The sequence below is a fragment of the Notechis scutatus genome, chromosome Z, assembly GCF_049901735.1.
Source record: "Notechis scutatus isolate UNSWTSFEM ecotype Mainland chromosome Z, rNotScu1.2, whole genome shotgun sequence".
NCBI lineage: Eukaryota > Metazoa > Chordata > Lepidosauria > Squamata > Elapidae > Notechis > Notechis scutatus.
The window spans coordinates 16,374,367-16,518,545 of NC_142025.1; the positions used below are offsets into that span (position 1 = coordinate 16,374,367).

General features: G+C 38.7%; 1 protein-coding gene and 1 pseudogene across 5 annotated transcripts; one reads left to right on the forward strand and one right to left on the reverse strand.

The window, feature by feature from the left end:
• The first annotated feature begins 7,959 nt into the window (after positions 1 to 7,959).
• Positions 7,960 to 79,328, forward strand: CUL2 (cullin 2). 5 transcript variants are annotated; one of them, XM_087948411.1, is made up of 21 exons: positions 7,960 to 8,315; positions 10,045 to 10,183; positions 13,925 to 14,027; positions 14,316 to 14,410; positions 16,440 to 16,545; positions 18,388 to 18,470; positions 23,524 to 23,620; positions 23,718 to 23,828; positions 26,204 to 26,366; positions 27,099 to 27,223; positions 29,121 to 29,228; positions 32,168 to 32,227; positions 32,922 to 33,050; positions 33,152 to 33,238; positions 35,052 to 35,204; positions 40,013 to 40,090; positions 42,891 to 42,957; positions 45,299 to 45,501; positions 52,321 to 52,422; positions 55,517 to 55,633; positions 78,834 to 79,328. In XM_087948411.1, the coding sequence occupies exons 2-21, from the start codon at positions 10,065 to 10,067 to the stop codon at positions 78,957 to 78,959; spliced, it is 2,232 nt and encodes a 743-aa protein (XP_087804537.1). In that variant the 5' UTR covers positions 7,960 to 8,315; positions 10,045 to 10,064; the 3' UTR covers positions 78,960 to 79,328. The 5 variants fall into 5 exon arrangements, with proteins under 5 accessions (XP_087804537.1, XP_026528020.1, XP_087804539.1 ...); XM_026672235.2 differs by lacking the exon at positions 78,834 to 79,328 and adding an exon at positions 56,666 to 57,266 and having other exon boundaries at positions 7,963 to 8,315; XM_087948413.1 differs by lacking the exon at positions 78,834 to 79,328 and adding an exon at positions 58,816 to 60,770 and having other exon boundaries at positions 8,162 to 8,315.
• On the reverse strand, positions 18,847 to 22,849 carry LOC148128771 (uncharacterized; annotated as a pseudogene).
• Positions 79,329 to 144,179: the final 64,851 nt, after the last annotated feature.

The following is a 144,179-nucleotide window of genomic DNA, read 5'->3' on the forward strand; positions in this document are numbered from 1 at the left end:
TTCCTTTCTTTAGCAAGCGACTATAAGATAACAGGTATAAGCATAAACATAGTTATGAATACATGAAATGGATACATATAAGAAAAATAAAAAGAAACAATAGGACAGGGACGGTAGGCACGTTGGTGCGCTTATGTACGCCCAACTGCTTGGTTGTTATGCTAGGCAAAATATAGTTGGTTACTTCCTAATATGGTTTATTATTGGTTCTATAAGTATACATAATAAATGAGTATGCATAAATGGGAACAGAAGGACAGCAGCAGTAGGCACGCTGGTGGACACCCCCTTTAAGGACCTCTTAGGAATGGAGTGAGGTCCACGGTATATAGTTTAAGGTTACAGTTTTGGGGATTTGAGAATGTAACAACAGTCAGGTGGTTAGTTCCAGGCATTGACCAATTCAACTCAATTCTTTAAGGATTTCCTTTGGAGAAGTTAGTGATTGGAGTTTTAGGCTGTCTAACAGCTTCCTATAGCATTGAGAACTAGCTAGCAAAACATGTTTGCTCAAGCAGTATAGTTACTTGATTCAGTGCATCATATTGACTTGGAGAACTTAGGTTAATTCAAGACACACATATGATTTCAATTTTGTGTATGGTGATCATACAGTATATTTTATTGGATTTATGCAAGCAACAGTTAGGCTGATTTTATATTACAATAAAAGTAAAGATTTGTGCAGTATCATTTTGACCATTGCAACTGAGGCATGTAAAAAGTAAGTGTTTAATAGCTAAACAACTTTCCTTGAATAACTAGATATAAAAAAACAAGGCCCTACAATAATAGAAAATGTGTAGGAGTGCTTTGGACATCATTCAAACCGAGGAACAGTATCTCCCACTATTCATTAAACAGCTTGACTTTCTTTCAGCTTCCATGTGAGCTTGGAAAAGAGTTACAGATGCTTTGCATTGAATCATCTCCTTAATCAGGTATAACTTTTTTTCAAGGGGGTACAATGCAGAGATAATTATCTAGCATGGATTCTCTATAGCAATGGGCAAAACTCACCATGTTCTACCAGTACTGAGCCTCCTTCATACCGTGTAATTTTGTTTTACTAATAGAATGGGAAATGCAGCATCTTGTCCCCAAATGAGTGACTTTTGCAGTCTGATCCCCTTCTCCCTTATCTGCAAATACCACCACCACTTTCTATCTTCATCCTAATGACTACGGTAACTATTACAAAGAGGGACGACAGGGCAAAGATTTCTCCCCTTTTATTTTTTTAAAATCTGTTCTATTTATCCATCACCGGAAGGATAATAAAAAAACTAATATAGGAAAGATAGAATACAATTTTTCTCCTAAGAACAAACATGCATATGATTAATAGTTTCAAAACATGCATATCTGTATGAACTACATCTTGCAACCACCTCTCACATTAACCACATTCAACCATATCTAGATAGCTTTAAGTTGCCCCCTCTTGGAAGTTCTTTTTCAGTTTTCATTTTTGCCATACCCTGAGGCTCTTTCCCAGTGAAAACCAGTTTTTCAAGATAAAGATTTTGCTTTGAAACCATTCCACCAATTTTTATGAAAACTGGCCAATACAACCGCCATTATGGGTATTTGTGTGTGTGTGTTTCTGTGATTCAATTTAACTGATTGCAGAGGAATTTTATCTGCCTTTAACATGCCTGGGGAAACAGCTGATCACCAGATAAATGTTTATCTGTATAACAAAGAATGGCGCCAAGAAAGAAAATAGACATTTTTTTCTTGGCTGTATTTTCTCTCAAAACAAAGCTTCCCAATTTTCTTCCAAGTCTACCCTTATCCTTTGTATTGCTATTACTACGTTTCTGGTTCTAATAAAATAATCACCCATGTAGTGATTATGGATAAAATTCTCAGATTGTTTTTTAACCTAGTGATTATTTGGTAAGGACTCAGAATGACAGCTCATTTTCCTTCCAGCGTATGCACATACATTCACCCTAAGATTATAACTTATTTACAACCAGTAGGGTGGAGATAAGAATTATAATCAAATGCATCTGAAGTTTGAGAAAGATTGAGTTATGTGATTCAACTTACCACAGAAGTCTGGCTTCCTGAGTTATCACTAAGGAGATTACTAAACCCTGAAATAAAAGTATCTTCTAGAAAGTACCATCATGCCTTTTTTCTTCCATTTACATTTTGGGTATGAGGGATTGTCTTTGAAGGAATTAATTGCTGCTGAAAACAGAAGGCTAAATTTGAGGCACAAAACTCCATATTGAATGCTGACATGTCTCTTTAGGACAACAATAAACGATCGCTAAATACTGATCCATTGTATTATAAATGCAAGTGTTATCAAACTCCCCAAAAACACCCAGCAATTTAATTGGAAAAGTATCTGAAGTTGGTATGAGCACAGTACTCATGGTATTTCTGTTCTGGGAAGAGTGCTCATAATCAAGATGCACATATAAAGCAATGTGATTCAGTTCTATTTTTAAAAATGTTTATTTTGGAAAATCACACTACTCTTTTTGAAAATTTGGTTTCAGAATAACACATAACAGATAATCAGAGTTGGAAGGGACCTTGTAGGTCATCTAGTCCAAAACCCCCCCCCCCACCCAAGTGGGAGACCCTACACCATTTCTGACAGATGGGAGTCCAATCTCTTCTTGAAAGTCTCAAGTGATGAAGCTCCCAAAACTTCCGAGGGCAAGCTGTTCCACATTAGCATGTCATATACATTTTACATGTCATATTTTAAATGTCTTATCAAATTCTCTTGACATATTAGCATGTCAAGAGAATTTGATAAGACATTTAAAATATGACATGTAAAATTATTTTATTTACTTACTGGATTTATATTTTTACATGTTTATTATTACATTTGTTTGCCACCCCTCTCACTACAAGGTGACTCTGACTTACAATGTTAAAAAGAATAAAACTATACAGAAACATGCACATAATAAAATATTATAAAAATGCATCATCATCTCTAACTAAAAGATGGGGAAAGAGAGTAGGATAAGCAGGAGAATGGGTGTAGAAGTAACAACAGATCTATCAGCCACGTCCAGTATGACACTCCCCTATTGGACCAAGCCAATTGGCAGAGCCAGATATTCAAGCTCTTGCAAAAGGTCAGGAGGGCGGGAGCCGATCTTGGGGGTGGGAGTGGGAGTGGAGATGGGAGAAATGGCAGATAAATCTTTTCTGGACTCTGCCAACAAGAATTCCTTGGCCGATGGAGCAGGCCAATCACACTGGGATGAAGTAGCCACCCATCTTCCAATTCTTCCATCTTCCAACTCTAGTCTTCAATGTAATAAAATTATAAATATAAAAGCATTAACATTAACACCAATTAAGTAAAGACTAAAAAAACCAGGAGAATGACCAGTACAGGAGTGGGTACTTGTCTATTATTCTACAAATATCTCCATCAAAGCATGTCCCCACTGGTTATTCAAGCCAACTGGCAAGCCCAGATTTTAAGGCCCTTCTAAAAGGTCAAAACTGTGGTATTGTATCTCACCACTGACAGTAAGATGTTCCAGAGCGCAGGGAGTCATGGTATAAAAGGCTCTTCTCCAAGATCCTGCTAGTTGAAATTCCTTAATCGATAGGATCTACAGCAAGCTCTTTCTTCTGTCAGGGTAAGTGGGGTGGGCCTATTCCATTGTATTTAGTTATGAATGACCAGTAAACTAGCTACAATTTAAAAACAGCACAAAAATGCAGGCTCAAATACAGTGAGAGCAATAAAGCTACTGTACAGAATGCCAATTAAAATGTGCAAATATAAAAAATAAAACCACTATATAGAACTGCCAATTAAAATCTGTAAATATAACAAAATAAAACACAATTCAAAGCAAAATAAGAAAAAATAAAAACAAAATAAAAAGGACCAAAGAAAATTCTGGTGACATCATTCCAAGATTTATGTCTATGGGAGATTCTCAATCATCCAGGTCCTGGCTATCCCAAAGGTGCTTTTTCAAGAGGCAACTGGACTTTCTGTTTTTTCTTTGAGGACGTTTCACTTCTCATCCACTTCATAAACAATGGCACAACTTAGGAAAACAAACCCATTAGGACTAGACAGCAAAGTCTATATTTTGGACAGAGCATTGCTGGTTGAAAAAGGAGTCAAAGAGGCCATCTATGTCAAAATTGATCAGCCCTCTCTCAACAGAGTGGGAGAGAAATGACATCTTCTGTCTCCAATCTACAACACAATCTTTTCAACAGTTCCAAGAGGCTACACGCCCATTTGCACCACTCTGGTGACCCTGATGACACAGATAAACCTCCAGGTGGCCTTAATGACTTGCTAAAATGGGACCTGGAAGCAACCACCAAGATGCTTCCAAGTCAAGAAGTATAAGCTGGTGATGTCATCATTGCCCAAAGGACACTCAAAAGGGCTCCCTTCTTTTGTCGCCACACTGGTTCCAACCAAAGCGGTAACTATTTATCTACTCATGTTTTTACATGCTTTTTAGATTTAAAGGTAGTAATGAGTTACAGGAACAAAGAGGTCAGAGAGACTGAGGTCAGCTGGCAAAGCCACCAAAAGGAATTAGTGGTGTCAATGGACATCAGAAAACATAAGCGTGAGTCAATAAAAATTGGGGATATAAGGCCTCTGACCTCTGATGAGATCATTCCATAACATGCAAATTAAAAGATTATAAACCATCCAGAGTTACTCTGTGGTAAGATGGGCGACCAATAAATTTTACAAAAAATAAATAAATCTGAAATATAGCATGGGACCTGGAAGATTTCTTGCAAAAACACTGAACAGAATTTAAGGGCTTTAAATCATTGTAGATAGATATTTGTGTGCTATACAGCATTTGGGCTTTATCGGGCTTATTGGCCAAAGTATGCATTTGCTATTGTTAGAATATTAAGAAACCCAGGATTGCACTCTTACTGGCTTTAGCAGAAGTGACTCTAGATTGTTCTTACTAACTTCCATAAACTTGAAAAATTACTTCAGCATATTTTAGAGAGGAAGTTATTCTATTTTGTTTATTCCTATTCACCACTGATGTTTATGGCAGCTTGATGTTCTCAAGAAAAGAAAAAAATAGTTTTGGAGTAATTAATTGTAAGCCTTTTGCCCCTGCAGAATTTTGCTAAGGCCTGATATTCCTCCTAAGGGCCACCTATGTAAGCAAGAGATTTTTGCATTGCTAGGATATACCAGCATTGCCAAATGTCTGTCCCTGAGCTTAGTAAGGTAAACAATTTTCTTTCTTCTTCTTCTTTTTTTGGTAAATGCAACAGCCATTAAATTTATATAAATATTAAACTAAAGGGAAGACAACATCCATCCCTCTTTCATCCCTCAGCAGATTAGAATATCTGTAGCACATTAGGATAGCCAGCCTTATTGTACAGTATCTAACCCTAGTCATTAAGCATGCAGCTCAAAATAGCTTATACCTTTTAATAAATTGTTATTTGGAAAAAAGTGCTTTCAAAATATCCCAATTTTTGCACATGGTTCTCCTACAAAGAATATAAATTTATGTGTGCAGCAGGGGGCATACTTTGCATGATCTCAAGAAAACTATGAAAGCTGTACCTTCATGGAGAGACAACTGGGAAATAGCAAGGTGTAAAATGGAAAAGAATAAAATTGAAGAATCTCCTTGTAAGCAAATTATGCAGGATATACCAAGAGTATACAAAGTCACAAATATTAAGTTTTATGATGCCAGGAAATAACAAGACTTTTAAGTTACTTTGGACAGATCTATTCTCACTAGAAATTATGTGTTTATTTCTCCTTTACCACTCTCTCTCCAGCAACCGTTCAATTGGGGGCTAATCACCGAGTATTCAGGGCCATTCTATGCAACTGGCAACTGTGTGAATCAAGAAATAGCCAATATCTTGAGGAACATTTACATATCAGATTGCTCAGTGTTAGAACCAGGAGAGGTCAGGGCCTAAACTAAAGATAAAGTTTAAAAACTAGCACTCACTTTAATGCCTTCCTATTCCTGCATTTGTTGAAAGCAAAAGGAAAAGAAAAGAAAAGTAGGGGATGGTTTTTCCCAAAGGTGCTTTTTCCAAGGGGCAACTGGACTTTCTGGGTTTTTTCTTTGAAGACCTTTCACTTCTCATCCAAGAAGCTTCTTCAGCTCTGACAGGATAGTGGGGAATGAAAGAGTTTTTATTCTTCATTGACCCTCTAAAACAGGCTTGTCCAACCTGCTGCTTCTGCCCCCGCCGCCGCTGCTGCTTCTGCCCCCGCCGCTGCCACCGCGGCTGCTGCTTCTGCCGCTGCCATTGCTGCTTCTGCCCCCGCCGCCGCTGCATTTGCAGGAGGAGAGGTAGGCGCAAGGCGGGTCGAGGCGAGCAACAGAAAAGGCGGGCAGCCGCAGCCCAAAAGTCCCGCCCCGCCACCTCCTGCTGTTGCCGCCGCCGCCGCTGCTGCTTCTGCCCCCGCCACCACTGCTGCTTCTGCTGCCGCCGCCACCGCTGCTGCTTCTGCCCCCGCCGCTGCTGCCGCCGCTGCTGCATTTGCAGGAGGAGAGGTAGGTGTGAGGCGGGCGAGCTTTCTTCCCCCTCCCCCCGCAAAATTTGGCCGGAAAATTAATAAAAATAAATAATTTGCAGGAGGAGAGGTAGGCACGAGGCGGCTGAGCTTTCTTCCCCCCCCCCCCCACCCCGCAAAATTTGGCCGGAAAATTATAAAATAAAAAATAATTTTTAATAAATAATTAATAATAAATAATAAAAATAATTTTATTTTATTTTATTTTATTTTATGTGCGGCCCAAACCAAATTTTCATCTTCTAATGTGGCCCAGGGAAGGTGAAAGGTTGGACACCCTGCTCTAAAAGAATACAAATGACCAGCTGTCTGCAAGGAATATCAATCCTTCCATTCTCCACCGTTCTGTCAGAGCTGAAGAAGCTTCTTGGATGAGAAGCAAAACACCTTCAAAGAAAAACCCAGAAAGTCCAGTTGGCTCTTGGAAAAAAATGCACCTTTGGGACAACCATCACCCAGATGACTGAGAATCTCCATAGACATTTAGAGGACGGATTATAAAATATCTGGGGTCTTGATTTACAGGAATCACAACTGTCAATTTTGGATTTCTGGGATAGTTTTTTACATAAATTTCAAAACACCTCTATCCAGGCTTCCGACAAAACAGGTTTCCCAAAATCATATTTGATTCTGTACCTTGTCAAACGTTTTGATATTTGGAAGATAAATCTCAGCAAGGACCCTTTGGGGTCGTTGGTGGGGGGGAGAAGAAGTACGTAGAAAGCTAAAAGCCCAAAGAACCAATCTTGAAATCGGAGCCACGATTACGTTGCACCCCCCTCCCGTTCATCAGCTGTCCGAGTCCGGCAGTTTCCGATAAGGCGCATTCCATGGTCCTTCAAAAGACCCGGATTAAGGCCACCCACCAACCCCCCTCAGCCGCAGAAGGTCACTGGGTGGTGACCCGATGTCCGCGTCCATTCTCAGACCACCTCAAGGGGGGCTTTTGTCGGAGAAACCTGAAGGCGGGTGGTTGAGCTCCTGAGGGAAAAGCAAAATATAGTAAATCGAGGAACCGAGGCAGCATTTTACAGGGCTATTGCTTCTCTCCGTAGATATATATATATATATATTTTAACCTATTCTGAAAAGGCTTCCCTCAAAAGAAAGGGATAAAAGAGAGAGAGAGGGAGCAGTAGTCGACTCACACCCGCTCCTTCTGGCCGGAAAGCAGCGCGCTCTCACCTGAGACTCACCTGAGGCAGTGAAACCCCACAGCACAGGTTGAAGTCTGACTGCGCCTGCGTAACCCAACCCCTCCGCTACGCCAGAGGAAGCTTCATTTCTCGTATGTGAAGGAACGGCTGCGGCGTGCTTATTTGGCCCTTCTCGTATCCCATACATGAGGCGAAACCAACTCTCCCGCAGCCTGGGAGGGAAGGAAAAGTAAAAAAAGAACGATGGAAAGGGGTCAGGTTATTATTGGAGTTAGGTCCAGGGAGCGCTGTCCGACAGGGCGGCTTTGACATACTGAGAAAAGGGTTTTGGGGGCTGGGGAAACAAACGCCAGCCTTCCGGCTTCGGAGGACGTCCCAGAAAGAGCGACGAAATGATCTCGACCCATCTGCCGCCTCCCCGCCCTCGGCTCGCGCTGAGCCAATGGAAGTCTAGTGGGCGGGGCTCAACGGGCAGCCGTGGCGGCTGGGTAATGGCAACCCTGTGAGGAGGGTCTGGAAGATCAGTCTACGCGTGAGATACACACGGTGTGGCGAGGGCGTGGGGACGCGACGCTGACCCAGGCCTTTCCTGTTGCCAGGTAACAGCAAAAGGGAAGAGGCTACGGTGGTGTATGAGTGTGTGGTGGTGGTGGTGGGGACGCTATTCCTTCTCCGATCTTCCCTCAACCCCCCCTCCCCCCGCGCGCGAGATCTTCTTTCATCGCTCCCCGGAGGATCCGGTGCCTCCCTGCCTGTCTCTTAATTTCCCTCTTCTCCGTTATCTCCGTCTTCGGTACACTGACAACCCCCTCGTTCACGGCTGGTCGGCAGCAGCCTCTTCCCGCCCCCATCCCGATCACCGACCGCTTGGCTTCTCTCCTTTCCCCGCTGTCGTTGTTCAATGTGAGTATGCGAGACACACGCGTGCAACACACCCGTGTTTCGACCGGATCTCCTGACAACCGCGCCGGCTTTAGTCCCTTGGAATCTGCAGGGCGTTAAAGGCTGCCGGGTGTGGATGCTGGAAATAGGCACCGAGCAGGCCCTGAACCCCGCAAGGCATCCACCACATCCGTGCGTCAGTGGACAAGGGGAGAAAATTCACAAGAGGATCGCCCAGTCCACAACAGTGTATTTGTTTCTTCCCTCATCGGGTATTGGAGTGGGCTAGGGACGGCTGGGTTGAAAAAGAAGATTTGCACGATCCTGAAGCAAAACCGGCTGATCCAGTGTTGTTGTTTTTAACCGTGTTATTCCCTTTAATCTCGGTGATGAGATATAAGGTAAATCGCCTTCCAACTCAGGGGTGTCCCAACTTCTGCCGTTGTTTTTTTTTTTTTTTTTTAACTTGTAGATTCAGGAAAAGAAAAAAAAAGGATGCGAAAATGACGATTAAATACTAGCCAGAACTTAAAAGTTAGAAAGTTATATTTAAATCGTACATCTCAAAGACATAAACCCCCGCCCCAATAGCGTTTTTCTCCACGAGGATGGCCTCATGCCATATCAACCAGACAGAGGATATTTACTTTGCTTTCGCAATACTGAGGATAGCAGGAGATTGTGCTCTAGTTTAGAGTTTGTGATATAGAAGGGCAGCCAGGTTATAAGGCGTGTGGGGAAAGTAATTTGCTGACATGATGAATACAAATATTATGTCACTTGTACTTATTCTAGTAATGTAATGGTTTTTATAAAAAGTGCTCAAATTAGTCTGCATTACTGTTACTATTAATCTTCTCATTGTTCCTATCACTCATCTTCTCCCACTTGTGACTGTATGACTGTAACTTTGTTACTTGTATCCTTACTATTTATATTGATTGTTTCCTAGGATGATTTGATTGCTTATTTGTACCCAGTGACTATCATTATGATTCTTAACAAATGTATCTTTTCTTTTATGTACACTGAGAACACATGCAACCTACTCTTCAGATTCTGTTCCATTATCTATTATAATAGAAATAAGCTAGTTTTCTTGATATTATGTTATTTTTATACTTTCTTTCACCTAAAAAGTTTTCCTTGAAATTGACCTATTTGAGTTTCATCCAAAATATTCTACCCTGACTTAGGATATGTAATTCAGGTGGCAGTAATAATAATCATATGATATAAGGATTAATCATCAGCTCAACTGCAACTTTTTAGTGGCAGTGAATGGTAGAGTTCTATAGGAAAGTTCAGAGGAAGTACCAGCCTTTCTAGCAATATAGAATGTTTTTGACATAGATATTTTAACCAAAAATAATAATATTGGTATTTCAAATATATATAATATTTGCGGAAGATATAATTAATAATTTGGATTATTATTTTTTGCAGATTCATTTTACTTTCCCACAATGTCCTTGAAACCACGAGTAGTTGATTTTGATGAAACATGGAACAAGCTTCTCACAACTATTAAAGCTGTTGTTATGCTGGATTATGTTGAAAGAGCAACATGGAATGATCGCTTCTCGTATCCTTTTGTTAGAGGACAGATACTGATTACACAAGATTAAATGATGTACAGAAATTGATTTCTTTACAGAACAGAGCTGAATAAAATATGTTCAGCATCAGCTCTAGCACCAATATATTTTATAACATAGAGTCCGTTAATAATTATTTATGGTATACACCAGGGATGTCAAACTGGATTTCTTAAAGGGCTGGGCATTGTACTTCTCCATGGGCCAGCCACAGGAGGAGGGAGATGGGATGGATGCCTCCTGCAAGACCCTGTTCCTGTTTTAGCTGGAAGAGTGCTGTGAGAGGTTGGCCAGACCGAAAATGGGGTAGGGGTGCACACGGCCCCCCTGGAAGCCCATTTTGGCTGCCAGAGGCACCACAGACCAGCCCTTTGCTATTTCCAGGCTAGCGCACCAGGCCAGATTTAAGCACCCCTGACACCCCAGGTATATTCAGTAGATTAAGCAAAGTCTAATAATTTGCTAAGAATGGTATGTCTAAACTATAAAGAGTATGTTTAGTATATGATTCTATGCAAATCTGTTCTGAATTGAAAATGTAATTTCTAATTAGGAAAGTATTATTCTAATCAAACCTGCCAGTTGTTCTGGCTGTTCTTGCTAACCTCATTTGAACTACTTTTAAGCTTTATTCTGGTCCCACAAAAAAGCACAAAACAGATTTTCATTTGGAATTATTTTGATGAAAGACTAGCTAGAAGTAGAGAATCATATGTTCTAGAGGAAATGATAGATGCTTGTCTTCCATCTCACTAGCTATTTTGGATCTTGTAAACTTCTGTTTCAAGGGCAATATGACCTATTACTTGTGCTTGACCTAATGAGTTGTGCTGAGTTGGATATAATCTAGCTGCAGTTCATAGATATTTTATTATATGAGGGTGACCATGAAAGGGAGATTAAAGTTTTTTGTGGAACAGAAGAAAACTACAGCTAGGAAGTGAAAGTTCAGGAAATCTTTTTCAAGGACTATGCATCAGTAGCTATAGATCTAGTCTGACTGCTGAACTGAAATTTATATGCCACCTTTATTTTCTTTAGATGTAAGATGTTATATAATTCTATCCATTTGTAAACTAAGCTTAGGTTAAGCTTAGTGTATTGTGTGTTGCAGAATGCTGTGCTTTATTGACTTCAGGTAGCATGGCTAACAATAATGTGAGAAGCTAGCAACTGTCCCTATTAGTACCAACTTTTTAAAAGTCTTCCTAAATGACATATATGAATGTTTACTTTAAAGGGAGGGTCCTGTGCTCCTGTCTCCAGCTTTTTCTGTAGATTACTATTAACTTAATTCATTCGTGTCTTTTAACTATGCTTTGTGAAAGAAAGCAAAAATGAATGTTCTCAAAAATGTTGATGGATAATTAATATATTATCTTTGTGAAAGAAGGTAGAAAAAAATTTCAGTCATGCTTAGTAGATTTAAATGTGGCATATATATCTAGGGGAAAATATCTTGAATCCTACTTTAAAAATATACATTGTTTTACTCTTTTTAATCAGATGGAAGCTGTGTTTAGTAGTATCATAGATTTTAATCCCTCTTTAAGTTAAGATATGTTCCTTGTGGAACTGTACCAAGATTAAGCATGCTTTGGATATTGTGTATCCTGGTATAGCTTTCGGTCTTTTGGAAAAGAGCAATAGAAGGCCACATAGCACTTTTATTTGAAGCAGTAGAGTAACCCACTATCTCTTACCTTTTGACCTTCAGATCTCCTCTGTTTGAACCTCTTTGGAAGTGAGATATTTCTGGCCCTGCTATGTTTGTGCCACCCTCCCAGCAGATGTATGACAACTTAAGTCTGTTTCTAGAAATAACTGAGTGTTTTATGACTTCATTTTATAAAATAATATTATAAAATAATAACTGTTTTTATGTATTGGGTCCAGGTTACCTTCAGAATGTTGTTGGTTTTTTTCACACTAAGGAGCTCTTTTTAAATTCAGTTCTGCCCTCTCCTTTATTTATTTATTGCCAAATAAATAAGACCATTTCTTTTTGCACAGGGTCTGGTGATTTTGCCCTGCCTCTGACTTCACACAATCACTTTTCACAAAATCTTGCTATTTATTTATCTCAGTATTTTTCAGACCTTACAATTGAAAGAGAGCGCAAGTAGTCCTTGACTTATGACCACAATTGAGCACAAAATTTATGTTGCCAAGTGAGAAATTTGTTAAGTGGGTTTTGCCCCGTTTTATGACTTCCCTTGTCACATTTGTTAACTGAATCACTGCAATTGTTAACTTAGTAACACGGTTGTTAAGTGAATTTGGCTTCCCTGTTGACTTTGTTTGTCAGAGGGTCACAAAAGGTCATCACATGACCCTGGGGCACTGCACCTGTCATAAATGTAAGTCAGTTGTCAAACATCCGAATATAAATCACGTGACCACAGGGATCCTTGTAATGGTCATAAGTGTGAAAAATGGTCATAAATCACCTCGTTCAGTGCCTGTGTAACTATAAACGGTCACTAAATGAAATATTTTATGTCGAGGACTACCTGTATACAGATACTTAAATCCTGCCCTTTAGATAAAGGTCTAACCTCCATTTGAACATTGCAATAAATAACACCATCGATCTTGTTAATTGGTTCATTGTCAGCCAACTGTATTAGTAACTTTTTCTTGTCTTTTGGTTAGAAAGTCTTCCTTCCTCATTTGTTAGGTTTTTTAATACCACCTTTATTACTTTATGAATAAACTCAAGGCAGTGAACATACATAATACTCCTTCCTTCTCCTATTTTCCAACAACAACAACCCTGTGAGGTGTATTGAGTTGAGAGAGTGACTGGCCCACTGTTTCATACCTACAGTGGGACTAGACCTCAAGGTCTCTAGCCTGAGGCTTTAACCACTAGGCCAAATTGGCTCCTGTGGTTTCAAGCCTGTGGTTTGCAACAAGGGAAAACATTTAATGACCTTTCAAATGTTTATAAAAAAGTTTTATCATACCTTTGTTCAATCATATTTTTTTCAAGGCTGTTCCAAGTTCTTTGACAAAATTGGGTGTTGTTTTTAGGAACTAAAAGCATGGTGATCTATAAACTGCGAATGGGTGTGATTTTCAACTTAGCATGGAAGCAAAACAATTTTTTTGAAGACATACACCTCTATATAGTATTTTCACAGTAATGGTATGTAGTCAGGCTAAAAAACACATAAAAATGCTAAGTAAGCCCTTTAAAAAGTTGACACAGGAAAGACCAAATTTGAGTTCTCGGATCAAGCTTTCTAGCCCCAAGGAAGGCAACTATGCCAACACACTTGTTGAAATTCTGTAGCAAGGTTTGGTGGGTTAGTGAGTAACAGGCTTGTGCTCTAGATTTGAACAAATCATCTGGTCTTTATAAAACTGATTTGGAAGACAGTTTCCTTCCCATAGATTCTGTCCAAAGGACTTTTACACAATATCCCATGAATACATGGATGCTTTGCACTTAATTCCTTATAGTGCTGTATTTTGGAGAAACTTCTCCCTTCCACCCCCAAGGTGTTCTGAGAGGCAGGAAATCACAGAATTCACACACACACGCACGCACACACAGCCTAAAGAAGCTTGAAAATCATGGCTCTTCAAACTGGAAAAGGCCAATGAATCAATCTCTTTGAAACTCCAGTAAGACATTGGTTTTCTTTTTCCTTTCTGTCAATATTTCATTAGAACTTGAGTTACAAAAACATAAAACATTTTAGCCTTGACTTAATACCCAGAGACATTTATGCTTTGTGTGTGGCCTATCCCGAACCTCTTGGAGAGAGACTTTATATGGAAACTAAAACTTTTTTGGAAAATCATGTACGCCATTTGCACAAGGTAATCATTTATGGAAAGTAAAAATGTTAATATTGCATGTCAGAATTAAGTAGTGTGCAAGCTATTTTATAGTCTGCTGGAAGAAAACAATCATTTGGGGTTTCTTTGTTTTTCAAACAAGATATAAAGGTGTTAATATGTTATATGTTAATATGTTATGGTACTTCCTAAATGTTTGAAATAGTCCATAGAGTTGAATTTATTATACAGGGAGTTGCATTTTATCATTTCAAATAAAATAGAGCATGAACATTAAAATTAATCTATTTCCTCTGTTTTTTTCCATAGAAAGTCTTGGACTCTGAAGAAAAAATATTGGTAATGTATCATAGAAACTGGGATGAATACAGTAAAGGGGCAGACTATATGGACTGTTTATACAGGTAAATGCATCTTGAACTTATTCTAGAATTTGGAAATGTGATTACTCTTAATTGAGTTATGGTTTTGATCCATTGTTTTATTGCTTGTTGTGAACATGCCTATCTAATTTTCATGAGGAGAATCTTGCAAAATGTACAAAGTGGAAGGTTTTCAGACATGGCTAATCACATAATATCAAAATGAAAATTTATTGCATTCATGACACGTGTTTCCCACTCCTGCTATTATATTGATAAAACAAAATAGGACCACAGACCATCTGGAAACTCTGTCTCTCTCTTTTTTGCATCATATCTGGTGTGTGTCTGGTGGAAGGTAGAAAATGGAACAGGATTTTTAGAGACACATCTGCACACATCTGTGTTTGTTTCTTACAGTGCTTTTAGAAGAAAGTGTTTATTTCTAATAGATACTATGACCTTAGCTCAGTGTTTTTCAATCTTGGCAACTTTAAGGTATGTGGACTTCAATTCCCAGAATTCCCCAGTCAGGCAAGGTTCAGAAGCACTATCTTAAAGTTGCCAAGGTTGAAAGATATTGCCTTAGCTTAAAAGGTCCTTGGTGCTTTCTGAACTTGGTTGTTTTCTCGCAGACCTTTGTAACATGAACAGTGCCAGTGTTGTCACCAGTTTGGGCAATGAAACTTTTGCAAAAAAAACCAGCCAAGCTCAAAGAACACCAAGGGTCTCTCATTTGAACCTGAGCTATAATTATTCTCCTTTATTGGTTAACAAATTATACTTTTCAGTAAAAGAGGATGTATGTAATTCATATCAAACTCCACATTTTCTTAATGCTTTTTAATTATTTCTTTTCCTCCCTCTCATTCACAGAAGAGATTCTTGTTGTAGGTTTGTTATGCTCATGCTAGTCAACAGTTTTAGTACATTTACTCTCTGGCTTGTTTTTAGTCTAGAGATGAGAAAGAGGGGAAAAATGCTTTTCTACATCGTTTCGAATTCCGGCACCTTTGTCAAGCTATCAAGTCATAGTTATCTTGTGCATCCTTATAAAACTGTTACCTGCTCTGCCCTTACTAATTCTTCAAACTTTTCTACCAACCAGTCCATTCCATAGAGCTCTCTTTCAGATCATGCTGGATCCTGAGTTGCAGGTTCCTCCTCCTGCTATACTTAGATTCACGCAGTACACTTGCAATACCAGCCAACCGCCAACAGTCTCTTCTAGTGCCTAACACAGTGGTGGCTAACCTTTTTCAGCTCTCATGCCAAAAATTGTGTGCGCGCTCACGCGTATGTGCCAGCACCCAGAAGGCAATGCACATGCGCCCCCAGTCCCTGCGCATGCAAACACACCCCACGTCACGCATCTCTGTCCATGCACGCACGTCTCCTGCGCCTCCCTGCCCCCCACACATGCGCACCAGATACCCGGCAATCAGCTGTTGGGCAGGCAGCATGCGCGCATGTGCAGTGAGGCTCTTCAAGGCGACCTCTTGCGTGCCGACAGAAGTGACTCTGCATGCCACTTCCAGCACACATGCCATAGGTTTGCCATCACGGGCCTAACACTTCTGCCTTTTCATTTGTTTTCATTAAAAGACAGAAGTGTCTGCTCTTGGGTATCTTAAACAGGCTGGAAACTTCAAGATCTCTACATGACAGTTTGCCTTAAAATGGTTTTAAACTTGAAAACATCAAGTTTTTACATCATCCCATGTCCAACAGGGCAGTCCCCCTACCAGATAATGTTCACTATAAGGTCAGTTTACCTGTAGGAAACCTTAATTGGAAATAGAACCACAGGCTGAAAGCTCAGAGTTGTCAGTAATTGTAAGTTTGTATCATGCTTTTATTCTCTCTCTCTCTGTCAACTGATTTCTCCAGGAAATCAGCCAAAACTTGAGTGCCAGCCAAGCTTGGAACATGATAGACATTCGTCATCTTAACACGCATACATATTCCTTGGGTCTAAAATTGTTTTTAAAAACTACTGTGCATTTCCTGTTATTTTCTCTTCCATAGAACAGTTTTATAAAATATCTGATAAGAAATTTTTCCATCATAGATACCTCAATACGCAGTTTATTAAAAAGAACAAATTGACTGAAGCTGATCTTCAATATGGTTATGGAGGTGTGGATATGAGTGAACCATTGATGGAGATTGGAGAAGTAAGTAGTATGGAAAAGAACTTTGAAGAAGTAACTGTAACGTACATATTTTCTGACCACCCAATCATCCATTAAGATAATTTCTGGCTTTCCAAAATCATGTAGTTTGTTCAATCCAGAAAACAAAGCTTGCTTTTATTATTTTCCTTAATAAACACTTGCAGCTATTAATTGGCTTTTAACTAGATTTTGATTTACGGACAAAAAGTAATAAGATAGGATTCCATTGCAGTCAATGGGATTAAATCAAACTAAGTTATACTGATTTCTGAGAGCCATAAACCAGCCAAAGTTGTAGTATTTGTTGATACCTGTTCATAGCATGTCAGAGAGATATTATACGTAGAACAAATAGACAATAAGGGATATAAACCTGGCCTTTGAAATAGGGAGGGAATGATCAAATTGTTAAGGAGAGACTCTCAGAAAAAAAAAATTAGCCTTCAGAAAGTGGAAAGCAGAATAAAAAACTTAAAGATAAGATGACTTCATTTTTGTTTGCCATAAGATGGGACATACAAAAACTCCAACAGGCTTGCAAGATCTTTTACTCTACTACGATAAAGAACATTCATAGAGTCCCTGCTATTTACTACTACTACTATTTACTGATTTGTTTTTAATTTTTTTGGTTGAAAGTAAAAAATAAACCAAGGGCTGCTTAATTATTGTACAACATTAATAGTCATTTCATTGAACTCTTTCTTAAAATCCTGTATTTTAAACAAAATATTTACCTCATGCAGCCCTAGATTTTTTCCCCAGAATTTGGGGTCACTCCAAAAGTTCCTTTTAAGTGTGCTTAAAAGTTATGCGTATACCCCATCTTCCCTTCTCCCAAGAAAGTATGAATAGGACCAAAATAGTCTTTCAAAAACCACATGTAATATAGTATATTTCCTTTTTATCAAGGAATTGAAACTGCTGTTATACATATATAATGTATAATCTATGGAAGTAATGTATATCAGTAATGTAAACATATCCATGTAAGCAGTTTTGAATTAAGTACAGGTATTCCTCGACTTACAACCACAATTGAGCAAAAATTTATGTTGCTAAGTGAGAAATTTATTAAGTGAGTCGTTTTCCATTTTACAACTTTTCTTGCGACATTTGTTAAGTGAATCACTGCTTTTGTTAAGTTAGTAACACGTTAAATGTTAAATGCATCTGGCTTCCCCATTGACTTTGCTTGTCAGAAAGTTGCAAAAGATTATCACATGACCCTGGGATACTGCAACCGTCATAAATGTGAACCAGTTGTCAAGCATCCAACAGATAAATCACCTGACCATGGGAATGCTGAAATGGTCATAAGTGTGAAAAAATGGTCATAAGCCACTTTTTTTCAGTGTCGCTGTAACTTCAAATAGTCACTAAGCAAACTGTTGTAAGTCGAGGAGCACCTGCATCTGCTAAATATTGTACTTAATATGTTTAGGCATAATATATTTTATGCCAGGTTTTCTATCAACAGATAAATAATTCATCAATTCCAAAGAGCTACTTATTCATGAATATTAGATGCAATTTGGTCAATGGAGAGTAATTTGTTAGAAAAAGAAAAACTATTAGGGTTTAACAAAAGCACAAGGAAACAATCCTCCTTCATTTCTTTTCAAATGACAGGAAACCAGTAAGGTTTTTATTCGGTAGATACTCAGTTGCTGGAGATTTCCTTGTAAAAGGAAGAATGTTGCACTTTATTTTGCTATTTAGTATCCTTTCAGTGTATCCCTGTGTTTTTGAAGCATTTGAGACTGAGCATTTTTAAAAAAAATAAGAATGAATGAAATGACAGTTCTATTATTGACTTTGTTTTTTATCGTACCATGACAGCTAGCACTTGATATGTGGAAGAGATTAATGATTGAGCCCTTGCAGGCTGTCCTCATTCGAATGTTGCTCCGCGAAATTAAAAAGTAAGTGCTTTTTTAAAAAACAAAAATGTATTACGTAGAATAACTTGTTTGAATGCATATGCATTTATTACATCGTGAGAATTGTATTTTATGCAAACTGTATGTGAGATACAAGGCTGTTGGTATATTTTGATTGAAATAATTAAAGCCAACTTTTCACTACAAGTATTTACCAGTATGCCTAAATAAAGCAAGTGTTTTCTGCTATAAAGTCAAGAAATATGTTCTAGTGAATAAAAGCTATGGGAATGTTAGAACCATTGGACTTCAGTAAGGCATTTGATAAAGTAAACCATAACCTACTACTTGATAAGATAGGAAAATGTGGATTAGACAGCATCCCCCAGATGATTTGAAACTGGCTGAGCAATCACACTCAGCATGTAGTCCTCCTCAATGGAACTGCATCTACATGGATGGAAGTGTGCAGTTGAGTATCCTAAGTTTTAGGACCAGTATTCTTCAACATTTTCATCAATTATTTGGAGAAGGGAATAGATGAGGAACTCATCAAATTTGCAGATGACACCAAGTTAGCAGAAATAGTCAGCACTCCAGAAGATAGCCTTAAGATATAGAAAGATTTTCATAGACTTGAACATTGGGCACTATCTAACAAAATGAAATTCAATGGTGAAAAAAGTAAGGTTCTACATTTAGGTAAGAAAAGCAAAATGCACAGGTACAGTATATGTGGTACCTTGCTCAATAGGAGTAACTGTGAGAGGGATCTTGGAGTCCTAGTGGATAATCATTTAAATATGAGCCAGCAGTGTGCTGCAGCTGCCAAAAAAGCCAATACAGTTCTAGGCTGCATTAACAGAGGGATAGAATCAAGATCACGTGAAGTATTAATACCACTTTATAATGCCTTGGGAAGGCCACACTTGGAAGACTGCATCCAGTTTTGGTCGCCACAATCTAATAAAGATGTTGAGGCTCTAGAAAGAGTGCAGAGAAGACAACAAAGATGATTAGGGACTGGAGGTTAAAGCAGAATGGTTGCTGGATCTGGATATGTCTGGTCTAATGAAAAGAAGGGCTGGGGGTGACATGATAGGAGTGTTCTGATATCTCAGAGGCTGCCAGAAAGAAGAGGGAGTCAAGCTATTCTCCAAAGCACCTGAAGGTAGAACAAGAAGCAATGGAGGAAACATCAAGGAGAAAAGCAACCTACAACTAAGAAAATTCCTGACAGAGCAATTAATCAGTGGAACAACTTGCCTTCAGAAGTTGTAAATGGAAGTTTTAAAGAAGAGATTGGATAACCATTTCTCTGAAATGGTATAGACCTCTGATGGCAAACCTATGGCACGCGTGCCAGAAGTGGCACGTAGAGCCATATCTCTGGGCACGTCAGCCGTTGGTCTTCCAGGTTCTGGCACACACCGGACAGCTGGTTTTTGCACATGCAGGAGCGCCGGAAACTGGAAGAGCACCTCCCGACAAGTGTATGCATGCACACTGGCCACCTGGTCTTCTGGTTTCTAACGCTCATACACGCATGAAGAACAGCTGGCCGGCATGTGTGTTTCAGCACTAGGTGCCTTTTTGGCATATGCATGCTCCCGTTTCGGCACTCGGTTAACCACCTTTGGTATAGGGTTTCCTGCCTAAGTAGGTGGTTGGACTAAAAGACCTCCAAGGTCCCTTCCAACTTTATTATTCTATATATTCTCACTCCACTAGTTATTGAAGCCCATCTTTTTTATAACTCTAGCATAGAATATTTAAATAATTCCATTAGTAAATGGCTCTTGTGATTTTAAAATTATTTTAAATTGGGCATATTAAAGAGTTTACAGAGTATTGTATAAATGTTTTTTTTAAAAAAAGGATTGACCCCAGATTAGATTCCTTTCTGAAATTCTGAATGTGTTACAGAACTGATCAGCAGTACAAGCTTCAGCTACTTCTGTCAGTCAGCCTTGTTTCAGGGTAAGGCTTTGAGTGTCAGCAATATAAAAACCTTGCATATTCTATAGCTAATTAGCAATTATATAGAAAAGTCAAGTCTAGGCCATCTGTTAATTGATTTATTTGTAATTATATACCACTGAATTCAGCAAAAATGACTCCTGCTGGTTTACAACATGCTATATTTGACTGTATGCTGACATTAATTTGTAATATCTGTTGCAATATAGAATTTGTTGATGAAACACAGTATTCTTAAGTTTTATTATTATTTTAGGATCTCAGTATATTTATTTATGGCCTGGGTTATATCTAGTATTACATATAAATACATACAGTACATAAGAGAAATGAGCCCAAGTATTATCAAATTTAAAGCAGATGTCAGGTTTTTTTAATGTCTACTTATTCAAATATGTATGTACACTTTTTTGTGAAAAATAATTATTTTAGGTATTTTGAGGAAGGCTATCTATCCCTCCCTCTCCCCCCCTCTCTCTATCTATCTATCCATCCATCCATCTATCCATCCATCTTCTTCCTCAAAAGGTGTGTGTGTGTGTGTGTGTGTGTAAGTAAGATCAATTTGAAATAATTGAGGTTGAATTTATTTAATAAGAAAAAGAGTATATATGTCTTCCTCCTTTTATATAGAAATATAATAGGACACATGGAAGTGGTGCTCCTAGTATATTTCACTATTTTTTTCACTGTTCTGTATTTTTTCTTACAGCAAAGGTTTACAGTAGCTTACAAGAGAGACTGTTTATAATTCTTGATGTCTGTTCCTTTCTAACCTCTTGTATTTATCTTTTATGTTTTTTGGTGGTGGTGGTATAAACTGCTATCGTATTCAGTGGCTGGTTGATTTTGATCTATCTGTCGATCTACTTTCGTAAATGTGTTATATTGGTGGAAATAGAACAATCACATTTAAAAGATTGTAGTAGAACTTTGTATGCTCAGCAACTGCACTATGCCTCATGCTCTTCCACTCAAAAGTAAAATATTCTAATGTAATCTGCCTTGGGTATGCTGAGAACATCATTTTAGTTATATATTGATAACAAAGAAAAAGAAATTCTAGACATAAAGGAGACTCAAATACAACTACTTCTAAATCTTCAAATGTTGATTTGTAGAAGATTCAGGTTTGCAGCAAGTTCAGGACTTAATGGTATAATGAGTTATCAGAATTAAGTTAAATAACGTTGCAACTTGGGTGAATTTAGATGGTTTCATGTAGGGAAATGTTGTGTAGTATTAATATTTGGAGCCAAACATTGAGTGGCACATTATTCAGCTTCAATTTCAGCATCATTGATTTGGGAATTTCAGCATCATTGATTTGGGAACGCTTGAAAGGAGATAGAAAGGAAGTAAAATTGGCCATGGCCCCACAGCATTAAACTTTGCTGGGTTGAATATGATCAATTCATGACTAGTTAGATAATTATTTGCAATCAAAACAGTATGTCAAAAGCTGGTGTTCAGTCAGTGCTTTGGTAGATAGGACAAATGAAATAAGGAATACTTGTAGAAAGAGTAAATTTGCAGTAAGTTTTTGAGTAAAAAAAGAACATTGAAGGCAAAAGGAGAAGGGGACAACAGAGGGTGAGATGGTTAGATAGTGTCATTGATGCAGTAGGTATGAATTTGGGCAAACTTAGGAGACACTGGAGGATTGGAGTGCGCTGGCATGCTATGGTCCATGAAGAATCAGACATGACTTAGCAACCGAACAACACCAAAGAACAAAGAAAAAAACTCATATAAGAGTATGAATTTTGAATTGCCCTTTGAATGATCAATTTTAAATAATGAATTAGCTGAATTAGTTGAAATAGTCTTGAAGTTAATCTACTAGCATATTTGGTGTGGAAGCCCAAAGCAAGTTCACGTCTAAATCCAAAATCCCTGACAAGATTGTTTGTTTATTGCCCTTTTTGAGAATCATCTGGTTCTTTTTTTTTCCCCTCAGACCCCTGGGTCTGAGGAAAAAGTCAATGTGCTATCTGTTTATTATTACCGTTCCATACATTATTTCCACTCAGTTATATCTAGACTGCTGCTTGATTCCAGATTTTAACCTGCTTGGTGTAAAGAACAGTATAAGTATAACAATATAAGTGTAGTGTAAGTTGTTAAATATCAAAGTTATCCTTTCCTTCTGGCGTATGCTTAACGGGAATATTTTGATGGATGAAATAGCTTTTCTCTTGATGGTTTATTTGCTGGCATGCCCTCCTTGTTGCCTCAGATAGTAGTGATTGTAACTACTACTAGTTGTAACTATCTTAATTTCAATCTGGAGCCTACACTATTTGACACAAAGGCAAAAACTAGAAAAGTATTGACAGATCTTTCTCTTCTTTCTTAGGGTATTTTTTTTCTTTACCTTCTCCAAAAATCCTTTCAAATGGGGAAAACTCATGATAAAACCCAGTATCATTGCCAAACATCCTCAATTCCAATTGTTTATTTAATAAGAAAAAAATATTCCTTATCCTTGGCTAAGAAGGACTCCCAGAAGCTTTAGCTAGACTGTTACTGAACTGCAGATGAATTTAAAAAACAACAATTTTCCATTTTTATTTCCTTGGCCAAATCCTAGGAAAAGTGAAACAAGAGTCCATTTCTCCTGATTTTAGGTTTATCAGACTCTAAGGATTGCCTTGATAGATCACTTTTGACATAAGTACTTGAAACAATTCTCCATCTTTGAGAATTAACTACTGATCACTATTTTGTAACTACTATAATACATAGTGAAGAATTTGAGTGAGATCCTCCACCCACAAAATAAGTTCCAATTTTCTCAGGGTCTTTTATACATACTGGTATTTTTGAAAATTATATTCCAGAGTGTAATATGCTTCAGCATTGAAAAGAAGCTGTTAATCTCTGTGAACAATAGTTTTATCATTGGATATTTTTAGAGTTTAGACCAGTGTTTATCAATCACAACATCTTTGAGAAGTGTTGACGTAAAACTCCCAGAATTCCCCAGAAGCATGCTGGTTGGGAATTCAGGAAGTTGGAGTCCACACATTTCAAGGTTGCTGAAGTTGAGAACACTGGTTTAACAGTATATAAATAGTATGAATTCTGAGAATTTTATTTTTCCATCTTTCAGTGATCGTTGTGGAGAAGATCCAAATCAGAAAGTAATCCATGGGGTTATTAACTCCTTTGTTCATGTTGAACAGTATAAGAAAAAATTCCCTCTGAAGGTAAAAATAAGTTTTATTTCTGTCATGGGAAACAGTGATAAATATTTGTTGCATTTGTTGTCTTTTTTGAGGGCTTGATCCAACTTTCTCTATTTAGTTTTATCAGGAAATTTTTGAGTGCCCTTTTCTGAATGAAACAGGGGAGTATTATAAACAAGAAGCTTCAAATTTAATGCAAGAATCAAACTGCTCACAGTATATGGAGAAGGTAAGATGATCATATGTATTTTTTGTTCTGTGTATTTTGGAACTAGCTGCTTTTCAAGAATTTCAGAAGCAGTTGGGGTGTCAGAGTCATCAGTGTCATGAGGGTTGATGGTTCAGGGGAGGGGGAAATCAAAATTTTGTTTTGCTAACATAAGACCTCGGTCATGCATCTAAAATGCATTTTCAGCTGATTCATATACATACAGATAGTCCTCACATAGTGATTTACAATAGGGACCAGCAACTCCATTGCTTAACAGCATGGGGATGACAACTTCAGTTTTGACTGCAGTGATGAAACAAATCATTATGGGTCATTGAGCATGGGTGACTGATTTGCGACTTCCTGCCAGTTTCCACATTGACTTCATTAGAAACTGGCTGGGCAGGCCATAAATGGAGATCGGGTAACCTGCAACTTTTGTAAATGTTTGCTTGTTGCCAAGCACCAAAATTGCAATCACATTTCTGCAAGGATGCTGCAATGATTGGAACTTCAAGGACCAGTTGAAGTCTCATTTTTTTAGTGCTGTTGTAACTTCGAACAGTTGCTGAATGAGTAATCAGTAAGCGAGGATTATCTATATATCCAAAGTCATGTGCAGGCTAAATCAGAGGAAGCATTTGCTCTTATTTCCAAAAGCATTATCTTTATTTTTTATTTATTTTTTAGTTGTCAGGTTGTATAATTATTTGTGATGTGGTTTGTAAGTTACACTCTATGCCATAAATCAACACTCTAAATTATATAGAATAAGATGCTTAGAGAAATAAAAGGCATCCAACTGCAAATAACATATACTTCATTGAGATCAATAGCAATAGCACTTAGACTTTTATACTACTTTGTAAGGCTTTTACAGCTCTCTCTAAGCAGTTTGCAGAGTCAGCATATTGCCCCCAATAATCCAGGACCTCATTTACCAACCTCGGAAGGATGGAAGACTGAGTCAATCTCGAGTCGGTCAAGATCGAACTGCCAAACTGCTGGCAGTTAGCAGAATTAGCCTTCAGTACTACATATTAACCACAACATCATCAATAGCTTTGAACTATTCTGTTGTCTTTTCAATAGGCTTTTCTTTCCTTTTTCTTGGACAGCTCACCTTTTGCACCCTTATATTTATATGGTTTTAGGTAACCCTTTGATAATAGATTATTTGACTTGGTATTGTGTTAAAACATTTTATTTGATTGTCTACTTTTTAGTCACTGATAACTGATTTATTTATTTATTTTTATTTAATTTATTATTCACCTTCATTTTCCTCACAATATAACCACTTAGCAGGCTCTCCAACAATATCACTGCATCTCCAGGCCAGTTGACAAAACTATGTATTCAGGCTCTTCTGGAAAGTCAACTAGATTGAGGCCAGTCTCACCTCAGGGTGAGATGTTCCAGTGGATAGGCACTGCAGCAGAAAAGGCCTCTTTCTGAGTCCTACCAAGTGACATTCTTTGTGGAGAGGACCTATGACATCTCTGGATCTGATATAATGGATAGATGTAACTGGGGAAAGGCGGTCCCTCAAATAACCTGTCCCCGTACCATATGGAACACTTTATGTCTTACTAACATCTTGAAATGAAGTCAGTGCAACTTGTGGAGCAGTTGGTGCACAAATAACTGCCCGCATCATACCATATACCAGATGAAGCTTCTGGACTCTCTGCAAAGGCAGACCGTGTGTTACATTAATTCACACAGGAGGTGATCAGGGCTTGTTCTGTATTGCTTGTAATTATCCTGATATATTTTTATTTAATGTTATTTTGTAATTTGACCATTTCCAATTGTGTATATTTTACATAAAACAGTAAGCAAAGTGTAAATGTTCAGAATGATGCCATGGGTGTGAAGCATTAGTTGAACATAGAACAGAATTATAGTTGATACTCCCAGGATAACTAATATCAGCATGGAATTTTGGATCACCCTGCTTTGTTTCCTTATTTGGTAAACAAGAAAACAAGCCAGTAGCCAACAAGACTCTAAAACGACCTTCTTGGGAAACAGTCCTGATAAATATTTTGAGATTGAAATCTTAAAGAATATTTGTTTGCAAAAGTTTCATTACAACATTACAATCTTATCAGTGTTGCTTGTTCTTTCTTAAATTCTTGGAAGTCTCTTACTTGGCATCACAGTTCATCCTAACCCATTTCCCCCCCTTTTTTACTAAAATGGTTTTCCTTTGTAATAACATCACGAATAATGCGATTAGGCTTGTTTAGAGTATGTAGCTTGAAAAATGCACTTTTTATATTTGCCTCAGTATTGAATTGGCCCTGATAACTTGAAAATATATACTCCCTTTTACTTTTAGGCTCTTACTATTTAATTGTGTTCTTAATGTGGAAAATTACTTTTAGGTTTTATGTAGGCTAAAAGATGAAGAAGTAAGATGTCGAAAGTATCTACACCCCAGTTCCTACGGCAAAGTAATTAATGAATGCCAACAGCGAATGGTAGCAGACCACTTACAATTTCTTCATGCAGAATGTCATAACATCATCAGACAAGAGAAGAGAAATGGTAAAAAGTGTCCTGTGGGACAAAAATTTGAACACCTATTAAAACTAATATATGTGTTCAAAAGTACTTTTCCTTCTAACCAAAGTGAATCAGATGTAAGAAAGATGGCCATTAGTCTGTGAGGCTGCTTAACACAGGGAGTAAGTATAGATTAGGGCCCAGAGTTTCGTAGAAGGTGTATGGATATCTCTCTATTCCTTTTATTAAACCTGGTTTAAAGCTAATTTATGATTCAACCTTCTGTCATGTTCAATGCTAAGTAGTATAGCAGAAGCATTTAGAGTTATGTACCGCTCCATCATGCTTTATAGCACTCTTTAAGAGATTTGCAGAGTCAGCATATTGCCCCCAGCAATCTGCATCCTCATTTTAATCACCTCGGAAGGATGGGAGGCTGAGTCAACCTCAAGCTAGTCAGGATCGAACTCCTGGCTGTGGGCAACATTACCTTGCAATAGTTGTAACCACTGCATTACCAGGGCTTCTAGCCTGTTTACCCAAAGGCATCAATCAACAACAGCCCATACAAGATGATTTTATAAAGCAGGTTTCCTGACTTAAAGTAGAGCTCACAAGGTCAGCACACATCTTCACTCTCTTTCTTTTTAGTGTCTTAGGAAGGAATGATGATTTCCGAAGCCATCATGCTGTTTATATTATATATTAGCATTTGAGAATAATGGTTTTTGAAAACAGTATCTGTCTTGAAAATCAAGTTCTTTCTTTACACAGATATGGCAAACATGTACACACTGCTTCATGCTGTGCCAAGTGGCTTACCTCATATGATTCAAGAACTACAAAACCATATCCGTGATGAGGGCCTAAGGGCAACCAGCAATCTTTCTCAGGAAAATGTAAGTTTTTTTCTTTTTCAGCGGAAGAAAATGATTTGATACCTCAAAATATAAAGGCATTGCTAGTGACTGTCAGTTTGCTTGTTTGCTTTATCGTAAGTTTTTGTAGTTTGGTTAAACTGATGGACCATATTGCTAATTTCATTACAGAAAAAAAAAAGAGTGAATTAGCATTTCATTGGCCTTGAATGATTTACAGTGGATTTGAGTAAGTACAGCAAGTCCTCGACTTACAATTCATTGAGTGGCCATTCACAATTACAACACTGAAAAAAGTGACATACGGCCATTTTTCACACTTGCAATAATAATTGTAGCGTCCCCCATGGTCATGTGATCAAGATTCAGACATTTGGCAACTGACTCATGTTTATGACCTTTGCAGTGTCCCAGGGTCGTGTGATCACCTTGAGACCTTCTGACAAGCAAAGTCATTGGGAAAGCCAAATTCACCTAACAACCATGTTACTTACTAAATTAAGAACTGCAGTGATTCACTTAACAACAATCTGGCAAGACAGATCATAAAATGGGGCAAAACTCAGTTAGCAATTATCTCACTTCACAACAGAAATTTTGAGCTCAATTGTGGGTGTAAGTCGAGGACTACCTGCATTTTAGCTCATGCATTCAACCTTGGCTGAGCTTAAAAGTGGACCTAGTATCCCAAGTCTTTAGATGATTGAGATATTGAAAGAACATCTTGGAAGAAAGTAAAAGTAAATTATTTCTCTATTGCGGTCAAGAAAGTAGCACAGACACATGTATTAAAAATACCAGTCAAGTTCAACCTAAGAGGATCTTTAATCCTGGGTATTTAATAAAGTCCTTCTCATGAGTTTGAAATGCATTAAGCTTTCTGTTTTGTAGAAGAAAATATGTATAGCTCAGGGTTGAACTGTGGAGTTTTTGGTGCCCTCTGAGCTTTGTTGTTTGCTTGCAGACATTTCATTACCCAACTAGATAATATCACCACTGCTAATGAGTGTGAAGTTTGTTCTCTGCTTTTAAAAAGTAGCTTACCCAGTGTTAGTGAGAGTGTTACTTTCTTCTTGGTGGTTCCTCGATTAGGGTATTGTTTTCTGTTTTCAAGCCTCTGCATGTGTAATGGAATGTGTGGATGATCCTGGGGACACCTAGGAAATAATCAGACAAGAGAGTTAAGAGCCCCTAATGAATTAACAGTCAGAAGAAGAAACGTGGGAAGAATTTGCCCTAATTGTTCAGATGATTAAAATTTATGCCTTTAGACTTGCAAAATTCTTTTAGATTTAGTAGAATGAGCTCATCTAGTTGGGTTTTCTGTCCCACTTAACCGAAAGAGCTTATATTACAATATCTTAATCAAGGAGCTACCAAAGTGAAAACCATACTCCCACCAACGTAGGCAGGGCAAGCAACTATATAAAAACAGGGAGCAAACCCCACACTCACTCATACTGATGACATTATCCAGTTGAGTAATGAAACATCTGAAAGCAAATAGCTTCAAGGACTCCATATTCCATCTTTGATCACCCTGACCTAAATCTGTAGCTCATTGCATTTGGAAAGTTGCTTATAATATACAAAGATATATCAGCACTATAAACCAAAGTACCAAGCATAGATAAATACAGTCATGGCCTTGCCTGAGATTATATGCCTCCCAACTATCTTAGCTAAACCTGAATTCTGGCAATCACCAAGATTCTTAAATGACATTGTATAGCATTGTAAAATGATGACAGCAAACATATTCTGAGAATTATTTTATTCTTTTATAGATTCATACTTTTAACAGGATATGAGCTTAGGCAATATTCTTAGTTTTCTTTCTATCAAAATTATTTTGCTAAGAATTGTAACAGAACTGGTTGTTGTTTTTTTAATTATTCTGTCTGATTTTTTTCTTCAGATGCCCACTCAATTTGTAGAATCAGTGTTGGAAGTACACAGTAAATTTGTTCAGCTTATAAATACTGTTTTGAATGGTGACCAGCGTTTTATGAGTGCCCTTGACAAGGTGAGCCCAATGAAAATACTATACAGACCAAGTAGTGATGAACATAGGGTTTGAATTAGAAGTGAACAGATTGAGAGCGAATTCATAGAAACTAATGCTATTTGGAAGCTAATGCCATCATGGTTGGCAAGGTTAAGATGTTGTTTAAAAAAAAACAGAAGGAGCAACATCAAACCCTTTCCACATTGTTGCAGAGAAAAGTATTTGGGTGGCTCCACTGAGTCCTCAGTTTAAGATGAAACAGAACAGACCCTTTTACATTATTCATACAAATCCCTTTCTTTTGAGTGGGTGTCTTAAAAGATACCTCAATTTATGAGGATGATTAACTTGTCCATTGAATGACAATCTTAAACAGCAATGGTGAAACAGGGCTTTATTATTGTGACTTAAAATTTTCTGTCAGTTATTTTATGCACTTCCCCTTCTTAATTCTTTTCAGGTTAAGCAGTGTTTTGCAAAACTTTGAAAAACATTAAAAAATAGAAAAGCAAACGGGGTAGATTAAAAGAAAAAGATGTATATTATAGTGTACTTAATTCTATTTAATTTCCCCTCCCTTGCTAAACCTCCCTGTTTCATACCTCTCCATACTTTGCAGCTATTGGATTCTGAAACAAAAAAGATTCTTTGGATGGACATACTTGCTGCATCTCACAATGTTTGAGTTAAGGTAGCCTTTACAGAGTAGAAGATTGTCATACTCTGTCCCTTCTTTATCCAAATTGGTATTTTCCTGGAACTACATGCATGTCCTGCAGGTGGCAGAAAGGTGTGGTTTTTTTAAGAAGGAGCACACATGTATCACCACTTTTTTGGCTTTGGATCCCACAAGCTCCTGTCTCTTTTGTTCTTTTCACAGGATTCTTTTCTGGGAGAATCTCTTCAATTCCATCCAGTCAAAATGTTTGCTTGACTTTCCTTTCCTCTTAACTCATTCTTTCTTTGTATACTTGTTTTGCAGTTCAGATCCTTTTCATTCATTCTCTCACTTTGTTTTTATGCAGCGCTGTTTTGCCCTTGACTCTCCTTATTTTACCAAACAGATTTCCTGACCCATTCTCCCTGCATTCAGTTTCCTTTTATTTTTTTCCCCATGTTCCCAGCTGCCGCCTCAGAATTATAGAGTGGGAAGAACTAAATTGCCACTCTCCCCTCCTCCTTTTTTTTTTGGACAGTCTGTTTTTTCTTATAGCATACACTGCTCTGTACAACAATATTTTTCAAATGTGGAAACTTTAAGACATACTGATACAGAATCTGAAAAATTCTGAGAGTTGAAATCTACACACTTCAAAGTGTGGGGTGGAAACCCCCACTGCTCTATCTCTTAAAATTTCTCCATCCTGTCCCCTGTTTTTAGTGTCCATAAGAAGAAAATGTAACCTAAGAAATTTGTTTTGTAAAAGCATACATCCTAATTGTGCTATTTCTTTTTTTTTTAAGCCAAAGGATATATTACTGTACTTTTAGCATGTGCTTTCAAGTGGAAGAGCAAGGCTTAGAAGCAGCTGAATATTAGAATAAGAATGTATTTGCTTTGGCCTATTTTTACCTCCACTTAATCACACACTACAAAAGAAGATAAAACCTACTCCAAGCATATGAACAGCTTGGCTACCTGGTTAAAATCACCAAGATCCTCTGAAAATGGGTTGACAGATTTTAGCAGTCTTGGAAGCTGCACTTCCATGTAGGAAACAATAAATCTTAAACTTTCCAGCCCGTAAGGAAACAATTAGTCAATAACTGGTCACAGGATGAAAATGAAGTCACTTATTTGTAGATATCACTCTGGTTAACAGATGAGTCTTGACTAACAAACCATATGTAAAGCTTCATGGGATAAGGAAATTCCAAACAGCTTTATCAGCCAATCAAAGTGTGCCCTATAAAAGAAACAGATATCATTAAAGACATCTGATTTCTGCAACTTCTTTTAATTTAGTAACTTAGCTGCATCTCTCAAGAAGCAGGAAGAAAAGACTACCTCTAAGTTAGTCTTTAATCTTATTACCTCTGAGTTAGTCTTTAATATTATTATTAAAAATGTTTTTCCCTCCTCCCCCCAATTCTAATGATGTCTTTACTAAATGGGTTTGAAACACATCTGGTTCTTTGCATTAGCCCAATCATCAGTCCAGCTTCTCCACAGAAAAGGGTACTTAAATTAAGAGAGATTAACATATTTTGATTTAAACAAGTATTGGGAGAAAAGAGGCAGCATTGGTTGCTGGTATGGTTTTTCTGTCTACAAATTGTTCATTAAATAGTTTTCTCTAGGGCAAAAGTAGTAATTAGTGAGCATGCAATTTTTAATTTAATAAGATGCCATTATTCTTGATTCAAAATTTCAATTGACAAAAGTATACATATAATATATTTCTCCATCTGTTCCCCTATTTTTAGTACATACTCTTAACAAATTCCTCCTTAGGTTTTTCCTCATTTATATGCAGCCATCTACTCCAATTTGCCCTTCTTATATTAATTTTCATATCAATACTCTTTACTGTACCATGCAATCTGTATAACAATTGTGCAGATCTTTTGGCTTCATAGCTAGTAAAGCAGCAGCATCTGCATACAAAAACATATGTATCCCTGTACCAAAACAGTGCAGCCTCTATTGTCATTGCATTTGTCCATAAAACATTATATCCAGGGGACATTCTGTATGTATCCTTGTCATATTATATGCGCTGGTGTAATTAAAGCCCGTAATGTAGCCTACTAATCTTACTAAAAATTTTGTAAATAATGCAGCACATGATATTCTCTATTCGTAATCCAACTTCCCTAATTGCAGCGTTATCCCAGTTCTCCCATGTCAGTAAGTGGTTGGGAATTTATTCTCAGAGGCATTGTTTGCATATGTGTGGTAGTGCTATGACACTTGCATACCTTATTAAAGTTGTTTTTCTTGCGCTTCTAATTAGGCTTTAACATCAGTAGTGAACTATAGGGAACCAAAGTCTATCTGCAAAGCTCCTGAGCTGGTAAGTGTCATATACTAGTTTTATGTGCTTAAGTGTAAGTGTGGAATATCAGATAATAATTTTGTAGGGTTTTCTGCAAGCAAACAAATAATGAAAACTTTCAAAATTGTGGCCAGAATTGTTATGGATGTTGCTTGGTTTGTCTGGATGGCAGTTGTATTGCATGAATTGCACTGCAATGCCAGATGTCTTTGGAGTGCAGATCAAATTCTGGTTTTTACTTTGAAGTCCTACAAAGCTCAGGACCCAGGTATCTTCACAATTATCTGTTTCCAACAGTATCTGCTAATACAACAAGGTCTGAAATGGAAGATCAATTCAAGTTCATATTCTAAAAAAGAGATTCCACGAGGGATCATAGGGTCTTTTCCATTGCTGTTCCATTTCTATGGAAAAGCACCCCTTTTGTGAGTTCAGATCAACACTGGTCCTGTGGGAATTAGTAACACCATTAAAACTTGGTTTTTCTAGGAAGTATTATTGTCTGTTTACTAGTCTGTTTGGAAATGAAGTGGCATGCAAGTTTGAAGAACAAATATATATAAATAAATTAAATGCAATTTCCTTTAACTTAGATAATCTCTTCATTATGCTGCCTCTGATTGCTTCACTTAAGTTGCTTACCATTAGTTAGTTGTCATTATAATGATTGCTTTTTGCCTTAATGACTATCCTTTTTGTTCTTTAATTTGAGTTGGCCAAATATTGTGACAATTTGCTAAAAAAATCAGCAAAAGGCATGACAGAAAATGAAGTAGAAGACAAACTTACAAGCTTCATTACAGTTTTCAAGTACATTGATGACAAAGATGTTTTTCAAAAGGTAAAATAATCATAAGAAGATTACTATGCTTTTATTTTTCTCCCTTGGAGAATACTTTTGTTATGCAAGGAAATCTGAACTTCTGCTTTTTTTAACTGTAGTTCTATGCCAGAATGTTGGCAAAAAGGCTTATACATGGTTTATCGATGTCCATGGACTCAGAAGAAGCTATGATTAACAAATTGAAGGTAAACACTAGTTTATCAGTACAATAAACCTAGCTCTTGTTGGTGCTTAAATTTATTCATGTTATAAGCAGTTACTAACCTAATCGCAAGTCAATTTTTAACAATATGGCAAGCTTTTTATTCAGGCTGCTAATATAATTATATCCAATACAATTAATAGATTCTAGTTGTCTTCCAGCTAGAAAATTGCTCTGAAGGTTAACTAGCTGAGAATTGCATATTAAGAAAAGAACCTGCAGGTGGTGCTAAGATTATGTGAGTTAGAAAAATAGTGATTCCTGATTTAAAGCTGTGCTCTAAAAAAAAAAAAAAAAGTTAACTGGAACGTGTTTTTTCACAGAACTTTTATTGTGTGTAGTGCACAGATCTCACCAGAATCTCCTGTAAATTGGTTCTACCTGACTATTCTGTATCCTGTACAGTGGTGGATTTGTTCTGTATCCTGCACAAATGCAGATAGATAAACTCCACAAACATCCATAACAAAGTACTTTTATTAGTTCATCAGGAATCCTCATAACTCACATTTTTGACGAAGTTCTTTAATGACCAATCCTTTGCATATCAGTCTTGTAGGTAAAAAGATGATAAAGCCTCAACCCCATGATAATTGAAGCGGCTGCATGATATTAATATTTCTATCCCATAGTCGTAGAGGTAGGGGGTAGAGCTGCTACCACGAGGCTGTGTTCAGGCAAGAGAGAGAGGAAACCTCCCCCAACCCCTCGAGGGTCAGTTTAGTGGCCAATCAAGAATACAGATGTGGTCACATGATATGGACTACATTTCTCAGGATACCTTAACTACATTTACCATGATGCATTCCCTTAAGGGGACAGCTAACAATTGCTACCTAACTATCCAATTCCCAAACACTGGCTGGACAGCACACTCCCTGCCTGGAATTGTAAATTCCACTATTAAAAGAAGAAAAAATAACTATTCAGAGGACTTCTCTTCATAGGTTTTTTTTTGTAATATGCACTTGTTTACACTACATATAGAACAATTTTTTAAAAAGGTTTGAAACTGCTCCTAGCATGAGAACAAAGAAGTTACTGTTCAATTATTCTGTGGAATAACAGATACTATCCAGCTTAGTAACTTGTAGTTGATGTCTAGTTAGCTTACATGAATACTGGTTGAATACAGGTAGTCCTTGAAGTTATGACAGCCCCATCCCCAAATTATTTATGACTCAGTTCTGATAACTGTCCCAACTTGACTGGATGTCAGGCTTTTGGCAATGGAGCCCATTTATGGCTGTTTTCAGCTAAAATGGCCCACAGCAAACAATGGGCTTACGACTGTAGAAGTTGCTTCCTGACCACCACAAAAAAGGTTATATGATGGCCTGCTTTGTGACTGTGTTACAACTTAACTATAATGAGTAGGCTCCATTATGGTCATAAGCCAAGGTTACCTGTAGTAGCTTTTCATTTTTAAATTATTCAGTATCAATATGATGTATAGCAGTGCTTCTTAAATTTGTTGCTTTCATGTTGCCTTCTGACTTTTAAAAATAAGAGCTAAGGTTAGATTTATTGTTATTAAAGATAAAAATTGGTGTGCTTGTAGAATATTTACTGAATCACATTTAACACCACACTATTTCTTCTAAGCTCCTCATTCTCCATAAAACAGAAGTAGCTTCTTTCAAAAGCATGTCTTTTAACACGTATACATTTTGGATAAATATCTCTAGCAAATATGTCGGTTATGGTGTTATGGGTTATTCATTCACCTAATGCTTGCACCTTTCTCAGTGTCAAGCTACTCATTTGGCATGTCTGTATGTTCTTTTGTTTTACAGCAAGCCTGTGGTTATGAATTCACTAGCAAACTCCATCGAATGTACACAGACATGAGTGTTAGTGCCGATCTTAACAACAAATTCAACAACTTCATAAAAAATCAAGACACCGTCGTAGATTTGGGAATTAGTTTTCAAATATATGTTCTTCAGGTATTTGAAAAGGAAATGTATCTATTTGTGCTTTCATTTGTATGTGTCCACACTTAGTATGTAATTTTGATGGTACAAGAACACCTACAAGGGGTACTTCTGCTGAGTCTAGCTTTCAGATACTATAGTGAATATAGAATGCCACTGAAGGATGGAGGGAAGGTTACTGCCAAGGCAGCGATCAGTAAACAGGACTTGAGCCCAGATCAAGAAAATAGTTTATGAAAGTTCCAAGTAACATCCTCCAAAGTAAAAGACTCTGAAACTATTATGTTCTCAAAGATCCATTTTGTTGGAGAGGTCATATTGGCACATCTGGGGAAAACCCGAATCTGAGAGTTCAGGGTTTTCCCTAACCCAAAGAAAGCAAAAATCCAGCCCCTGCACCTAACTGTCCATCACATGGCCCAATAAGATCTTCGCCCCAAATGGAGATATCTTCCAGTCACTCCATTCCAGGTGCAGAGTGATCTGTCCTTGACTCTCCAAGAAAGGAATGCTACCGTGGCTAATCTTCCACAGCTCCTTGAAATCCCCCTCCCAAATTCCCAGGCACTGAATATGGCAGCTGAGAAACCTCAAAAAAAAAAAAAAATGGCTTCCAAAGCTGACATCCACGCCACCTTAATTCTCCTGGCAATAAAAAGGGGAGGAGGGCAAGCACGTTCATATAGTCCTCAACGTATGAACATTGAGTGCTTGTTTGAACTCATAATGGCACTGAAAAAAATGACTTATGACTGGTCCTTGTACTTGTGACTGTCACAGTATCCCCAAAACCATGTGATCAGAATTAGGAGGGTTGAAAACCAGCTACATTTACAAAAGTTGCAGGGTCCTGATGTCGGGTGATTTTTCAATATAGGACTTCCCAACCTGCTTCCAGTAAGCAAAGTCAGTGGGAAAAGCTGGATTCACTTTAATGACAATGGTGATTCTCTTAATAATCATGGCAAAAAGTCATAAAACAGGTGTGACCATGTTCAAAATAGCAGAATTGCTTAGCAATGGAAATTCAAATCTCAATTGTCCTATGTGAAGAGTTAGCTGTACTTGCAAGATTTAGTGATTATACTGCTCTAATAATAGTAGTTTTAGGTCTGCATACTACAGGTGAAACTCAAAAAATTAGAATATCGTGCTTTTATTTCAGTAACACAACTTAAAAGGTGAACCTAATATATGAGATAGACTCATTACAGACAAAGCAAGATAGTTCAAGCCATGATTGTCATAATTGAGATGATTATGGCTTACAGCTCATAAAAACCCCAAATCCACAATCTCGGAAAATTAGAATATTGTGAAAAGGTTCAATATTCTATGCTCAAAGTGTCCCACTCTAATCAGCAAATTAAGCCATAACACCTGCAAAGGGTTCCTGAGCCTTTAAATGGTCTCTCAGTCTGGTTCAGTAGGAATCACAATCATGGGAAAGACCACTGACCTGACAGTTGTGCAGAAAACCATCATTGACACCCTCCATAAGGAAGGAAATCCTCAAAAGAAGTTGGATGTAATTGCAAAAGAAGTTGGATGTAATTGCAAAAGAAGTTGAATGTTCCCAAAGTGCTGTATCAAAGCACATTAATAGAAAGTTATGTGGAAGGGAAAAGTGTGGAAGAAAAAGGTGCACAAGCAGCAGGGATGACCGCAGCCTGGAGAGGATTGTCAGGAAAAGGCCATTCAAAAGTGTTGGGGACTTTCACAAGGAGTGGACTGAGGCTGGAGTCAGTGCATCAAGAGCCACCACACACAGACGGATCCTGGACATGGGCTTCAAATGTCATATTCCTCTTGTCAAGCCGCTCCTGAACAACAAACAACGTCAGAAACGTCTTACCTGGGCTAAAGAAAAACAGAACCGGTCTGTTGCTCAGTGGTCCAAAGTCCTCTTTTCTGAAGAGAGCATCTTTTGCATCTCATTTGGAAACCAAGGATCCAGAATCTGGAGGAAGAATGGAGAGGCACACACTGCAAGATGCTTGAAGTCCAGTGTGAAGTTTCCACAGTCTCTGTTGATTTGAGGAGCCATGTCATCTGCTGGTGTTGGTCCACTGTGCTTCATTAAGTCCAGGAACAATGCAGCCATCTACCAGGAGATTTTGGAACACTTGATGCTTCCTTCTGCAGATGAGCTTTATGGGGATGCTGATTTCATTTTCCAGCAGGACTTGGCACCTCCCCACACTGCCAAAAGCACCAAAACCTGGTTCAATGACTGTGGGATTACTGTGCTTGATTGGCCAGCAAACTCTCCTGACCTGAACCCCATAGAGCAGTGGTCCCCAACCTTTTTTGTACCAGGGACCAGTTTCACACAGAAACACTTTTTCAAGGACCGGGGAGTCTGAGTTTGGTGGTTTGCTTGCAGACATTTCATTACCTGACTAGTAACATCTGATGTTGTTACCTAGTCGGGTAATAAAACGTCTGCCAGCAAACCACCAAGTTCAGGGAGCGCCAATGCCTCCTCATTGCAACCCTGAGCGACAGATATTCTCTTCTATTGGGATATTTAAAACAGAGGGTTTCAGCTGCAGATTCAGGAACTGCGCCGGGCTGAGGAGCGCCTTCAAAACTGAGCGCTGGGCGGCGTCGGCCCACGGCTGTCTCCGCGGCTCAGGACAAGTCCCTGCAGGACGGCTGAGAAGCTCCGCCTCTCGGCCCTGCCTCCCTCAGCCCCATCCCTCAGGTGTCTCCCTCCCTCCCTCAGCCTCATCCCTCAGGTGTCTGCCTCGTTCCTCTCTCAGTTGCTCTCTCGCTCCTCCACCAGCCCAGGAAGAAACTGCTTCAAAGAAGCCGGCAGGGTGGCTTTTCCTGTCGGCGCAGCTCTTCCGAAGCTCCCGTTCACCCCCACCCCGCTGCCCTCGGTTCAATCCAGTGCTCCGTTCTGCCTGCCTGCCTTGGTTTCTGGTTGTTTCGGAGCAGCTTCGGGTGAGTAAAAGAGGCAAATAATTATTATTCTCAGCCGAAGCTGCTCCGAAACTACCAGAAACGAAGGCAGGCAGGCAGGCAGGAAGCCACTGAGCCGGAGAGTAGGACAGGCTTTGGTTGCTTCCTCCCTCCCCTTCTTTCATTTGTGTCCTTGATCCCTGATCCCAGCAGCATTCACCAAAGGCGAAGAAATCCGCCATTTATTTTTATTTTTATTTTCTTTGCGGCCCGGTACAAAGTGATCCACGGACCGGGACCGGTCCGCGGCCCGGTGGTTGGGGACCCCTGCCATAGAGAACCTATGGGGCATTGCCAAGAGAAAGATGACAGACATGAGACCGAACAATGCAGAAGAGCTGACGGCTGCGATTGAAGCATCCTGGTCTTCTATAACACCTCAGCAGTGCCACAGGCTGATAGCTTCCATGCCACACTGCATTGAGGCAGTCATTGCTGCAAAAGGGGCCCAAACCAAGTACTGAGTACATATGCATGCTTCTACTTTTCAGAGGTCCGATATTGTTCTATGTACAATCTTTGTTTTATTGATTGCATGTAATATTCTAATTTTTTGAGATTGTGGATTTGGGGTTTTCATGAGTTGTAAGCCATAATCATCTCGATTATAACAAATCCCGGCTTGAACTATCTCGCTTTGCATGTAATGAGTCTATCTCATATATTAGGTTCACCTTTTAAGTTGCATTACTGAAATAAATGAACTTTTGCATGATATTCTAATTTTTTGAGTTTCACCTGTATCTGTTTCTTGGTCTGATCTACCTTTTAGGAGTACTTGTTTTCAGAATTTTTTCTTCCATTATAAACAACCTTCAACTTTTTAGGACCATTGAACAGAATAAATCTTCTTAGGCATGAGTTTTTTCTCCCCTTTCTTCAGTTTATTTTTTTTTCTAAAGCATTTTGTCAGCAACTATAAACATTACTTGACAACCTTTGTATGGTCCTCATTTTGATTATATTAAATTAAATTTGTGATGCCTGAGTTTACTGATAACATACAAAGCAGAGCAAACATTAATTGACTGTAAATCCTGAATATTTTGTAATCTTGTATACAAATTTCTTTCTATAGATGTTTTTTTTGTATTTATACAACTTCCCCATTAACACAGAACTCAGAAGTGTTAATGCAGTAGCATCTGTACAGATGAGTCAGAGGCAATTCTGCAAGAATATGATAGGATGCTGCAAAAAGAAGTCTGCAAAAAGACACCAGCACCTCCAAAATCTCTTGTAACATATTTATGATATGCTTGGCAGCAACAGCGGTAGTGGTGGTTCTCATATTGTCCATGACTGCTTTTGACAAGATGAGAAGCCCGTTTAAATGCTTCACATTTGTGATTGGTTGAAGAACCTAGTGAGAAAATAAAGTAATAAAATCAAAGTCTTTTAGTGGCTAGTAGGGAAGTGAACATAATTTTCAGCATGCAGGAATAGTGTGATTGTTCCCTGAACTCATCTGATTTTGCCAAGAAAAGGAGCTGAAGAGCCTGGGCTTTTTCTGCTATTTTAATTATTATCCATTATAGTCTACTTTTTCTGTTAAAGTCAGTTTGCCTTTTTGTAGCATTTTGCTTTGTTTCCAGTATTACTGACATAAACATGTTTAAGAATTCATAAGGAACCATGTTCAACCAAAGAGATTTTCCTTTATTTAGCTTTCCGTGGATTTCTATACTTTATAATTTCAAATAAGATTGTTCACAGTTCTGGGTCTCTGATTGTAATTGGATCTTGGTTTACTTTTTTTTTTCCTTTAAAGAATGGTAGCTGCTTTTTATATGCTTTTTTAGAATGATATAATTTATTTTGGTGGTGTAAAAAAATTTTTTTTCTTTTTCCAGGCTGGAGCATGGCCTTTGACCCAGGCGCCTTCATCTACATTTGCAATTCCTCAGGAACTGGAAAAAAGTGTACAGATGGTAGGTTAGTAGGAGATTTATTGCAGATTTAACAATTTAAACTCTGTACATCAGCCTTAGAATAAACATTTCTGGAGTTTTGACTGTCATGAAGATGTACTTAATATAGCTTTTGGCTTGATCACAGCAACCTTTACAATTTCAATTATTGGATTACCATTTTACCTTTGTGGTTTTTGCTGAGAATTGTCACAGTTGGTATACATATCTGGAGGTTTATCTGCATTGGGGAAGGTTCTTCACAAAGGTTTATCTGCATTGGGGAAGGTTCTTCACAAAGACATATCCATATGTCTTCTTTAAGATGTAGATGATGCATGGATAAAAATCTGAAATCTAGTCTACATTTCTGACTACCTGTGTGGCCAACCATGTAACAAAGAGAGGAGGAGGAATAAAATTCATAGAAAGAGAAGTTGGTCATTATCAAGTTTGCATCCAATTTTTTCATAAAACTACATCTGCTTTAGGTACAAAAAAAATCCCAGCAAAATAATATAGATAATCAAATGCTGAAAAAATTCTGATAGGGACAATTTTGTGATCTGGTTTTCAAAATGCCAAGCACATAAATGTTGCCCTAAGCCTGCAACACCACTTGATATTCAAAAAATACAGATACCAGAATTTCAGGTTCTAATAAATAGGTGGTAACTAGCTAGAGAATGAAAAGCAGAAGATGGGAAGAGTAGAACTAATATCATATTGGCATCCGTTTCTAGTGTATTTATTTATGTTCCTATAACATATTTCCTTAACATTGTAACTTATGAAGGTAGCTCCTCTCCCAGCTCTTGGGGCTTCTAGCTGCCTTCTTGATTCCGACATTTGTAAAAAAAAACTTAGTTTCTAATCATTACTGTAGAGCAGGGGTGTCAAACTGGCAGCCCTCAAGTCGGATGCGTCACGCACAGGCCACACCCACCCTAGCTCTGCAAATGGGAAAAACATCGTGAAATGTCACGTGACAGCAACGTGACACGGCGAGTTTGACACCCGTGCTGTAGAGGTATACCATATAATCTGGAATGGGTAATATAAACTCTTCATTTAAATATTTTCTGAATCTCCTGGTTTATAATGAGAAATTAATGTAGGGAATTATGAAAAATTAATAAAATGGTACGATTAAATCAAGAGGAATCATGCTTTTGAGGATGCTTAACCAAAACCTTATAATCAGAGCAATATTCTGCAGACTTGTAAAGGAAAAGCAAATTTGTCTCAAATACATTACATGTAACTTTGTAAGATATATTACCCTTTTTTTTTTTTTTGCAGGAATAGTCATTCACCTGATACATACATATAAACTGATAGCTTGAATATGCATAGTGATTAATCTAAAAACTTTATTCAGAACTTACTTCCTGTAAATATCTCCTACAACCAGACACATTCCTAGGAATTGCAATTCAAACACATCGGGATGATACCTGATAATAAAAAGTTGCAAGGAAGTTTAGTAGAGAAATAATTGTTTAAAATCTTGAAGAGGCTGCCAGGGTCCAAAGAATTTTGGCCAAAATTTTTCTTGTGGTCCATTAAATTCCTTACTAAACCAATATGGGATCCAAATGTGGCTGGCATAATGTCAGTGGCATTCAAGACAGCTGTTGGAGAAATGACAGAATGTTTAGCTTTTTGTGTGTGTACTTCTTTGCAGCTAGATAAAATTCTTAATTGACTTCCTTGCACACTTTGCAAATGGAAGGCTAGTTTGATCCTCAAGGAGAACTTTGTGTTTATCAAATTATCTTTGCTTTCTGATTCACTAGAGGAAATTGGCTAATATTATTTGAATTTAGCGAGAATTTGCTTTTTCTTTTTAGTTCATTTCAGCTAGGTCCTGAAGGGGAAAAAGAGCTATGAAAAAGAAAATTTATTCTTTCTTCTTTTAAATCTCATGAGAGCAGTAGGAGAAGACCCAAACCCCATACTAAGTTCTGAGGCTTGGGAATAAAATTTAAATCAGTTAAATTAAGTTAAATGATATTATTATACTTACTTCCACTCTGCATATTAATTTCATTTAGTTGACCATTAACATAAGTAAAAAGTGATAAATGTATCTTAATAAAAATATATTAAAACACCAATTAAGGTGTGTGTACTTGACTTATGGAATTAAATAGGTACTCATATAATAAACATTTTTAATATTTCATCATAACTCATTAATGTGAGATTTATCTTTTTACAATCAGTGTAGCGAGAGATTCAAAATAGGGGGGAAAAGGTGGGGAGAAATACTTTCAATCTTGCAAGATTCTGTTAATGTACAATTTTATTGTAAATGAGTTTTACAATAAAAATAGAGCTAGTTGTGCTTCTTGACTGGGCTATTTGCAGGGCATAAATAAATTAGATTTGGATTTTCAGGTTGGGGAAGAAGAATTAGAATTTTAGACATCCTGGGTAGCTTTGAATAAATCGGTGTTTATCATCTGTGTGAAGATGAATGAATGTACACTGAGAAATAGTAAGAAATCATTGCTATTTCTATTGGTATGATGTGGCATTCAGTTGTGTTTTGCTTTTATCGTCCAATGTTCTGGATTCAGAAGTGGAACTTTTTTTACAATATATAGATGAATATTTTTATTATGTGTAATTCAATTATTCCATCTCTAATCTTAGATAGGCTATCTAAAATGTTTATTTTTAATTAAGCTGATTGTTGTGTTTCAGATATGGTTATTATTTTTAATGTTTTTAAACATAATCTTTTTCTTCTTCTTTTACATATTGTTTTAAATCCCCTGATATATTTAACCAAAATAATTATTTTGTTTTTCAGTTTGAATTATTTTACAGTCAGCATTTCAGTGGAAGGAAACTTACCTGGTTACATTATCTTTGCACAGGTAAAATAAATTTACATTTAGTTTTTGAAAGCATAACTCTAATTTTTTTTTTTTTTTTGCTTAGATGAAATGTATACTGCACGTCTTTTGAAGTTATGATGATGATAATGATAATGAAACTTTAAATGATTTGCTCTGTCTTAGCTAATCTGGTTTTCTTAATATATCTCACTTGGATATTTTTATTACATCTCTTCTAATTGTTATCTGAAAAATCAATTGTTTTAAATTTTGTTTTTTACATTCTCGATTGACAGTTATTTTCAGGAAAAAAAGTTAAAAATAAATGTCATTGGTATGGATTGAAACAAGAAAATTTTATAATAAAAATGGATTTAGGCATGCAGGTAGTCCTTGGTTAATAGCTATTTGTTCAGTGATCAATATAATGATAGTATTGAAGGAATGGTAGAAAGTTTTGGCCCGCCAAGCACCTCCCCAGTTATGTGATCTGAATGCTTGGCAACCAGTCTGTACTTGTACAGCCATCACATGATCACCATTTGTGACCTTCACTATTGGTTTCCCACAAGCAAAATTGAGCTGGTGGGGAAGGTTGCAAAATGGTCTCAGGGATATCATACTCCATAGCACATGCACACACAGCATCTTGGTGCCAAGGCACACTCGTCTTCCCAGTTGCAGCCTTGCTATGCTTATGCTGTAGTGACTCCTGCACATCCTCTCTTACCAGGTAGCAGTCAGTCCCTGGTTCCATTATATTCATGCCACATCGCAGCACCCACTTGTAAGCTTTCCTCTCAAGTTCCTCACTGATTTTTTATTTCTGTGAAGTCAGCAGGAAATAACAAGGATCCTTTCATAATCTTGAAGATCCTTGATTAATAATCACAACAGGGACTTTCTGGATTGCCCCCATTAAGCAGATGCAGTCACGTGATGTTGCACTTTATGATCATATGACTTAGCGACGGGAAAATCTGATGCAATTCTGGTGCTTTGAACAAAGGCCTTCCTGTACTGAAATTCTGAGCTTGAACGAAAATTTCACATGTTTGAGGAAAGGACAAAAGCATCATAGAAAAAAGTCAAACATAAGCAAGTGGTAGCATGTAGTTGATTTTGGCTGATTGAAGGAGGGGGGAAGAAACCCTAGATACAGCTTGACCAAGTTAGGATTTGGATAGAGATCACCAAGGAACCCCAAGATTATAAACTAGACATTTTAAGAGCCATGGTGGCACAGTGGTTAGAATGCAGTATGAAATCTGCTGATTTCCAGTTGCCAGCAGTTCAGCAGTTCGATTTTTGACCAGCTGAAGATTGACTCAGCCTTCCATCCTTCTGAGGTCAATAAAATGAGGACCCAGATTGCTGGGGGCAAAATGCTGATCTTATAAACGGCTTAGAGAGGGCTTTAAAGCACTATGAAGTGGTATTTAAGTCTAAGTGTTATTGCTATTGCTAGACAGGGGAAACTGGAAAAAAATTTCCAATGAAAAAGTATATTGGAGAGAAAAAAAATGAAAGAAGATGGTGGCAAACTACTGCTTTGTTGCCCACACTTTCATAAACCAAAGGATTCCATAAACCAAAGGATACGTGAATATATATTCACATAACCACCAGGAAACTTTGTTCAAGAGAGTGAATTTTTGGAGCACTAGATATAAATGTTATGACAATCAAGGTCTTTACAGTGCTGCTTATGCACAATTTATTCAAATCCTTCCTTGCCTTGTTACAATCAGCTGAATCAAGCATTGTAACTTAATTTTTTTTAATGCTTCTGTATTTTTCAAAGTACAGGTAGTCCTCAACTTACAACTGTTCATTTAATGACCATTCAAAGTTACAATGGTACTGAGAAGAGGTGACTTATGGCTATTTTTCATACTTAAGACAGTTACAGCATCCCTACAGTCACATGATCAAAATTCAGATGCTCGGCAACTGATTCATATTTATGATGGGTACAGTGTCCCTGTGATCTCGGTTTGCAAACTCCTGACAAGCAAAGTCAGTTAGAAAGCCAGATTTGCTTAACAACTGTGTTACTAACTTACCAGCTGCAGGGATTCACTTAACAACTTTGGAAAAAAAGGTCGTAAAATGGGGCAAATCTGTCTTAACAATTGTCTTGCTTAGCAGCATAAACGTGGGGCTCAGTTGTGGTTGTAAGGACTACCTATAGTAATCTCTTTTAAAAATCTAATTTCTCTTCAGGACAGTCTTGCAAATTCAGTTCTTGTTTTGCTGTACCCTTGGATCAAATATCGCTTTCTTCCTGCCGCCAAATTGGAAGAACAAAGTGAGGCTTTGTTAATAATACTTGAGGCTTTTATTCAGTGAATTCATCAGCTTTATCCTTAATTTGCAGGTGAGGTCAAAATGAATTATTTGTCCAAGCCCTATGTAGCCATGGTTACCACCTACCAAATGGCAGTGCTGCTGGCCTTTAACAATAGTGAAATCGTCAGTTACAAAGAGCTCCAGGATAGCACACAAATGAATGAGAAGGAACTGACCAAAACTATCAAATCCTTACTTGATGTCAAAATGATCAACCATGACTCAGATAAGGTAAGTTACCAAAAAAATGACACATTTGAGAGTGGGGGCATTTTTCTATTATATGTTTTGAAAAAATAGGAATAATAGATGGTACAAATAAGAAAAACAGGGACAGATAGAGAAATACAGAGAGATTATGAACAAAACTAAATTATTATGAAGCAAATATATTCTATATATAACTATAGAGAGGATAAAATGAAAATGTATTTATAATTGCTGTAAAAAACATCAGAAATCATTACTTTGTATCTTTTTTCTTTTCTGACCTTTTTTCTTTTATTATTCACATTACTTTTCTTTATTTATCTTTAAATTTATTAGATTTTCCTCTGAGAAAAACCTCTTTAATGAAAATTAGTAAATTAAAAAAGCTTATAATATTGTAAGATACTTCATAGCCTAACAGCGCGCAAATCATATAATTATAAACCAAGAATACCAATAAGACATTTAGAGTAAGTGCGCTTGAGATTGTGATTTTATTTTATTTCAAAAAGATTGGCTTAATTCAGTGTAATACTTGTTTTACAGCTGTCTTTCACAGTACTCTTTTCAAACTTGGATACTGTCCCCTTTGTAAAAAAAAAATACCAGTCTACATGGACAGATTACCTATCTAGAATCTCTAATCTGTGCTCTCCAAGCAGAAATTAGGTGCCCAATCCAGCCATCTATTGAGCTGCCGTGCTACCAGCCCCCACTACCACAAAGATCCTACAGGAAAAGGGCACTATGGACAACCGTGGGATCTGGCAGGGTGAGAGCTGTGGACTATAAACACAAAACTTTTGCTATGTCCCAGCATAACAGATACAGTGCCCTTGCTGACCTTAACAGGGACACTAAAGTGACAGGTCAAGGTAGTTGTGATAATGATAACTTAAGTAAGCTGGGGATCATTGTCCTAGAAGAAGAACTTACTTTGGAAAGGAGAAAGTGTGAATCAGGTATTACACACCAGCCACACAAGAAGAACAAGGCATCAAAAAAGAGAAGCCACCTTCTGGTTGGGGACTCAATTGTAAGGGATGTACATTTAGGAAAGAATACTGAAGTTTTGAAAGAGGTCAGGTGTCTACCAGGTGCTACTGCCAGCAGAGACAAGAAGCGTATTCTTAAGATAGTCAAGAATGCCAGCAAGGGCTGTGATGTTGATGCTATTATTACATCTTGGTACAAAAGATCTGTCCCAGAAGGGTGTACTTTCTGTTCAGAAAGACTTCCAGAGCTTGGGGTATGAACTTAGTAATATGGGCTGTAGGTTTATCTTTTCAGAGGTTCTACCAGTATACAAGGAACAAAAAGGGAAAGGGCAGCGTGTAGCAGAGTTTAATGTGTGGCTAAAGGAGTGGTGTAAAAGGGAAGGCTTTGGTTTTATTAGTCATGATGTCTGCAGCTAGTCCAATGAAAAACTGTACAAAAGAGATGGTTTGCATCCATCAAAGAAAGGGACTGAGTTACTTGGCATTAAATTCACAGATTTCCTGGATAAACATTTAAACTGAAAGGCGGGGACAGAGAATTAATGGATTCAGAACATCTCTGTCCCCAGCAACCTAAAACTAATAAGGATACCAGTGCGTGCAAAATAGATGTTTGTGCAGGTAAGATTATCAACCTTGATGCCAACCAAAACCAAGGATTTAATAGTGAGTGCCATACTATGTGCACTAATCAAACAGGTGGCAAGAAGGGACAAGTAGGGACAGGAAGGCACAAAACAGGTTATGTAGACAGGAAACACAGTGTCAGACATAAAGATCTCAAGTGTCTATATACAAATGCACAAAGTCTGGGGAACAAGCAGGGTGAACTCGAACTACGAATACATGAAGGTAAATATTATATAGTTGGAATAACAGAAACTTGGTGGGATGAAACCCATGACTGGAACATACTGGTAGAAGGTTACAAACTATTCAAAAAAACCAGACCCCATAAAAGAGGAGGTGGAGTTGCACTATATGTAAAGGACCACTATATTGCTACAGAAATGCATGAAACCAAAGATGAAAACCTCCTAGGTATGTGGGTCAATATAAAAGAAAAAAGGAATGACATAGGTGTATATTATAGGCCACCCAATCAAGCAGAAAAAATAGATGTCCTTTTTGCCAGCCAACGAACAAACATGCAGGAAACACACAACAATAGTAATGGGAGACTTCAATTATCCTGATATCAATTGGAAAACTAATTCTGCACCAAGTGAGAAATCAAATAAGTTCCTAACCAACCTAGCTGACAACTTTGTTGTCCAAAAGGTAGAGGGTGAAACTAGAGGGACAGCCATACTGGACTTAATTCTTACAAACAGAGAAGAAGTGATAGAGGGAGTTGAAACTGCAGGAACCTTGGGTGAGAGTGACCATGTCATACTAGAATTCAACATAACACAAATACAAGCAACAGAACATAATGACACCAGAGTCTTGGATTTTAAAAGAGCTGATTTCAATAAACTCAGAGAGAACTTGGGAAAGATTCCATGGATGAAAATCCTAAAGGGGAAAACAACTCAAGAATCTTGGGAAACTCTAAAAAGTATGATCATACTTTTTAGTGGTATTGTGCCCAGACCAGCACAATACCACTGAGAAAGAAAAACAAGAAATCCAAGAAGAAACCAGCATGGCTACACAAAGTTCTCTCTGGCAAATTGAAAGGAAAAAAGGACAAGTACATAAAATGGAAAGAAGGACATACAACTAAGGCAGAATATCAGCAGATAGCCAGAATCTGCAAAGACGAAGTCAGGATAGCAAAGGCTCAGAACGAACAAAGACTTGCAAAAAAAGTCAAAGATTATAAAAAAAAGTTTCTTCCAACATATAAATAACAAGAAAAAAAAAAAATCAAGGAAACAGTCGGTCCACTAAAGAGAGAAGATGGCAAGGAAGTAACAGGCAACAGAGAGAAAGCAGAACTGCTTAACTCATTCCTTGCATCTGTCTTCACGCAAAAAGAAACTATAGCTCAACCCACCAAAAACATAACTGTAAAAGACAGACCAGAAATAAAAGTTAAAATAAGCAAAAGAATAGTAAGAGAATACCTGTCTGATCTTGATGAAAATAAATCACCAGGCCTGATGGATTACATCCCAGAGTTTTAAAAGAGCTGGCAGAGGTCATCTTACAACCACTGCAACATATCTTTCAAAAATCCTGGAGCACCGGGGAACTACCAGAGGACTGGAAAAGAGCTGATGTGGTTCCCATCTTCAAAAAAGGGGAAAAAAACAGACCCAGGAAACTATAGACCAATCAGCCTAACATCAATACCTGGGAAGATACTGGAAAAGATAATAAAAAAACAGATCTGCCAACATCTAGAAACAAGTAAAGTAATAACTAGCAGTCAGCATGGGTTTGTTAAAAACAGATCATGCCAAATCAATCTTATTTCATTCTTCAACACAGTGACTAAATTAGTAGACCAGCAAAATACTGTGGACATAATATATTTAGATTTTAGCAAGGCATTCGATAAAGTAGACCACAACCTACTTCTTAGTAAGCTAGATAAAAGTGGAATAGATAGCACCACCACTAGATGGACTTGCAACTGGCTGGCAAACCGTACTCAACGAGTAGGGTCTAGGTCTACATGGAAGGAAGTAAGCAATGGGGTGCCACAAGGTTCCGTCTTAGGCCCAGTACTCTTCAATATCTTCATTAACGACTTAGAAGAGGGAATAGAAGGGGAACTTACCAAATTTGCAAATGATACTAAGCTGGCAGGAACAGCTAACACCCAAGAAGATAGGCTCAAGATCCAGATGGATCTTGACGGACTAGAACACTGGGCCATATCTAACAAAATGGAATTCAGTGTAGAGAAAAGTAAAGTCCTACACTTAGGCAAGAAAAACCAAAAGTACACATATAGACTGGGTGAAACCAGGCTCAATAGCAGTAACTGTGAGAGGGATCTTGGAGTCTTAGTGGACAATCAGCTAAATATGAGCCAGCAGTGTGCAGCAGCCGCCAAAAAATCTAATGCAATCCTAAGTTGTATTAACAGAGGGATACAATCAAGATCAAGGGAAGTACTAATACCACTCTATAAAGCCTTAGTAAGACCACACCTAGAGTACTGCATCCAGTTTTGGTCACCAAATTATAAAAAAGATGTTGAGACTCTAGAAAAAGTACAGAGAAGAGCAACCAGGATGATTAGGGGACTGGAGGCTAAAACATACAACGAACGGTTGCAGGAACTGGGCTTGGCTAGTCTAGTAAAGAGAAGGACCAGGGGAGACATGATAGCAGTCTTCCAATACTTGAGGGGCTGCCACAGGGAGAAAGGGGTCAAGCTATTTTCTAAAGCGCCTGTAGGCCAGACAAGGAATAATGGATGGAAACTGAACAAGGAGAGATTTAACCTGGAAATAAGGAGAAACTTTCTGACAGTGAGAACAATCAACCAATGGAACAGCTTGCCCTCAGAAGTTGTGGGAGCGCCATCAGTTGAGACTTTCAAGAAGAGATTGGACTGCCATTTGTCAGAAATGGTGTAGGGTCTTCCACTTGGACGGGGGGTTGGACTAGATGACCTACAAGGTCCCTTCCAACTCTGATTATCTGTATCTGTATCATTTTCTGATCAAAAATTTGCATGTCCCCCTATTTAAGTTAAAAACACTTGTTGTTCAGTTCAGTTCAAAAAAGACTATAGATAGTAAAGCATTAATGTAAATCATACGTTTACATTAAATTAAGATGGAAAGTTTAAAATTTTGGAGAGAGCATGATTCTGTGGATAAGACCAAGAATGGTTTAAAGCAGGGCTATCAAACCTGCGGCCCACACTGTCCACGCCCATGCCCAGTTTAGTAAAGGGGGGGGAAGTCACAATACCTCACGTGATGACGCCGTGATGATGCAAGTTTGATACCCCTGGTTTAAAATTAAAATTGTATTCTATATTGAATTTACTTTTTAAATACAAAGGTCTCCTAACCAAGGGTCCCCAACCCCATTCCACAGACCAGACTGGACCATGGCATGTCAGAAACCAGGCCGTGCAAACAGTCCCCATCCACAGGGTTCAGGCAGCATGCGAAACCACATCCCCTCCAGGGCACAGGAAAGCCTCAATCCAGGGAACTGGTCCCTAGTGCCCAAAAGGTTGGGGGCCGCTGCTCTGGACATCAAAGCAATTTAGTTAGCCATTTTACTAAAAGCAGGTGTGGTTTTTTGGTCAAGATGTATATAAGATGTTTTTGATAGGATTGAATTGTTGCTTCTTGTCACTCTTGCCCCCCCAACCTGTACATAAAAATAAGTTGTAGATTTGAAATACTTGTTTATACATAACTGCTTAAAAAGTGTTATTAATGTACCTATCATTTTCCATCTTCATTTCTGTAAACCACCCAAATGCTTTTTCAGCTTCTTGAACATAGTCCTGATGTACTTGGCAAAGGACTTGAAATTCACAGATCCTTGAAGATTTATTTTAAATACAACTTGATGTTCATAAAAGAAAGAGAAAGGGAGGGGCAACCTCTAAGAATCCCATTGGTCATACTTTAGAATTGCAGTTCTCTATGTATTAATTCATGGATTCTTGAAAAGGACTTCAGAAGTCACTACAGATACATATACTTTAAGGGCTTGCCTGCCTGTTCTGCTGTAGCACAGAGAGGGCCCAAGACCTCAGTGAAACCATGAGATAACAAGTGTAAATTAGCTGATAGGGAAAAATTACCATTGTGTCATTCATAAGTTGATTGGTATACTAAATTGTTTGTTATTGGCTTAACATCCTGTATGCATCCTTTCACATGGCATGTAAATTAGCATGACATATCATATGAGCTCACCTAGTTGCAAATTACTCTAGAAATTGTGCCCATGTGATGACAAGGACATTGAAACTGTGTCACACTATATCGTATCCCTAACTCCCTGGGAGGCCGTATAAATTTTACAGGAACCTTCTTCAGGATTTAAAACCATTCATTATAAGTGCCATAGCTCAATTTTGTATTCTACATGAAAGCAAAACATAAGAAGTCAAATAATATTTATCTTTTGTTTTGATATACTACTTGATTTGATACATCTTAACAATTCATTATAGGGAATATTTTTATTTCATACCTATTAATCCTTTGGATCTATCACCAGGGTAAAAATTGAATTAATGTAACATTTGAGGAGTTAATGTTATATTCCCTTATTTACGTTGCTATTCTTAGTCTGTTATTATATTTATTTGTTTCACTCTGTTTTTGTTTGTTTTGTTCTTTTAAATTTTTCTGATCATTAACTGAATACATATTATTCATTGATGTACTACAAATTATGGTGCAAATGCAGTCATAGAACCAATTGAAATGTATCTTTTGTCACTGTAATTTAAACCTACACTTAGTTATTTCTATCCAATAGATATGAAAGGAAGTTATCTCTAAAGAGTTGTTGTTTTGTTAAAGACCTCTTAACTATAAAATATTATGTTTATTGCCAAAATATATTTTCCAAAAAGATCACATTTACTACATGTTAATCCTACTAACATGAATGTTTTTGTTTCTTTTATTGAAAGAATTATATTGGATTGAGTTTTGAAAACATATGTATTACCTTCATTATTTTGGGCATGCAAGATGCTCTGTAGAGAATTGAAGTAGTTCAGACTTGCCAAATTGAATAAGTTGCAATATTTTTACATTTCACCAGTGGAGATGTAATCCATATGCAAGCACAGATTTTCAGAGCAAGATGTTCTTCCTAAACCGACAAGTTGTTGAAATGTTTGGCATCATTTATCTATGTGTGAAAGGAGCAAAAACACACTCTTTTTTTCTTGCAGGAGGATATAGAGGCAGAGTCCACTTTTTCATTAAATATGAATTTTAGCAGTAAACGAACGAAATTTAAAATCACTACTTCAATGCAGAAAGACACCCCCCAGGCAAGTATTGGTAATGTCAATAACAACATATAGCGTATTCCATGAGGAAATCTAATACTGAATAACAATTCTTTTAAGTCAAGCTCACTTCTGGAGTTTCTGTACAGCTTTCTTGGCATTCTTTTCTTCCAAAAATAATTCATGGGCTTCCAAGGCTAGTCTATATTAAAATCCTTCCTTATCCCAGTACTAACCAGTTCTGACATTGTTTAGCAGCTGAGCCCAGACAACAGATTTAGGGTTGACACTTATTGAAACATAAAATTGAAACTTGAAAACAGCTGGAGACTTTGTAAAATGAACTATGTGTAAGCATACTTTTTGACATTCCTCTTTCTAGTTGAATTGTCTCAACTATGGGTTGGATCCCCAGTTAATAATATGTAGAGGAAGCCCATTGACATCGTGATTAACAAATTCTATTACTTTTAGCAGGTCTTCTTTAAAACTACATCAAACATTCACTAATAATATCAGAAATAAATAATTAAAAAGCAGCTTGTTTAACACTTCTTATCTAACCAGCTTTTCTAATTTTTAAATTTCGGAAGGTTTGGGGCAATTGAAGGCAAATTCAGACATATTTTTTTTTAGTAATTCAACAATTCAGTACAGTTTAAATAATAAAACTCTACATGAGAAGGAAAATATATTTTAGAGGGAAGAATCAGAAATATTTCTAAATGTGTGTCTTTTCAAAATTAACAGCCATAGAAAGCAAACATGAAAAATAGCATATTCTGTTTTCTGATTTATTGCTGCTTGGTTCTTTTTCATTTCATCTGGTGAAAACTACCTATTCTCTACTCTTTGACATAACTTGGAATCTTTTTTGGAAATGCAACCCCCATGCATTTTTAGTGCAAGGTAAGATCCATTTACCACTTCCCAGACACCGCAAGGAACCGGAATTGTTTATTGCTTATAAGTAAGCAACAAGGTGGTTTCTGCTACCTGTGGATGTTGCTAGTAAATTTAGACAGCTTTATCTGTTTATTTTATATTTATTTCATCCTTTACAATACTAGCCTATATGATCAGTGCCCATATGTTCAGTGGTATTTATTCCCCAATAAGATTATGACATTAGTTCTTAATTTATTTTCTTTACTGTCTGTTTTTGTTCAAAACATTTTCCCATAGACACTTATTTTGTGTTTTATTTATTTGTTTACTTATGATTTGGGTATATTCTAAATTAGTAACACTATTCAAGAGCATTGTGTACATTAATACATTAAAGTAATATTAATTACATTGTCAACATTATTACATTAATAAATATAATAATTCACACCAGATATTTGTAACCCAGCATTACCAATAATTATTTCACTGCCACTATCTAAAATTAATTTTATTAGCAAATACCCTCTTTTGGAAATGATAGCCAAAATGACATTGCCGCTATAATATGTTTATCTTCAAATAGTTTTATTTTCTGTTCAAAGAACATTTTTGTCATATTGAAAATACTTTCTGAATTTTATCTTTTACATTAATTTGTTTTAACTGATTTCAGATGTAATTATTGTGACATTTGTTGTATAGTAAAATGCTTTTCCTGGAACCCATTATTAATGGAGGTTGGCTGAGAATTTCTTCTTCAGAGGATCGCTTGAGGTCTCATTGGTTCTGTACAGCTAACTGTCCTAATTACTTCAGCATGTTAATAATGACTGCAGCCTCAAAAGTATAAAATAAACTTGGAATATAATTCCCTTCACCCATATGTTTTAGGAAATATCTAGAGCAGCTAAGAATTAACGTGTCTTGAACTTCAATTTCATAACAAGTTTCACAAGTATTGTATTTATTACTCCACTGATCCGATAAGAGTCTTTGGCAAAGAAGTGCTAAATGTACTTATTAGGTGGTAAGCTTCTCTAAGATGGTTGAAATTACTCCTTGTGTTAAGGTGTCTGACCACGTTTTCCCAAAAGTATTTTCTGTTTTTCAATGCACATGGAAAAAAACAAATTTTTATTTGGTTCCTTAAATTCAGCAGTTTATACAGCACTATACTTCACATTCTGAAAAGGTATTCTTATTGATTTCATTTCAGATTTTATAATCTGATAGTCAGATTTAAAGAACAGTAAAATAAGTGTCCTTGTTTAAGATCTTAAAATTATCAATTCTTTTTCATCTTCAATGATAGTTCCATAATATTCATAATTTTATTGTGTCTGGAGTCTTTCTGGTTCTGATTAAAAGTTGAGTTGAACTGAATCTGGCTAGTGATTAATTTAGTTCAGCATTCCCCTTTCCACCCTCTTCTGAAAATCCCAGGAAACCCAGAAGCTAAACACAAAATAATAATTCTCTGTTGTAGTTGCATCCAGCAGCTTGGTAATTCAGTGGCATGTTTCCTTTGAGCTTAAGGTTTATACAGAGCTGCAGCAAAAGTATTTGAAGACTCTGTGGTGACTTCATTTTATCCCAGAGGGGAAAGAAGAATTCTTAGTGCTGTATCTCTATATAGTACATTACTTGGATTTCTATCACAGGATTTAGGAATATTCGGTGAATCCAGAATTTGTAAGAACATTAGGCATAGTTTGTTTGAAGCTCTGGATTATAATAATAAGTAAGAGGTTTACTTAAAGTCTACATCATATTGCCTGGAATTGAGTACCATTGGAAGCTAAATTGCAATGTAACTGGTATGTTGTGCCAATGAGATTATTTTTTTAAAAAGTTGTTTTACAGGATCAAACCAAATATGGCCTATTCAGATCTATTTTTAGCTGTCAACTCCTTTAAACCAGTGCTTATCAAACAAGGCAAAATTTAAGATGAGTCAATTTCCCCATGCTGCCTGGAGAATTCTGGGAATTAAAGTCCACCAATCTTAAAGTTGCCAACTTTGGAAAACATTGGTTAAAAGAAGCTAAAGCAAAGGTTCCCCGTGTTCCCTCATTCATGTTTCCTTTAGTTTCTAAGAATGCTAGAGGATTAGTTCTTCCATATAGTTTATTAAGAAAAGGCTCGTTTTCATCCAGATTACAAAAGACTACACCATTTGAATAAGCCTGGCTCTGCAGGGGATCACAGCTCCTAACCCACTGAATTATACGGTCTTGTATTGCAGGAAATGGAGCAAACAAGGAGTGCTGTAGATGAAGATAGAAAAATGTACCTTCAAGCTGCAATTGTCCGCATCATGAAAGCACGAAAGTTGTTGCGACACAATGCTCTCATTCAGGAGGTAAGATTATGTGCCACTTGGCAAGTAGAAATCTTGTTAAATAGGGTGGTTAGCTGGGCCAATTGAAATAAGGTGATTACAGATAAAGATTAACAGAATTGGAAGGAACCTTGTAGGTCATCTAGTCCAAACCCCCCCCACACACACACACACAAGCGGGAGACCCTATACCATTTCTGACAGATGGGAGTCCAATCTCTTGAAAGCAACAAGTGATGAAGCTCCCACAACTTCTGAGGGCAAGCTGTTCCATTGGTTGATTGCTCTCACTGTCAGAAAGTTTCTCCTTATTTCCAGGTTGAATCTCTCCTTGTTCAGTTTCCATCCATTATTCCTTGTCTGGCCTACAGGCGCTTTAGAAAATAGCTTGACCCCTTCCTCTCTGTGGCAGCTCCTCAAATATTGGAAGACCTCTATACGGTGCCCCCTGGTCCTTCTCTTCACTAGACTAGCCAAGCCCAGTTCCTGCAACCGTTCGTTGTATGTTTTAGCCTCCAGTCCCCTAATCATCTTGATTGCTCTTGGTTGTCCTGTGCAAGTTGAAGGAAGGTGTGTGCCATGTACATGCTTGAATCCTGGCTTTAGAATACAGATAGTCCTCAACTTACGATTGTAATGAAATCTGGAATTTTCTATTGTAAGTCATTAGTCAAGACACTCATGAGCAGACTCGATTTTACAACTTTTTTCTGGCTCTCAATAAGCGAACGCAGCCTTTGAAACAGCCCTCATTTCCTGCTTTTTTAACTGCAGCTGTGCCTCGTTCGGCAGCTGAAGTTGAAAAATCAGGAAATAAAGATCAGGTAAGAGCCCGGGTGGGTGGCTGGGCAAAAACATCAGCAGATATAGAACCGGTTCTACAGAGGTGGACAGAACTGGTAGAAACCCACCCCTGTACACACACACACACACACACACACACACACACACACACACACACACGGCTTGGTTTTGAAGTTTCCCCTCCCCTATCTCCTTTCATTAGGCAGCATTTACATCAGGTTTTCTTTCTTTCTTCTCTCCTTTGCACAGGTAATTAGCCAATCAAGAGCTAGGTTTAACCCAAGTATCAGCATGATTAAGAAGTGTATTGAAGTTCTGATAGACAAACAGTACATTGAACGGAGCCAGGCCTCGGCAGATGAGTACAGCTATGTAGCATGAGTTTAATATTCCGCAGATACGGCTGGCTGTAAGGAGATCGTTTCTGTCTCTGCTTGGTGTGTTCTGTGGGAAAAAAGCAGGTCTGTAGTGCCTCCATAATTGGTCACTTGGCAGCGCCTGTTTTTTCTGCTGTTTACAACATCACCAGTGCCACGTCATGAGCGTCAGTGAAGAAAAAAGCCTATAGATATCCCAAGCTCATGTCATTATGACATTTCTTAAAACTTTATTAAAAGAGAATGAGTGAAGTCTTGCTGAAATGTGGAAATTTTGGTTGGATACCATTCTTCCCCTTCCACCTCTCCATCCTCCCACGTTTGCAGTTGATGTTTTTTTAATGTATCTTAAAACACAAACTTAAAACAGGCTAAATATTGTAATATGGCAGATAATATAATAATTGTATCTACACTGAAATGTAAAAAAGACAACGCAATACTGCTGCTTATCAAATAAATAAAAAATGGAATATGTTGTGCAACTTGTTTTAATTTATAAATTGAACAGTATTTTTCATTGTTAGGCATCCTTATAGCTCATTTCTGGGCATTTTACTGTTTGATCAGCAGGATTTAGCGCCTATGTAAGTGTGCCCTTGCTTTGTAAAACCAATTATTATATTTCCAAGTTACTCTGTTTAGAAGCCAGCTTAGAAAAGGGATAATTCTGATTGGCTGGTTACTTTTATGCTGATTTTATCTATGAAATAATAGATCATGCAGATGTTACCTCACTGTGATTGGATTTTCTTTAGAAGGCAAGAATAAGTTTTAAAACCCTTTCCTACCAACATAGGAAGAGAAAAACGAAAGGCTACTTTATTATGTCAGTTTTAATTTATATGATGGCATATTTGACAAGTCAAATTGTGAAGAAAAGTTATTATGAACCAGGTTGCCTAAACTCACGGTAGGAAAAGGTTCCACTTCACTCTAAGATTTCAATTAAATTTTTAACAATAAATAAATGCTTGGTTTTGTTGCATTAAAATAATGTTGAGTAACATTCTGGTCTATAAGAAGTCCCTGCTGATTCCAAAACCCAGCCTTTTCTTTTCCTTCCTTTAGACAAAATTTCTATATAATAGTTTTGTCAATGAACATTTTCCCCATCTGTGTAGAAAAAATAGTTTTAAATTAAAGTTCTTCACAACATCTGGGAAGAAATAGATTAAAAGTAAACATGTTGCTTATTTATTTATTTATTTATATTCATATCCCACTTTTATTATTTTTACCTATCCCACTTTTATGTGACTCCAGGCAGATTAAAATAAAAACACAAAATGGACTTAAAAATAAAAATAGATAGCCGCAGGGTACAATCTGATCTATAAGCCATACAATCAAGTGGCAAGCTCTCATCCACACCCATGCCCTAGGCGTCAGCATAACGCTGGATTTCCAAGGCCTGATTTTAGGAGGAGTGATTTTTCACAGGCTGAGTGATACCCAGAAAATACTTTTTTTTTTTTTTTGAGACCCACCTGTCGACATTTCCTAGCTGAAAATATCTGGAAGCATATCCTTCCTGCCATATGGGATAGGATGAGTAGAAACAATTGTGGAGTGAAGTAAATAATTCAGTCCTAAGCCAAAAAGAGTTGAATAGCACCCAGAAGCACATCAGAAGTTAATGCAGCTCACAGAACATTTGTGTCATGTGTTGAGTAATAAGTACCAGGAACTGCCTGCATTATTACATTTTGTACCAGTTGGAGTTTCCACTCTTCAAGGGCAACCTCATTTAAAGGTCATTGCAATAGTCCAATCTGAAAGTCACAAGGGCATAAGAGATAGTGAGGAGGGCCTTCCAAGTCCAGGAATGAGTGCAACTAAGCTGTGCAAAAACCTTTCTAGCTATGGTTGCTACCTGCTCTTTCAGTAGGCGCTGTGAATCTAGGATTGCCAGTTTTCACACTAAATGTCTGAGCAAGTGTGTCCCAATCCAGATTCAAAATAGACGGCTGGAATCTTAATCTTGCTTGGATTGAGCTGAATCTGTTGCATCCCATCCAGGCCTCCACAGCCTCTGGGCACGGAGACAAAACCTAAGCATCACTCAGACAGCATGGCGATGGAGATTTATAACCTGGCATCATGTTGAGGACACCACAAACTATTGGAATACCTCACCCAGCAGCTTCATGTAGACATAGGATAGGAAAGAGAACATGGAGTCCTGAGGCACCACAAAAGCAAGGGACCACCAGCTGGATCTCTCTCCATTCGTTATGAACATTAAGTGAAACTTATTCTGAAGGAAGGAGGAGAGCCAGGAGAAAACTCTGCTGGCCATTCCCAACTTCCAGAACAAGTCCAGAAGGATTTCATGATCACAGTATTGAAAGGCACTGCGAGGTCATGAACAAGGATGGACATACCACCTCTATCCTGCTCCCACCACAGGTATCCAAGAATGCATTCAATGCCTTAGTCCATACCTGGTTTTGATCATGTAGCTATGTTGTATCTTGCGGGGTTCTTTTTCTCTGAGCTTGGTTGTCTTGCAGATGTTTCATTACCCATTGAAGTATCATCTTCGGTGAACTGATGATATTACCTAATTGGATAATGAAAGAAAATGGCAAAAAAAAAAAAAAAAAAACCAATCAAGCTCAGAGGGCAACAAGAACCCCATAGTTCAACCCTAAGCTACAAATATTCTTTTCTATGTACCTTATTTTGAAATGTCCATATAAAAACCTGTTCCATGATTTTTTTGGAAAACAGTGTTTGTAGCTTCTATCATACACTGCTAAGCTTTAGTGTTGGAGCTTTTAATTATATTTTTTGTTGTAAAGAGTAATTACTGCATGAATGCCTTCTAGGAAATGTAACCTGTAAATATGAAAACTGACGAAATTCCCTTCCTGTTCCTCAGAAAAAGAACCTGTAAAAGAGGCTGAGCTGAGACAGTATGGGCTGACCCAAAATGAACTCTATGGTCCAGGGTGACTTATACTTGTGATCTCCAGTGCTAGTCCAATGCCTTAATTGCTAGAATACTGTGCACAGTTTCATTTATCGTGAAGGTTTCATGATCCAGTTGGATTTCTCTATTGTGGCACATAAAGAGGGTCTTATCTGTGGATAAGAAGTGCACTTTTATATCTTGACAGCATCCAAGAAATCTTGCATAATTACAAAAGACAAGTATTAGCTGTTCCTTTTTATTTAAAAAAAGCATTATTTTTCTCTCTAATAGGATTCATTCTCTTATCTTCCTTACTGTGATTTATATTTACTTCTAATGTAATATACTGTCAGAACCATCAGCCTGGAGACAGATTAGTTAACATGTGCTGCTGTTAACTCTTTTGGGAAAAATGGATTGTGTGCCAACTTATCTGAGCTATTGCTGGTATTCATATGATGTAATGGACAAGGTGCTGATGAACTTGGACCAGGGCAAATGCAGTCAAATCTGGATTTCATAGGTGGGTGCAGTCCAGGCACTATTAACGTAGCCTGCTTTCTTCTCAGAGATTGTTACTTTCCATCTTTATAAAGGCACCCTCTACTTTATGTACTATTATGAAGAAAACCAACTTATGATCTCAATTGGAATTGGGGGAAAAATATCGTTAAGTTGTATAGCTATTACGTGGGACATCATGTGACCATACCTGATTTTATGACCTTTTGCCACAATTGTTCAGCGAATCACTGCAGTCATGAAGCAAGGAATCATGTAATTGTGCGATTTGCAACATTTCCTGCTGGCTTCCCCATTGACGACTTGTTGGAAGCTGACAAATGGTGATTGCATGATTCTGAGCCACTGTAACGATCATAATTGTGAACCAGTTGCCAAGCACAATCATGTAAGTATGAGAATGTTATGACAGTCATATAAGGTCAAAGGTCGTGTTGTCAGTATAGTTGTAACTTCAGTCACAAAATGGTCATAATTATTTATGTTTTCTGTAACATAACATATTGTTTGCTTTACTAACTTTTCCAATACAGAAGACTCAAAACAAGAAAACACTGTACTGATTCTTAAATAGTTTTTAGGTTGGTCTCAATACCTCATTTTTAGACATACAACATGTAAATCAACTTTAGCACTAACTATAGATAACTCACTAATTCATCAGTCCAATTTCAGATAACTGCTGCTTCTACATCCTCAGTGCAACGGGGAAAAATAGAACAAAAGAAATGTTTTGGCTAGAATCATTCTACAGGCAGCCCTCGACTTATGACTACAATTGAACCCAAAATTTCTGTTGATAGCAAGACAGTTGTTACATGGGTTTTGCCACATTTTATGACCTTTTCTACCACAGTTAAGTGATTCACTGCAGTCAATCTTGTGGTTGTTCAGTCAGTCTGGATTAACTTTGATTATTGGAAGATGGCTGGGAAAGTTATAAATAGCAATAACACTTAGACTTATATACCACTTCACAGTGCTTTACAGCCCTCTCTAAGTGGTTTACAGAGTCAAGCTATTGTTCCCCAGCAATCTGGCTTCTCATTTTACCGACCTCAGAAAGATGGAAGGCAAGTCAACCTTGAGCTGGTGAGACTCAAATTGCCAAATTGCAATCAGCCAGCAGTTAGCAGAGGAAGCCTGCAGTACTGCACTCTAACCAGTGCACCACCATGGCTCATCAATAGCAGTAGCAATAGCACTTAGACTTATATAGTTTTTCACAGTGCTTTTACAGCCCTCTCTAAGCAGTTTACAGAGCCAGCAAATTGCCCCTAACAATCTAGAACCTAAATGGTGATCACATGATCTTTTTTCAGCACCATGGTAACTTTGAACAGTCACTAAACAGATGGTTAATGAGGAACTACCTGTATTTTGCAAGCCCTCCCATCTCAGCATTTAGAGGCAATACTGTCAGCTGCCACTTTATGCTTGGTTGTGCTTTGACAGACTGCCATGAACGATGAATGAAGTGGGGAATGCTTCAGGAAATGAAAGTAAATGCTGTATCTCCTTGAGATGCTGCCTCAAAGTCACCCAGCTAGAAGAAGGAGGGGACCTACATACCAAGCTGTGCTTGGACTGATTGTTATAAAAACCTTTTGCCTGAACCCGGTTATTAATTATTGGTTACTCCAGGGTGGGCAATGAGAGACAGTTAAGGAAAGGAAAAGGAAAACTTAGGGATTTTTGCATGCAAATTTTAGTTCTGGCTTTGCAATATTGCAATGCATTTTTTGATCTCTAATAATGATCTCTAATAAATATCTATACCTTTCTCAACAAATGAAGCCAAGGATCATTTTTATTTAGAGATTTAAGTCATGGCTGGTCCGACACATATCATGCATTAGTATGATTACATCATAGCAGATGATTACATCTACTATGACAAATTATCATAATATGATATGTGACATATTACGATGTAATATAGTAATATTACATCGTAGCAGTTCTGTGAAAAAATGGGAGCAGAAGAGATGTTCTGATTAAAATTGTCCTGTTTTGCAACTCTTCCCATCTCAGGATGTGAAAAATTAGTAAGTAAATCATGTCAAAGGGAATACAGTACAGGTGGTGGCTAAACGGCTCCTCAACAGTGCTTCTTAATCCAAGAACTATATTAAAAAACAACATTTAACTTAGTCTTAAGATCCTACAGTAATACTCAATGCAGTTAAATGTCTTCTGCAGAGACAATATATGATTCATATATTGTCAGTGAAGTCTGACTTTGGATAGAAATATATATTGAATAATAACAGCAAGCTAAGTTGTTAAGTCTTTGTAGGATACAAAACAAAATGTCAATTTATTTTAATTCAGAAGCATTTAATACTCTGCGGTAATGCCATGATATCTGTAACTTGAATTCTCCAGAGGTTTCTCTTTTTCCAGACAAAAGCAAGATTTTGTTTTCCCAGTTCTCAGTCCTTTTTTCATTAGGCTGGTTAGGAAATAGCAATATGTCACTGTTACTAGTTCTCGATTGCCTTTATTTGATTACTCTTCCACTTTTATGTCCATCTTTGCAGTCCTGCTTTGCCCCAAACACATTTCAACTGTATGAGTATCAGTTTCTCTGCCAGGAATTAAATCACATTTGTTTTGTTCTAGCAGCCATGAAAGCCAACATTCATATTAGGAGGTGCCAGAATTGGCCGATGCCTGAAGGTTTTATATGCAGCAGTGTACAGGCAATTCCACATCCCATTAAAAGTTTTTATTATAAACAAGTGAATGAGATGCAAAATAAAACTGCATTTTTTTTTCCTGAACCAAAGATTGAAGAATAGAAAACAGAGCAGTGTTTTTCAAATTTGGCAACTTTTAAGATGTATGGACTTCAAATCTGCAGACTGGGGATCCTGGGAATAGAAGTCCTCATAGCTTAAATTTTCCAAGTTTGAAAAAACACAATCTATATGAATGTACAATTCTTCCATGCATTTTAATTTTATTAGCAACATTTTCCTCAATATGAACAGAGATTATGTACTCATATACTACATTGGATTAGGTCAATTTGTAATTGTGTGTGTTATTTTAACATCTGCAAACTGGGCCATTTTATCGAAGCATCATACAGACAATCCTAAATTTACAACCACTCATATAATGACCATTCAAAATTACAACACTGAAAAAAGTGGCTTAAAATTGCTCTTTGCTATTATGTCTGGCATCCCCAGACATAATTCATGTAATCAAAATTTGGGCACTTAGCAACCAGAAACCATTTATAATGGATACAGCATCTGAGAGTCATGTGATCACCATTTGAGATTTTCCCAGCCAACTTCTGACAAACAATGTCAGTGATGAAAATAGCAAAAAGGTCAAAAAATCTGGTTGTTAACTGTTAACAGCAGCCTTACTGTGATCATAAATCAAGGACCACCTGTGTAGATTATTTGGGGATAGTATGTTATAGGGCAGGGCTGTCAAACTCCCGATCCATGGACTAGATATGTCACATGTTGGCCACATCCGGTTTAGCAAAGGGGGGAAAAGTCCCAATATGTCACATGACGCCTCCATGACGATGTGAATTTGACACCCCTGTTAGTAAAGGTAAAGGTTCCCCTCGCACATCCGTGCTAGTTGTTTCTGGCTCTAGATGGCAGTGCTCATCTCTGTTCCAAAACTGAAGAACCAACGCTGTCAGAAGATGTCTCTGTAGTCATGTAACCAGCGTGACTAAGTGCCAAAGGCGCACAAAACACTGTTACCTTCCCACCAAAGTTGTCCCTATTTTTCTACTTGAATTTTTTACATGTGTTAGGGATATACACCCTAGCAGAACCTGCACGGCAGGCAGGCAAATATGTGAGATAAACGTTATTGTAGCTTACACTCAGTAAAAACAGATACAATGTGCTAGTTAAATAGTTTATTCCAGTAAGATTTATAGCATAGTCAAACAGTCCATATATCATACACTTAGTTCAGTCCGTCTGGGGATTAATCAGTTGCAAAGTCCAGTGTCGAAAAAGAGTTCATTAAACTTACTAATATCAGTCCAGTAATTTTATCTCTTTGCAGTATGAGATAAGAAGAAGTAAAACCTCCTTTCTTCTTTCAGCAACAGTAAAGAACACGCAGTTAACAATCCATCATTGTCAGCAAGGAATTCATTAAACCAGCAATCAGTAAGCTAGCAAGGTTCTCTTGCTCCCTCTTATGGCGATTTACAGCCGCACCCAAAATTACATGCTTTGCTGTTTAAAGTGACACACACTTTAACTTACAATCATAGTTTATATATATTATTTTACCCAAACTACGTTAGGTAACTTATGTTATTCCTAACATTCTCCCCTTTTGGGTAATATAATAATATATATATCTATTTACAACTTCAAACCATAGTTGTCACAACTTTCTTTATGTTTTACTGGACCTTGGGCTTTTGTATACTGATCAGCAAAATTTTCTTCAGTCATGCAATATTCCAATCTTATTAAACCATTTTTTACAGATTGTCTTACATTCAGATATCTAAGATCTGTATGCTTAGATCTCGTTTTCACAGCAATATTTGTAGCCAACCGTATGGCTGCTTGATTGTCCTCATAAACTACAATGGAATCATTAACAGTTATTCCCATATCTAATAACAACTGTTTATACAGAATTAAATCAGTACATAATAAAGATAGACATGAAAATTCTGCTTCCATTGTGGACATACTTATGTGTTGCTGTCTAATTGACTTCCAACCAATCAGTGCTTTTCCTAATAGTATAGCCATACCTGAAGTTGATTTCCTAGTGTTTATGTCTGTTGCAAAACTTGCATCAGCATATGCACTTAAAATCAGATCATCTTTTGGCTCCAAATACAATGCATAGTGCATTGTCCTTTTAAGATATCTTAATATACGCTTTGTCGCTTGCCAGTGTTGTTCAGTGGGTTCAGCGTTGAATCTTGCCAATTGATTAATGCCATAGGCAATATCTGGCCTTGACCAATTACTAATATACGATAAACTACCAATTAGTGATTGATAAATAGTCTTATCGAATTTTGAACTTTGAGCATCAGTGTGGCCAAATTCCTGACTCATTGGAGTTTTAGCCAGTTTACAAAGTTCCATCTTATGTTTTTAGTAATTGATAAATCTTATCCTCTTGAGATATCTTATAGCCACTTTTTGTTTTATTTATTGTCAATCCGAGATACTGTTTTATCTCTCCTAATTGCTTTAATTTTATCCTTTTACCTAATAATGATATTATTTCAGTAGCTTCATTATTAGTTTTAGTAATTAAAGCAATATCATCTATAAAAAACAATAATAATGACACTATTCCATTTTTCTCTCTTTTAAATAAACATGGATCAGCTAAACCTGGTTTAAACCCTATATTGTTTAACTCCTTAACAATATATTGGTTCCATTCGTAACCAGATTGTTTTAATCCATAGAGACTCTTTTTAAGTTTCCAACAGTCATTATTATTTTTATCATCCTTGATTCCTATAGGTTTCTTTAAATATATAGTGTGCTGCAATGGTGCATGCAGATAGGCAGTTTCTACATCTAAGTGATTTATAATATAATTCTTCTTAGCTGCCCACACTAAAGCTGCTCTCAAGGTTGTTGCTTTTAGACTAGGTGCAAATACTTCATCATAATCACATGCAGTTTGATTAAATCCTTGAGCTATCAACCTAGCCTTATGGGCAACAGTCCCATTTTTACCTGTTTTTAATTTAAATATCCATTTACAGCCAATGGACTTTTCTCCTGGAGGTAATTTAACATTTTCATAAACTTGCATTTGTTTTAATGAATTTAATTCTTTCTCCATTGCTTTTTGTCAATTTTCCTGTTCCTTTTCTGGATACATTCTAAGTTCTTCAACAGTAGTTGGAACTTTACTAACTTGGCAAACTACATTTGCTTGGTACCTGTCAGGTGGTCTGGTTTCACTTGTAGAACGTCTAGGTATTACAGGGCTTACAGGCGGACTTTCATGTACTACCTGTTCCTGGTTATGTATTTCTTCCTGTTCACCTATTTCTTCCTGTTCTGGTCCTATGTGCTCTTCCTGTACTTCCTCTTTAATTGTACTCTTCTTATTACTGATATGTGATTTTGGTCTTTTGTAGGTTTCTATGATTACTTCCTTACTTGAATCTTGCTCCAGTTTTTCCCATCCTACATGTTCTAGGAATTGTGCACTAGCACTACAGTAAACTCTAGGTGAACATTTTTCCCAGAATCTGTATGATTTGTGATTAGATTCATAACCTACAAAGAATAACTTTTTAGCCCTATGCTGACCCTTGTGTCTCAGTTGTGTAGGAATATGCACCCATGCTGGTGCTCCAAATGTGTGCATGTAGCTTAGGTCAGGTTTTCTACCATGCCACCGTGTGAATGGTAATTCACCAGTTGTTGAGTTAAAAACATTATTCAATATATGATTACCACACATTATTGCTTCTCCCCACAAAGTTTCAGGTAATCCTGAATCCGACAACATAGTACGAGCCATTTCCTGTATTGTTTGGCCTCGTCTTTCTATAAAGGAATTATGTTGTGGCCTATATGGTGCAGACTTTTTATGTTCAACACCTGCCATCTTCAATCTATTTTGGAATTTATTATTTATAAATTCCGTACCATTATCAGTTACAAGAGTTACTAATTTCCTTTTAGTTTTTCTTTCTGCAAACTTCAACCAATTAAAGAAATTTTGATATGTTTCCGTTTTACTCTTCATTAAATAACAGAAACCATATTTGGAATAATGATCCATTATACTTAGTATATAACGAGCACCTCCCACACTTGGTTTTTTAGGACCTATAATATCAGCAAATACGACCTCTAGAGTAGTGGTCCCCAACCTTTTTTGTACCAGGGACCAGTTTCAAGCACAAACACTTTTTCAAGAACCGGGGGGAGGAAGAATCCGAGTTTGGTGGTTTGCTTGCAGACATTTCATTACCTGACTTGCCAGCAAACCACCAAGTTCAGGGAGCGCCTCGGCCCTGCCTCCCTCAGCCCCATCCCTCAGGTGTCTCCCTCCCTCCCTCAGGTGTCTGCTCATTCCTCTCTCAATCGATCTCTCGCTGCTCCACCAGCCCAGGAAGAAACTGCTTCAAAGAAGCCGGGTGTGTGTGGCTTTTCCTGTTGCCGCAGCTCCTCCGAAGCGCCCATTTACCCCCACCCCGCCGCCTGCCCACGGTTCAATCCAGTGCTCCGTTCTGCCTGCCTGCCTGCCTTCTTCGTTTCGGAGCAGCTTCGGCTGATAAAAAGAGGTGAATAGTTATTATTCTCAGCCAAAGCTGCTCCCAAACAACCAGACAGGCAGGCAGGCAGAACGGAGCACTGAATTGAACCACTGGCGGGTGGCGGGGTGGGGGGTAAACGGGTGCGGAGGAGCTGCGGCGACAGGAAAAGCCACCCCCGGCTTCTTTGAAGCAGTTTCTTCCTGGGCTGGTGGAGCAGCGAGAGAGCGACTGAGAGAGGAACGAGGCAGGAAGAAACCGAAGCCGCTGAGCCAGAGAGCAGGACAGGCTTCGGTTGCTTCCTCCTCCCCTTCTTTCATTTGTGTCCTTGATCCCTGATCCCAGCAGCATTCACCGAAGGCGAAGAAAGCCGCCATTTTTTTTATTTTTCTTCTTTGCGGCCCGGTACAGAGTGCTCCACGGACCGGGACCGGTCCGCGGCCCGGTGGTTGGGGACCCCTGCTCTAGAGGTTCCTTTGTCTTAAATCCATTTAATCTATTTGCTGGTATTACCTTGCTTTTTTCTTGACTACAAGCATTGCAGTGCAAATACTTACTGCAAGGCTTCGGTTTTATACCTTCAGACAGTTCAACCGTTTGCTTGAGCATTTTAAAATTTATATGCCCTAAACGTCTGTGTAACAAATGTATGCATTCATCATGAGGTTTAACGTTATTATAAACTGTGTTAGCTACCTCTGACTGATTATCATTTAACACATACAATTCACCTTTTAAAGTTGCAGTCACTTTTTTACCTTCTTTTTCTATTATGCAGTTTTCTCTCCTAAAGGTAACTACATAACCTACTTTAATCAAAACTCTAACCGAAAGCAAATTAAACTTAAGTTGTGGTACATATAACATTTTTACATTTTCTTTTATGCAAGAACAATGTGCAATACCTTCACCTTTTGCTTTCATTTTCCAGCCATTAGCTAACGATATCTGCTGTGAACTTGTGGACATCTTAACAAATCTTTTCTTATCTTTCGTTATACAGTGCGATGCTCCACTATCTACAACCCATAAATTATTATTCACAGTTTCGTTGCTATACATGGCTAACTCTAAGCATTTTTCATTCTTTTGATGCCTTTTAGCATTCTGGCTGGCGTTGTTGCGTTTTCCTTTCTTGCAGAATCTAGCCAAATGTCCTTTTCCTCCACAATTAAAACATTTTCTAATTGTATAGGCTGTCGTAGATTCTTTATCTTCTTGTGGTTCCCTTCTGAGTTGATCCCTTTCAAGCCTTCTCCTGGCTTCTTCAATTAATCTGCCAGTAATGTCAGTTAATGTGAGGTTATCTTTTGGCAGTGAAGTTACATAGTCGTCATAGTTCTCATCTAACGAAGACAAAATTATATAAACCTGATGGAGTTCTGTGAAGATAAGTTCTTTTTCATGCAGTTCCTGAAAAATTCTCTTCATTGTGTTTATATGATTCAACATATCTCCATTCTTTTGAAGATGTGTTCTGAACAGTTTCCGTGTAAGATTTATATGTGCTCCTACACTGTCTCGAACATAAATCTTCTTTAAATTCTCCTAACATTTCGCAGCTGTTTCTTTTCCACGAATATGGACAAGCTGCTGGTCACAGAGTGTCAGTCCTATTATACAGAGAGCTTGCTCATTCTTCAGTTTATATTCTTGTATTTTCTGGGCATCATCCTCATCCTCCGGATCCCATGCATCTACCTCTGGTGGGTTTTGAATTATACTCCACAAACCTTCTCTGCGTAGAAGTAGGCTGCATTTCATAGACCATGAAACATAGTTTGTTCCATCCAGTTTGGATATTAGAGACAAACTTTGTAAATTGACTTGTGCCATCTTTTTCTGGATATTAAACTATAATTAATAAAACACAGCTGTCTGTTTACAGTATTGTGTAACTACACAAACTCTCACTTTATATAAGCCTGTTATATCCTGGTTAGTCTGACTGTGCAGCCTGGGCCCATAACCAGTGTTAGGGATATACACCCTAGCAGAACCTGCATGGCAGTCAGGCAGGCAGGCAAATATGTGAGATAAACGTTATTGTAGCTTACACTCAGTAAAAACAGATACAATGTGCTAGTTAAATAGTTTATTCCAGTAAGATTTATAGCATAGTCAAACAGTCCATATATCATTCACTTAGTTCAGTCCGTCTGGGGATTAATCAGTTGCAAAGTCCAGTGTCGAAAAAGAGTTCATTAAACTTACTAATATCAGTCCAGTAATTTTTCTCTTCGCAGTATGAGATAAGAAGAAGTAAAACCTCCTTTCTTCTTTCAGCAACAGTAAAGAACACGCAGTTAACAATCCATCATTGTCAGCAAGGAATTCATTAAACCAGCAATCAGTAAGCTAGCAAGGTTCTCTTGCTCCCTCTTATGGCGATTTACAGCCGCACCCAAAATTACATGCTTTGCTGTTTAAAGTGACACACACTTTAACTTACAATCATAGTTTATATATATTATTTTACCCAAACTACGTTAGGTAACTTATGTTATTCCTAACAACATGCATTTGAACTGCTAGGTTGGCAGAAGCTGGGTGAAGTACAGATAATCAGAGTTGGAAGGAACCTTGTAGGTCATCTAGTCCAACCCCCCATCCAAGGGGGAGACCCTACACCATTTCTGACAAATGACAGTCCAATCTCTTCTTGAAGGTCTCAACTGATGGCGCTCCCACAACTTCTGAGGGCAAGCTGTTCCATTGGTTGATTGTTCTCACTGTCAGAAAGTTTCTCCTTGTTTCCAGGTTAAATCTCTCCTTGTTCAGTTTCCATCCATTATTCCTTGTCTGGCCTACAGGAGCTTTAGAAAATAGCTTGACCCCTTCCTCCCTGTGGCAGCCCCTTAAATATTGGAAGACCGCTATCATGTCTGCCCTGGTCTTTCTCTTTACTAGACTAGCCAAGCCCAGTTCCTGCAACCGTTCATTGTATGTTTTAGCCTCCAGTCCCCTAATCACCCTGGTTGCTCTTCTCTGTACTTTTTCTAGAGTCTCAGTCTCTATCTTTTTTATAATGTGGTGACCAAAACTGGATGCAATACTCTAGGTGTGGTCTTACTAAGGCTTTATAGAGTGGTATTAGTACTTCCCTTGATCTTGACTGTATCCCTCTGTTAATACAACTTAGGATTGCATTAGCTTTTTTTGCGGCGGCTGCACACTGCTGGCTCACATTTAGCTGGCTGTCCACTAAGACTCCAAGATCCCTCTCCCAGTTACTGCTATGAGCCTGGTTTCACCCAGTCTATTTGTATACTTTTGGTTTTTCTTGCCTAAGTGTAGGACTTTACTTTTCTCTATATTGAATTTCATTTTGTTAGATAGGGCCCAGTGTTCTAGTCTGTCAAGATCCATCTGGATCTTGAGCCTATCTTCTTGGGTGTTAGCTATTCCTGCCAACTTAGTATCATCTGCAAAATTGATAAGTTCCCCTTCTATTCCCTCATCTAAGTCGTTAATGAAGATATTGAAGAGTACTGGGCCTAAGACGGAACCTTGTGGCAACCCATTGCTTACTTCCCTCCATGTAGACTTAGACCCATTAAGGACTACTCATTGAGTACGGTTTGCCAGCCAGTTGCGAATCCATCTAGTGGTGGTGCTATCTATTCCACTTTTTTCTAGCTGACAAGGAAGTAGGTTGTGGTCTACTTTATCGAATGCCTTGCTGAAATCTAAATATATTATGTCCACAGTATTTTGCTGGTCTACTAATTTAGTCACTGTGTTGAAGAATGAAATAAGATTGGTTTGGCATGATCTGTTCTTAACAAACCCGTGCTGACTGGTAGTTATTACTTTACTTGTTTCTAGATGTTGGCAGATCTGTTTTTTTATTATCTTTTCCAGTATCTCCCAGGGTATTGATGTTAGGCTGATTGGTGTATAGTTTCCTGGGTCTGTTTTTTTCCCCTTTTTTGAAGATGGGAACCACATCAGATCTTTTCCAGTCCTCTGGTAGTTCCCCGGTGCTCTGGGATTTTTTAAAGATATGGTGCAATGGTTCTGAGATGACTTCTGCCAGCTCCTTTAAAACTCTGGGATGTAATCCATCAGGCCCTGTTGATTTGTTTTCATCAAGATCAGACAGGTATTCTCTTACTATTCTTTTGCTTATTTTAACTTTTATTTCTGGTCTGTCTTTTACGGTTATGTTTTTGGTGGGTTGAGCTATAGTTTCTTTTTGTGTGAAGACAGAGGCAAAGAATGAGTTAAGCAGTTCTACTTTCTCTGTTGCCTGTTACTTCCTTGTCATCTTCTCTCTTTAGTGGACTGACTGTTTCCTTGATTTTTTTCTTGTTATTTATATGTTAGAAGAAGCTTTTTTTATTATCTTTGACTTTTGTTGAAAGTCTTTGTTCGTTCTGAGCCTTTGCTATTCTGACTTCGTCTTTGCAGATTCTGGCTATCTGCTGATATTCTGCCTTAGTTGTATGTCCTTCTTTCCATTTTACGTACTTGTCCTTTTTTTCTTTCAGTTTGCCAAAGAGATCTTTGTGTAGCCATGTTGGTTTCTTTTGGATTTCTTGTTTTTCTTTCTCGGTAGTATTGTGCTGGTCTGGGCTTCTATGATCATACTTTTTAGAGTTTCCCAAGATTCTTGAGTTGTTTTCCCCCTTTAAGATTTTCATCCATGGAATCTTTCCCAAGTTCTCTCTGAGTTTATTGAAATCAGCTCTTTTAAAATCCAAGACTCTGGTGTCATTATGTTCTGTTGCTTGTATTTGTGTTATGTTGAATTCTAGTATGACATGGTCACTCTCACCCAAGGTTCCTGCAGTTTCAACTCCCTCTATCACATCTTCTCTGTTTGTAAGAATTAAGTCCAGTATGGCTGTCCCTCTAGTTTCACCCTCTACCTTTTGGACAACAAAGTTGTCAGCTAGGTTGGTTAGGAACTTATTTGATTTCTCACTTGGTGCAGAATTAGTTTTCCAATTGATATCAGGATAATTGAAGTCTCCCATTACTATTGTTGTGTGTTTCCTGCATATGTTTGTTAGTTGGCTGGCAAAAAGGACATCTATTTTTTCTGCTTGATTGGGTGGCCTATAATATATGCCTATGGCCATGTCATTCTTGGCAACAGGAGTAACAGGAGCTCACTCTGTTACACGGTGCTAGGGATTCAAACTGCCGAATTGCTGGCCCTTCTGATCAACAAGCTCAGCATCTTAGCCACTCAGCCACCGCATCTCCTATCGTTGTTATAGGGCCACAATAACAAATGTGTTTTGTTACCCTGGATTTAGTCTTGATGCAATGTAGGAACCAACTTAATGAGGAAAGCTTCTGTGGCCGTTCGTATGCTTGCAAAATCTATTTAATTTTGCTATATGATTTGATATCAACGGTTGCAATTATCAAGGAAGGTAAAGATTAAAGATAACTTGAACAATAACACGGAGTAAAGTCTACACTAATTTGGTCCCTTGTTTGAGTTTCACTATGAAGGAACTGAAGTCAGAAACTTGCTTGTCTATAGTACATTTCTTCCAACTGCTCACTATTGTGGAAACTTGTCATGTACGTTTGATACATAGTACATAGTTATATTCCCCATTAAAGATGCATTTAAATTACTGCTGGGAACTGCCAGATTGATAGTGAAAAAAACAAACCACTTCATGCCCTTTCTATTCTGGCTGACATTAGATGTGCTATTAATTTCCCAGTGATAAATAATATGGATTTATTTTTACTTCTGGGAAAATTAAGCCAAGCGGCCAACTAATGCCAGCTAGTCTTCTGAATCAAGCCTCTGAAAAGAAATAGACAAAGGTCTGTTGTGAGAAGTAAATGCAAAAGATGTAATAGTGCCATGAGGAATTCTCTGCTGCCCAGCTAGCATTATCCATCTTCCTATCCAGTCAGTTCCTTGTTTTGTGAAACGAGACAAGGAATCTGTTACAAAAAGTGGGAGGATGGAATGATGGAAGAGACAAAAATAATAATCCTTCATCTTCATAATGAAACTCTGGAGACTTTTGACCAATCATGAGGAAAAGGAGAAGAAAATACTTTCTAATATTCCAGGAACCAAGTCTCCAGAGGATTGCTTCAACAGAAAACTAAAGTTGGAGAGAAAACTTTAGAAAGTATTAACAGGTGCTAATAATTGGTTTTGCTATGGGAGATAGCTTTGAAATTGAACATGTTATCTCCAGATACATTACAGTATGTCAAAATTGTTTATATATTCAGTTCTTGATGGATTAAAGGAAAATCTCAAAATGAATATTATTGGACAAATTTAGATTTTCACTGAGCTAAATTCAAACATTTCCTGTTTCAAGAGTGCTACATAATATATATATACCCAAGAAAAAAAGGGTATCACCTCAAATAAGTTTCCTGCTTTGTTTACTTTATTGTCATTGCAACTCGTACAACGAAATCAAACACCATCTTCAGTGTACATCATGACCATGACCATGACCATGACAATAAACACAAACACACATCCTTCACCCATCACACATTGAACCAGAAACCCCCGACACCACACCAACACTGCACTATACAGCAGAATTTAAAAGAGCTACTGCCCTGGGATAGAAGCTGTTTTTCAGCCTATTTGCCCTTGTTTTTATTATTCTGTACCGTCTGCCAGATGGTAATAGTTTAAAAAAAAAAAGGCTTCCCAGGATGAGATGGATCTTTGAGAATGTTTTGAACTTTCTTAAGGCAGCAGGAGCTATAAAGCTCTTCCAAAGAGGGGAGAGGGCAACCAATGATCTTCTGGGCAATGACATTAACCCTCTGGAGTGCTTTCCTATCTCCCACTGTGCAATTGGCAAACCATACAGAGGTGCAGTATGTTAAAATGCTCTCTATGGTGCAGCGATAGAAGGTCACCAGCAGTTTCTCATTCAGTTGTTTTCTGAGAAGCCTCAGGTAGTATAATCTCTGCTGAGTCCTTTTGACCAGGGCTGCAATGTGGGCACCCCAGGTCAGGTCCTCTTTTAGGGTAACACCCAGAAACTTAAAACTGGCCACTTGCTCCACTCGGCCTCCATTGATAAGCAAGGGCTGGATGTCTGATCTGTTCCCTCTATAATCCACTATAAGCTCCTTGGTCTTATTGGTGTTGAGGACCAAGTTATTGTCTCCACACCACGAAAGCAACCGGCCCACCTCATCTCGGTAGGCAGACTCATCCTCCTCCCCCAGAGATAAGTCCCACCACTGTTGTATCATCTGCATTGTAGGCAGGAAAGTTGTAATATTTATTCCTGTTTTATATTGTACTGTTTATATGCAAGATTGCTGGAAAATGTAAAGAGCACTAATGAATTTTGTGTTTCTCCTTGAGCAATCCCAAACTCTGATCATTTGGTCCATAACTGTTATCAAGGGACCATCTTCAAATGTCAACCCTCTTGTCTTGAACATTTAACCTATTTTCTGTCTTTTCTTGCCACTTTCCAGTCTTCTGTTTTCTGTAACATTTTGCTTGACAAAAAGTTCTAGGAAACATTAAAGCTTAGCCATTATTTTAGTTATTTCTAATAATAGCAACACTCAATTTGGAGATAGGTGGGTTTTTAAAATTTCTTAGGGAATGCCATACCAAGCAATGTCCAATTTATTTTATACTTCTCTGTATTTTATTTTATTTTATTTCGCTGCATTAAATTACAGAGGTGTTGAGTCCTTTTTCCACTGTTACCCATTCAACATGCTCTCAACTGTTCTCCACTGGCAAACTACCTCTAGACCTGAAGTAAAAACGGAAGAATAAGTGTTCCTGGGTGTTTCTAACAAGCTGTCAATTAATTATTTACTGCTAACGTTATGCTCTACTTTTGAATTAAAATGAATATTCTAGGGTCAGGAAGGAGAAACAAAAGCAACGAAGACAGAATATAAAACACCTGCATAAAAAAAAATAGCTCGTGTGTTTTCTTCTCTCTCACTGAACTGATGAAGCTTTTTTCAATGAAAAGTGAAATATCTTCCACAAAAACAGTCCAGTTGCCTTTTGAAAAAGAGAAATAAAAAGCACCTTTAAGACAGCAATGACCTGGAGAACTGATAATCTTGATAGAGGATTACAGGGTTTTCTTTCTTTCTTTTGGCTGTCTACTGCTACATTTCAATTAATGGGAAATTAGAGAATGGGGGCGGAGGGAGGATACCCCATGAGGAATTGCTTTTTACAAGAGGCGTGAAGGCATAAAAAGAGGACTGCAACTGAGATTATCCTTCTTTCCAGCATGCTCGGTGGATGAGAAATACTGTAATTATTCGTACAACAATTATGTTATTTTCTCCAATATGCATAAAATGTCACTCTTTGCAGCTGTGAAGGAAACACACACACACACACACATCGTGCAATGCTTGCCTGCAAATTACTTTGGCACCAGTCCTCCATGCTTTTTTTTTTTTCAGCTTTGTGCTCAGCGAAGATCATTCTGCCTTTTATTCATAGCTTTGTTGGGAAAGCTTGTCATTCATTCCTGCCAGACCAAAGTCATGGTCTTCTCTAATGCTTAACAAAATGCAGCTGGCAGATGAACAGACATATGATTGAGCAGGTTAAGATGTATAAATATTTGGGTGTTGTTTTCCAGCCCTCGGGATCTGCTCAGAAACTCTTTTTCATTTCTTTTTTTTTTTCCCCCAGTCAGAGTGAGTATATTATCTCTGCCATTAGGATCTTTCATGGCAAGAATAACATGATGTACGGGACTTCTCCATGCAGATAACTCAATCCATATTTTTGTAGGCTATCTTTGAAGGTCCTTGTTCTATGGCCAGTTTGTGAGGGTGGCAGAAGCTGAAGGTAGTCCTTGACTTCAGCCATAACTGGAACCAGAATTTACATGGCCAAGTTACATGGTTAAGTTAATCATGGCCAATGTTACAACTATTTTTGTCATCTTTGTTAAGTGAAGTATGTAGCCCCTAAGTAAATGTAGCTTTCCTCATTGACTTTGCTTGTTGGAAGCCATCCGAGAAGGTCACAAATAGCAATCATATCATCCTGGAATATTGCAACTTTTGTAAGTACATGCTGGTTGTCAAGTATCCATCTGATCACGTGACTGTAGGGATGCTGCAGCGGCTGTAAGTGCATGGACCATCAATAAGTCACTTTTTTCAATGCCGTTATAACTTCAAATTATTGCAAAATAAATGGTTGTATGATGAGGACTACCGATGTTTCAACCGAGGCGTGAAACTGGATAAACAGGATTCCTTATTGCCTTAAATCAAGTTTCTGCCTAAAAGCTAGTCTCCTTGATGATTCCACTAAAGAATATGGAGGAAGAGTGTGAGGATGAAAATACATAACTGTAGTGTTTCTATAATTAGACCTACAATCCTGGGATTTTCCCAAAGCTAATAGGAATAGGAAACAGTGGATAGTGATTTGTAGGGAAGCAATACGAAGATCTTTTGCTTTGAGAATAGAAACCAGCAACGATTTTGCCCCAAGCAAATATCATTATAAACTGGATATTGCCAAATATCACAGCACTTGTTCAAATCACCGGGATCTGATAGATTACATCCCAGAGTTCCAAAGGAGCAGATGAGATCATAGAACCATTAAACCGTATATTTGAAAGATCCTGTAGCACCGGGGAACTATCAGAGGACTGGAAAAGAGCTGGTATGGTTCCTATTTAAAAAATAAATAAATAAAGGGGTGGGGGACGACCCACATTCAGGAAACTATGGACTAATCAGCTTGACATCAATACCTGGGAAAATCCTGGAAAAGATCACCAAGAAACAGATCTGCCAACACCTACAAGCAGGCAAAGTTATTACCAGAAGTTAACGTGGGTTTGTCAAAAACAGATCATGCCAAACAAATCTTATTTCATTCTTTGATAAACTGGCTAATGGGCTAGTGAAATGCAGTGGATATAGTATACTTGAACTTCAGTAAGGCATATGACAAAATAGACCACAACCTACTTCTTGGTAAGCTAAAAAAAAAGGGGGTAGGGGGTATATAGCATCACTACCAGGTGTATTTACAACTGGATGACAAATTGCACTCAGTCCTCAATGGAACTAAATCTGCATGGTAGTAAGTAAGCATTGGGGTATTCCAAGGGTCCATTTTAGACACAATTCTCTCCATAAATGATTTAGATGAGGGAAAAGAGGGGGAATCATAAGTAAAAAGTCGTAAGTTTATTTTTTTCATGACGATGTAACTTTGAAAGGTCATTAAATGAACTGTTGTAAATCAAAGACTTACAACAGTGGTGATATTCTACTGGTTCAGCCCAGTTCAAGTGAACCAGTAGTAAAGAAACAGCTACCGGTTTCCCCAAACTGGTATTTATTTTTTTTAGTTTTCCTCCCAATGATCAGCTGTTCCAACAATCAGCTGTGCTGTCTTACCCAGGAGGCTTCCCTAAGATCCAGGAGGCAAAAAAACATAAAAACAGAGCATGGGGGGGGGGGTGTGCTGCAAAAACATATAAAAGAAGCTACACGCACCCAGTCATATGGCCATGTCCATCTAGCCATGCCCACTTAACCACATCCACAGAACCAGTAGTAAAACTATTTGCATCCCACCCCTGCTACTGTCCACTGTGAATTGTAAAACTCCAAGCAATAAGTTTTAGCCCTTTTCTAGTCCTGAGTCCAGATGCACTATTTTGATTAGACTACCCCAAGGTCATCCAAAGGAAAACGGCAACTTTGATCTGGCTTGAAAGTCAAAGATGATTACAAAATGGAAGAAGATGATCATCCCTTTAAGAGCAGTGATATTAGGTTAGAAAATAAAATGTTCGGGTATGCTGAGCGTGAATGTTTTCTGTGTAGTCATTCTCACATCTGGAAAGCACTGGTTCTACAAGCTTGCCAAGGCAGTCTGCCCACTCCCTTCCTTGTTTGTACTGTTCCTGTGCATGAGAGGTAACATGTCCCAACCTGCCTTGCTTTTTTGACAGCTATGCAAGGAGAATTCATGTGGGAACATTTTTTTTAACGCATTGCATGATCTATTATCCTGATCACAGGATATGTCTCTTTCCTTTTTAAAAGATAATTTTTTAAAAAAATCAGAATTGGTAGATCTTGGGCTGCCTATAAACCTACCCTGGACAGAAATTGAAGGGTTCAATATGCAGTGGGCAGAAAACCTTCTTTGTAAGTAAGGTCCTCTTAGAAAAATATTAAAAGTAGTTCTTTTTATTTTAAACAAACAGTGATCTATCTCCTTTTTTTTTCTTTTTAAAGTTTGAAAACAGAATGAGAAAGTAAAGGATAAACAGAATGTGAAGCAAAAACTACCTCTATCATAAATCTGCAATCTTGACCTTAATAGTTTTAATTGTTGCATTTCAGGTATCAGTGACAATGCGGACTTCTTCAAAAGGCTGGTTAGCCTTTGATAAGAATGTTGCTCCTGGAAGCTACTACAAGCATGAGATTATCCTTAGAAACAAACAGAAGTGTTGCCATGGAATTTAATTCAGAAATAGACCCTTCCCCCTATCATTTTTATTATTTTATCTTTTATTAGAAAAAGATGTGCTACCTTTGTATATGAGTCAACTTTGTCCAGAGGTTATGTAATCTGGCTAGAAACCAGGAGGCTGTGAATTCTAATCCCACTTTCGACATGAAAGTGGCTAAGTGACTTTGGACGAATCACCAGGAGACTGTGAATTCTAATCTTGTCTAGCCATGAAAGTCAACTGGGTGATTTGGGTCCAATCACTCTCTCTCAGCCCAACTAACATCAAAGGGTTGTTATTGTGGGAAAAGAGGGTGAGGAAGGAGTACTAGGTATGTTCATTGCCTTGAGTTATTTATAAAAAATAAAATGAATAACCTGAACATGTAAATTTTGAACTGGATTTCGAACTGAACAACTGGAATTTTGAGAGCAAGCTGCATCATTCTTAAAAATGGCTGTGATAAAGAAATATGACTAATTCCAAAACTCTGATTACAAGAATGCTACCTGTTATTCCAGAAAATCCCCTACTCCCTATTCTCCATATCCTCCTCTTCTATGAAGATGTAAAACCTTCCAAGAAAGTGGCTGCAATATACACTGTTTAAATTTACCAAGGAAGTTTATGAGATTGAAGATGAATTCTTAGATTTGATGCTGGAAGTTAACACATATTCAACAAACCAGTTTTCCTTTTCATTTGCTTTTGTTTGTGGAGAGGTAAAGGTTCCCTTTGCATATACGTGCTAGTCATTTCTTCTAGGGGGTGGTGCTTATCTCTGTTACAAAGCTGAAGAGCCAGCGCTGCCCAAAGATATCTCCATGGTCATGTGGACGGCATGACTAAACGTCAAAGGCGCATGGAATGCTGTTACCTTCCCATCAAAGTGGCTCCTATTTTTCTACTTGCATTTTTACATGCTTTCAAGCTGCTAGGTTGGCAGAAGCTGGGACAAGTAACGGGAGCTCACTCTGTTACGTGGCACTAGGGATTCAAACTGCCCAATTGCCAACCTTTCTGATCAACAAGCCCAGGTCTTAACCACTGATCCACCACGTCCCTATGTAGAGAGCAAGGACTTATTTTTAAGTATTTTGGCACTTTCTGATGCCAGTTCAGGACCCTGGAGATTCACAGTTGAATATAGATATTATACAGATTATAATACAGATATTATACAGATAGTCCTCAACTTATGACCACAATTGAGCCCAAAATTTCTGTTGCCAAGGGAGATGTTTATTAAGTGAGCTTTGGCTCATTTTATGATCTTTCTTGCCACAATTGTTAAGTGAATCACTGCAATTGTTAAATTAGTAACACCGTTGTTAAATGAATCTGGCTTCCCCATTCATTTTGTCAGAGGTTCACAAAAGGTGATCACATGAGCCCCAGCAGTGGAATCCTACCTTAGTCACTCACGGTTGCACCCCTAACAAGCCAATTAGCTGAGAGGTTGAAGAAACAAAAAACTAGGAGCAACCCTTCCACCCTACCCCTCCCATGCGCTTTTCAGTCTTTTATCCTCTCAGCTAATCATGGGAGCTAATCGGAGCTTTTAAAAAAAACTACCTGTTCGGCTGAACCGGGCTGAACCAGTAGCATACCATCACTGATGACCCCAGAATATTGCAACCTTCATAAATATGAGCCAGTTGTCAAGCATCCGAAGTTTGATCACATGGAAATACTGCAAGTGTGGAAAAGCAGTTATAAGTCACTTTTTTCAATACAGCTGTAACTGCAGACGGTCACTAAATGAACGGCTGCAAATTGAGGATATCTATGGTGACAAAGAGTTTGGGCCTTCAATCACAGCTGAGAACCACAGTTTAAGGTGTACAAAATAGACTAGACAAAGAGCTTTGATTTCCAACAGAAAGAATTTATGGGAGGTGATAGGAGATGGATCGCAAACGAATTCAGAAGAAATAACCAGGGCTGAGCTGCTACCACCTTCATAACCGCACAATTAATTTATCTCTATGCCCATAGCAAAACAAAAAGATTTAAATAGAGGGTAGTATGTATGAATTGAGGTTGGCAGTCTAATCTTCATCATCTATATGTGAAGATACATAATAATACAGTATCTTGAATTAGCAACATAAATATACTGATGTCGTGATGTCACAATAGCGCTTCTTTATATTCCAATTCCATGATCTGATTGATTGGTATAAAAAGTGAATTTCAGTCCTAACAGAAGCACAACCTAACCTGAGTGTCACAACTGCAATTGCCTCTCTCAAAATACAAAACGGCTTCTTCAGTGCCGTTTTTAGCTGCAGGGGAAATTATTTTGCATAGAGAAGTTATTCCTGTGTCATCATTAAAGGAGGCCTCCTTACCTATGGGGGATCCTGATGAGGATTCAGTAATTATGGGAGGGTTCCCATTTCCATCTGTGTAGACCGCCAGACTTATGTGTGTTTAAAATCAATGCAAATGAGCTTCCCCACACTTCTCTTGTGTCTTTGTCTCCTGGGCTTATTCAGCTTCCTAGCTAATTGCCATGCCGTGTTGGGCTTCTCCAGCATGCTGACCTGCTTGGCTGATGCTCCCATCTCCTCAGCAGCTGTCAAGAAGGAATATTCCCTTTATAAGCAAAACTGTTTTAGTTAAGCAGTTGGCCCCCCTCCTTGTCACTGTTTAAATTAAAGCATAGTAATGGCCATTATGAAAATATCCTCCATGGTCAATAGAAGGAACGGCATATGCTACATGAGTGTGGTGTGCGTGCTTGCAACCTGCAACCCATAGACTTCTTATTTTGCTCCCCAGCTTTGGTCCAGACCCCCGCCGAGTTCTATCATTTCTATCTTCTATATCTATCATCTATCTATCATCTGTCATCTATCTATCTTATCTATCTATCTATCTATCTATCTATCTATCTATCTATCTATCTATCTTTTATCTATTTATCTATCTAACATCTATCTATTATCTCTCTCTCAATCTATCATCTATCTCTATCATCTATCTATCTATCTATACCGATTTTTTTCTGTCTGTCTATCTCTATCTATCTATCTATCTATCTATCTATCTATCTATCTATCTATCTATCTATCTCTATCTATCTTTTATCTATTTATCTATCTAACATCTATCTATTATCTATCTATTATCTCTCTCTCAATCTTTCATCTATCTCTATCATCTATCTATCTATCTATCTGTCTGTCTGTCTGTCTGTCTATCATCTATCTATCTATCTATCTATCTATCTATCATCTATCTATCTATCTATCTATCTATCTATACCAATTTTTTTCTGTCTGACTATCTATGTATATCTATCATCTATCTATCTATCTATCTATCTATCTATCTATCTATCTATCTATCTATCTATCTATTATATAAAATATCTCTCTCATCTATCTTATTTATATGCTTCCATCTCACTTATATGCTGCCCATCTCAAATGACTCTGGGTAGCTTACATCATCATGAAAAGAGAGAGAGAGAGAGAGAGAGAGAGAGAGAGAGAGAGAGAGAGAGAGAGCTTGGAGCAGGAGGCCTTGCAGGGTCCCAAAGACTAATTTCTTGTGGAGTTTGGGGGAGAGAAAGAAAGACTTTTGCTGCTTTCCTTGCGTGCAGCCAAAAGCAGCAGAAGAAGAAAGAAGCGGAAAGAAGCAGCCCGGTGGCCAGGCCAGGTGTGTGGGGCGCGTGGGGCACGTTCCCCCCTCCACCCTTTTCCCCCCTCCCCTCACTATCTAATGTTGTTCGCAATGCAAGCAACACAAGCCTTGTGCTCCCCTGGGCCATGTGGGCGGCGCAGCCTTGTGTTCCCATGCAGCCTGGATTAGTTAGTTAATTTACTTTATTGTCCTTGCACCTCGTACAACAAAATCAAACACCATCTTCAGTGGACATCATGACCATGAAAATAAACACAAACACACATCCTTCACACTCCACATTAATTGCTTTGGGGGTGACATTTCTCTGCGGACCACCAAAATTTTCTCACGGACCACCAGTGGTCCCCGGCCCATTGGTTGGTGACCACTGCATTAAACCACCATGTTACTAACTTAATAACTGCAGTCATTCATTTAACAACTGTGGCAAGAAATGTCATAAAATGAGACAAAATCCACTTAACAAATGTCTTGCTTAGCCACAGAAATTCTGGGCTTAATTGTGGTCATAAATTGACCACATTAGATTAGATCAAACATCTAAAACCCTACTTACTTTTTATGAGTCCATGCCCTGAAACACTATTCAGAGGATGATCCTTTGCTCTAAAACTCTTGTGAGCCTGATGAACTAAAGCATCTATTTGTATTTGCTGATCAATCTAGGAGACTGGAGGCTAAAACATATGATGAATGGTTGCAGGAATTCGGCCTGGCTAGTCTAGTGAAGAGAAGGACCGGGGAGACATGATAGCAGTCTTCCAATATTTGAGGGGCTGCCACAGAGAGGAGGGGGTCAAGCTACTTTCCAAAGCACCCGAAGGCCAGTCAAGGAATAATGGATGGAAACTGAACAAGGCGAGATTTAATCTGGAAATAAGGAGAAATTTTCTGACAATGAGAACAATCAATCAATGGAACAGAAGTTGCCCTCGGAAGTTGTGGGAGCACCATCACTTGAGACTTTCAAGAAGAGATTGGACTGCCATCTGTGAGAAATGGTGTAGGGTCTCCCACTTGGGCAGGGAGTTGGGCTAGATGACCTACAAGGTCCCTTCCAACTCTGTTATTCTGTTAATTTAGCCAATATCCCAAACAAATAAACAATACAAGGTAGTCTTCAACCATTTGTTCAGCAACAATTTAAAGTTACGATGGTACTGAATGGTGGTTGTCATTGGTCTTCGGAATTCCCTTCCCCACTGGCATTTCTTGCCTGCCCTTGCTTTACAATGTATCACTTGGTGATGGAAAATGTAGTTTCAATTGCCATTGTAAATTGAGGACTATTTGTACCTGAATTTGAGACCACCAGGAGATCTTAGGTTTACAGGCTAGTTGGGGAAATTGAAAATAACCATTCTGGAAAAAGGCAGTCCCTTCTGCTGTTTTAGCAAAAATGCATAAAATTGTGCGCATAGTCAAGCTCCAGCTTGAGGGAATCTTTACCTTGCCCTTTATCTATTCGGGACAGCAGTGGGACTACATAAAACCCCCTCAATACAGATTTCAAATCTTGGTCTTCAGGATACTCCAAAACTCTGCTGCCAAAATTGAAGGAAGTTGCTAAAATAAAAGTAAAAATGAGTATGCTAAATCAAAATAGATGGAAAGATTTTGGTCCACATCAGTTCTAGAAATTTGAGCTAATTTGACTCCGTTTCCTAAATCAATTTAAAAAAAAAAAAAAAAAACAACCCACAGCATTTGCACAAGCATGAAAGCTGTTCTGGTTTGTTAAATCAATTTGATACTACAACTTGAATTGTCAACCCAAAGCAGAAAAATAGAATAAAACCACCTTCACAGTGAATCTTTAAATGAAATGTCTCATACTAACCCTCTGTGAAATAAAACACACCCAATTCATCTTCAAAACCTCTCTAAATGTAAAATATTCAGCTCTGCATCTGAAGTACTTGACAAAAAGTGCTTCCAATTTGTTAATATGGAACTCTGCATTCATGGCTCAAGGAGAGGGAGAGAGAGAGAGTTAAGGAAAGTCCTTCTTTGGAGATCTGAAAAACAAAGACTGTTCTGTCGAATAATTTGCCGTAAATCAGAACAATACACAAACATATACACGCCAACTACATTTAATTAAAAAGCCCTTTGTTTCAAAATCCAGTGAATATGACTCAAATCATCTTAACCTACTTCCGGGAACTTGTAAACTGAAGTCTGACTACAGTTGGGGCCAATATTTTGTTCAGAGTATTGCAGCATAAATTCAGCACCAGAAAAGTAAACACAGATGGCTGAGGCTTCGTTTAACTTCTTTATAAACATGTAAATAAATTTTACAATACCAGTTGTAGCTGTCTCCAACATGGAGCAAACTCAAACAGAAGCAGACATGTTAAAGGTTCAGAGCAGAGCTCTAGTTTTTAGCAAGCAAACAAGTCTCACAGCAGAGGAGAGAAGCAGTTTCATTTTCAATAGACAGACTCAGAGCTTAACATAGTTTCAGAGCTGCAGAGCTTAATATAGACCCACGCATAGGCTACTTCTAGTTTCAGTTTTCAATCAGTCCTCATTGGCTGACTTAGTTGCTATATCTATTCATTGGCTGACCTTGTTACCAAGCTCCAGAGGTGGTATTCAGCAGGTTCTGACCAGTTCTGGAGAACCAGTAGTGGAAATTTTAGTTCGGAGAACCGGCAAATTCCACCTCTGACTGGAGATTTTACAGTATCCCTCCCTTGCCACGCCCACCAAGCCACGCCCACAGAACCAGTAGTAAGAAAATTTTAATCTCACCACTGCCATGCTTTATTCCAGTTCATGAATATACTCTTGACATATTTTCATTGCTAAACAAGGCAGTTGTTAAGTGACTCATGTCCAATTTTAAAACGGTTTTGCCATGGCTGTTTAGCAAATCTCTTTAGCTGCTAAGTGAACGACATGGTTGTTAAATGAATTTGGTTTTCCCCACTGGCTTTCAAATTAGGTGGGAAGGTCGCAAATGGCAACCACATGACCCCAAGATTCTACAGCCATCTTAAAAGCATGCCATTTCCCAAGCACCCGAATTTTGATCACACAAACATGGGGGATGCTCCAATGATCATAAGTATATTGCTTATAAGCCACTTTGGTCAGTGTCACTGTAACTTCGAATGGCGCTAAATGATTTGTGTTAAGTTGAGAACTACCTGTATTGTGGCTGGCAGGGAGAACTACTTCTTGATCACTTATGGTAGGTAACAGCACCGTAGAGCACCTTGTTATGTGTTGTCCCTGCGAGATAGTGGTTGCATATTCCCAAGGATGAAAGGAGGCAGGATGTGCTTTCTTTCATCACTGTGGCTCCACCACATCTCATGTTTCAATCATTTCCTCCAAGCCAAAGACGAACAATAGCACAAGCACTCAGCACTAGCACTTAGACTTATATACCACTTCACAGTGCTTTACAACCTTCTTCAAGCGGTTTACAGAGTCAGCATCTTGCCCCCAACAATCTGGGTCCTCATTTTACCTACCTTAGAAGGATGAAAGACTGAGTCAACCTTGAGCCAGTGAGAATCGAACTGCGAAACTGCAGGCAGCCGGCAGACAGCAAAAGTAGCCTGCAGTACTGCATTCTAACCACTGCACCACCACGGCTCTTAAAACAAGCCACATGTTTTAAGTAAAATGATGAATAGTCCCTAGTTGCTCTCAAGGTGGAGATCAGTTTTAATATTTGGGGGAAGACTTGCTCCATGTCCTCCTTCCATGATGGCACCATAAAATGTTTAATAAGAATTGGTTTCTAATCTGGGAATGCCAAACGTGGGAAAGCAACTTTGAGAAGAAGGACAATCTGGTGAAAGTAGCCCCTTCCTTTAAGAGTACAAAATTCTATAGAGATTATTGTACCAACAGATGTTTCTCACCATAATCTAGTGCCACTGAGTTGTTGGTTACTATTTTTTTTGTCTGAGAACCAAAACAGATGCCATAGTAGTGCCTTCCCTAACTCATACTGGTCAGAGATAGAAAAATGGTATTCAGCAGGTTCTGACCAGTTCTGGAGAACTGGTAGTGGAAATTTTGAGTAATTTGGAGAACCGGCAAATACCACCTCTGACTAGCCCCACCCCCATCTATTCTCTGCCTCCCAAGTCCCAGCTGATTGGTTGGGTCTGGAAAGCAGGTTAATGGGGTGAGGAGGGAATGGGATTTTGCAGTAACCTTTCCCCAGGAGTAGGGTGGGAATGGAGATTTTACAGTATCCTTGCCCTGCCACGCCCACAGAACCGGTAGTAAAAAAAATTTGAATCCCACCACTGCAAAGATTGTAATAAATTTACTCATATCCTGATCATCTCACATTTTCAGTATAGCAATCAGCTTTATATGAGGCTGTCTTAAAGAGGACAGTTGGTATAGAAATGTGATCAGTTTTAGGGATTGTGATGGTGGACCATGTGACACTACTGTTACACAAACTGCATTGATTGCCAGTTTGCTTCCTAATCCAATTCAAGGTGTTGTATTACCTTTAACTCATTATGGCATAAATCCAGGCTACCTGAGGAACCTCATCCCAATGGGATTGGCCTCTCATTCCAACAGAAAGGGGCATACTACGGATCCCCCTCGCCAAGGAATTATAGGCCAAGATAAGTGTTTTTTTTCTACCGTGGTTTCCACTCTCTGGAATATGCTGCCCCTCAAGGTGATATTTGCACCCATCCTCTTGGCCCTCTGAAATAGCATGAAAACATGGCACTGCCAACTGGTTTGGGGACCCAGTGGGCACAGTCCATTCTACAGTTGGTTAGTGGATTAAAAAGAAGATTCCCCCACCTCTACCCCATTGTGAACTGATTCCTATCTTAGTTTTTTTTAAATAGTCACTTAATAGTGAGATGGGTGGTATGTAAAATTAATAAATAAAGTTTAGCTACCTACCTACCCTAACATGATATTTTCCAGGTGTGTTATAGTTCAACATATTTTGCGGGAAATGCAGGAAGGTTCTTATAGTAGAAGCTGTGAATATATCCTATAAAATGTTTAGGAGCATGTAAAGAATAGCTGAGATAGACACAATAGAAACTTCAACCTCATTCCACCAACAGATCTCTCCAAATTCTTTCTACATAGTAGTTTTTTTCTCCCCTGCTGCAACGTTTTTCTTTTAAAAGCAATGTTATTTCCCCCTTTTATACTTCTTTTTACCTACCTAAACATTTACTTCTACTTATGATGGTAGAAAAACATCTCTTGATTACTGGGGGCATCTTCATGTCCTGCATTTTCAAATGATTGCCATTAAAATTGTAATAAGTTTAAGGTTCTGGCTTGCATTTAAATTTCATCTACTGCATTGTAACCACCATATGTTTGTCCCTTTTAGCCTTCTTTTAATCTTAAGTTTAGATAGTTCTTCTATTATAATATCCTGACTTTTTCCACCAATGGAAGCCTTTGGGATTTGCAGGATGTATTTCTATTTATCAAGCAAAGAGGAATTCCAGAGGGAGTGTTTTAAATTATTTAAAGAGAAGCAGTTGTGAAGTTCATTATGGAAAAGAGGAGATGAAATCTGTGCTTTTCAGTGCAAACTCTTTATTTTTCTGGTACTTTGGGAATTTTGGTATATCATTTAGAAGCTCTTTGGCCAAATGCAAAGCAAGTGGATTTTCTGCCCTTGAGATGAATATTTTTAAAACATTAAGAAATAAAGAAGCAAATGTTCTCTTTAGGGAAGGAAACACAATCCTAGACTACAACTGGTGTGCACATTTGCAGTTAACTTAGCTAACCAATATTTTTTCGTATATTTTATTTGATTGTAATAAAATATGTTTTGAAGTTGTATTTTGCACACATGGGAGAAGATTAAAATAATTATTGTACCAGGCGCTTCTAAATTACAAAGTGAGATAGAATGATATTTTAAGAGCCAGACCAAATTCCAAAGGGACAAAAATCTGCCTCATTTTAGTAGTTATGAGAGCATACATCACAGTAGTATTTGGCCAGATCTTAAAAATAAAATCTTAGAAGTAACCTGATGCAACCAGATTGTCCCAATCTGCTCCCACTCCAGATTTATTGTTTTTTAATTAACATATGGCTATTGCCCATGCCGTACTCTGACACATCTGGAGATCACAAGATTGAACAAAAGCATAGGCAAGAATCCATGCTGGATTGGACTGAAAGGGATGCCAATAGCAAACAGAAAATTTGGCAAAGCAATGGTTGAATATGGGGAAAAATTTTTCAAGTAAAGCTGTGAGAACTATGATTCCATAACTCCAGATATTCATTTCTTTTATTTTATTTGGTTTGTCAATCACTTACAAGATAATAGGTATAAGTAAAAAAAACATAGTTATGAATACATAAATACATATAAGAAAAAATAAATAAAAATAAAATAAAAAGAAACAATAGGAAAGGGATGGTAGGCACGTTGATGTGCTTATGCACGCCCCCTACAGACCTCTTAGGAAAGGGGTGAGGTCAATAGTAGACAGTCTAAGGTTAAAGTTTTTGGGGTTTGGGGAAGAAACCACAGAGTTAGGTAGAGCAGTGGTCCCCAACCTTCTTTGTACCAGGGACCGGTTTCAAACAGAAACACTTTTTCAAGGACCGGGGGAGGAGGCTTCGGTTTCCTCCCGCCTCGTTCCTATCTCAGTCGCTCTCTCGCTGCTCCACCAGCCCAGGAAGAAACTGCTTCAAAGAAGCCGGGGTGGTGGTGGCTTTTCCTGTCACCGCAGCTCCTCCGAAGCGCCCGTTTCACCCCCACCCCCACCCCGCCCGCCCGCCCGTGCGCGGTTCAACCCAGTGCTCCGTTCTGCCTGCCTGCCTGCCTGCCTTAGTTTCTGGTTGTTTGGGAGCAGCTTGGCTGAGAATAATAACTATTCGCCTCTTTTACTCAGCCGAAGCTGTTCCGAATCAACCATTAACGAAGGCAGGCAGGCAGGCAGGCAGAACGGGACACTGAATTGAACCTCGGGCGGGCGGGTGGGGTGGGGGTGACCGGGCGCTTCGGAGGAGCTGCGGCAACAGGAAAAGCCACCCCCCCGGCTTCTTTGAAGCAGTTTCTTCCTGGGCTGGTGGAGCAGCGAGAGAGCGACTGAGAGAGGAACGAGGCGGGAGGAAACCGAAGCCGCTGAGCCAGAGAGCAGGACAGGCTTCGGTTGCTTCCTCCCTCCCCTTCTTTCATTTGTGTCCTTGATCCCCGATCCCAGCAGCATTCACCGAAGGCGAAGAAAGCCGCCATTTTCTTTGCGGCCCGGTACAGAGTGCTCCATGGCCTGGTACCGGTCCGCTGCCCGGTGGTTGAGGACCCCTGAGGTAGAGTATTCCAGACATTGACCACTCTGTTGCTGAAGTCGTATTTCCTGCAATCAAGTTTGGTGCAATTAACCTTGAGTTTGTATCTATTGTTTGCTCTTATATTGTTATGGTTTAAGCTGAAGTATTCATTGACAGGTAGGACACTGCAATGTATGATTTTATATACTATACTTAGATCAGACCAAAGGCGGCGTAATTCAAGGTTTTCTAGGTCTAGAATTTCGAGTCTGGTGGCATAAGGTATTCTGCAACGAGTAGAGGAGTGGAGAACTCTTCTTGTGAAATATTTTTGGACTTTCTCAACTGTGTTAATATCAGATACGTAATGTGGGTTCTAGACTGATGAGCTGTATTCGAGTATTGCTCTAGCAAATGTTTTGTATGCTCTAGTTATTAGTGTAATATTACCAGAGAAAAAGCTACATAAGATCAGGTTAACAACTCTTAACGCCTTTTTGGCTATATAGTTACAGTGCGCTCTAGCACTTAGATCATTAGAGATGAGTACTCCAATTTCTTGACAGAGTTTGGATCATCAACAAGGTCTTGACTATTCAGCCTGTATTTTATTTTCTGATTTTTTTTGCCAATATATAAGACAGAGCATTTATTTGTTGAGATTTGAAGTTGCCATATGTTTGACCATTCTGATATATAGTCAAGGTCTTTTTGAAGGGTAGCAGTATTGTCTGTGGTGTTGAATAACTTTACACTGTCAGTGAAGAGAAAGCAGTTGCTCTTAATATGATCACAGAGGTCATTTATGTAGAGTATGAAGAAAGTTGGTCCTAGAACACTGCCTTGGGGGACACCACTGTTGACAGATACAGAATTTGATAGGACGCTCCCAATTTTGACCATTTGTTGTCTGTTTGACAGGAATGCTTCTATCCAGTTATGCAGGTGTCCAGAGATACCATAAGATTTTAGTTTTAGGAGTATTTTGTCGTGTACCGCTGTATCAAAGGCTTTATAGAAGTCTATGTAGATTGCCTCTATTGCTTTGCCCTGATCGAGTTGTGTAGTCCGTATGTTTTTGCAGTGTAAGAGTTGCAGATTGCAGGATAGTTTTTTTCTGAAACCAAATTGTTTATTAGAGAATAGGTTGTTTGTCTCTAAGTGGAGGATAATGGATTGGTTAATAATTGATTTCATGACTTTACAGGTGATGCAACATAAAGAGATTGGTCTGTGGTTTTCAACTAGGCTGGGGTCTCCCTTTTTGAAAATGGGGATGACTGTGGCTTGTGACCATAGTTTTGGTAAGGAGCTGGTCCTGAAAGATTTTTCAAAAATTATGCTTAGAGGTTTGGCTATGGCAGTGGATAGCTGTTGAGGTATTTCCCATTAGGAGAATGAGTGCACTCAGGGAAACATAGTGAGAGTGGTGTTGAATAACACACCACAAGCATACAGATACACTGAATAGTAAAATTTAGGTTTTACTTCCAGTAAACAGGTAAACAAAGTCCAACAAACAGTTTACACCAAGATGCAGTACCCTAAAGGAAGATAACTATGTTAAACTCAAACAGCAGATTGCGACAGACTTGATGAAATGGGAAAAATTGCAACTATCATTGATTGGGAGAATATCCACAATTAAGATGAATATACTGCCTAGGATTTTATATTTATTCCAGACAATTCCTATTCAATTAGGGAAAGAGTTTTTTTGAAGATTTAAATAGAATTGTGTTGGAATATATTTGGCAGGGTAAAAAAGCAAGAATAAAATTAAAGCTGTTATAAGATGCAAGTATAAGAGGAGGGTTTGCCTTGCCCAATTGGGAGCTGTATTACCAGGCGACAAGTTTGATGTGGGTAAAGGAATGGATAACACTAAGGAATAGTAGATTATTGACTTTAGAAGGCCACGACTTGCTGCTCGGATGGCATGCCTTTCTCTGGTGTAAGGGAACTAACAGGGGTATTTTAGAAAACATTATATTTGTGAGGCATTGTTTCTGAGCTGGGAGAAGATTAAAAGACAATATTACTTAAAAATTCCAACATGGATATCAACTATTGAAGCTTTCTCTTATCCAATAATATATAAAAAGGAACAAACAGTTAGATATGGGGAGTTATTGAATGAAAGGGGTGAACTTAAATCTATGCAAACGTTGCAAGAACAAGGTGTAAAAATGAATTGGTTTTCTTATTTGCAAATACAATCTAGGTTTGATAAAGACTCTAAGGCAGAAGGTATTTATGATAAGTTGACTGACTTAGATAAAATTTTGATGGGTACTGATGAAAAGGTAATTTAAAAACTTTATGGATATCTATTAGAATTTAAGTTGGAGGAGGAGCAAGTTAAAGAAACAATGATTGCTTGGGGGGAAAATCTTGGATATGGGATTGATTTGGAAAAATGGCAAAAATTGTGGTCTCAAAATTACAAAATGACAATATCAACTGCATATAAAGAAAATTTGTATAAGATGTTTTACAGGTGGCACCTACCCCTGACGAGACTTGCGAGAATGTTTAAGAATAAATCAGATAAATGCTGGAAATGTCATCAGATACCTGGTTCATATTACCATATGTGGTGGACATGTTCAGATGCAAAGAAATATTGGACTAAAATCCACACATGGTTGGAAAAAATGATAAAACAGTATATAGACTTTAAACCAGAGATATTTTTATTGGGTCATACCAGACGTATATAATAAAGAACTGAAATATTTGATTGTAAACGTCTTAACAGCAGCTAGAATTATATTTGTGAAAAACTGGAAAAATGACAAAATACCTATGCAGGAAGAAGTTATCAAAAAAAATATGGACTGTGCTGAAATGAGTAAACTGACATTTGACATTGGAGAACAAGAAGATAAGCAATTTTATATGATATGGGATTTGTTTTATCAATGGTGGGATAAAAAGGCATGGTAATATAACAGACTAGATAATTTTGTGATAGAAATCTAATAGATTGATATAAAACCTAATATAATATATATAACCACTGGTTGAAAGTATAACATAAATTTTAAGATAAAATGTGGAACATCTCGTATAAAACAATGGAATAGTTTAGTCATGGATGATTAATAACTGATAAATATATAAACATATGTTAGTTTGACAATATGAAGACTGATATAAATTGTGAGTAAATGACTACAAAAGTATAGCACAAAAGATACGTAACCAACTGACACACTGTATGTATATAAAATGGAAGAGGATTTTATCTTTTTATGTTTTTGTATGTGTATGTTTGTGTTTAAAAATAAAAAAACTTTATCTAAAAAAAAAGTTCAACAAACAGTCCAAATCATATACTGTTAAAGCAGGTAGTATTCAATACAATTAGTCCAGGAATAATCCAAAAACAAAATCCAGTATCATAAACAAAGTTCAGTAAACGGAGTTTGCTAATAGTTTGCAAGACTCCCAGCAATCCAAGCAGAACGACGATCAGGCAAAAGGCAATAGGGAAATGCAAGAAGAGAACAAACCAGGTTTCTGGCTCCATCTTATGCCCATTGGAGGAACCTCAACCAATCACAATTACAACATTCTCTGAAAGATACAACAGTATTAAATGACTATCCTGATTAATACATTGCCAACCCAACTGTTAGGTGACTATCATTCCTAACAATAGCTTTTTTAAGAAGTAGGCACATATTCCATCCTGTCCAATAGATAGAAATGGTTTTAGATTGCGTAGTGCTTTTTCAACATTGTCTACTGTAAAATCAATATGTATTAGAGCTTTGTAGTTGTCTGTGGTTCGACTAGGAAGTACTGGGCATAATCCATTGCTGTTTACAAATACTGAGCCAAAGAATGTGTTAAAGAGGTTGGCTTTTATATTGTCGTTGCAGTCTTTACCATTAGGTCCTTTCGAGGGTGGGATGGACCTTGAGTCTTTTAGTTTGTTGTTTACAAAATTGTAGAAAGTGCGGGTGGAATTGGTTGCGTAGAAGGTTTTCCTCTTGTTTAATGTGATAATTGGTGCATTCAGTCTTTATCTGGTGGCATAAATTTTTGTATTGGCTTTTGAAGTTGGCAACGTGACCAGATTTATTTTTCTGCCAAAGTGATTTCTTTTTGGATTGAAGCTTCCTTATTGTTATGGGCAATCTTTTTTTTCTGGTTTTTGGAGTGTTATTGGTACATATAATTTGATGACTCTTTTGACTTCAAGTAAAAATATGCTGTAATGGTCTTCAACAGTATTGCATCCAGTGAATAGAGATTGCCAATCAAGGGATGAGAGATCGTTGTCTATAAGATCATAATTGCCTTTTTTGAAGTTGTAATTGGGGATCACATCATTGTGTTGATTTTTATGTGGATGTATGTTGAGACAAAAGTCAATCATGATGTGGTCACTGTTGGAAAAGGGTTCTTTAATTTGTATTCTGTAAATTGAATTCAAACTATTGCAGAAGATGAGATTGAGGCAGTTGTTAAGTCTAGTATTGTTGGTTACTAGTTGTTCCAGTCCCAGGTTTGTTACAGCATTGTAGAAGGTTGCATGTATGGGTTCAGTTTTACATTCGTTTAGGGTCCAGTTAATGTGAGATAGATTGAAGTCACCAAAAAAGATAAAAGTGTGTGGGCATGATGTTACCCATGTTAGTAGTGAATTTAGCTTGTTTACATGTTTGATGTCATAATCAGGGGCTCTGTAACAGTTAGAATTGAAATGTGATATTTAAGGACAGTTCACAGATGATGACCTCAGGAAGAGCAAGCTCTTGGGTAACTTGGATGTTTTTTAGATGTAAGGACTTTTTATAGAAGATAGCACCACCAAATCCTCTACGGATTTCACGATCTGATCGGTAAACATGATAGTCTCTTACTGTGGTAATGGCCATGTTTCACAGACAAATATGATGTCGAATTCAGCCATATTTAGTAAGAGGACAAATTCAGATATTTTATTCCAATGCTTCTTGAAGTAGCTTGCATTTAAGGCCAGTTGTAGTTGGGATTGGGGTAGTTAGGGGTGGGTGTGCCTAGTTTTGAGTGATGGTGGGTTGGATGAGGTAGGGTTGGATGTGGAGTTGTGGGTTGTGTGACTGACTTTTTATACAATCAGCACGGTAGTCAATGTAGAGATCCTTCTCTGCATTGGCTAGATGTTTTTTGAGTTCCTTGTGGAGTTCACGGGAGCAGATTCTTTGCAGTATGGATAAGTCAGGTCTTCAGTGAAGTTTTTTGTGGTTGGGGTTGGTTTTTGCAATGGCGTTTATTATATGAATGAATATGCGTTTGCTGGACTCATTTTTGCAAACAACTCTACAAAATTTCGGGGCCATCGAGCTATCATTGTATTTGGACTCAGGGCCACCTCTGGTTATTTCAATGATATCTTCTGGAGAGATGTTTGTTGTATTTGAGTTGCTTATGATATTATGAACTTTGGTGATGTCATCTTCAAGACCAAATAAGATGGCATTTGGACATTTCTGATCACTTTCAATGGTATCTCTGATGAGTAAGAAGATATCATCAAATGGAATTATTTGATGGGATAGTAATTATTTATGGTTGTGGTTTGGAGGTTATTTTTTGTTGTAGTTGTGATTGTAATTGAGGTAGTAGTTGTGGTCATGGTTGTTGGGTTGGGATTTGATTTTGAGCTGATAGGTAGTCACTTATCAGTGCTATATATTTTTCCAAGAGAAATTAGGCTTTCTTGCATAACTGTTTCAAACCATGTTGCTAAGCATTTTTCTATTGAGTGCATGAGTAATTCTATGCTATCAACTCTGTCAGGCAGGGTATGTGCTGTCCCAGCCAGTCTATGGGAATTAGATGGTTACTTAGGAATTATGAGCTGTCCCCTTAAGGGAATGCATCATGGTAAATGTAGTTAAAGGTATCCTTGGAAATGTAGTTCATGTCACATGGCCATATCTGTAATCCTGATTGGTCACTAGTTTGACCCTTGATGGGTTGGGGGAGTTTTCCTCATTCTTTGTCTGAACTCTCTAACACATGGCAGCTTCTTTCTATCGCTATGAGACGGGTTAGCAGATAACCATCCTTTACTGCAAGGCAGATATACAAAGGATTGGTCATTAAAGAAAAACTTCATCATAAACGTAAGTTATGAGGATACCTGATGAACCAACAAATGCAATTTGTTATGGACGTCTTGTTGAGTTATCTATCTGCATCTGTACAGCTTCAAATCCATCTCTGTGCAGAAGGCAGAAAAGTAAATGATGCAGTCCTAACCCATCTGTATAAAACTGTTAATTTGGATTTGTGATAAAGCAAAGTAATATTGAAGCCAGGAGTGAATATGCAATGTTAATCTAAACCTGCATGTCCCATCGTCTCTCTCTCTGCGAGCATCGGAACTTTTTACATGCTGTTTGCATGGTGGGAGGGGCTGGAGTTTCCCACATGCTACAAACCCTCCTCTTCTCTGCTCAATCCGTCTTCCTGCTATTTCAGAGACTCCATTTGCATAACAAAGAGAGTTAGAAATTCCCCAGTTCTCAAAGGATAATCAATCCTCTGTCTTAAAACCCTTTACAAACGCAGTTGGAAAGTTTGAGAAATCTTGTTTGTATTTTTAAACGGAAATGAAAAGCTGATTCTGCTATGCTCATCTGGAAGGGAGACAAAGCCATAAAAGAGACTCTTTCCAGCCAATTTACAACTGATAAAGACACATCGTAGTTCCAGGAAGGGGAAAATTTCCCCTCCTTTTCTCATCAGCAAAAGAAGTGCTGTGTCTCAAATTACCACTCTTAACTCAGAAATAACTAATTTGTAAAAGCAAGGGAGGGGCCAAGTATCTCTCATCCATCCCTGTATTCATCCATTACAACCCTTTCCAAACGCAATGAGAAAGTTTCAGAAATTTGCTGACATTTCTAGAAAGGAAAACTAACTTTGCCCTGCTCATTCCACCTGAAAAGCTTGTGCATTTTTCCAGCTCAGAGACAATAAGATAAGCCTCTCCAGCTATTTTTACAACCACTCTGGCTGTTTATTGGGGTCATAATTCATTACTGACAGACCATCTTCAAAGCAAAGAAGGCTAATCCTGGCAACGTTTTAAAGAGGAACAATTTATCTTTCTCCTCAAAACCTTAAAATTTCTTCATGTTCCCCTATCTTTATTAAACAATTTAAACCAAAAAATAATAATAATAACACTGCAAGCAAACCTTTGGAGTGTTGTATTCGATTGATTGGTTTTTTTTCCAGCAAGGAAACAATGAATTCCTCTGGGGTTCACCCCCCCCCCCCCCAGACTCAAGTAAAGCAGCCTACATCCCCATCTGGTCGTCAAGAAGAAATTTACACTGAAGTTAAAGAATTCTTACCATTTTTTTTCCTTTTTTCAAAAGTGGGCAAGGAAGTCCCCCCTCTTTTTCTCTTTAGCCCACTGTTACATCTGGGCCCTAAGTTTTCCAATACATGTTTGCATTGATAATCTCTTTTTTGAAACCATTTTGAACAATTTAATCAATTTAATTCAAAGGTCCCAAGAGTAACTGCAACCTAACATGGGCATAGCAGCAGCGTCTTCCTGATCCTCTGATGCCACCATGGCATATTTCTGCGTTCCGTCCTCAAGTCTTCAGACAATGCTATGCATATTTCTGCATTCAGCCCTCTAGTCTTCAGACTTTGCAATGCAACCTCTAGTGCCCCCTTGTGTTGCAAGCTCACAACTCACCCTGTGTGCTGTGCTAGCATCGCCCAGACTCTGCAGTGCCACCTACATGCTCAAGTATTAAATCCAGCAGCAATTATACTTTTTGCTACCTGCTTGCAGTGCACCCTAATACAAAAAAAGAGGGGGAATTGCATGGAAAACCACTAAATTTTTCCAACATCACCTTTTGCCAATTTGAACCATGGCAACTGCCTCAGCCATGACGGGTGTCTCTGATGTACCAGCAGACCCGAATCCTCCACCTGCCCTTGTCATAAACGTGGAACCTGGTTCCCAACAACTGCCTTTAGATGTCCAACCCTCTGGAGAAGCCACGATACTTCAGAAGGCCTACGACCTCAGACAGCATAGGAAGCTTACCTCACCCATGGTGCAACGCTTCAGAGAGGATTGGGAAAGGCAGTATCTCCGTCATGCAGATGCATGGATGGAGCTGTTCAAGATCTGTGACACCCCCAAAAGCCAGTTACCCCTTGAGAGCCTCTTCTGGATGCAGAAGGAGTTAGAGGAGCACCTTGCACGATGGAGAGACAGTGAAAATAAGCTTAAATATATACAGTCAAACCTGGAAGACCCACAGTTCCAGGAACACATTCATTGCTTCAAGGAGGAGAACAAAGAATTTGAAAACAGTGTTCAGGAAGGCAGAAACTCCCTCCAGACTGCAATCTTCAATGCAGTTCAAAAGGAACAAGGGGTGAGGGAGAAGTCCACATCTGACATAGGTCTTCAACCACAAGCAGCCTCTTCCCACCACTCAAAGAAAGCCTCCTCCCTTCATCCCAAATCAGCTAGATTGCAGACAGGTTCTAGTGTCTTGCGCCAATTCTCTGCTGCCAGCTCTCACCATCCTTCCAGAGCATCCTCCCATCGTAGCGGTGCATCTAAAGCCTCCAAAGCAGCAAGTTACGCCAAACGGGCTGCAGAAGCCAAACTAAAAGCTGCAGTACCAGACGCAGAGCTACGCACCACAGAGGAGGTAACATGGCAGAAGGCGGCAATAGCGGATCAACAGGCTGAAATAGTGGCTCAACAGGCCAAAGCCCAGCCCAGTCAACAGGCTGAAATAGCCAAAGCGCAGGACAAATTGGAATTGGCCGAATGGCAAAGTGACACCACAACAAAGATGGCACGTGCTGCAGCATGGCGGAAGATGGCCAACAACACCTCCCTCTGATTCACCCTCGAAGAGTTGGGAGAAGAGAGCCCAGATACATGGGTCAAAGCCTACGTAGATGAGCAGCTCTCACTGGAACTGCCTCAGTTGCCTATCAGTCTCCCACAACCAGGGAAGCACAGGGATGAATCTCAACCACAGACTCTACATGTCAGTTACACTACTGATGTATGACCTAAATACGAGATTCACTTCCCACCAACAGCAAACCTTTCCCAACTGATGTTGTACTTACTAAGGTCCGAGATTCTCTTCCCAGCACCAGCAACCCTACTGCAATGTCTCACGCCCTGCTGGCCAAGCAACATAGCCCACCAGTGCCTACAACGACTTCTACATGAGTCAACATGCCATCAATGACAACTGCCACACTCAATCCACAGGCAGCAGTGTTCCTACCACAACCTCAATACCAATCCAGCTCCCAGGCACCACAAGGTAACTGCGCCCAGCCTACATATCAGTGTGACGCTCGACCATCGTCCCCAGTATGGGAGAACATCCTCCGTAAGTACTGGGAGGAAGATTACAACCCATCGTTGACTTACAACCCAAACCCAGCCTATGAGAATCCAGGGGGAGAACCCTCTATGTCAATAACTCCCCCCAACTCAGCAAATGCTGAAGATTACTGGAGAAACTTGGCTGTACAGAGTGGAAAGCTAAATTTGCATGCCAACAGAGTTCGCAGATTCTCTGACAAGCCAGGCGGCAAATATCTAGTATGGAAGAAACTTTTCCTGAGCCCCATTCAGGCAGCACGCCTGAACCCTGATGAAATAATCGGACACTTGATAGCATGGCTAGGGCCACAGTCTGCCGACACACCGAGGGCACTTTTGGCATCCCGCTTAGATGACCCGGCCGCTGCCCTACAGTTATCATGGAAAAGGCTTGACAAACTGTATGGCGCTTCCGAGGACGTAGAAGCAACACTCTTGGATAGCCTCAACAATTTTCCTAAAATTCCTATTGACAAGCCTTGCTGAATCGTAGACCTCGCTAACCTACTTGTCCAGCTGAGAACGGCACAACAGGATCCCAACTTACTGGCACTCGCCTGTCTCGATCACGTTGACACAGAACAAAATTGTTTGAAAACTTCCGCAGGTTCTAATTGAAAAGTAGTTCCAGTTGACTGACACCTTCATGGCCAAAGGTCACCACTGCTTTATACCCTTCACACTTCTTGAAGAATTCCCACCAGGCGACGTTGTGCAACACTCACTGGGCCCGTGGACTCAGAGCTGTTAGTCCTCCTAATGACAGAAGATACAACAGCAACCATATATTGCCCTCAGGCCCTATGCACACTACCAGGGAAAGATCTTTCATGGTTGTCCATAACACTGAGATTGACTCCTCATCCACACATAGTTGGGGAGAGAACTCATCAGATACAACCCAATTTATATCTCCGAACACAAAGATAATACAGTTTTGTCCTATGCACCACACTCATCACACGCTGAATAGCTGCACTGGGTTTGCAGCGAAATCACTGACCCAACAAAAAGAATTGCTAAGGGAGCAGCAATACTGCTACAAGTGTTGCGAATCCAAACACCCATCCAAGTACTGCACAGCCAAAGTGCAATGCGATTTTTGCAATAGTGACCAAAACCCGACCACGCTGCATCCAGACTCTGAGCTGCCACTGCAGATATCTCATAACCCTCCTTCAGACAAGGATCCTCAACATAACACAGAAGCATGCAGGGCTCCTCAGCAGACTGCCAAACCACAACCACAACCAAGGCTGAGCATCAACTGCACAGCACTGTGCACTGACTCACCACACCCTCGTTTGTGTCTTCCCATCTGCTTAGCCAAAGTGTACCCTGAAGGATCTCCTGAAGATGCCGTGAAAATGTACGTGTGGATAGACACTCAAAGCACCAGCACCCTGGCCAGACCCGGATTCTTCGACCTCTTTGAAGTGCAACAGGACAAACTTCCCTTCACTGTATCAACATGCCATGGACCAAGAAGCACAGCGGGGAGGAGAGCTACTGGACTCTGCATAGAGTCATTGGATGGAAGTTCCTGGTTCCCACTACCACCCGTGTTTGAATATGATGGGGTACCGGACGACCGCAGTCAGATCACAACATCTGAGGTCATAAGTAGCATGCCTCACCTACAGCACCTGGCTCATCACTTCCCCAGTCTAGATCCGGAGGCTGATATCCTGCTCTTGCTGGGAAATAATTCCCCATGCACCTTTCTCTTCTCCGAGTCAGTCGGCGGTCCTGTAGATGGCCCAGTGGCCATCAAATCTCCACTAGGATGGGGATCAGAGAAATTGTCAGTGTCACTCAGATGCCGGATCCAACCCAGGCAAATGCCTTAGCACCATCCATTCCAACCACCTTCCAATGCCCTTTAGCACCATCAAAAGCAAGAATGACGTTCCAGCCTAGAAGGCCACCGCCGATCAGTACACTTTCGCTAGGACACCCTAAACAGCCACCAGCAACCACCAGACGTCTGCCAAGATACTCTATACGGGCATATGCCTCTGCAACACCCTTTCCAACAACTTCCTGATGCCCTTTGACACCGTGGAAGCAAGAGCACCATTCCAACCCTAAAAGGCTACCAGAAGCGACCACCAGACTTTCACCTTTGCCACCAAGAGTACCTGTCAACCTTAAAAGGCCGCCAGAAATGACCAGCAGACTTTTACCTTTACAACCAAGAGTACCTGTAACCCTAAAAGTCCGCCAGACCTGGCCACCAGACTTTCACCTTTGCCACCAAGAGTACACCCTAAAAGGCTGTCAGAGGTGACCAGTAGACTTTCACCAAGAGGCCGAACTTGAAGATTGAACCTCAAGCTTTGCATGCTTTGCTTTGTTTGATGCTTTATTAATGTTTACTGTTTTTCTCTTAGTTATATATCTTACTGTTTATCTTAGTTATATAGTTATATGCTATTCAGTTAGTATTACTGTTTACAGCTTATCTTAGTTTATAGTTAATTTTTTTTCTCTTCTCTTAATAGTGGAATTTACAATTCCAGGCGGGGAGTGTGCTGTCCCAGCCAATCTATGGGAATTGGATAGTTACTTAGGAATTATGATCTGTCCCCTTAAGGGAATGCAGTTAAAGGTATCCTGGGAAATGTAGTTCATGTCACGTGACCACATCTGTAATCCTGATTGGTCACTAGTTTGACCCTTGATGGGTTGGGGGAGTTTTCCTTATTCTTTGTCTGAACTCTCTAACTCATGGCAGCTTCTTTCTATCACTACGAGATGGGTTAGGAGATAACCATCTTTTACTACAAGGCAGATATACAAAGGATTGGTCATTAAAGAAGAACTTTGTCACAAACGTGAATTATGAGGATACCTGATGAACCAATAAATGTAATTTGTTATGGATGTCTTATTGAGTTATCTATCTGCATCTGTACAGCTTCAAATCCACCTCAGTGCAGAAGACAGAAAAGGGTACTTGGTTTGTTTAGCTTAGGAAAACTTGATGGACATAGAGAAGGGAATGTATCTGATGCTTTTAGGAGATCAGCTACGTCTTTTGTTTAAGTTTAAGCAGGCAAGGTGGGCTTGATTGTCACATAGGTAGCATTTGATGTTATTTTCGCTTTCATTGATGGTTTTAAGACATCTGAAGCATTACAGGAGTCTGGGAGGTCATTGGTAGAGATATTATTATTTTTTTGTTTGGTAGTGGAGGATTTGGAGTTTCTAGAGTTTCTGGCTGGCATGGTCAATGGCAATAGTACACTAAACAATTACAATAGCTAATTAATGTGATAGGTAGACAGTTACTTAATGAATGTTGGTAATTAATAAATGTTAATTGATAAGTTAGAGAACAAATCAAAAGTAAGGCTACTTATTACTAAACATCAATCAATCAACTTATTACTAAGAATCAATCAATCAATACACTAGATAATCAATGATACAATATTAAATCACTATCAGTTCAATGAATCAGTAAATTAGTAGTCATTTAACAATTAATTATTATAGTATTATATGATAAATCAATTATTATAGACAGCATTATCTATAAATATTTGATCTTGAGGTACTGAAATAGTGGAGGTAGTAAAGTATTGGAGGTTTGTTGTGTAAAGTTCCTTTGTTTTTCCTTAAAGCCACTTTTTTTTTTTTTTGTTTGTTTTAAAGAGGAAGTGTTGCTGTATGATAGATTTGAATGGAGAAGATTTGAATGAGCTCACAAATCATCTACTTTGGAGTTTGGAAAGGATGAGATTTGGGTGGGGATTTAGTGGAGGTTGTCCAATCAGCTGAGTGGGAATTTAAATTCAGGCTGACTAATCAGCTGGGTGATTTAAATGGAGCTGGGTGATTTACATGAGACTATCAATTCTCTGTGAGTCTCCTTTGTTCTCCCCAATTGGTGGCCGTTTAGAATTATTTTTGGTGATTTGATTTAAATGGAGACTGTAGACATCATTCCAGTTCTTCCATCATTGGAATTCACAACCAATCTCAGTTTCAAAAGGCAGTTTTCCTGAATAAAAACCTTCTTCACACCTCCTCTTCTCATCTAGTCCTCCTTTTTTTCCTTCTTTAATCACTCTTTTCTCAAGCTGCCATTTAACTTCCAGAGTTAGAGGGTAAAAACATAAATTAAGCCACTGCCGCTTAATCTCCTCACTCATCCCTTCTGCTCTGGAGTCTTCACTTTTTAAGTTGTTTCTGACTCGGGTCCACAGTAAGTCTTTGTGGTGTTTACCTGCTCCTTCCTCCCACTGAAAAATGCACCGCCGATCTATAAGGAGCCGGGAGATCAGAGATATCAGTATTACACTGTGTGTAACTAGTGATTCAGATGAGTTAATTAGCCATCATGGTCATTATCATGAAAAGAGGCATGGTGGTGCAGTGGTTAGAACACAGTATTGTAGACTAATTCTGCTGACTCTCAGCAGTTCAATTCTGACTGGCTCAAGGCTGACTCAGCTTTCCATCTTTCCGAGGTCGGTAAAATTAGGACCCAGATTGTTCGGGTCAATATGCTAACTTTGTAAACTGCTTAGAGAGGGCTGTAAAGCACTATGAAACAGTATATAAGTCTTAAGTGCTATTGCTAAGTGCTAATATCATCACCTTTTCTGTTGTGACACCTACCCTCTGCAATGAAGTCACTTCTGAGATCCAGGTAGCTCTTTGAAAGGTCTTAAAAACCTGTCCTTCAGATGTTAGGCTAGGTTGTCTGGAGCTTGTTACCTGACCGATGCTGGTAGGTTGGTGTTGTTGGTTGTATTTCCCATTTTATTCGTTTATTTTCTAGTTTGTTGTTTTGTTCTATACAATCTTGTTCTTATTTATTTTAAAAAGTTCTTTTCATTGTATTGTGAGTTGAGTGGCCATATTTCCTAGCCAAACCACAGGCAACTACAATGATCTAATACATATTGATTTTACAGAAGACAACGCTGAAAAAGCACTACGCAATCTAAAACCATCTCTATCTGTTGGACCGGATGCAATATGTGCCCATTTCTTAAAAAAGCTATCCACTGCCATAGCTGAACCTCTAAGCATAATCTTTGAAAAATCTTTCAGGACCAGCTTCTTGCCAAAACTATGGTCACAAGCCACGGTCATCCCCATCTTCAAAAAGGGAGACCCCAGCCTAGTTGAAAATTACAGACCAATCTCCTTATGCTGCGTCACCTGAAAAGTCATGGAATCAATTATTAACCAATCCATTATCCTCCACTTAGAGACAACCAACTACTCTACAATAAACAATTTGGTTTCAGGAAAAAACTATCCTGTAATCTGCAACTCTTACACTGCAAAAACATATGAACTACACAACTCGATCAGGACAAAGCAATAGACACAATCTACATAGACTTCTGTAAAGCCTTTGATTCAGTGGTACACGACAAACTACTCCTAAAACTAAAATCTTATGGTATCTCTGGACAACTGCATAACTGGATAGAAGCATTCCTGTCAACAAATGGTCAAAATTGGGAGTGTCCTATCATATTCTGCACCTGTCAATAGTGGTATCCCCCAAGGCAGTGTTCTAGAACCAACTCTCTTCATACTCTACATAAATGACCTCTGTGATCATATTAAGAGCAATTGCGTTCTTTTTGCTGATGATGTAAAGCTGTTCAATACCACAGACAATACTGCTACCCTTCAAAAAGATCTTGACTATGTATCAGAATGGTCAAACAAATGGTAACTTCAAATCTCAACAAATAAATGCTCTGTCTTACATATTGGCAAAAAAAATCTGAAAATAAAATACAAGCTGAATAGTCAAGATCTTGTTGATGATCCAAGCTCTGTAAAGGACCTTGGAATACTCATCTCTAATGATCTAAGTGCTAGAGCCCACTGTAACTGCATAGCCAAAAAGGCATTAAGAGTTGTTAACCTAATCCTACGTAGCTTTTTCTCTGGTAATATCACACTACTAACTAGAGCATACAAAACATTTGCTAGACCAATACTCGAATACAGCTCATCAGTCTGGAACCCACATTACGTATCTGATATTAGCACAGTTGAGAAAGTCCAGGAATATTTCACAAGAAGAGTTCTCCACTCCTCTACTCATTGTAGAATACCTTATGCCACCAGACTTGAAATTCTAGACCTAGAAAACCTTGAATTACGCTGTCTTCGGTCTGATCTAAGTATGGTATATAAAATCATACATTGCAACGTCCTACCTGTCAATGAATACTTCAGCTTCAACCATAACAATACAAGAGCACACAATAGATACAAACTCAAGGTTAACCGCACCAAACTTGATTGCAGGAAATACGACTACAGCAACAGAGTGGTCAATGTCTGGAATACTCTACCTCAGGGATCCCCAACCTTTTCGACGCCGCGGCCCGGTTCCGGCGTCAGCTGGGCGCCGCCATCTTTTTGACGAAAAATCACTTCCGGTGACGTCACGGAAGTGATTTTTCAAATCAAATAGCGGTGCCAGCGCTTCTGGTGAGCTTTTTCGGGTAGAAATGGCTTTCTACCCGGAAAAGCTCACCAAGCGCTGGCGCCGCCATCTTTTTGACGAAAAATTGCTTTTTTTACCAAAAAAAGATGGCGGCGCCCAGCAACCAGCGGCCCGGTAAGGCTTGTTCCGCGGACCGGTAGCGGTCTGCGGACCGGCGGTTGGGGACCCCTGCTCTACCTGACTCTATAGTTTCTTCCCCAAACCCCAAAAACTTTAACCTTAAACTGTCTACTATTGAGCTCACCCTTTCTTAAGAGGTCTGTAGGGGGTGTGCATAAGCGCACCAATGTGCCTACCATCCCTGTCCTATTGTTTCTTTTATTTTTCTTCTATGTACCCATTTCATGTATTCATAACTATGTATATACTTATACCTATTATCTTGTAAGCAATTGACAAATCAAATAAATAAATAAATATTGAATAAAACAAATAAATGTTTTATAATAAAACAAATAAAATATACGTGTGTGTTTGGGTATGGATATATCTTTTGATAACAGGCAACATCATTTCATTTTTAATGTGTACCATTGACAAAATGGTAAGTAAAGGTCATCTTATCTTAAATATATCCAACTAAAACAGCATTTGGACAATTTAATGTCTAGAATATGCATTTTTCTTTTTCTTTAAATTATCAGACAGTAAATTATAGGTGGTCCTCAACTTACAATCACAATTGGGACCAGAATTTCTGTCTCTAAGCATGGTGGTTATTAAGTGAGTCACACCCAATTTTATTACTTCTTTTGCCATGGTTATTAAGTGAGCCACTGCAATTGTTAAGTGAATCCCATGGTCATTAAGCAATTCTAGATTTTATATACAGTTTTTATGTTTTAATATTTTACACTTATACCATCCTCAGATCCTCTATGTGGAAGAGGGACAGTTTTCAAATTTAATAAGCAAAAATAAAGTAAATATGGATTTCCCCATTTACTTTTTGTTGGAAGCCAGTAGGGAAGATCACAAATGGAAACCACATGATTTTTGGGTGCTGCAATTGTTATAATTATAATATGAATTATAATATATGCCAGTTGCAACCTCCTGGATTTTGATCACATGACTGTGGAGACGCTGCAATGGTTGAATGTGAGGATACATCACTTTTCTCAGTGCTGTTGTAATTTTGAACAGTCGCTAAATTAATGGTTTTAAATTGAGGTTTACCTATATATTAATTGTGTTTGCATATAATTAAGCACTTAAGAATGGCCCTGCTGGATCAGGCAAAGGGGCAATCCAGCCCAATTATCTTCATCCCATCTAGTCAGGTTTTGGAAAGCGACATAAGAATGACAGGCCCATTCTACTATCGTTACCTTACAGCTGGCACTGAAGGCAAACTGCTTCTGTTTCAGGAGAATTATATCTCTACTACAATCTGATCCTTTACAGCAGAGGTTTCAAACCCAAGGCCCATGGGCCAGATCCGATCCATGGGGTGCTTAGATCTGGCCCGTGAGGCCGCCCTGAAAACAGCAAAGGATTGGCCTGTGGGGCCTCTGCCAGCAAAAATGGAGCTTGGGAGTGGCAAGTGTGACCCAACTGAACTCCATTTTCAGCTGCCACAGCAGCGGCAACAGATGTGATGATGACAGTCTCCTGCAATCCTCTGCCAACGAAAATGGAGCTCAGGAAATATGTGTGATGGCCCTCCTGAGCTCCATTTTCCCTGGCAGAGCACTTGGGCCACCACAGGTGCCCCTGACACGAGTGACGTCAACCTGGCCATATCCGCCCTGGCTATGCTCCCCGCTGCCCCCAAGATCAAATACAACCCTGATGTGGCCCTCAATGAAATTGAGTTTGACACCCCAGCTTTACAGGTTTGTTTAGTTCTCTTTTTCAGCCATCTAAACTGAGTGTCATAATCACATCTGATGACACCAAACGCTACCAGAAAGGTTTCCCCCCAAGAGAGCTGAGGTTAAGTCCAACTGCACAACTAAACCACTGCAGCAAAAAGATGTGTAGTTAATATCTTGCTGTTAGTATTTTGCAACTTGAATTGGCATGGTACTTAACAAGAGCAATAATAAAAACCAGATAGGTGCCTACCTCTAGATATTTACAAGTTATGCAAAATGGAACACAGAAAAGGAGAAGCGAAGAATCACAGAAATATATGAGTTTTGGAGGGGTGTTTTTTTTGGTAAGGACTTAATAAGTTAGTAACAAAAGGGAATAAATCAATGATTTTTGCAGAAAAAAATTGGCACCGAGGAAGAATAGGAAGGAAGACGAATGCTTAGGTAATAGGCCTCACTTCTAAAAAAAATGAATGCTTTCAGGATACTTGCATTGAAATGGCACAGAGTCAAAGCTATAATAAAAGTTCACTTGTTCTGGACCAAAACAAAACATAAAACAAAGACTCCCCCTCCCGTAACTATGTGGGGTGCTTAGTTTATGTAAATGTGCATAACATATTTTGCATAGTGCATTGTTTCCATGCTGTTCATGAGATTGGACAGTGGGCTCTGTCGAACATAAACATCCTGTCCCTGTTAGAAGCTTCATCCAACCTTATTTCTCTCTTTAGAAATATCTGCATTTCTTTCAATAAGGACAGGAAGTTGCTTTCTTAGCAAGCTGAAATACCCAAGAAGACTGGTTCTGCATCTAATGCAAACCATTTTTGAATAACTCAACACTGGCTATGTTTCAACACCAAGATAGGCTATGGACCAAGATTTTTTAAAAATGCAATGCTGAATTTACTTACATATGTAGCTACAAATACTGACTTCCTTCTGAGATGATTCCAATGTTGGAAATGGATTGAGGTGTAATCTTGCTTTGCTGGGTTCCTCGGGACTGCATAATCTCTCCACTGTTGCTTAATATTTAAAAAGGTAAAAGTAAAGGTTTCTCTTGTCTAGTCATGTCTGACTATAGGGAGTGATGCTCATCTTCATTTCTTAGCCAAGAAAGCCACATTGTCCACTTCCATTATCATGTGGCCAGCAGGACCATATATTGAGATACCTGGAACACTCTTCTTGTTATGTTGTGGGAAAGACGACTCGAGACCAGTTAATGTTTAGTTGCTTTTAATTTTCTCTCTGGAACTGAACAACAACGGAGCCGCGGCAGCCTCTTTTATAGCGGCTGCTCGTGGCTCTCGCCCAATGACGACTATTCAAGTTTCCCGCCGTCCAGCCAGACCAATCAGAACGGAACATTCAAATATTCAAATATACAACACTTCTCTTCCCACCAAAGTGGTACTCCTTGTAGGTCCTTGATTAGGGTATTAATTAGGGTATTAAAAATTCAAGTAGAAAAATAGGGGCCATTTTGGTGGAAAGATAACAGCGTTCTGTGCGCCTTTGACATTTAGTCATGCTGGCCACATGACCACAGAGACGTCTTCAGACAGCACTGGCTCTTCAGCTTTGTAACGGAGATGGGCACTGCCCCCTAGAGCCAGAAATGACTAGCACATATGTATGTGTGGAACCTTTACTTTTATCTATTCAATTGTACTTCTCTATTGCAGTCCAGAAGGATACTATGAACAACAGTATCAAAAGCTCCTGGGAGATTCTCTAATCAAGGAATATCTTAATACCCTAACCAAGGAGCTACAGCATTAACCTAGACAAACAATTGAACAGTAAACAGCAGCCTAAAGAGAAAAAAATACCACCTCACTGTTGCTGATAGGGCAAGCTACCGTATATACATAGAAAACAAATCCCACTCTTTTTTAGCATTAAACGTGTTACCTGGGGTAATGAAATGTCTACAAGAATTTGCATCGATTTAAGTTCACCCTTTTCATCCAATATTTCCCCATATCTAACTGTTTGTTCCTTCTTATAAATTATAGGATAGGAAAATGCTTCAATGGTTGATAACCAAACTGGAATTTTCAAATAACATTGTCTTTTGATCTTCTCCCAATTTAGCCACAAAGACTCCCGTATATAATGTCTTCTAAAATAACCCTGTGTTTTAGTTCCCTTATACCATAAAAAGGCATGCCAACCCAACAGCAAATCATGACCTTCTAATGTCAACAATCTGGTCTTTCTTAATGTTATCCATTCCTTGGCCCATACAAATGTCAGGCAAAAGAAATCAGGAACCAGAGTTGTTCAACAGAGTACAAGTTTATTCCATCCTATCTCTCTGCAAGAGTCTGAACTATTAATGGCCAAGGCAAATTGGCTGTAGATAAGGGTCAATGGAATTCAAGGAGGGATGGACTTAGATCTCTTGTGGATGTGAAAGGATTGAAGACTGAATGCAAAGCTTGACCCCTCCCTCCAGCTTAGCTTGGTCATCTTCTACAATCGGTATAGGACTACTTGCTATCCAGAAGAATTGATAACAGCATTCTAACCATGGAAATATATTTGTTAGTATATGTTTACATTTACACTGCAATATATACCCTGTTTCTCCAACAATATGGCCTCCCCCAATAGGAAGTCCCAGCATGTTTTATAGGCATGAAATGAAATTAAGCCCCTCCCCCCCAAATTAAGGCCTATATTAAAACATGTGAAATGTGGGGGAATGGTGGGGGGCTTGCCGTTAGGAAGTACTTTTGTTGCACACCCGGATATGGTGCTGCCTGCGTTGACCCCGATACGAAGTGCCCCACCAACGCCGAGGTCAACATCCAAGCCGTCGCCGCCTGCCCGAAGATGCAAGGGGGGAATTAAGTCACCCCCGAAAAGACGGCCTAGCCATTTTTTCAGGGCTCAAAAAAAAAATAAGACCCAGCCTTATTATATGAGAAACACGGTATTTATACTGTGAGATAATCAGAAACAACATAAAAGCATCAGCAATAAGTATTAAAATAAGATACAACAGGTTCAAAACTAAATTGCTTTTAAAGTTTTTATTCATTTTTCTACTCCTTTTGCTTTTTCATTCTCTTCTTTCCAGTTTTTATCTAATGTATAAATGCACAAAGATTATTTTTTTTAGATACAGAATTATATAAATTCTAGAATCCTTCCCTCATTACTGAAATGTAACTTTCTCATAAAATATAAAACTCTTGTGTGAAAATGGTTTTGCATTCTTTAAAAAAATTCAAGTCACTGATTACATTTTAAAATTTGCAGTATCCTTTGCCAAGTTTTCTCTCATTTTCTCTGACTCTAAAGGGAACAAGTCCAACATAATTTAATGAAATGTCTTCCTAAATGGGATATTTGCTTTTTCGTTTGTTATTATAGCAACCTAGCAAGTTGAAATAGTTTACAAGCTAACTGCCTATCATGTCACAGTAAATTATTAATTTAAGATTTGCCTCTATTAGGAAAAAAAATAGCCCTTAGCAGTTGCCAGTTGAAGCACTGGTGGTAAATTTCCAGTCTGCAGGGGTGTATTGAAACACAGATTTTGGCTAAACAACTACATCCCACTTTCAAACAATCACCATCTGTAGGAACTTCTGCCTGGCTTCTTTGAAACAGCCAAGTTAAAATTAGAGTGTTTTTATTTATTTATTTATTTTGTCAAGAGATTATAAGATAACAGGTATAAGTATGAACATAGTTATGAATACATGAAATGGATACATATAAGAAAAATAAACCCAATAGGACAGGGATGGTAGGCACGTTGGTGCGCTTATGCATGCCCCCTACAAACCTCTTAGGAAAGGGGTGAGGTCAATAGTAGACAGTCTAAGGTTAAAGTTTTTGGGGTTTGGGGAAGAAACCACAGAGTCAGGTAGAGCATTCCAGACATTGACCACTCTGTTGCTAAAGTCGTATTTCCTGCAATCAAGTTTGATGCAGTTTACCTTGAGTTTGTATCTATTGTGTGCTCTTGTATTGTTATGGTTGAAGCTGAAGTATTCATTGAAGTAGGACATTGCAATGTATAATTTTATATACTATACTTAGATCGGACCAAAGACGGGATAGTTCTAGATTTTCTAGGTCTAGAATTTCAAGTCTGGTGGCATAAGATATTCTGCAACAAGTAGAGGAGTGGAGAACTCTTCTTGTAAAATATTCTGGACTTTCTCAACTGTGTTAATATGAGATAGGTAATGTGGGTTCCAGATTGATGAGCTGTATTCAAGTATTGCTCTAGCAAATATTTTGTATGCTCTAGTTAGTAGTGTGATATTACCAGATAAAAAGCTACGTAGGATTAGATTAACAACTCTTAATGCCTTTTTGGCTATGTAGTTACAGTGGGCTCTAGCCCTTAGATCATTAGAGATGAGTACTCCAAGGTCCTTGACAGAGTTTGGATCATCAACAAACGAGGTCTTGACTATTTAGGTTGTATTTTATTTTCTGTGGGTTTTTTTTTGCCAATATGTAAGACAGAGCATTTGTTTGTTGAGATTTGAAGTTGCCATTTGTTTGACCATTCTGATACATAGTCGAGGTCTTTTTGAAGGGTAGCAGTATTGTCTGTGGAGTTGAATAGCTTTACATCATCAGCAAAGAGAACGCAGTTGCTCTTAATATGATCATAGAGGTCATTTATGTAGAGTATGAAGAGAGTTGGTCTTAGAACACTGCCTTGGGGGACAACACTATTGACAGGTACAGAATTTGATAGGACGCTCCCAATTTTGACCATTTGTTGTCTGTTTGACAGGAATGCTTCTATCCAATTATGCAGGTGTCCAGAGATACTATAAGATTTTAGTTTTAGGAGCATTTTGTCGTGTACACTGAATCAAAGGCTTTACAGAAGTCTATGTAGATTGCATCTATAGGTTTGCCCTGATCGAGTTGTGTAGTCCATATGTTTTTGCAGTGTAAGAGTTGCAGATTACAGGATAGTTTTTTTCTGAAACCAAATTGTTTATTAGAGAATAGGTTGTTTGTCTCTAAGTGGAGGATAATGGATTGGTTAATAATTGATTCCATGACTTTACAGGTGATGCAGCATAAAGAGATTGGTCTGTAATTTTCAACTAGGCTGGGGTCTCCCTTTTTGAAGATGGGGGTGACTGTGGCTTGTGACCATAGTTTTGGCAAGGACCTGGTCCTGAAAGATTTTTCAAAGATTATGCTTAGAGGTTCGGCTATGGCAGTGGATAGGTTTTTTAAGAAGTAGGCACATATTCCATCTGGTCCAATAGGTAGAGATGGTATTAGATTGCATAGTGCTTTTTCAACATTATCTTCTGTAACATTGATATGTATTAGATCATTGTAGTTGTCTGTAGTTCAACTAGAAAATGATCTATTGCTGTTTACAAATATTTCTCTCTGCCTACATCAAGTGAGAGCATCTTTCTGTATAAAGAGAGCTGCCATAGATTGGTGCTTAATGGAAGGAGCATCATTCTATTAAACCCTACCACATGATGTCATACTCTTCCCCATGAAGAGGTGTTTGTCTGAGCCCGCATCTGAAGTCCTCTGCTTTCAACAAAAGCAGCCCATCCCATTCTGGTCTATTCCTTTTAGAGATTTCAACTATACTGGTTGAATATCCTAGAAAATGACGTTCCAAAAAATTTGGAGGGAACTACCCAGAGGCTGTATCTGCTTATCTTTTGGCCTTCTGGAAGGGTACCTGTGCTGTCCAGACAGTATATAGGTAATGGGAAATGAGTTAGTTAAGTTAGAATTGGGAGATGTCCCCTTAAGGAAATGCCTCATGATAAATGTAGTTAATGCATCCTGGGAAATGTAGTTCATGTCATGTGGTCACATCTGTAATCCTGATTGGTCATTGAATTGACCCTTGGTTGGGTTGGGGGAGGTTCCTTCACTCTTGCCTGGACCCCAGCAGTTTGCTGGTGCCTCACCCCCTTGCTCCTTCATTATGGGATGAAAGATCACTATTCTTTTACACTATGAAGCCAGCTATGCAAAGAATTGGACATTAGATGGATCTTGATGTAACCGTGAGTTATATTTGAGGATGCCTGATGACCCAATAAAGAAACTTTGTATGGAAGCCTTTGTAGAGTTGTCTGTATATCTTTATATTCAGCCAGTAATTATAAAAGACAGAACAGTACCAAAACCTGGCTTTACTATTGAGGGGGTGGGTGCTCCCTGGAGGTGTCTGATGGAGTAAGACATCCTCATCTGCCACCCGTCCAACTCTTAGCTTTTGTAGGTGTAGTTTTTAGCAGTTTTTAATAATATTTTAATGTCTATTTATGTAGAGATGACTAGGTGGAGCCTAAGGAAGGGGTCAAATGCGTCACCACTCATGAATCCGTTGGCACCCACAAAAGATCTAAGACCAATCCACCTTGAATTCCTTCTACTCTTATCTCCCACTAATTTCCCTTGACTTTTAATAGTTCAGATTCTTGTTGAGAGCTCAATATTTATACCCGTTTGAATTGTCTGGATGTCCTGATTTTCCTGGCACTTGACAATTTAAATCTTTTAATATTTTTCTATTAAATATTTAGTATTTTTCACTGGTTTCTATCATTTGTAAAGTCACCCAGAATCAACATGTAAAGGAGATGGGTGACATAGAAATTTAATGAACAAACAAACAAATAAATAAATATCTGAAAATAAATCTCACTGAACTTTTCTGAATTCACAAATCCACAGTTGTGCTTTTGGTTCATCCACAGTTTAAACTCATCAACTCTTTGATACATTGTTATTACGAAAAAGAGATTGGTTTCAGATTTTTTGGTCATGATTTTATTACACACAGAGACACAAAAGCACACCAACAGATTCTAATAGATTCTGTCCCATTTTCTAATACAATCAATACATATCACAGCATGAATATTGCAGTTTTTAAAGAATTGACTATGAGACAATGACTACGCTGCTTGCTACCCTTCTTAAATAAATGCTGAAGTTATGAGAAAAGTCTCAATTTGCTTAAAGAAGATTTCATCAACTGGACAACTGGCAGATCAGTGGAACTACAACTTCCATAATGCTTCAGATGAATTAATCTAAAGAGATTACAAAGAAGCAAAAGTTGATGAAAAAGAAGTATCAATCTGGATTTCAGAGGTTATTTTTCCTGATTCCACATTACTTCCCTATCCTCTGCTACCCTCTAACTCAGATTATCAGGCTATTTTTGTCTAGCCGAAAGACGGGCCAAAGATAACAAGAAATGTAGACAGATGGGCAGTGTCACACAGAGATTAAACTTCAAAGAAAGAAAGTTTGCAGGAACTAGAGGTGAACATTCCAAATAATCTCTATGAGATGGTGTTGGAATGTGTCATTATAAAAGCTGAGTGCCTTGACAAGTTCACCAATTTAGGTTAAATTTTTGAATAGCATGTGGTTCAAGGGGGTTTACTCTTGTATGCCTGCTTGTGCATTGCACAGGTGTCAATACACTTCCCTCTTGGGATGTTTTGCACACTTTTTATACTAGAATGCGCACTCAGATAGAAATGGGGACTCCTGGAAAAGCCATTCTAGAGCAGGGGTCCCCAACCCCTGGGCCATGGTCCACTATGGGGCCAACAACCTATTCAAAAAGGGTTGTGTAAAATGGAAAAAAAAATGGATAACAACATGCATGCGAAGCTTAATTTACACAAGTAGAGGGTTCTTTAATTCATACATGAATCTCCATTCGTGCAAATCGAGCTTCATGCAACTCTTTGCTTGTGCAAGTGAAGCTTCATGCTCAAGCACAAGTGTGTGCTTGCACAAATGGAGCTTTGCACGTGAGTGTAAGCACCCTCTCCTCACACAAGTTCCATTTGCATGAATGAAGGGTGTTTTTGTGCCACTTGCATAAATGGATCTATGCACGCATGTGTGCACCTGCCAAACACACCTCCTCACCCTGACCCAGGCCACCAAGCTGGAAAAATTGGGGACTGCTGTTCCAAAGTACATTTTTACATGCAGTCTATTTACATCTAACACAGCATTTCCAGATTATAAAATATAAGTATCGGTAATCTTTGATTTAAGAGTGCTTTCTTAGGGACCCTACACATTTATGATGGACTCCAAAAAACATACTTACAATTGGGATTCAAAGTTCCAATACCTACCTCAAGTCACATTATTGAATTTTGGGGATTTATACCGGTTTGCAGAATCATGCAATGACATAACCCCAATTTAATGATGGGGGGTTTTTTGTGCTGGAAACTGATATTTACTTCCACTTTCTGGCAAAAAAAAAAATCCTTTGGTGACCTTGGATTCAATTAACAACTTTTGCTTAATGACTAATGTGCTCACTGTAAAAGCTACCCTGTTTGCTTAACAACTACTGCAAAAAAAAGGTCATAAAATCAGGTGCTGTTGCATGACAATCTGTTTAACAACCAACACAATTTACAGCTGTAATTCCAGACTCAATTATAGTTTTAAGTTGAGAATTTGTACAAAGGTGAAAGAACATTCATTTCTTAAGAACTGCACAACTGTCTGAAGAACTTTCTATATTTGAACACGTATTTTATTACTTGGAATCGTGACTGGGATATTTTAAATTTTGACTAAATAGAAGAGGGAAAATTGCTTTGCAAAGTGTATAGTGCTGGGGTGTCAAATTGGATTTCTTCAAGAGACAGATCAGCACTGTAGTTCTTCTCTGCAGGTCAGCCCAGGTGGGAAGGGGGGGAGAGATGGAATGTTTTGGCTGGCTGCAGAAGGCTATCAAGACCAAAAACAGGATGCAGGGGGCTTTGTGCACTGCCCCTCGCACCCTATTTTGGCTGCCAAAGTGCCGTGGGAGGCCATCCAGGTTGAAAACAGGGTGTCATTTTGGCAGCAGGATGCTGCAGGAGACCATCCAGCCTGAAAATGGGGCACGGGGAGGCTGCACGTTGCCCGCCCACCTCCCATTTTTGCTAGCAGAGACACTACAGGCCGGGTCTTTGCTGTTTCCAGGCTGGCTCTGCAGGCCAGATTTAAGTACACCACGTGGGCTTGGGTTTGACACCCCTTATGTATTGTATCTATCAGAAATTTCTTATAGAAACTCAGTCTTGGTTAAGTGCACTGTGTGATAACAGCCGCTAAGTCTTTGGGAAGCTAATTTATGGTGCTACGCTTGTGATGCTCTACATGTTTATCAGAGAGGAAATACCATGGAATACAATGAGGAAATAGACATATAATTGTAAGGTGTGTTGAGTGACTAACTAGCTCTCATTGTTGACAAGTATGTGCATCCTGTGGTGGAAATAGAAATTTCAGGTGGTTTTGTGCACAATATGAAGCCTGTGATAATTTGCATGATAGTTCCATCTAAGTATAAGTAGCTAGTCTCTGTGGGAATTACGCTGTTGGCAACAAATTAGTTGGTACTATCTCAGATGAAAGAGGAAATAAAAATTAAGCTTTTCTCTATGTCAGATGATTAAAGACTGTCATAAACAAGTCAGTAAAGCTTTCCCTTGACAACAGCCCAAGTTAATCTTAACAAAGATGCAAGATGTATGTTCTTTGTACAATGAAGCGACTAATATTATGGCTCAGGACTTACTATTCTACATGGCTACTTTTGTGCAACACATCTACAAATAATTTTCATCCTTAATATTCCCAACCCTTTTTTAAAAACGTTTTATTCCTTGCAACTGTACCAGTTGGTGTATTTTACCCATTTTCCCTTCTTATATCATTTGCTTTAATGTTTGCAAGATCTCTAGAATCATTCAGAAGTTGTAGACCTGATGGTGTCATTGCCAGTTGCTTTCAACTGGTTATTTGTGAAAGGCAGCCTTCACAAATTTCTAGAAAAGCTGTCTGCTTAAAAGAAATGTCTGCATGAAGAGGTAATAGTTAACTGCCTACAGTCACTTGTGGGAAAACTAGAACAATGACAAGTGAAAGTTACCTGCAGTGATATAAACAAGCAATATGTTTTAGCCCAATAATACTTCCCAAGGCATTTTCTCAAGTTTTGTATTCCCCAATCCAGCTGTTTTTTTTTTTTTAAGGTACATTATCTCTGATTTGGTTATTGATTCATTGTTCTTTCCTTTGTGACAATCTGATCTGGTCTTGGCTCATGAAGAAGGAAAAAAAAATACTGTTGAGGAAGAAATCCATCTAGAACCTCTGAAATCTTAGATTATACGTAGCCAGATTTGTTTCTGAAGATAAATATTCTAACAGGGAAATATTTCATGTGATTGCATGAATTTTCTACTTTAAGGAAAAATATTCTTAGGCTCTGTAGTTTAGTTAATGAGGTTTAAATACCCTAATATGTAGCCTGAATGCAGGCTTTGAACAATGTTTAATAACCGTAATGGAAAGTTCTCTAAAAAATATTTAAAATTTTTACTTTCTGTGATTGTGAGAAACCATTTAGAGCAGAGGTCTCCAACCTTGGCAACATTAAGACTTGTGGACTTCAACTCCCAGAGTTCCTCATCCAGCAAAGCTTTGTAGGTAGTTCTCACCTTAGAACCATTTGTTTAGTGACTATTTGAAGTTATACAATGGTATTTTAAAAATGATTTATGACCATTTTTCACATTACAACCATTGTAGCATCCCTATCCATGATCACATTTGGATCATTTGGATGTTTGGCAACGGTGATGTGTTTATGATGGTTGTAGTGTCCTGGGATAATGTGATCATCTTTTGCAAACTTCTGCCAAGCAAAGTCAGTGGGGAAGCCATATTCACTTAACAAAGCGTGCTACTAATTTAACAACTGCAGTGTTTCATTTAACAACTGTTGCAAAAAATGGTTGCAAAATGGGATAGAACTCATTTAACAACAGTCTTGCTTAGGAATGGAAATTTTGGGCTCAATTGTGGTGATAAGTCAAGGAGTCTTATATATGGGAACTACCCAGTGGTGGGATTCAAATAATTTAACAATTGGTTCGTCCAGGGTCAGGTTTGCTGCCGTGGGAGGCATGACCTATCCTCCTCCTCCAGGGTCCGCACAGATGGGATGAGCCTCCCGCGACAGCTAACCTGACCCTGGGTGGACCAGTTATTAAATTACACCCCCCCCCACACACACACTTTATGAAAATGGATCCTGGGTGCTGCGCTGCAATGGAGAAATGGGCAATAGAGTGGCCAGCATGTGGGAAGATGGAGGAGCAGGGAGAAGAAAGAGGAAAAGTGACTTTCTCCTTCCCTAGTGCCAGCCCTCCATTGCCTGTTTCTCCATTGCAGCACAATGCTCAGGATCCACTTTGATAGCAGGGGTGGGTAACTTAACAACCAGTTCGTCAGGACTGGTGCGAACCAGATGAATCCCATCACTGGAATTTCTTTAACCACATGTTAAATTGATTGCTGAACATTGCAGATACGCCAACCTTGCCCATAAATGAATGAATGTATGTATGTATGTATGTATGTATGTATGTATGTATGTATGTATGCATGTATATATGTATGTATGTATATATGTACTTATGTATGGAATATGTGTGTATGTTTATATATGTGTGTGTGTGTATATATATCTGTATATGCATGCATGTGTGTGTGTGTGTGTATGTATAAAACTATATAGTAACTATATATAACTATAACTATATATAACTATAATTTTATTTACTATATATAAACATTCTGCCAAGTCTTTTCCCATAGCTCCCATAAGAAAAAAATAAATATTTGCACATATAAAACTGTGAAAATACTGCACAGCTAAATTTTACATTTTTTTCTTTTAAGTGTGTATGTATGTATGTATGTATGTATGTATGTATGTATGTATGGTATTCAGCTTTGTTTGGGTATTTTCCCACGTCATTATAGTTGTGCTTTTAAAGTTGTAGCAATGTTTCAGCAGAATATTCTCTGCCATCATCAGGCTGTGTGTTCGTCTGTGAACACAATACAGAAGCCTGATGATGAGTCAGACTTTTACAGTGGTTTCAGATTTAAATTTGGGGCAGCCTATTGCTGTGCCAGAATGTTTTTTTCTTCATCCTGATTGGTTGGGAGTCTTGGTCTGTGTTTATTGGTCTTGGAGTTTGCTGTGTTCTGCTTGATTGGTGTTTCTAATATCTTCTGTCTGTTTTGTGGCTCTTTTTGTATCTTGATTGGCTGGTAACATTGTGTTTCTTTATTGGAGGCCTTTAGTGCAGCTTGGTTCACTTGTCCAACACATGGAAGCCACAGGTCATATCATCAACTTCAATGGCACCAAAACCCTAGCCACTATAGAAAACCCCAGCCACAGAATCATCAGAGAAGCCATAGAGATTGAAAAAAGACCAGAAAGCATGAATAGAAGAAATGATTCCACCAGACTGTCAATCATTTGGAAGCCTGCACTCACAAACAAAAAAATCTCCACCCCACTAGCCAGACAAGCACCTGGGCACAAACAGATCCCCCCTGATACCTCCAGCTCAAACACACCCCAACCAGACACCCAGATGAAACCTAGCTTCCTAACAAATGATAGCCATCCATTTACCCGGAGCCAACACACACACACACACACACACACATACATATTTGTTTTCTTAAGTTTTTGTGGGTATTTATATGTATGGTATTCAGCTTTGTTCGGGTATTTTCCCACGTTAATAACATATAATATAACATATAACATATAATAACTATAATAATATAGTTGTGCTTTTAAAGTTGTAGCAACGTTTTGGCAGAATCTCATCTCCCATCATCAGGCTTCTGTATAGTGTTCGTCTGGTCAGACTAAAACCCAGAATGCTACATCACGGCCACCCACTCAGGATATCACATCAGAAAACTCAGGAAATTACACCACAAGAACTCAAGAAGTTACAACACAGCAAATGACCCAGGGTATCACAGCACAAGACCAAGGATACCACAGCAATAAATCTCACAAGGTCATCACACAACCCATTACACAAGCCGTTAAAACACAAGAGGCTAATGGAAAAAAGATCACTACAAAACAAATGACCCAGGAGATTACAGCACAAGATCCAGGATATCGCCACAACAAAACTCACAAGGCCATCACACAGCCCATTATACCAACATCAACTCCATCAACCAATCAAGAGGCAGCAGCGCAGCCAACCAGCCCAGCACACCAGCCCCCAGCACCAGTATTTATAGAGAGACGGCAGCTCCGATCACACACTACTTGCACTGGCACGAAGCTGAAAGCATCCAGCCTCCAAGGTCAAGATTGAGATCGAGGAACAGCTTCCTCAAAGCCTCTATCTCTCCTAACAACCAGCTGCCACAAGCTGCGCAGGAACTAGGAAACTAGGAAATTGCTAAATAGATTGTGCACCGAACAGGAAGATTAAAGGACAACATAAGAAAATCGGCCTTCCCAATAGAAGATACTCTGCGTGATTATGAAGAACAACAATTAATCTTACATATACTATGGTGCATACAATGTCCTTCAACAGGTACAGATAAGTCCTCATTCCACTGAGAGAAAATGCTGTTGACATAGCCCAATACTGGATGAGTGTCATTTATTTTTAATAGCAATCGCAATAGCACTTAGAGTTATATACCACTTCATAGTGCATTACAGCCTTCTCTAAGCAGTTTACAGAGTCAGCATATTTCCCCCAACAATCTAGGTCCTCATTTTACCGACCTCAGAAGGATGGAAGGCTGAGTCAAACTTGAGCCAGTTAGAATCAAACTGACGAACTGCAGGCAGCCAGTGGTCAACAGAATTAACCTGCAATACTGCATTCTAACCACAACGCCTCCATGGCTCTGATCCTACTTATTTTACGTACTGTTTTTTTTTTTTTTACATTTACTATATTTTTATAAACTATTTCATTTGCTCAGTATTGAATGTTACATGTTTATAATTTGAAGGTGCTTGTGACATGAATAGAGAAAGCCGGAATTCCTTGTTGTACTGGTTGAATAACTCTATGCGTAGGTATCTTTTCCAAGATTTTATCAATCATTGCTTTTTTAGAAGTCTGTGTGAGACATTTCAAGATACATGCCATGACTTCTATACTAGGGATTTTTTTTCCATTTTTCAAGATCATCAACTTCAGAAGTTTGATCTAGCCACCCTCCAGAATTTCCAATCAGCATAGATGATAGCATCCAGAAGTTGTAATCAGATCATATTATAAATAGCTTATCTTTTATCTGATTCTGTGAGGATTCCAGTAAAAAACTGAGTAACTATGTGATTGTTTGCTTGATGTGAGACCAGCAAAGAAAGTGATATAGCTACAGGCATTGCTCCAAAGGTTGTGAGATTGGTTCAGACTTGTAAGACAATGGTCCCTTTTAAATCAATCTCTTTCTCTGCATGCATTTGTTTTCCTCTTATTATGGATTTTCTATACATGCCCTGGAGAATAGAGTTGATATAGGCAATTTAGAGCTGGCCCAACAGATTACACGGAAGAAGGCTGAACTCTTATGTCTTGGGAAGGCTGGGTTAAATATTTATTAAAATTGGTTCTCCCTTTAATTTGTGACTTGGTCATTTTGAGGACTTCTATGTTGACATTTGGGAATGAAGGTTACTGTGCAACAAGACTAGATGATATATAATATATACAATAGAATGAATTGGCTAGATCACAGCATGGCACAAATCTGGATCCAAATGTATTGATGTTGGAATATGATTATGAAATATTTTTCCTTGCACATTAGCATTTGTACATGTACATTATGAGGCTCTAAGACTGTATCCAGTCTCTCAAACCTTAGCCATGTCCCTTAAAACTCTTCCAGGAGTTGCCACCAAATTGTAATTTTGAGTGTGAAGAAAGAAAAATGATTAAAGACACAGAGATAAATTATATTAAACTATACTTTATTATGTCAAATGTCTGTGTTTTCCCATTTTGTCCCGAACCCACTTGCATTTCATTGTGTGAATCAAAGTGTGAAGAAAATCATGTACCAATTGTTTAGAATGATTATTCATGTTCCTACCTTATATAAACATCCATTGATAAGAATAATTACTGTTATTTGTGACTTCCCTGACAGTTTTACAGTAATGTTAAGAAACAATGGCCAATTCTAGTAGCATTTGCTGTTTAACTTGCCATGCTATATACTTTATGCCAAGACCTGAGGCCCTGTCCCATCCATTTCTTTCTTAAGGATGGTTTTAAACAGGTTGAAACACATATGGGAAAGAAACTTTGTCTTTTGTTGTTCAAGACACTGCTTTTAACCTCCCAGGATCCACACCTGTTTCACTGTCATTCTGTATTACTAATGATTGAGGCATATGAAGTGGCTCTGGTTTCTTCTGATGACGCTAGGGGTGATTTATTCAAATAAGACAAACTACATCTCCTAAACTGCAATGGACGAAACTTCATAGCTGCTTTTTTGCTTCTTCCTACAGTTGTCTACTATAGAACCTTGTTCAGACTTGTTATAACTTGGCAAAACTATACACAGTATTTTTTTAATTTTTTTTAAATTTGGTTGCAAAACTCCATAGAACCGAAGGTCTTCAGTCAACATTTCCTTTCTCTGCTAAGGTTTCCAGTTAAATTTCCACGAAGTTGGAGATTTTCTTAATAGTTTATTAACGGGGTCTATTTCAGCTTTACCCATGGCTGTTCCAAACCACTATATTTCAGCCATTCATAATAAGCCCGGTCAAGAAAAAGAGGTCCTGGGAAAACTAGGAATTCTATTTAGTTACTCTGTAACTTTATTGCTGCAGAATTTCCAGGAATTCTGCTTAGTTACTCCATAACTTTATTGCCACAGAGCATAATAACTATATCTTGAAAACCAGTCCAGGTTTATTTCTGTCCTACCATATGTAGGTAGTGCTCAACTTACAACAATTCATTAAGTGACCATTCAAAGGTGCAAATGCACTGAAAAGAGTGATTTATGACTGTTTTTTACGCTTATGAGCATTGCAGCATCCCCATTGTTATGTGATCAAAATTTGGGTGTGGGAAACTGGAATGTATTTATGACAATTGCACCATCCTGGGGAGTCATGTGTAATCTTCCCAGTTGGTTTCCACAAGCAAAGTCTACGGGGGATACTAGAATAATTTAATGACCACATGATTCACTTAACAACTGCAGTGATTTCCTTAACAACTCTGGCAAAAATATAGTAAAATGGAGCAAAACTCACTTAACAATTTTTTGCTGAGCAATGGAAATTTTGGGCTCAATTGTGCTCGTAAATCAAGAACTACCTTTACTAAACAACATCAAGAAATAATTATTTTAAGTTTCTTTCTCATGCTTTCTTCTATGTCTGAACTATATAATATTTTATTCTGAACACGTTGGTTATATTTTTTTCCAAAATCAGAGCAAGATATTTTTTACACTATCTTCTTACTGTTTATGTCAAAAATTTGTAAGAGACATATTTTTTTTTAAAGAGAAAAGAAGATAATCCAGATTTCCCTAACCATTAAATGGGTCAGATAACAACTCTCAGTTTATTCAATTGCAGGAATGGGGTGAGGTAGGTACCATATTTGCGCAAACTATGCCACAGACCACAATGTCTGTGCAGAAGCCAAAACTGTATTTGTGGATTACCCTTGCCCTTGTACTGTCTGAAAAAGAGACGCCAAAATACCCCACCAAGCACACAAGGGAGAGCTGAAGCCGGACTCAACCACCTGTCAGTGGTCAAGCTGCAAGGAAAACCTCAAGAAGAAGGTAGGAGAAAGGCGGGCTGTTTAGCTCACAGTTTTACGGACAGCAATCTCCGCGTTCCCCCTTGAAGCATACCTTCCCCCTGGAAGACACTAGTGGATGGCAAGGGACCAGTGGTGGAATTCATTTTTTTTTACTACCGGTTCTGTGGGCGTGGCTTATTTGGTGGGCATGTAATCATGTGACTGGGTGGGTGTGGCTTAGTGGTTATGTGACTGGGTGGGCGTGCTTGGTGGCCATGTGATTGGATGGGCATGGCTTGGTGGTCATGTGACTGGGTGGGCATGGCTTGGTGGTCATGTGACTGGGTGGGCGTGGCCAACTCAATGTCACTCACATCAAGGGGTGCCTCACCTGGCCCCTCCCCTCCCAGCCATTCCTTGTCTCCCAGCCATAACTTATCTATAGTTCTGTAAAAATGTTGTTCACCTTTTTTGACTTTATTATCTGCATACTATAGATGTACTTTCATGGACCACTGAAAGGAGGAAATGGCTCACATGCTTTACCCAAGAGTGTGATAGGCAACAGGCTTTTAAGGGGCTGCCACAAAGAAAGGGGGACAATGTATTTTCCAAAGCACCAGAAGGCAAAATGAAGCAATGGATGGAAACTGAACAGAAAGAAGCAACCTAAAACTAAGGAGAAACTTTCTGACAGTGAGAACAATCAACCAGTGGAACTGCCTGTCTCCAGAAGTTCTGGGTGCTCCGTCACTGGAAGTTTTTAAGAAAAGATTGGACAGCCATTTCTCTGAAATGGTATAGGGTTCACCCCAAGGTCCCTTCTAAGTATTATTCTGATACCTTTCCCAGGATTTCTACTCAAGAGTTTGGCATCCTCAGTTTTCTTGCCTGAACTGGGGGTTGGACTAGAAGACCTCCAAGGTCCCTTTCAACTCTTGTTAAACACATGTGTATTTTATGCTCTGGACTACTGACATTGAATGCAGGTAAAGCCTGAAAAATATGTGGTAGCCCTGGGCAAAAGAAAGGCAGAAAAATCCCTCTAGGTGTAGGGACAGTGTAAAATATTAACACATGATAAATAGTGGAACAATTAAAAATAATAGCACAGACTTTTATCTCTCTCTCTCTTCCTATTTTTTTTCTTTCTTTCTCTCCCTTCCTCTTTCTTTTTCTCTTTCTTTCTTTCTTTCTTTCTTTCTTTCTTTCTTTCTTTCTTTCTTTCTTTCTTTCTTCTTTCTTTCTTTCTTTCTTTCTTTCTTTCTTTCTTTTTCTTTCTTTCTTTCTTTCTTTCTCATACACACACACACACACACACAGACACACACACAGAGAGAAAGAGAGAGAGAGAGAGCACTTAACAGACAACCATTTTGGAAGCAGCTCCTTTAAATTTCTCCAAGGCTGGAGTGGATTCCCCCACTCCCTCTGTCAGCTGGCACTCCTTCTCATTCCAGGCACTTTTAACTCACATAGGGAAAGCAATACTTGCAGCATCCATGGGGAATCCTTGGAGAAGTTTTTAAAGGACCTGCTGCTTCTGAAATGCATTTCTTTTACATTGCAAAAGTGCTCCAAGGCTCGATTCACCCCCCACCCACTCTGTCAGCCTGCACTCCTTCTCATTCCTGGCACTTTTAACTCACATTGGGAAAGCGATACTTGCAGCGTCCATGGCTTTCTTCCTTTCCCCCGGGGAGAAAGAGGATGTGGGGAATGGAAAGCTAGGAGAGCAATCACAAGTGAGCAACTGAGCGACCAGGTTGGGGGTGTGGCCAGCCAGGGGTCACCACTGGTTCAGCGACCCATGCCAAATAACCGCTACCGGTTTGCCCAAGTAGGTGCGAACCGGTTGAATACCACCTCTGCAAGGGACACAAAGATCCCCCCCCCCCGACCTCCCTTTGAAACCAGTTGAGCAATTGAGTAAACTGTGAGTTCCCTTAGTTGGCAGCCTAAGTGGAGGGGCCCGGAACTGCCCATTGCAAGTGATAGGTGGAATAAGCTTCTTTAGCGACCCTCCTGCAACCCATTCCATCCAAGTGGTTACAGTGGGAAATCAGGGGCGGGGGGAAATAGGACTATCTGAGGGGATGAAGAAGAGTGGCTAGCTTGGGAAGTAGAAATGCAGTGGGAATCTTGAGATCGTCTGATAGTTACTCTGACAATGGTATACGTACGCGATTGAGTTTGCAGTTGGGAACCCGATGCGTAGCCATGCCTCGCCACGAGGCCGCTTCTATTGGTCGATAGAAGCAGCTGGTGACTCTGCCCTCAGGGCACTTCTATTAGCCGATAGAGGCAAGTTTGCCTGCAGGGTGCTCTAGCCAAGGCTACCTGAACCCTTATCTAAAGGCAAGTTCCCCCCCTCCGCCCTTCCCACCCATTTCTCTTCATCTCGTATAGTTCAAGCGATGTGAGAAATGGTGGGGAACGCATGGTTTAAATAGACCTAAATTTGGGGGGAGGGGCTTAATTTCACCTTATGCCTAGAAACATGCTGGTCCTTCCTATTGGGGGTGCGTATTGTCGGAGAAACATGGTACTTCTTACAATCTGTCTATGGTATTCTTAGCAATTGTCTACAATTCCCTATCTACATGCGTACATGTGTAACTCCATGCAGAATCACATAATATCTAGAGTCACATATTACATTTGACCATGACATGGCTTTGTTTGGCATTGCTGAAGTGATGTGCTATTAACTTTTGTTATAATGATTTATGGTTTAGCACTATGTGAGAAACTTAGCCAATGCATACTCAAGAAACCATAGTTAAGCTAATCATACTACAATGTTTGAATCCAATTAATTCTTAAATAGGAATGAGTAATAGACTTCCCCATTATGGTAGTGATCCAAAATTTGGCACCAATGTGCAGCAGAAATATTGGTATGCATTTTAAGTATATTGGTCCTAATCTTACATATCTCTCTTATTTACTTGGATATTGGAATTATCTACTTCACTGATGGAATGCCACAGGGTGCCTCTCTCAATTAATTGCACCCAAAGAAAGGGTTTGTTTCATCCTTGAGCTTTCTAAGCATTCCCAGGGCTTGAAGTCAGGCACTCCCAAAGAGGTGATTCATTCCTTGGCCTTGAGCAAGTCTCATCACTTGCTGCTTTGTGTTTCAGATTCTCACTTCTGTCTTTCCGGGTGATATTCCCTCCCCCTTCTCCTCCCCCCATTGTCTGGGACTGGAAAACAGATGCTCCATTTCTTGATTTATAAGCTCAGTGAGCTGCAGTCTGATCCTTTATCCAGCTCTCCTTTGCCTCAAAGAATCTTGAACAGGGTTGAAAGACATGATGCATAGTAATGGTAATAGCAACAATATAGTTAATTGAAGTCAACTGGGTAGGTAGATGATTTCTAACTCTGGATTTAAGGATCTTATGCAGCAGTTGAAGTAGGAACTTAGGTGGTCATTATTTCAGCAATCAGAAATTGTCCTCCCTTGTAGAGTCTCAAAATTTAAAATAGTTTTAAGTTACACCAGCATCACAACGGCAAGAATAGTTTTCTTCTGCTGTCCCATTACTAAGGACATTGCCCTGAGAATAAGCATCCTTATTTTAAAATGGGGATGGGGGAATAAGATGATAAACTTATGGTTCTTAAACCCATAAGAAACACAACAGTTCCAGAAATATCTACCCTGTATGGGTTTGTTGAGTTTAGGATCCCAGTTGGAAGCCTCAAGAGTATTTTCTCCCCACTTGATCACTCTGGCTTTGTTGTGAAGTGGCATCCTAAGTTTGAAGATATTTTCTTGTTCTTTTTTCTGCAGTCCCTAAAATACTCCTCTGATGTGTTGCCAAAATTAGGGAGTTAATTTGCTGAAAATGGATGTCAGCAGAGGTGGTATTCAGCAGGTTCTGACCAGTCCTGGAGCACCAGTAGCAGAAATTTTGAGTAGTTTGGAGAACTAGCAAATACCACTTCTGACTAGCCCCGCCCCATCTTTTCTCTGCCTCCCGAGTCCCAGCAGATCAGCTGGGTCTTCTTTTGTTGCCCTGCACAAGAGAACGGAGCTGGAAAGCAGGTTAGTGGGGTAGGGAGGGAATGGGAGTTTGCAGTAACCTTCCCTCAGGAGTGGGGAAGGAATGGAGATTTTACAGTATCCTTCCCCTGTCACACCCATCATGTCACGCCAGCCATGCCACACCCACCACGCCCCGCCCTGGTAGTAAAAAAAATTGATTCCCACCACTGGACGGCACCTTTTAAGACAGGCTTGGAAACAAAAGAAAAAAAAATGAAGCAGTCATTTCCATTTTACAGACAAGTTGGCTGAATTGAATATTCGTTCACTTCTTTTTACCTCCAGCCATCTGAAGGTAGCTTAAGGAGCCAGGGATGTCTGCAGGATATGGTTAAAAAAACCGAATAGCTGGAGTGGTGCAGTCAAAAATCTGTCCAATTTTTAAACGAGCATCACACTTTTTTCACCAACTCTATGGACAACGTTGAGGAGCATAGAACAAGCTGCCATGGTAACCACAGCACTCTCTAACCTAGTATTTTTTGAATTGACAACTTTATGCTGTGTGGATTTCAACTCCCAGAATTCCCCAGCCACCACGCTAGCTGCATAATTTTGGAACATGGAGTCCAAGCATCTTAAACTTGCCAAAGCTGAGAAAAACGGTTTCAGCTGTTGTCATGATCCAACTTTTGATGCCTGAGGCAACATCCTCGCTATTCTTACTAGAAAAACCAGCCCTGAAATGGGGAAAAACTGGAAAATCCTGTTCCATTGCATGGAACATGGCCCCATTTTCTTTCCTTTTTTGCTGCACCTGCTGTATCTTGGGCCCTGAAGAAAACACCAGCTCTTAAATCATACCAAACTTGCTATGAAATTGTTCTTAAGTACATTGTTCAATTTGGATCACAATAGACATATAGGTGAAACTCGAAAAATTAGAATATCGTGCAAAAGTTCATTTATTTCAGTAATGCAACTTAAAAGGTATACCTAATATATGAGATAGACTCATTACATGCAAAGCAAGATAGTTCAAGCCGTGATGTGTCAGAAACGTCTTACCTGGGCTAAAGAAAAATAGAACTGGTCTGTTGCTCAGTGGTCCAAAGTCCTCTTTTCTGATGAGAGCAACTTTTGCATCTCATTTGGAAACCAAGGACCCAGAGTCTGGAAGAAGAATGGAGAGGCACACACTGCAAGATGCTTGAAGTCCAGTGTGAAGTTTCCACAGTCTGTGTTGATTTGCGGAGCCATGTCATCTGCTGGTGTTGGTCCACTGTGCTTCATTAAGTCCAGGGTCAACGCAGCTGTCTACCAGGAGATTTTGGAACACTTCATGCTTCCTTCCGCAAACGAGCTTTATGGGGATGCTGACTTCATTTTCTAGCAGACTTGGCACCTGCCCACACTGTCAAAAACATCAAAACCTGGTTCAATGTCCGTGGGATTACTGTGCTTGATTGGCCAGCAAACTCTCCTGACCTGAACCCCATAGAGAACCTATGGGGCATTGCCAAGAGAAAGATGAGAGACATGAGACCGAACAATGAAGTAGAGCTGAAGGCCGCAATTGAAGCATCCTGGTCTTCCACAAGACCTCAGCAGTGCCACAGGCTGATAGTTCCCATGCCACACTGCATTGAGGCAGTAATTGCTGCAAAAGGGGCCCAAACCAAGTACTGAGTACATATGTATGCTTATACTTTTCAGAGGTCCGATATTGTTCTATGTACAATCTTCGTTTTATTGATTGCATGTAATATTCTAATTTTCTGAGATTGTAGATTTGGGGTTTTCATGAGCTGTAAGCCATAATCATCTCAATTATGACAAAGCACGTCTTGAACTATCTCGCTTTGCATGTAATGAGTCTATCTCATATATTAGGTTAATCTTTTAAGTTGCATTACTGAAATAAATGAACTTTTGCATGATATTCTAATTTTTCGAGTTTCACCTGTAGGTCTCTGATGACATGGGGGAAGCCACTGTCCTGGCTTTGTCAAGGTAAAAACCAGTATAAAAATTCAGATGTTTATAGATAGCATAATTAATTCCTCCAAACTATCCTCATTGGCTGTCTGGGTTTACTGTTGAAAATATGAAATGGCTTTATATAATTGGGATGTGTCATTTGTTGTTGTTTTAACAATTCGACTTTACAGGCAAGTGCTCTTCATGCTCCCCTGACAAGCACAACTTCTTTCAGTTGCTGGATGTTTATCAGTTTTGATGTTATCAACCCAGTGTGTTCTTTTCTTGCCCCTTCTTCTTGTTCCACTAAACATTCCATGACATGACATACTTATAAAATAGCCTTTGTGCAAAATCTGGGACTTACAACAGAAAGTGCAGAGAGAGCCCTCAAATTAAAATGGCCTCCATTCTTGCAAATGAAAAGGCTGCAGCCTTCAATTATTCTCTCTGGAACTGAACTCCTATAACCCTGTGGTTAGTAAATTATAGGATGGAAAGAAACAGGGGAAATGTCTAGAGATGAAATACAACTTTGACATGGAGGGCTTTTAGTAGTGAAAAAGGAGGCAATCTACAGTATATGTTAAACAAAAAGTTAAGTATCGTAATTCTAAACGTTGCGTGTGATAACTTTTAGGAGAATTGTTAAAAATGTGAAGAAATTTTTAAGTGCTTTGATGGGTTTCATACAAAACACAATAGCAAGTTTTATTTTTAAAGCCCCCCACCCTTCTTTTGCATGTACCAATATGTCCAACCTGCTATGTATCTGCATCTGCTAACAATTTGGTTTGGTTTTTGTGTATCTATATGAACAGGGAGTTCTTTTACCGGTTTCCCAAAACCCACATGAGCTAATACAAACCACGAAATAATGTTAAGTGTAGCCAAGGGAGGTCTTTAGATATCTAAGTATGCTCTTGAGATTAAATGGCCACCATGCCTACACTGTGCAAATAATTGCCTCCCTAATTTTCTACGTAGTCTCAGTTTGCAATAATTTCTGACCCTCTCAACATCTTAAAATGTAATATCTACTTTTTCTGAAAGCTCTTGATAACTCAGAATTCAGAAGACTGTTAGCTATTTAAATAGCATTAAGGTGAAATGCTTTATTTTTGTATTTTTCAAGTTTGTTTGAAACCTGTGCATTGGTGCAACAGTCCTGTTGCAAACCGCCCCCCCCCCCCAAACTGTCAAGTGATAAATCTGTCGTAATTTTCTTGGTAGAAATTCAGTGCATCCCATCCAGTGGAGGGATTCAATTTTTTTTTACTACCGGTTCTGTAGGCATGGCTTGGTGGTTGTGGCAGAAGGATATTGTAAAATCTCCATTCCCACCCCACTCCTAGGGGAAGGTTACTGCAAACTCCCATTCCCTCCCTACCCCACTAACCTGCTTTCCAGCTCCATTCTCCTGTGCAGGGCAACTAAAGAAGAACCAGGAGAGACATGATAACAGTCTTCCAATATTTGAGGGGCTGCCACAGGGAGGAAGGGGTCAATCTATTTTCTAAAGCGCCTGTAGGCCAGACAAGGAATAATGGATGGAAACTGAACAAGGAGAAATTTAACCTGGAAACAAGGAGAAATTTTCTGACAGTGAGAGCAATCAACCAATGGAACAGCTTGCCCTCAGAAGCTGTGGGAGCGCCAGCACTTGAGACTTTCAAGAAGAGATTGGACTGTCATTTGTCAGAAATGGTGTAGGGTGTCCCACTTGGGCAGGGGGTTGGACTAGATGACCTACAAGGTCCCTTCCAACTCTGAATATCTGTTATCTGTTAAGACCCAGCCGATCAGCTGGGACTTGGGAGACAAAGAATAGATGGGGGCGGGGCTAATCATCGGTGGCATTTGCTGCTTCTCTGAACTACTCAAAATTTCTACTACCGGTTCTCAAGAACTGGTCAGAACCTGCTGAATATCACCTCTGATCCCATCCAACTTTAAAAGAAAGGGTAGATGTAGAAAACAGCTCTGATGTCATTGGACATGCAAGAGTTATTATAATTCTTGCAATATGCTCTTGCAATATTCAGAAGCAGAAACTGGTGAAAAATGAAGCAGCTAGGCTGCTAACTGTGCAAGAAAAGAGGTGTTTGGCCTTTTAGGACACAATTTATGGAATTGTTAATTGCCCTCTATCGAGATGCAATGATTTGTAGGAAAAATCCTTCTGAAGATCCATCAGGTGCCCATTTGGAAGGACATTGAATTGTTCCTCTGTTTTTTGGTAAACACACATCCTTTTAGGTAGGTCTTTGAAGATGACCTGCTTACTTATCTTTTAATTTTACTGGGTATATTTTATATAAGAGACTTTCAGGGGTCTCTACATGGTATGGTCAAAGAAGTTAAGAGGAAGGCCATGAAGATGCAGTTGAAGTCCTAGGCATCAATGGACAGTTTGTGCTTCGTACTGGGAAAGAACGCACCTCAGAATGAGGCAAGGTGGCTAAATTGGTTGCTCAGGCTTTATTGAATTCGCACGCTAACAGCGAATGAACCACTCAGCCACGAGGCAACAGCTGTTGGCCTGTTTGACAGCTCCTTATATAGTCAGCTGTCAAACTACCGGCCAATCAGGTTGCAGCTGGGCGCCCCTGCTGGAAACCGGACCAGAGCGGGAACTTCAGCACATAGCAGTTTGATTGTCCATTTTTATTGTAAATAAAATGACTCACATAAACCAAGTGAATAGCAAACCAATTTCATTCCAGTTTAAGATATGAGGCTAAAATCCTATGTAACCACAAATGGACTAAATCCAACCCCTCTTGAATGTTATTGGCTCTTATTTTACTCCAAGCAAGTTAGTTGAGAAGATTCCTATGTGTAGGCTTTCAGCAATAAATCTGTTTAATTGGGTTTTCATTATGGATCTGATCTTTTGTGCCTGACATTAATCTTCTCAACAGTCACCACCTGCTTATTCAGAGGAATTACAGACAGCACGGTTTAACTAGGAAAGAAATTTGATTTATAATTGCTGTTAATGACCTAATGAGAGATTTATTAACCATTTCTGTGATTGGACAATATAGAGTTAGATGTGTCATTTCCTTTGAATACAGGTAGTTCTTGACTTTCTTAACAGCTATTCAAAATTAAAACAAAGCTCCCCCAAAGCTACTCACAATTTGTTTTTGAAGTCATGATAGCCACAGTCATGTGATTGCATTTTGAGGGTTTAGCAGTCAGCTTATTTTTACAGATGTTTATCCTGCAATCACATTACTATGATTTAGAATAGAATAGAGCTGCAAGAGACCTTGGCAGTCTTCTATTCTAGTCCCCTGCTCAATAGCAATAGTACTTTGACTTATATACTGCTTTACAGCTTAGAGAAGGCTCTTTAGAGTCAGCGTACTGCCCCCAAACAATCTGGGTCCTAATTTTATCCACCTCGGAAGGATGGAAGGCTGAACCTTGAGCCTGGTGGGATTTGAACTGCCAAACTGTAGGCAGCTGGCTGATAGCAGAAGTAGCCTGCAGTACTGTACTCTAACCACTGTGCCACAGAGGCTCCTATACTACACTATAGTATAACTCCTATACTATACTCAAGCGATAGTATTTCCGATAAGTGACTGCTTGGTCTCTTCTGAAAAACCTCCAGTGATAAACCTCCAGCCCATGATTTCTGAAGGCAACCTGTTCCACTGATTAATTGTCTTCACTGTTAGGAAGTTTCACCTTAATTCCAGTTTGCTTCTCTCCTTGATTAATTTCCAATCATTGTTTTCTGTCCTGTCCCTTGGTGCCTTGTAGAATAATTTGACCTCATCTTCTTTGTGGCAGCCCCTCAATTATTTTTGACAGCTTCTAGCGTTTACTTCCAGGTTGCATCAAACAACACCTACTTGGAAAAATTGGTTGGCTTAACGACTGCTGCAAAAAAAAAAGTAAAAAGTAAAAAAATTGGATCCGGTCATGAGATGCCTTGAATTATGACAATTACTTACAATCATAATGCTGACCTCAATTACAGTCTAAAATGGAGAATTATAATAATTCTTGCATTCAGATATGGTTACCCTAGTCATCAAAGGCTTCTTACAAGAAGGAAATTACATCAGACATTTTAATTAGATCTTTTTTTTTGGTCAGGATTCACTTACTTTTACAATTCAGGGAAATTTGACTCCCCCACCTTCTGTAACAGTCCCTCTGGAAATAGTTCTATTTTGTTTATCAAACTTCTATTAAAATGTACTGTGGAAGCCTGTATTTTCACAATTCCTGGTTTCCCTGGCATGTGAATTAACTACAGTGTAGCACCCACATGCACCAGGAAATTACGATGAATCATGATTCACTCAGAGGGGAAAAATTAATCTCCTCTTGGGCTTGCATATTCTCCTGTTCCTTTTCTCTAGAACAGCTTCAAAAAAGAAATAAATTGTGACCCTTTTTCTTTTAAACAACAAGGGCTTATTTGATTTATTTAGTGTATATTTTTGTACCTGTCTCTAACAGGAGTTCAGCAAAGCTGCTCAGGTTCTCACAAATTTAGCTGTTGTTCTTGCGAAAGAAGCTGTCTCAACGGAGTTTTGCAGACTGTTTTATTTCATCTTATCAGTTAAACATAACCACAGTTTAAGTTTACCCTATAGCAGTCAGATAATTTCCATCCTGTATACTCCAAAAATCTGCAATATTCTAAATTGGAATTGGACACATGACAGTACTGTTATTCTAACACTGAAGTGGAAATTTCCCGCCTTTTTGTGGTGGTTTTGAACAGAGAAAGATGGTAGGAGCAGCAAATAAACTTGTAGTGCCGTTTCTCATAATAAACTGTACTTATTGAGATGTCCATATACTGCCATTATATGCTACAGGCCCATTAGCAAAAAAACAGTAAAGAAAAAACAAACTTGATGGGAGCATATTTTAAAGTGTAGAGCTGGCAAGGCTTAGAAGCTGAGTCATACAACATAAATATTGTATTTCAGAAATCTTATCTTGCTCTGTTTATTGTCAGATGTCTTCCTTCTGCTTAGCCAAATGCAGATAGATGTATATTCAGGGCATGACATATTGTCATATACATTTTAGTTGAGCAGAAAAAGATCTCCAATTTCACTGGCTTCCATAGCTGTATTTCAAGAGCTACAAACAGGAAGACGACAAAGGAGGAGAAGGAACTGATGAAAAAATTTACAGGTAGTCCTCAACTTAAGGACTGTTTAATAGCCATTCAAAGTTACAGCAGAGCCCCCAAAGCTGCTAAACTTTGGTTTTAAAGTTATGACCACTGAAGCCCCCATAGTCATTTACCCTCACAACCAAATGAGAGGATGCTGTAGCATCCCACCACATATTTTCCATATCTCCTCCCATCAGATTCCCGTAAGCCTTAGTCTACTTCCCACCCCACCAGTTTTCATACCTTCCTCCACACTTACCTTTTGAAGATCTCTGGACCACAGGTTAGGAAAGGAGGGCAGGTTGCTCTATTCCTGTGCCATGTAGCACAATCCTGGAAGTGGCCACCATATTGGACTTTCCACAATTTAATACAGCCATTCTGAAAATGCTGGTCATTTCCACAATTGTGCTTTACAAGCCCAAGAATGGTGCAACTTGTCCTCCTATCTTAAACCAAAGCTCCCGAGATCTTTGAAAGGTAAGTGTGCAATTGGTGATGCAATTGGGCATCACCAATTGCACACTTACCTTATGAGGGGGAGGTTGGAGCTTAATAGGTTGGGAAACAGGCCAGTGGGGACCTAGTAGACCACTGAATACTTCAGGGGCTGCCCTAGGAGACTGGAGCAGGGCTTGCACTACGTCTCTAAGGGACCTCACAAGGCACCCTCTGTTAAACAACCTATACATGCATTTAATAACTGCATTGTTAGGAGCAAGGATAGGGATCATAAATGAGGCAATTAAGTGGAAGCTTTACTTAATGGTCATCATGAGTTCTAAATGCAATGGGCAGGCTCCATTATGATTATCTGTCGAGGATTACCTGTTTAAATTAAAACATATAGAAAACCAAAGATGCTACATATGGCCCGAAGGAACAAAAAAGACAACACTGTTCAAAGACAATTATTAGCAAGTTTCAGATATCATTCTAAGCCACAATTGACAAATCACAATCACTAGCTTCACACAATCCAGTAAACCACATCATTGTATTAATTAAGAAGGTATACATTAAGTCATGTTTTGTTTATTCATACTGATTGCTCTAATATAGGTAGTTCTTAACATACAACAGTCTGTTTAGTAACCATTCAAAGTTACAATGGCACTGAAAAAGGTGATTTATGATCATTTTCCACACTTATGACCAGGGATGGGATTCTACCAGTTCGCACCCATTCGCTAGAACTGGTTGTTAACATTCTAAGCAGTTCGGAGAACCGGTTGTTAGAAGAAATTACTGGCCTAATCCTGTAAGGAAGGCAGGAAGGAAACATTCTGGTGTTGCTTACAGAAACTGCCTCTCCGTTAACCCTTATTACATTCTTGGCAGGACTAGACTTCCTGTCTCAGGAACTTCTCTGGAGGTTTTTTCCTTCCTTTGTTGGTACTTTGCTTGTGTGGAGTGACCATTCAAAGTTACAATGATACTGAAAAAAGTGACTTATGACCATTTTTCACACTTACAACTGTTGTAGCATCCCCACAGTCATGAGAGGCCAGGCAAGGAGATGCGTGCCTCGATGTGAGTGACATTGAGTTGGCCATGCCCAGCCAATAACATGACCACCAAGCCATGTTCACCAAGTCACATGACTACCAAGCCATGCCCACCACCTAAGCCATGCCTACAGAACCAGTTAAAAATTTTGAATCCTACCCCTGCTTATGACTGTTGTGGTAGCTCCATGGTCATATAATCAAAATCTGGACACTTGGTAACTGATTCATATTTATGACAGTTGCAGTATTGTGTGATTATTTTTGGTGATCTGACAAACCAATGGGGAAGCCAGATTCACTTATTAATTGTGTTACTGACTTACCAACTGCAGTGATTCATTTAACAACTGTAGCAAGAAATATTGTAAAATCGGGCAAAACGCACTTAACAAATGTCCCTTTGCAACAGTTATTTTGGGCTCAATTATGGTTGTAAGTTGAGGACTACCAGTATAGATTTTGCATGATTGTATTAAATAGTGAAGTGTGCAAACCAGCGTTTGCATTTCCTACGTCACATGAGGAGAGCACATTTTTCTCCTTCTGTCCTGGCCACTTTTTACAGAGGCACAATTGAAAGTATTTAACATACTGCATCGCTGTTTGGTTTGATGACAGCAGTGCTTCAGATAGAAAGCCCATACAGAGAGTGGTAAGTACAGCTGAGAAGATTATAGGAAGCTTGTTTACTCTTATTCAGGATATTGCTTATAAGTGCTATATGCTTAGAGCTCAAAGCATTGTTAGAGACCCCATACACCCACTTCACGGTCTATTTCTGTTGCTCCCCTTTGGGAGGAGGTTAAGGAAGTATCTATAGCAGGACTACCAGATTCTGTAACAGTTTTGATCCTTATGCCATCTGTCTTGTAAACTCGCAGGATTCTTTTTCCCCGCCATGTGTATATATACATTTGAACTACAGCGTGATGCTTCTCTGTGTCATATATGTGTGTGTGTATGTGGGTATATGCATAATGGTTATCTTTTAAGAGCTGAATGCAATGAAATTTCATTTTAATGTATGCTGATTAGTGTACAATAAAGTTTCTACTCTATTCTATTCTTTCTATTTTATTCTTAATATCTGAACAATTGTAAACAATGATTCTAATGTAATAATGGCTAATTGCAGACATATACATCACAAACAATACCCCACATTTTAACTCCATATGTTCTGTGAAACCATCTAAGACTTCTCATCAAAAGTACTTCTGAATCCTTATTCTGATTTTTTTTTTTTTGCTTTATTTCCTATTGACCTTGCTTTCACTGGATTTAGAACAGCTAATGAGAAGGTGGCAGTCTACAAAAATGTGAAAATTAAATTTGATTTTTGATACTGCTACTCTTTTTCCACCAATCTTCGCCAAGCAATATTGAATTCCTGGTGTCTCATTTTTCTCCATAAGACTCATTCCTGAAGTACAAGCAAAAAATAACTCTGGTTTTCAAGAAAGCATATTTCTTATTTATGTGCTATGAATTACATAAATGTACGTAAATTTACTGGGGACATATCTATTTGAATGATAGCCAAGGAAAACCTTTTAGGAAAAGAGTCAATATATTTCTGTATACTGTATCAGTTTGACCTTGCTACTATGTTAGCAAGATAATGCATTTTTATATTCTTCCCATAATACTGTAATGTAGTCCTGACTAGCTAGAAATACAGAATATTCAGCATCCTCCTAACTGATATGCAGTTAATTTGCATTATGGGTAAAACGTCCTTAGTAGAATCGGGGAGATAAATTCACAAGATGATTTTGGTGGAAAGTCACAGGATGAAGTCACTCCTGGGGAAATGGATTCTGCAGTACAATCTTTAGAAATAAAAAAAGGATATCATTTTCCTTATCTTTTTATTTCATTGTAACTGTGTTTTAGAAAAGGAAAAGCACAACAAATAGTTGGCACACTGCTGTAAAGGAAACCTCTATGCTTTCAGATCAGAAACATATACACACATTTTTACTTGCATAAAAATAATATTCTATCCACATTCCAAGGAAACTTTTTAAAAGTTGAGAATAAGTTTTTAAAAACAGGCACTATAGAATAGTTATGATTAGCAAGACATTTTCTTTCTTTAGAGATCAATTGTAGCATAGGGATTAGAAAAAAAAACTGTGGTCCAACTTTGGTACTAATTCTTTTTTTAAAATACAGTTATTTATCTTTATATACAATAAATCCATTCCATTTCAATCATGTGTCGATTGGGTACATATTTTGTGTGCTTACAGTTTATGATTAATACTCTCCTCATCAATATAACAATAATCACATTTTCATATAAGTAATACCCAATATATATATTTTTAACAATCTTCTCTTATTGCTTTATATATTCATCTAATCCATTTTTTGTTTTGTTTTCTAACCATTGGTAAAATAAATCCCATACCATGTAATATTCAGATTCTTCTTTTCCTTTAATTTCCAATGTTAATCTATTCATTTCTGCACATTCAAATATTTTCTCAATTACTTTTCCCTCTATTGGTATCTTATCATTTTTCCAATTCTGAGCAAATACAATTCTATCTGCTGTTAATACACGTATGATTAAATATGTTTTTTCTTTACTGTAACCTTCAGGTACCATTCATAATAAAAGGTGCTAGTTCTTAATTGTCAAATTCTTTGCAGAATTTTATCTATAAAATTACCGAGGACAAGAATTACTGTTAGAATAGGATAGGATAACAGAGTTGGAAAGTACCTTGGAGGTCTTCTAGTCCAACTCCTTACTTAAGCAAGAAACTTGATACCATTTCCAATCTCTTCTTAGAAACTTCCAGTGTTGGAGCATTTACAACTTCTGGAGGCAAGCTGACTAATTGTTCTATTAATTAAATTGTTGTCTTGACTATTTTGGGAGCTGAAGTCCATACATCTTGAAGTTGCCAAGATTGAGAGACACAGTGTCACGTCTCCAACAACCTGCATGGAGCCGCGACACCAGCAGTTGAATGTTCACCCTCTGCGGCGCTCAACGGGGAATCCTGGTTGCCGATGCGGTGCGAACAAACCCATACCGATGATGTAAGTCGCCAGCCTGCCGCATGCTGTCAGCGACGGATAGCATACTGGGAGGGGGGGGTGGACATCTTCTTACTGGACAGGGGGGATGAAGGGGGGTGCGCATGAGGGTGATGGCATAATGGTGCGGGTGCACAGGGTGTGGGTGGACACAGCACAACTGTATAAATGGAATATGTGTTATCACAAAACTGCTGGATATGAAACGGCAGCCTTTACTGGATGGTGGTTAATCCAATTAGGCCCGTGAATTATGTATAAATACAGTTCTGGCTGCGGTGTGTGTCAGAGCTGACTTTACTTTAACTTACTTGTTTCCTGCAACGGAGAAGTGGACGAACAAATAAACTCCTATTTTCATGGACTTTGTCATTGGCTCTGTTACTCCTTGTCCGCATTCCGGACGAATGGCTGAGACACAGCCCTACCCAATAGGAGCCATTGATCAATTTTTGGGGTCTATGACAACTCACCAGAACCAATTCATCTTGACGCAGGACCAGAGTTACACTAATATTGTACAAATAGTGCAATAGAATAATTAAAGAAAGGATGCCAAAGGAGGGACAAGATGAAATATGAATAACAAAAATTATAATATATTTTAAAATCATTTTAAATAATTTAATTGTTGAATTATTTCACAATGAGTTATCCCAAGATGAGTTGGCTATGGCAAGCTGTCCTTCAGCGAGTTGGCCTTGGTGAGTTCGGTGTGGCAAGGTATCCCATTCCATCATCTATCAATGGGCATTAACAACCGAAGCAGTTAATGTAAGACTGAATATGAAAAGAACTACATTTGTCATGAGGCAAAATTCTCCCTCTGAGTGCTAGGAAAATGCCATTTTATCACAATCTGTGGTTCTGTTCTGGAGAAATCTTATAGCAGTGGCTACATAGAGATTGTGCTAAAATCTCAATCTAGAACAATTCTACTAATCATGGCTCTGGGAATGATTTTACTCCATGTTATTTCAAGTTGCCTGCCCATGTTGGCATTTGTTTACAAGTCAAAACAATAAGTTAATTCTGTGGACAGAAGAAAATCTTACCCTGAAGCCAATATTTACACAGGATATGTGAGGGTAGAATTGTAGTGACCTCAAAGAAGCTTCTCAGAAAGCTTTAGAAACACATGTTTGTGCACAACACTATAAAATTCTCCTTAAAATGTTTAAATACCCATTGCATTATTTTAACACGAGTGCCTTTAAGCAATGCACCATGTATCTTCAAGGATCCATAAAAATCAACGAACCCTGAATATATGACTTTGGGAAGATGTCCACAAAAAATGAAACTATATCTAGACATTTCTCCTCTAACTTTTTATTCTGGGGCTACATCCCTGAAGTTGACATGCAACTTATCTTACATTCCTGGTGCCTCGCTCTAAAATTCCATTAAGACTTTGTCATAAATAACTCTTAGTTTCCTTATACTGTTTTCCAAAATAATAACAAAACATAAAAAAGGAAGATTGAGGCAGAGGTAGGCGAATAACATTTTTAATTACCAGTGTTACAAAATCTTGTTTACTGTATACAGTGGTGCTCAACTTACAACTACAATTGAACCTAAAATTCCCATTGCTAAGCAATATAGTTGTTAAATGAACAACCTTGTGGCAGTGGGGCTGGCATGCCACATGGTCTCCTGTCCCGCTGAGAGCAAGCAGAAGTGGGCCTCCCGTACATGGGAGGGAAAAATAAGACATCCCCCCAAAACAAGCCCTAGTAGTTATAACTGTGGGTTTTTAAATGTTGTACGCCACTCTGAGTCACTGTCTCTGAGTTGAGAAGCTATATAAAAGTGTTTAATAAACAAACAAACAAATATCCTCATTAAATAATGACTTTACTGAGTACACTATAATCAGCTCTTATGACACAGAAAGCCATACCTTACTACTGAGTGATGACTTTTATTAATTAGACCATATAAAGAAATAATGGGCATCAGTCACAATAAAACATAATAAGCTAAAATAAAGAAAATAAAGTAGGGTGAGACAAAATGAAATACCAAAAAAAGTTGGATGTTACAATAAAATATATAGTGTGTATGCAGATGAAATGTATTCTATAAAACATGTTTTCAGTTGACCAGTCCTAACTATGAACTCAGCAGTTTTCCTGACTATACATATGCTTCATTCTTGATGGAAGCAAGATAGCTATTAGTGAGATCCCAATGGATAATTTTGTCTAATAACATCTGAAAACACTCCATATATTTCTGAAATGGTTAGGTTTATCGAACATCTGGAGCCAAAACTAAACATCAAATTATTTATAATACTATGAAACACTTCAAATATGAAATATGACCATTTAAAGGCTGCAAAAGGTCTGGAAGGCAGCGGCATATGTAGTGTTGGGTGCTCCATGGTTTATTTGATTTATACCATGGCTGCATAACCATATATTGGTTATTACCTTTAAAGACTTAGTTATACAGGGCTAGGTTATCTATGAGACTGCTTATTCCTGAGCTCATTTACCCATCCTACTAGGTTAGAAATGGTAGGTACACTCTACTTTCCTTCCTTATATGTTAACAACTGATAGGACCTGGTTGACGCATCTTCTAAGGCTAGGCAGTCCTTGACATAGCCTTTGTCCTGAGATCTAAGGAATCTTTGCCTTTTAAACTTTCAAGAGGCTGTGAAAATTTAGCTCGTCCCCCAAGAATTGCACTAGGATGCAATTATGCATGGTGGCTGTTTGCTCTGGTATATTTGGGGAGCAGTAGTTTTCTTTTTATGGATTGTTATGAGCAGCCTAGAATCATTATATGATCCATACTAGCTCGATACCTGTGCTTTGCTATGAAACTATGTGGTTGGGCTTAGTTTTTGGGGAGGAAAATAAGCAGGGGTTGGATTCTACCGGTTCGGACTGGTTCTATAGAACCGGCTGTTATGATTTTGCATAGTTTGGAGAACTGGCAAATTGTGCCCTTGGCTGGCCCCTCCCCTCTTCGCCTGCCCCTCCCCTCCCTCTTTGCACGCATGCACGACATCGCTGACTGCATTCTCTCCTGCCCAGTTGCTCCTTAAGGTTTTTCTTTTTTTCCCCTCCCAACAATCAGCTGTTCTGATGATCAGCTGTGCTGGGATCCCTCTTGCTGTCTTACTGTTTCACCCAGGAGGCAAAAAAGGAGGGGCCTGCAAAAAAAAAGTCATACCCACCCAGTCATATGGCCATGCCCACCTGGTCACACCCACAGAACTGGTTGTTAAAAAAATCTCACCCCTAAAAATAAGGGGGGAAAATTCTGCCTCTGCCTATCAGCATCCATCTGGCTAGCATCCTGTCAGTGTGTGAGAGAGTTGAGGGCTGTTTGGTAAGTGAAACAGTATTTGCTGTGTGAGCAAAAAGGAGACAACAAGGAGCCTGGGCGTGGCTTAGCTCAACTGTTCTGTACTAAAGCTGCTTGGTGCTGTGAAAGTAAAACTGAAACTCTTCTCTGTTTTGTTTTGCATTTGGAACAGGTTTATCTTCAAGTGGGGGGGGGGGAGTAGAACTCCTGAGCATCAGAGCGTGTTAATAATAATATACAAAATACTAATACTCCGATGGTCATTTTGAAAAATCCTTTCTTAGTGAGCACTTAGAAGCCAAGAGAAACATACATGCCAAATGTCAACTTTGTAGGCTTTACGGTTCTGGAGATTTTGTGATGATGCGTGAGTGGTATTTCAATTTTATATATATAGATAAGTCCTGTAAATAAGTAAATACATAAAATATGGGAAGTCCCCCAATCCCAACAACCCACAGGCAGACAAGAGGTTGAATTTAACCAAAATATATAGATATGAAACATCAAAATATATATTTAAATTTCATTATATAATCATCATTATTCTAGCCATTGTCTATCCAGTCCAGGATGAAGGCCTCTTCTGCATGTTTCCAATCGTGAGTTTTCTTTTGCTAGTTAGGCCCATAATTTAATTATATAAAATTATAAAACACATGCTCTGTGTTCTAAAAGAGAAAAAGAAACTGTTGCCCCAAAAGTACTAATTTCATGAACTGAGATTTTAAAAAAACCACCCAACAATGCAAATGTCAACAAAAACCTTTATGTACTTGGAATGGCTAATCAAAAGGAATATACAAGATATTACAACTATTTATTCCATGTACCAGAATGCTGCTGTTGTCATCTAAGCCATTCATGGTGTATGTGTTGTGTTATGTTGTGTTTTGTGTGTGTGTG

Coding starts and splice junctions, on each gene's coding strand:
- CUL2 (XM_026672235.2), top strand. CDS start 10,065: ATGTCCTTGAAACCACGAGTAGTTGATTTTGATGAAACATGGAACAAG. Junction 14,028..14,315: donor ATGTACGCCATTTGCACAAG/GTAATCATTTAT, acceptor TTTTTTCCATAG/AAAGTCTTGGACTCTGAAGA. Junction 42,958..45,298: donor GTTACATTATCTTTGCACAG/GTAAAATAAATT, acceptor CTTAATTTGCAG/GTGAGGTCAAAATGAATTAT.